Source organism: Ranitomeya variabilis, chromosome 4 (genome assembly GCF_051348905.1).
Source record: "Ranitomeya variabilis isolate aRanVar5 chromosome 4, aRanVar5.hap1, whole genome shotgun sequence".
Classification (NCBI taxonomy): Eukaryota; Metazoa; Chordata; class Amphibia; order Anura; family Dendrobatidae; genus Ranitomeya; species Ranitomeya variabilis.
This window is the reverse complement of record NC_135235.1, coordinates 403,126,613-403,234,125: the sequence shown is the minus strand read 5'-3', so window position 1 is coordinate 403,234,125 and position 107,513 is coordinate 403,126,613. Positions and strand designations below refer to the sequence as shown.

General features: G+C 46.5%; 1 protein-coding gene across 1 annotated transcript; it reads right to left on the bottom strand.

The window, feature by feature from the left end:
* Positions 1–22,105: 22,105 nt before the first annotated feature.
* Positions 22,106–105,639, bottom strand: LOC143764937 (uncharacterized). Its single transcript, XM_077251068.1, has 6 exons — positions 105,601–105,639; positions 76,926–77,285; positions 68,333–68,497; positions 58,773–58,904; positions 33,843–33,966; positions 22,106–23,883 (listed from the first exon to the last, which is right to left on the bottom strand). The coding sequence occupies exons 2-6, from the start codon at positions 77,271–77,273 to the stop codon at positions 22,559–22,561; spliced, it is 2,094 nt and encodes a 697-aa protein (XP_077107183.1). The 5' UTR covers positions 77,274–77,285; positions 105,601–105,639; the 3' UTR covers positions 22,106–22,558.
* Positions 105,640–107,513: the final 1,874 nt, after the last annotated feature.

Sequence of the window (107,513 nt, the reverse complement as noted above, 5' to 3'; positions counted from 1 at the left end):
GTGATCACCAGTGACATACACAGGAGCTCTGTATATAGTGTATAGTTTACAGGTAATACAGTGATCACTGGTGACAATATACACAGGACCTCTCTATATAGTGTCCGTGTACAGGTAATAGTCATCACCGGTGACATGCACAGGAGCTCTGTATATAGTTCACAGGTAATACAGGGATCACCAGTGACATTATACACAGGAGCTCTGTATATAGTGTATAGTTTACAGATAATACAGTGATCACCAGTAACATTACACACAGGAGCTCTGTATATAGTGTCACTGTACAGGTAATACAGTGATCACCGGTGACATTATACACAGGAGCTCTGTATATAGTGTCAGTGTAAGATAATACAGAAATCATCAGTGACATTATACACAGGAGCTCTGTATACAGTGTCAGTGTACAGGCAATACAGTGATCAACGGTGACATTATACACATGTTATGACCCCAATGGCGAGGGTCTCAGAGAAATCATCAAGTCTGCGAAGTACAAAAATCCAGCTCATAGGGCAGTGGTAACTGGGTTGACCATATACCCCCGAACCGTCTAACGGCCCGGGGGGAGAACACCAGCCACCCTAGAGCTTCCAGCAAGGTCAGTATACAGATTATAAACAAGCTGGACAAAAATGCAAACAAAAACAAATAGCAAAAAGCAAGAAAGCAAACTTAGCTTAATCAGACAGGAACCAGGATCAGAAGACAAGAGCACTACAGATTAGCTCTGATATCAACGTTGCCAGGCATTGAACTGAAGGTCCAGAGAGCTTATATAGCAACACCCCTGACCTAACGACCCAGGTGAGCATACAAGGGATGACAGACATACCCAGAGTCAAATCACTAGTAGCCACTAGAGGGAGCCAAAAGGTAAATTCACAACAGTACCCCCCCCTTAGTGAGGGGTCACCGAACCCTCACCAAGACCACCAGGGCGATCAGGATGAGCGGCGTGAAAGGCACGAACTAAATCGGCCGCATGCACATCAGAGGCGACCACCCAGGAATTATCCTCCTGACCATAGCCCTTCCACTTGACCAGGTACTGAAGCCTCCGCCTGGAGAGACGAGAATCTAAGATCTTCTCCACCACGTACTCCAACTCGCCCTCAACCAACACCGGAGCAGGAGGCTCAGCAGAAGGAACCACAGGCACAACGTACCACCGCAACAAGGACCTATGAAATACGTTGTGAATGGCAAACGACACCGGAAGATCCAGGCGAAAGGATACAGGATTAAGGATCTCCAATATCTTGTAAGGACCAATGAATCGAGGCTTAAATTTGGGAGAGGAGACCTTCATAGGAACAAATCGAGAAGACAGCCATACCAAATACCCAACGCGAAGTCGGGGACCCACACCGCGGCGGCGGTTGGCAAAACGCTGAGCCTTCTCCTGTGACAACTTCAAGTTGTCCACCACATGATTCCAGATCCGCTGCAACCTATCCACCACAGAATCCACCCCAGGACAGTCAGAAGGCTCCACATGCCCCGAGGAAAAACGAGGATGGAAACCAGAGTTGCAGAAAAATGGCGAAACCAAGGTGGCAGAACTAGCCCGATTATTAAGGGCAAATTCAGCCAACGGCAAGAAGGTCACCCAATCATCCTGATCAGAAGAGACAAAACAGCTCAAATACGCCTCCAGAGTCTGATTAGTTCGTTCCGTTTGTCCGTTAGTCTGTGGATGAAAAGCGGACGAAAACGACAAATCAATGCCCATCCTACCACAAAAGGATCGCCAGAACCTGGAAACAAACTGGGATCCTCTGTCCGACACAATATTCTCAGGAATGCTGTGCAAACGAACCACGTTCTGGAAGAACACAGGAACCAGATCAGAAGAGGAAGGCAGCTTAGGCAAAGGAACCAGATGGACCATCTTGGAGAAACGATCACATATCACCCAGCTGACAGACATGCCCTGAGACACCGGAAGATCCGAAATGAAATCCATAGAGATGTGTGTCCAAGGTCTCTTCGGGACAGGCAAGGGCAAGAGCAACCCACTGGCACGAGAACAGCAAGGCTTAGCTCGAGCACAAGTACCACAGGACTGCACAAATGACCGCACATCCCTTGACAAGGAAGGCCACCAAAAGGACCTGGCCACCAGATCTCTGGTGCCAAAAATTCCCAGGTGCCCTGCCAACACTGAGGAATGAACCTCGGAAATGACTCTGCTGGTCCATTTAGCAGGCACAAACAATCTGTCAGGTGGACAAGAGTCAGGCCTACCAGCCTGAAATCTCTGCAACACACGTCGCAGATCTGGAGAAATAGCTGACAAGATAACTCCTTCCTTAAGAATACCCACAGGTTCAGCGACTCCAGGAGCATCAGGCACAAAGCTCCTAGACAGAGCATCGGCCTTCACATTCTTAGAACCTGGTAAATACGAGACCACAAAGTCAAAACGGGAGAAAAACAATGACCAGCGGGCCTGTCTAGGATTCAGGCGTTTAGCAAACTCGAGGTACATCAGATTTTTGTGATCAGTCAAGACCACCACACGATGCTTAGCACCCTCGAGCCAATGACGCCACTCCTCAAATGCCCACTTCATGGCCAACAACTCCCGATTGCCCACATCATAATTTCGCTCTGCCGGCGAAAACTTCCTAGAGAAAAAGGCACAAGGTCTCATAGTAGAGCAACCAGGGCCTCTCTGCGACAAAACGGCCCCTGCCCCAATCTCCGAAGCATCCACCTCAACTTGAAAGGGAAGTGAGATGTCAGGCTGGCACAAAACAGGTGCCGAAGTAAACCGGCGTTTCAACTCCTGGAAAGCCTCCACGGCAGCAGGAGCCCAGTTAGCCACATCAGAGCCTTTCTTGGTCATATCCGTCAATGGTTTAACAACGCTAGAAAAATTAGCGATAAAACGACGGTAGAAGTTAGCAAAACCCAAGAACTTCTGAAGACTCTTAACTGACGAGGGTTGAGTCCAATCATGAATAGCTCGGACCTTGACTGGGTCCATCTCCACAGCAGAAGGGGAAAAAATGAACCCTAAAAAGGGAACCTTCTGTACACCAAAGAGACACTTTGAGCCTTTAACAAACAAAGAATTTTCACGCAAAATTTTGAAAACCATCCTGACCTGCTCCACATGCGAGTCCCAATCATCAGAAAAAACCAGAATATCATCCAGATAAACGATCAAAAATTTATCCAGATACTTCCGGAAAATGTCATGCATAAAGGACTGAAAAACTGAAGGTGCATTAGAGAGCCCAAATGGCATCACCAAGTACTCAAAATGACCTTCGGGCGTATTGAATGCGGTTTTCCATTCATCTCCTTGCTTAATGCGCACAAGGTTGTACGCACCACGAAGGTCTATCTTGGTGAACCACTTGGCACCTTTAATCCGGGCAAACAAGTCTGACAACAGCGGCAAAGGATACTGAAATTTGACAGTGATCTTATTTAAAAGCCGATAGTCAATACAAGGCCTCAAAGATCCGTCCTTTTTGGCCACAAAAAAGAATCCCGCACCAAGAGGGGAAGAAGAAGGACGGATATGCCCCTTCTCCAGAGACTCCTTGATATATGAACGCATCGCGGTATGTTCAGGTACCGACAGATTAAACAGTCTTCCCTTAGGAAACTTACTGCCTGGAATCAAATCTATTGCACAGTCACATTCCCGATGAGGAGGCAATGCACTTGACCTAGACTCGCTGAAGACATCCTGATAATCAGACAAATACGCCGGAACTTCCGAAGGCGTAGAAGTAGCAATAGACACGGGCAGGGAATCTCCATGAATTCCATGACAGCCCCAACTTGACACTGACATTGCCTTCCAGTCCAAGACTGGATTATGGGTCTGTAACCATGGCAAACCCAAAACAACCAAATCATGCATCTTATGCAGAACAAGAAAACGTATCACCTCCCGATGTTCAGGAGTCATGCACATGGTAACCTGTGTCCAAAACTGCGGTTTATTTTCTGCCAATGGCGTAGCATCAATACCCCTAATAGGGATAGGATTTTCTAATGGCTCAAGAACAAAACCGCAGCGCTTGGCAAATGACAGATCCATAAGACTCAGGGCAGCACCTGAATCTACAAACGCCATGACAGGATACGATGACAGTGAGCAAATCAAAGTTACAGATAGAATAAACTTAGGATGCAAATTACCAATGGCGACAGGACTAACAACCTTAGCAAGACGCTTAGAGCATGCTGAGATAACATGTGTAGAATCACCACAGTAGTAACACAAGCCATTCTGGCGTCTATGAATTTTCCGCTCATTTCTAGTCAGGATTCTATCACATTGCATTAAATCAGGTGCCTGTTCAGATAACACCATGAGGGAATTTGCGGTTTTGCGCTCCCGCAACCGCCGGTCAATTTGAATTGCCAGGGCCATGGAATCATTCAGACCTGTGGGAATGGGAAAACCCACCATCACATTCTTAATGGCTTCAGAAAGGCCATTTCTAAAATTTGCAGCCAATGCACACTCGTTCCACTGGGTCAGCACGGACCATTTCCGAAATTTTTGGCAATACACTTCAGCCTCGTCCTGGCCCTGAGACATAGCCAGCAAGGCTTTTTCTGCCTGAATCTCAAGATTGGGTTCCTCATAAAGCAAACCGAGCGCCAGAAAAAACGCATCAATATCAGCCAATGCCGGATCTCCTGGCGCCAGCGAGAAAGCCCAATCCTGAGGGTCGCCCCGTAAAAAAGAAATAACAATTTTCACTTGCTGAGCGGAGTCTCCAGAGGAACAGGGTCTCAGGGACAAAAACAATTTACAATTATTCCTGAAATTTCTAAACTTAAATCGGTCTCCGGAAAACAGTTCAGGAATCGGTATCTTAGGTTCTGACATAGGATTTCTGGTAACATAATCTTGTATGCCCTGCACACGAGCAGCAAGCTGGTCCACACTTGTAATCAAGGTCTGGACATTCATGTCTGCAGCAATCACAAGCCACTCTGAGGTAAAGGGGAAAAGAAAAAAAAAAAAAAAAAAAATGAGGAGAGAGAAAAAAAAAACTCAGAACTTTCTTTCTTATAATCCCGCTTCTGCAATGCATTTAACATTTAATAATGGCCTGGCAAACTGTTATGACCCCAATGGCGAGGGTCTCAGAGAAATCATCAAGTCTGCGAAGTACAAAAATCCAGCTCATAGGGCAGTGGTAACTGGGTTGACCATATACCCCCGAACCGTCTAACGGCCCGGGGGGAGAACACCAGCCACCCTAGAGCTTCCAGCAAGGTCAGTATACAGATTATAAACAAGCTGGACAAAAATGCAAACAAAAACAAATAGCAAAAAGCAAGAAAGCAAACTTAGCTTAATCAGACAGGAACCAGGATCAGAAGACAAGAGCACTACAGATTAGCTCTGATATCAACGTTGCCAGGCATTGAACTGAAGGTCCAGAGAGCTTATATAGCAACACCCCTGACCTAACGACCCAGGTGAGCATACAAGGGATGACAGACATACCCAGAGTCAAATCACTAGTAGCCACTAGAGGGAGCCAAAAGGTAAATTCACAACACAGGAGCTCTGTAAATAGTGGCAGTGTACAGGTAATACAAGGATCACTAGTGACATTATACACAGGACCTCTGTATATAGTATACAGTGTATAGTGTCAGTGTACAGGTAACACACTGACTCACCAGTGACGTCTCTAGCTGAAGTCTTTGCTTTTCTTTTTCATGCAGCGCAGACTGCCATCACTTCTTCCAGCCAGGACTCGCCTCTGCATAAAATAACACATAGTTACCTAGAGCACCGCTTCAAGAAACATTCCCCACTTTTTCTCTTTCTTCTACACTACACATCTGAATACAGATATGCACCCACCATTGAAGGGAACCGGTCACCAGGTTTTGCCGATATAAGATGCGGCCACCACCTTTCAGGGCTTATCTACAGCATTCTGTAATGCTGTAGATAAGCCCCCGATCCAACCTGAAAAATAAGAAAAATAAGTTTTAGTATACTCACCCGGGGGGCGGTCCCATCTGATGGGTGTCGCAGGTATGGGTCTGGCGCCTCCCATCTTGTGATACCACTCTCCTGCTTGCTTCACAGGCTCCCCGGGATCGTGCTCCTGCGCAGGCGTACTTATCTGCCCTGTTGAGGGCAGAGCAAAGTACTGCAGTTGCAGGCGCTGGTCCTCTCTGACCTTTCCCGGAGCCTGCGCACTTGTGTCATCAGTGTGACACGTACCGGCACCTGGGAAGAAGCGGTACAGTAAGCGCTGTTCCCCCGGCGCCAGGTGCTGAAGACGGCTCTCATCATTCTCGCGATCAACATGAGTAGGAAAGAATGTTGAGTTATATTTAACTGATAACAGCGAGAGCTGGCGGCTTCTGGTGGGACTACTACGCCCATTATCCTACACCTGCTGTCACTATTAACAGTGAGAGCAGGCCGCTGATGGGAGTATTCATCAGCCGCCATCTGCGCTATAAATAAATACATTTAAAAAAGGCATGGTTTCCCCTGTACTTTAAGATAACCAGCCAAAAAAAAAACTGACAGCTACGGGCTGTAACCTTAATTTGGCAGCTTCAGCAAGATTGGTTATCAAGAATAGAGGGGTCCCCAAGTCGTATATTTTAATGATTTATATAATTTCATCATCAACCCCATTCTCCACACAGCCACGCATCATCCCCCACAGCCCCTCATCATCCCTTCTCCCCACAGCGCCTCATCCCCACTTCTCCCCACAGTCCCTCATCACCCGCCATTCTCCACACAGCCCCTCATTATCCCCCCATTCTCCACACAGCCCCTCATCATCCACCCCTTCTCCCCATAGCCCCTCATTCTCCACACAGCCCCTCATCCCCCCACTCTCCACACAGCCCCTCATGATCCCCCACTCTCCACACAGCCCCTCATCATCCCCCACAGCTCCTCATCATCATCCCTTTTCCCCACAGCCCCTCATCATCCCCATTTCTCCCCACAGCCCCTCATCACCCCCCATTCTCCACACAGCCCCCCCATTATCCCCCCATTCTCCACAGCCCCTCATCATCCACCCCTTCTCCCCATAGCCCCTCATTCTCCACACAGCCCCTCATCCCCCCACTCTCCACACAGCCCCTCATCATCCCCCACTCTCCACACAGCCCTTCATCATCCCCCACAGCCCCTCATCAACCTCCCTTCTCCCCACAGCCCATCACCATCCCCCCTTCTCCCCACAGCCCCTCATCATCCCTCCTTCCCACAGCCCCTCATCACCTCCCATTCTCCACACAGCCCCTCATCACCCCATTCTCCACACAGCCCCTCATCATCACCCCCCATTCTCCACAGCCCCTCATCATCCCCCATTCTCCACACAGCCCCTCATCAACCCCTTCTCCCCACAGCCCCTCATTATCACCCCATTCTCCACACAGCCCCTCATCACCCCAGTTCTCCACACAGCCCCTCATCATCACCGCATTCTCTACACAGCCCCTCATCATCCCCCATTCTCCACACAGCCCCTTATCAACCCTTTCTCCCCACAGCCCCTCATCATCCCCCAGTTCTCCACACAGCCCCTCATCATCCCTCCACTCTCCACACAGCCCCTCATCATCCCCCCACTCTCCGCACAGCCCCTCATCATCCCCCATTCTCCACATAGCCCCTCATCATCCCCCTGTGCTCCACACAGCCCCTCATCATCCCCCCACTCTCCGCACAGCCCCTCATCAACCCCCCACTCTTTGCACAGCTCATCATCCCCCATACAACCCTTCATCATCCCCCAGTTCTCCACACAGCCCCTCATCATCCCCCCACTCTACATACAGCCCCTCACTCTCCGCACAGCCCCTCATCCCCCAGTTCTCAACACAGCCCCTCATCATCCCTCCACTCTCCACACAGCCCCTCATCATCCTCCCACTCTCCGCATAGCCCCTCATTCCCCCATGCACCATACAGCCCCTTATCATCCCCCAGTTCTCCAAACAGCCCCTCATCATCCCTCCACTCTCCACACAGCCCCTCATCATCCCCCACTCTCCATACAGCCCCTCATCATCCCCCAAATCTCCACACAGCCCCTCATCATCCCTCCACTCAGCCCATCATCTCCCCACTCTCCGCACAGCCCCTCATCATCCCCCCATTCTCCACACAGCCCCTCATCATCCCTCCACTCTCCGCACAGCCCCTCATCATCCCCCCTTCTCCCCAAAGCCCCTCAACATCCCCCCATTCTCCTCACAGCACCTCATCATACCTTCTCCACACAGCCCCTCGTCATCATCTTCTCTATGCAGCCCCACTCAAGTAACATCTACCCTTTTCAAAATACATCCTCAGACCATTTACATTGAGTCCTGTGTCCTCATTCCCATTTGTACAAGGGTCCGTGGTGCAGACCCTCAGTTCTCTTCTCACACTGCTCCATGGTGTGTCCCCTCTGTTCTCTCCTCACATGGCTCCATGGTGAAGCCCCTCGGTCCTCTTCTCACATGGCTCCAGGGTGCAGCCCCTTGGTCCTCTCCTCACACAGCTCCATGGTGCAGCCCCTCGGTCCTCTCCTCACATGGCTCCATGATGCAGCCCCTCATTTTCCTCCTCTCCAGCAGCAACAGCAAAACGCTGCTTCCCACTATCAGGTCTTCACTGGACTGAAAGAGGCCCCTTCCCTTCCGGTGACATCATTACCTCAAAAAATCAACTCAGTTCTAGTTGCTACCTTCCCTGTAGTGCCTGGGATACTCGCACAGCCCTCTACTGCCTCCGGTACCCACACAGCCCTGTACTGCCGCGATACCCACACAGCATACTGCAGAGTAAAGTAATGCAGTGTGCAGGTGCTGGGAAAGGCTAGAGAGGCCCAACGCCTGAGCAGTGCAGTACCTTACTCTGCCCTCAACAGGGCAGATAATTACGCCTGTGCAGGAGCGTGATGCCGGGGAGCGATGAAGCAACAGGAGGGCGGCATCGCAAGAAGATGGGAGTTGCCGGACCCGGACCTGCGACACACATCGGACCGCACCGCAACAGAATGGTCCATGATTAAGGCTACTTTCACACTAGCGTCGGGAACAACCCGTCGCTGCGCGTCGGGCCGACGTTCCCGACGCTAGTGTGGTCTCCGCCGCACAACGGGGGCAGCGGATGCATTTTTCCCACGCATCCGCTGCCCCATTGTGAGGTGCGGGGAAGTGCGGGGAGGTGGGGGCGGAGTTCCTGCTGCGCATGCGCGGTCGGAAAAAGCGGACCGTCGGGAGCAAAAAACGTTACATGTAACGTTTTTTTCTCTCGACGGTCCGCTACCATACGCCCAAGCGTCGCAAAACGGATTCACCGTTTGGCAATGCGTCGCAAATGCGTCGCAAATGCGTCGCTAATGTTACTCTATGGCGAAAAACCGTATCCAGCAAAAACTTTTGCTGGATGCGGCGTTTCGCAAAAACGACGCATTTGCGACGTATTGCAGTTAACGCTAGTGTGAAAGTAGCCTAAGACATTTTGTCGTGACGCATAGGTCAGTGACCTCCTTTTTGCACTACACCACTGTCTACTAGTTCTGTATGATGCACTTTTATATGGCTTAATAAAAACTAAGTTTTAAATATATACATTTTCCGCACTGAATTCCTTTCCTTTTATTGATGCTGCCTGTTATGCACACACTTCTCTGTACTGATTGCTGTACATAACCACAGCTCTGTATTGCCTGCTTTACACCAGATTTCCATCCTTTCATGAAAACGTTTTAGAAAGATTCCTAAAGAATAGATAATTAGCATAGTCACCACTGTGAACAAGAAAACCCACAGACTTAGGTGTAGACGATCTGGAGATCTGCACCTGCCGTGACATTTCGGGGGTCCCCTTCTTTCTCAAGTACAGTGGTGCAGGATGAAGTTATAAAGTTATACGCTGAGGGGAGGGATACAGGTCCTTCTCAAAAAATTAGCATATAGTGTAAAATTTCATTATTTACCATAATGTAATGATTACAATTAAACTTTCATATATTATAGATTCATTATCCACCAACTGAAATTTGTCAGGTCTTTTATTGTTTTAATACTGATGATTTTGGCATACAACTCCTGATAACCCAAAAAACCTGTCTCAATAAATTAGCATATTTCACCCGTCCAATCAAATAAAAGTGTATTTTAATAACAAACAAAAAAACCATCAAATAATAATGTTCAGTTATGCACTCAATACTTGGTCGGGAATCCTTTGGCAGAAATGACTGCTTCAATGCGGCGTGGCATGGAGGCAATCAGCCTGTGACACTGCTGAGATGTTATGGAGGCCCAGGATGCTTCAGTAGCGGCCTTAAGCTCATCCAGAGTGTTGGGTCTTGCGTCTCTCAACTTTCTCTTCACAATATCCCACAGATTCTCTATGGGGTTCAGGTCAGGAGAGTTGGCAGGCCAATTGAGCACAGTAATACCATGGTCAGTAAACCATTTACCAGTGGTTTTGGCACTGTGAGCAGGTGCCAGGTCGTGCTGAAAAATGAAATCTTCATCTCCATAACGCATTTCAGCCGAGGGAAGCATGAAGTGCTCCAAAATCTCCTGATAGCTAGCTGCATTGACCCTGCCCTTGATGAAACACAGTGGACCAACACCAGCAGCTGACATGGCACCCCACACCATCACTGACTGTGGGTACTTGACACTGGACTTCAGGCATTTTGGCATTTCCTTCTCCCCAGTCTTCCTCCAGACTCTGGCACCTTGATTTCCGAATGACATGCAAAATTTGCTTTCATCAGAAAAAAGTACTTGGGACCACTTAGCAACAGTCCAGTGCTGCTTCTCTGTAGCCCAGGTCAGGCGCTTCTGCCGCTGTTTATGGTTCAAAAGTGGCTTGACCTGGGGAAATGCTGAAATGCTTTATGGAGATGAAGATTTCATTTTTCAGCACAACCTGGCACCTGCTCACAGTGCCAAAACCACTGGTAAATGGTTTACTGACCATGGTATTACTGTGCTCAATTGGCCTGCCAACTCTCCTGACCTGAACCCCATAGAGAATCTGTGGGATATTGTGAAGAGAAAGTTGAGAGACGCAAGACCCAACACTCTGGATGAGCTTAAGGCCGCTATTGAAGCATCCTGGGCCTCCATAACATCTCAGCAGTGTCACAGGCTGATTGCCTCCATGCCACGCCGCATTGAAGCAGTCATTTCTGCCAAAGGATTCACGACCAAGTATTGAGTGCATAACTGAACATTATTATTTGATGGTTTTTTTGTTTGTTATTAAAAAACACTTTTATTTGATTGGACAGGTGAAATATGCTAATTTATTGAGACAGGTTTTTTTTGGGTTATCAGGAGTTGTATGCCAAAATCATCAGTATTAAAACAATAAAAGACCTGACAAATTTCAGTTGGTGGATAATGAATCTATAATATATGAAAGTTTAATTGTAATCATTACATTATGGTAAATAATGAAATTTTACACTATATGCTAATTTTTTGAGAAGGACCTGTATACTTCAGTAGGGAGCTGTATACAGTGACCGAGAGGAGTAATGTACTACAGGAGGGGGCTGTGTAGAGATGAGTGATGGTCTGCAAGATGGAGCTATATACAGGGGCTGAAAAGAGTAATACACTGCAAAAGGGGACTGTGCATAGGTGGGAGAAGTGATTTTCTGCAGAATAAAGCTGCACACAGGGACTGAAAGGAGTGATATACTGTATTGTGTGGTTGACTATAGAGGAGTGATGTACTGCAGGATAAAGCTGTATGCAGGGTCTGAGAAGATTGATATACTGCAGGATGAGGCCATTTATAGTGGAGTGGTATTCTGCAGGATAAAGCTGTGCATAAATTAAAGGAATGATAATACTGTAGGATGGGTCTGTTTATAGATGTGAGGGGCAATAGTCTCCAGGGTGGCGCTGCATATAGATGAGTGATGTACTTCAGAATGGGCTGAGGGGAGTGTTGTAATGCAGGATGGGGTTTTGTATACAGTGGCTGAGACAAGTGATGCTGCAGAATTATGCTGTACAGAGAGATGAGGAGTGATGTATTGCAGATGAGGCTCTGTATAGGTGTTAGGAATGATATACTGCAGGATGGTGCTGTATATAGATGAGAGGGATGATGTTCTGCAGGGTGGGGCTGTATGTAGATCAAGAGTTATATACTGCAGGGTGGAGCGTTATATAGAGGTGATGAGTAATGTGCTGTTCTGCCATATGGGGCTGTATACAGAGGGTCTGAGTGGAGTGATGTTCTGCTGGATGGGGCTGCATAAACAGGGACTGAGAAAAGTGATGAACTGCAGGACAGGGCTGTATGTAGAGGGGAGTGCTGTTTTTAAAACATGGAAAAGCAGAAGTGCAGGCCTGAGGATGGCGACCACTGCTCGTCAAATTCGCTATGCCACAAAGCTTACTCCAGCAGGGACTGGAGTAGGACTTGTGACGAAGCCCGTGCCACTTGACCGACGCTGCTGACTTATCAGAATTTACCGACTCAACAAAGCCAAATGAACAAGAGCAACGCTGGTCTTGATGTATCAGCCCCAATACAGTGGATACGGAAATTATTCATATCCCTATATTAAATTTTTCACTCTTTGCTTCACTGCAGCCATTTGGTAAATTCAAAAAAGTTAATTTTTTTCACATTAATGTACACTCTGCACTCCATCTTGACTGAAAAAAACCCAGAAATATAGAAATCTTTGCAAATTTAATAAAAAAGAAAAACTGAAATATCACATGGTCATAAGTATTCAGACCCTTTGCTCCAACACTAATTTTTAAGTCACATGCTGTCCATTTCCTTGTGATCCTCCTTAAGATGGTTCTACTCCTTCATTGAAGTCCAGCTGTGTTTAATTAAACTGATAGGACTTGATTTGGAAAGACGCACACCTGTCTATACAGGTGAATGGTTACAGTGAATGTCAGACCAAATGAGAATCATGAGTTCAAAGAAACTGGCTAAGGAGCTCAGAGACAGAATTGTGGCAAGGCACAAATCTGGCCAAGGTTAGAAAATAATTTCTGCAGTACTCAAGGTTCCTAAAAGCACAGTGGCCTCCATAATCCTTAAATGCAAGAAGTTTGTGACCACCAGAAGTCTTCCTAGACCTGGCCGTCCAGCCAAACTTGGCAATCGTGACAGAAGAGCCTTGGTGAGAGAGGTAAAGAACCCCAAGATCACTGTGGCTGAGCTCCAGAGATGCAGCATAGAGATGAGAGAAAGTTCCACAAAGTCAACTATCACTGCAGCACTCCACCAGTCGGGCGTTTATGGCAGAGTGGCCCGACGGAAGCCTCTCCTCAGTGTAAGGCCGGCATCTCACTAGGCGTATGAAAATACGGTCCGTTTTTTACGGCCGAAATACGCTGTAATTGTCCCAAAATACTGTTCCGTATTCAATGCGAGGATGCGATTTTTACGCACAAATTTATCCTTGTGTTATCTGTATGGCTTCCGTACAGCGTTTTTTTCTTGCAGGCTTGCAAAATGGACATATCATGGATCCAATATTCTAAAAAACATATGTACAGTGTATATATATATATATATATATATATATATATATATATATATATATGTCAGTGAGACACATATATATTTATATTTAATTTAGCGCTAGATAGCAGAAAAGCCGGTAATTCAATTGCCGGCTTTTCCTATCTCCTTCACAAACCCGACAGGATATGAGACATGGTTTACATACAGTAAACCATCTCATATCCCTTCTTTTATTACATATTCCTCTTTACTAATGTAAGAAGTGTCTCTGTGTAAAATTTGGGGTCCCGCGCACTTTTCTCCGCCAGAGTGGGAAAGCCAGTGACTGAGGGCAGATATTAAAAGCCTAGATGGACCATGGTTGTAAGACCCCCCTGGAAAAAAACATCTGCCCTGTTGTGACCCCAATGGCGAGGGTCTCAGAGATATCAGCAAGTCTGCGAAGTACAAAAATCCAGCTCATAGGGCAGTGGTAACTGGGTTGACCATATAGCTACTCCTAACGCCAAAACTAGAAGTAGCCGGGGAACATGCCTACGTTGGTCGCTAGATGTCTCGCGCCAGCCGGAGAGCTACCTACCCCTAGAAGAGGAAAACAAAGACCTCTCTTGCCTCCAGAGAAAAGACCCCAAAAGTAGGATAGAAGCCCCCCACAAATAATAACGGTGAGGTAAGAGGAAATGACAAACACAGAGATGAACTAGGTTTAGCAAAGAGAGGCCCACTTACTAATAGCAGAATGTAGTAAGATAACTTATATGGTCAACAAAAACCCTATCAAAAAACCACACTGGAGATTCAAGAACCCCCGAACCGTCTAACGGCCCGGGGGGAGAACACCAGCCACCCTAGAGCTTCCAGCAAGGTCAGGATACAGATTATATACAAGCTGGACAAAAATGCAAACAAAAAACAAATAGCAAAAAGCAAGAAAGCAAACTTAGCTTAATCAAGCAGGAACCAGGATCAGAAGACCAGAGCACTACAGATTAGCTCTGATATCAACGTTGCCAGGCATTGAACTGAAGGTCCAGGGAGCTTATATAGCAACACCCCTAACCTAACGACCCAGGTGAGAATACAAGGGATGAATGACATACCCAGAGTCAAATCACTAGTAGCCACTAGAGGGAGCCAAAAGGTAAATTCACAACAGTACCACCCCCCTTAGTGAGGGGTCACCGAACCCTCACCAAGACCACCAGGGCGATCAGGATGAGCGGCGTGAAAGGCACGAACTAAATCGGCCGCATGCACATCAGAGGCGACCACCCAGGAATTATCCTCCTGACCATAGCCCTTCCACTTGACCAGGTACTGAAGCCTCCGCCTGGAGAGACGAGAATCTAAGATCTTCTCCACCACGTACTCCAACTCGCCCTCAACCAACACCGGAGCAGGAGGCTCAGCAGAAGGAACCACAGGCACAACGTATCGCCGCAACAAGGACCTATGAAATACGTTGTGAATGGCAAACGACACCGGAAGATCCAGGCGAAAGGATACAGGATTAATGATTTCCAATATCTTGTAAGGACCAATGAAGCGAGGCTTAAACTTGGGAGAGGAGACCTTCATAGGAACAAATCGAGAAGACAGCCATACCAAATCCCCAACGCGAAGTCGGGGACCCACACCGCGGCGGCGGTTGGCAAAACACTGAGCCTTCTCCTGTGACAACTTCAAGTTGTCCACCACATGATTCCAGATCCGCTGCAACCTATCCACCACAGAATCCACCCCAGGACAGTCAGAAGGCTCCACATGCCCCGAGGAAAAACGAGGATGGAAACCAGAGTTGCAGAAAAATGGCGAAACCAAGGTGGCAGAACTAGCCCGATTATTAAGGGCAAATTCAGCCAACGGCAAGAAGGTCACCCAATCATCCTGATCAGAAGAGACAAAACACCTCAAATACGCCTCCAGAGTCTGATTAGTTAGTTCCGTCTGTCCGTTAGTCTGTGGATGAAAAGCGGACGAAAACGACAAATCAATGCCTATCCTACCACAAAAGGATCGCCAGAACCTGGAAACAAACTGGGATCCTCTGTCCGACACAATATTTTCAGGAATGCCGTGCAAACGAACCACGTTCTGGAAGAACACAGGAACCAGATCAGAAGAGGAAGGCAGCTTAGGCAAAGGAACCAGATGGACCATCTTGGAGAAACGATCACATATCACCCAGATGACAGACATGCCCTGAGACACCGGAAGATCCGAAATGAAATCCATAGAGATGTGTGTCCAAGGTCTCTTCGGGACAGGCAAGGGCAAGAGCAACCCGCTGGCACGAGAACAGCAAGGCTTAGCTCGAGCACAAGTACCACAGGACTGCACAAATGACCGCACATCCCTTGACAAGGAAGGCCACCAAAAGGACCTGGCCACCAGATCCCTGGTGCCAAAAATTCCCGGGTGCCCTGCCAACACCGAGGAATGAACCTCGGAAATGACTCTGCTGGTCCATTTAGCAGGCACAAACAATCTGTCAGGTGGACAAGAATCAGGCCTACCAGCCTGAAATCTCTGCAACACACGTCGCAGATCTGGAGAAATAGCTGACAAGATAACTCCTTCCTTAAGAATACCCACAGGTTCAGCGACTCCAGGAGCATCAGGCACAAAGCTCCTAGACAGAGCATCTGCCTTCACATTCTTAGAACCTGGTAAATACGAGACCACAAAGTCAAAACGGGAGAAAAACAATGACCAGCGGGCCTGTCTAGGATTCAGGCGTTTAGCAGACTCGAGGTACATCAGATTTTTGTGATCAGTCAAGACCACCACACGATGCTTAGCACCCTCGAGCCAATGACGCCACTCCTCAAATGCCCACTTCATGGCCAACAACTCCCGATTGCCCACATCATAATTTCGCTCTGCCGGCGAAAACTTCCTAGAGAAAAAGGCACAAGGTCTCATAGTAGAGCAACCAGGGCCTCTCTGCGACAAAACGGCCCCTGCCCCAATCTCTGAAGCATCCACCTCAACTTGAAAGGGAAGTGAGATGTCAGGCTGGCACAAAACAGGCGCCGAAGTAAACCGGCGTTTCAACTCCTGGAAAGCCTCCACGGCAGCAGGAGCCCAGTTAGCCACATCAGAGCCTTTCTTGGTCATATCCGTCAACGGTTTAACAACGCTAGAAAAATTAGCGATAAAACGACGGTAGAAGTTAGCAAAACCCAAGAACTTCTGAAGACTCTTAACTGACGAGGGTTGAGTCCAATCATGAATAGCTCGGACCTTGACTGGGTCCATCTCCACAGCAGAAGGGGAAAAAATGAACCCTAAAAAGGGAACCTTCTGTACGCCAAAGAGACACTTTGAGCCTTTAACAAACAAAGAATTTTCACGCAAAATCTTGAAAACCATCCTGACCTGCTCCACATGCGAGTCCCAATCATCAGAAAAAACCAGAATATCATCCAGATAAACGATCAAAAATTTATCCAGATACTTCCGGAAAATGTCATGCATAAAGGACTGAAAAGCTGAAGGTGCATTAGAGAGCCCAAATGGCATCACCAAGTACTCAAAATGACCTTCGGGCGTATTGAATGCGGTTTTCCATTCATCTCCTTGCTTAATGCGCACAAGGTTGTACGCACCACGAAGGTCTATCTTGGTGAACCACTTGGCACCTTTAATCCGGGCAAACAAGTCTGACAACAACGGCAAAGGATACTGAAATTTGACAGTGATCTTATTTAAAAGCCGATAGTCAATACAAGGCCTCAAAGATCCGTCCTTTTTGGCCACAAAAAAGAATCCCGCACCAAGAGGGGAAGAAGAAGGACGGATATGCCCCTTCTCCAGAGACTCCTTGATATATGAACGCATTGCGGTATGTTCAGGTACCGACAGATTAAACAGTCTTCCCTTAGGAAACTTACTGCCTGGAATCAAATCTATTGCACAGTCACATTCCCGATGAGGAGGCAATGCACTTGACCTAGACTCGCTGAAGACATCCTGATAATCAGACAAATACGCCGGAACTTCCGAAGGCGTAGAAGTAGCAATAGACACGGGCAGGGAATCTCCATGAATTCCATGACAGCCCCAACTTGACACTGACATTGCCTTCCAGTCCAAGACTGGATTATGGGTCTGTAACCATGGCAAACCCAAAACAACCGAATCATGCATCTTATGCAGAACAAGAAAACGTATCACCTCCCGATGTTCAGGAGTCATGCACATGGTAACCTGTGTCCAAAACTGCGGTTTATTTTCTGCCAATGGCGTAGCATCAATACCTCTAAGAGGGATAGGATTTTCTAATGGCTCAAGAACAAAACCGCAGCGCTTGGCAAATGACAGATCCATAAGACTCAGGGCAGCACCTGAATCTACAAACGCCATGACAGGATACGATGACAGTGAGCAAATCAAAGTTACAGATAGAATAAACTTAGGTTGCAAATTACCAATGGCGACAGGACTAACAACCTTAGTAAGACGCTTAGAGCATGCTGAGATAACATGTGTAGAATCACCACAGTAGTAACACAAGCCATTCTGGCGTCTATGAATTTTCCGCTCATTTCTAGTCAGGATTCTATCACATTGCATTAAATCAGGTGCCTGTTCAGATAACACCATGAGGGAATTTGCGGTTTTGCGCTCCCGCAACCGCCGGTCAATTTGAATTGCCAGAGCCATGGAATCATTCAGACCTGTGGGAATGGGAAAACCCACCATCACATTCTTAATGGCTTCAGAAAGGCCATTTCTAAAATTTGCAGCCAATGCACACTCGTTCCACTGGGTCAGCACGGACCATTTCCGAAATTTTTGGCAATACACTTCAGCCTCGTCCTGACCCTGAGACATAGCCAGCAAGGCTTTTTCTGCCTGAATCTCAAGATTGGGTTCCTCATAAAGCAAACCGAGCGCCAGAAAAAACGCATCAATATCAGCCAATGCCGGATCTCCTGGCGCCAGCGAGAAAGCCCAATCCTGAGGGTCGCCCCGTAAAAAAGAAATGACAATTTTCACTTGCTGAGCGGAGTCTCCAGAGGAACAGGGTCTCAGGGACAAAAACAATTTACAATTATTCCTGAAATTTCTAAACTTAAATCGATCTCCGGAAAACAGTTCAGGAATCGGTATCTTAGGTTCTGACATAGGATTTCTGGTAACATAATCTTGTATGCCCTGCACACGAGCAGCAAGCTGGTCCACACTTGTAATCAAGGTCTGGACATTCATGTCTGCAGCAATCACAAGCCACTCAAAGGTAAAGGGGAAAAGAAAAAAAAAAAAATGAGAGAGAGAAAAAAAAAAACTCAGAACTTTCTTTCTTATAATCCCGCTTCTGCAATGCATTTAACATTTAATACTGGCCTGGCAAACTGTTGTGACCCCAATGGCGAGGGTCTCAGAGATATCAGCAAGTCTGCTAAGTACAAAAATCCAGCTCATAGGGCAGTGGTAACTGGGTTGACCATATAGCTACTCCTAACGCCAAAACTAGAAGTAGCCGGGGAACATGCCTACGTTGGTCGCTAGATGTCTCGCGCCAGCCGGAGAGCTACCTACCCCTAGAAGAGGAAAACAAAGACCTCTCTTGCCTCCAGAGAAAAGACCCCAAAAGTAGGATAGAAGCCCCCCACAAATAATAACGGTGAGGTAAGAGGAAATGACAAACACAGAGATGAACTAGGTTTAGCAAAGAGAGGCCCACTTACTAATAGCAGAATGTAGTAAGATAACTTATATGGTCAACAAAAACCCTATCAAAAAACCACACTGGAGATTCAAGAACCCCCGAACCGTCTAACGGCCCGGGGGGAGAACACCAGCCACCCTAGAGCTTCCAGCAAGGTCAGGATACAGATTATATACAAGCTGGACAAAAATGCAAACAAAAAACAAATAGCAAAAAGCAAGAAAGCAAACTTAGCTTAATCAAGCAGGAACCAGGATCAGAAGACCAGAGCACTACAGATTAGCTCTGATATCAACGTTGCCAGGCATTGAACTGAAGGTCCAGGGAGCTTATATAGCAACACCCCTAACCTAACGACCCAGGTGAGAATACAAGGGATGAATGATATACCCATAGTCAAATCACTAGTAGCCACTAGAGGGAGCCAAAAGGTAAATTCACAACACTGCCCCCAGCCACCCCAGAAAAGGCACATCTGGAAGATGCGCCTATTCTGGCACTTAGCCTCTCTCTTCCCACTCCCGTGTAGCGGTGGGATATGGGGTAATGAAGGGTTAATGTCACCTTGCTATTGTAAGGTGACATTAAGCCAGGTTAATAATGGAGAGGCGTCAATTATGACACCTATCCATTATTAATCCAATAGTACGAAATGGTTAATAAAACACACATTATTAAAAAGTATTTTAATGAAATAAAGACACAGGGTGTTTAAATATTTTATTATACTCTTAATCCACCTGAAGACCCTTGTCACCTGAAATAAAGTAAAAAAAAAAAAACAACAATATTCCATACCTTCCGTCGTTCAGTCTTATCCCACGCTGTAAATCCATCTGAAGGAGTTAGATCATTTTACACCCAGGAGCTCTGCTAATACAGCTGTGCTCCTGACTGTAAAACTTGGTGAATGAATGGAATGCAGGGGAATGTACTGTAGTTACCTCGAGTCGCGGTGATGCGCCCTTTGCTGGATGAACTCATATGAACTCGAGCGTGAGTAAATATTCTGAAAAGTTCCCACGCTCGAGTGGGAAAACAGAGCTTTGAAGAATTCAGTTCATCAATTGATTCAGTCCATGTAAAGGTAAGTCCACATGTATTAGAATTGCTATGGATTTTACCTGTAGATTTTCACAGGTAAAATCCACAGGTGATTAAAGTACTAAGCATGTGGATGAGATATTATAAATTGTATTCAGTTGCTGCATTATTTTTCTTTATCAAGATTGACATGCAATGCAGATTTTGAAATTCACATCATGGAAATTTCTCTTTCACTGCTGATTTCAAACCTTTCAGTTTAACAGGGGTAAAGCAAAAGATACATGTTACACAAGCAAATTTTGCCACCCTTAAGCCATATTCACACTTTCAGTCTTTGATCAGTACTTTACCTCAGTATTTGTAAGCCAAAACTAGGAAAGTATGAAAAATGCAGAAGTGGTGTTTCTATTATATTTTTCCTTGAAGATGCTCTGTTAATACCCAAGCATACTTGGATAACACCTTATCCAAGCACATTCACTCATCACTATTATTTAACACTAAATTTTTCAGAATAGCTATGTTACCCATAAACCAATAGTAATTGGTATGCAATTTTGCAGGCGAAACAGTTGTTCTGCAAAATCGATTGCTCAAAAGTCAATTTAAAAAAAATCAGGTCATGGCCGCACTACGAATACTACATGGCCACAGTATATGGTGTAAACCTTAAGATTTAATGGCTCGTTCGCACGGCTAAATATATTGGATGGGTGCTATCAGTGGTTTTCATAGCACTCGTGCCCATGATATTCTGTGGGGTTGTGCACATGTCCGATTTTCAGGGACATATCTGATTTTGATCCGAGTGTCATATGAATACTGGCAATGCAGTCTTTGGGTCCATGAAAAACATCAGATGTTTCGAGTGCGGTTCGATTTTCACAGACTGACAGAACAGAGGGTGGAGAAACTTTTTTTTCTCTCCATCTCCTTAAAAAAAAACCTGATGCCACGCTGATCAAACTCTGATCAGAATAATCTGACCGTTTTTCTCGGATGGAGAGAAAATGATTGTGTGACCGTGAATTGAGAGTACTGAGACAGATCAGTCTGGGAGAAGAAAGAAGAATATTTCTCGGATATGTTACAACATTTCTTATTTTCATGTGTACTATTGAGTTACACACATATAAAACATTAATTGACAGCTATTTTTTAAGCTTAAAGCAAACCTGTCAGCAGTTTTTGCCACTATAAGATGCGGCCACTGCCTTTTAGTGCTTATCTACAGCATTCTATAATACTGTAGCTAAGCCCCCAATCCGACCTGCAAAATAAGAAAAGTAAGTTTTATTTTACTCACCCGGGGGGACGGCCCAGTCTGATGGATGTCGCAGGTCCGGCGCCTCCCATCTTCTTGCGACGCTGCTCTCCTGCTTGCTTCATAGCTCCCCAGCATCTCGCTTATGCGCAGGCGAACTTATCTGCCCTGTTGAAGGCAGAGGAAATTCCTGCAGTGCACAGGCGCTGGGCTTCTCTTGACTTTTCCCTGGCCTGTACACTGCAGTACTTTGCTCTGCCCTCAACAGGGCAGATAAATATGCCTGCGCAGGAGCACGATGCCGGGGAGCCATGAAGAAAGCAGGAGGGCAGCATCACAAGAAGATGGGAGGAGCCGGACCTGCGACACCCATCAGACCGGACCGCACCGCAGGTGAGTATAATAAAACTTATTTTTCTTATCTTTCAGGTCAGATCGGAGCTTATCTACAGCGCTATAGAATGCTGTAGATAAGCCCTGAAAGGCAGTGGTCGCATCTTATAGCGGCCAACACAGCTGACAGTTTCCCTTTAAGAGGAGTACCAAACTGAATGTTTGCCCTGGGTGTAGGAAAACCTAGTTCCGTCTCTAAATGGAACTTACCGAAACAACTAAATATTTTTATTTTCCATTTTGTGACAAGTTCTTCCAGGCATAATGATCTTAAAACAAAAACACAGATAGACGAGGCTCCAACATTAAACCCCATTTGCTTTTAAGGTTTAAGTAGTACCATTTCTCCTTGTGGAGAGTGACCTACCAGGCCTAGCATGCCAATGTAAGGAGGCTTACTGAAATCCTAAATTAGCTCACAAGAATCAGGGCACTGACTCTTATATGTTCATGACCCAAGTCAGACTTTTTTTTTTCTCTTAGGGAAAATACACAAGTCTTGTTGATAACGCAAAGCTCACCAGATATAATTTGTGTTCATGGTTGACCCACACTAGAGCCCATCGCTATGAAATCCCACATAGCTGTTCTTTCCTGACAATATTTTCTGCAACCATATTTCTGGTAGGGTCTTCCATGAAGCATCACATGAATGAGAGTTGGACCATTATTGAAGCATCTGAAACGAGGCCACATTTGAGTCTAGTATAAGGGTCACTGGCATAGGGAGAGAGTTTTTCATAGTCATTGGCTTTTTTGATTTATGCACCTTTTGATGTTTCATGAGATTCCCCTTACCAGGAAAGCATCGTCCACATTCTAAGCAGACAAAGGGCTTCTCTCCCGTGTGAATCCGCTGATGTATGATCAGCGTGCTTTTCCTAGTGAAACGTTTCCCACAAGCGGGACATGAATATGGTTTTTCTCCTGTATGACTCCTGATATGATTAGCAAGATTTGACTTATTTGAGAAGTATTTCCCACATTCCGGACACTTCAGTCTTTCGATTCTGTGGATAGTTTGATGATATGCAAGATCTGACTTGGAGGTAAAACCTTCAGAGCACTCTGTGCATTTAAAGGCCAGAGTGTTGTCGGGGACCCTTATTTCTTCCAGGGTGAGCAATTCTTCTTCAATGTGAGTAAATGGGTATCGTGTATGACCCAACGGCATACACATATTTGTCGTTGTGGAAGTTCCTGCATCATATATCTCTGGTTCCTCCTTAATATGAACATAGGGATGATGTCGCAGATGGTTTCTGGGTGTATAAACATTGGTGTCTGCAAGATCTCCATCCTCATAGTAGACTGGCTCCTCTTTGATATTCATAGATGGGCATGGTATGTGACCTGCTGGTGTATAAAATGTGTTTGGTGTGGTACGTTCTGCCTCACGTAGGATATATTCCACCTCTATATGAGGTGCTGGAAAGCATTGTGTATGAAGTGTGTTAGTGGTACTCGTTCGTTTTTCTTCACAAGGAATATATTCCACTTTTATATGTGGAGGTAGTTTATGTGGTATAGGATTTACAGGTATAGAAGGGCCAGGGTATATAGGATTTTCCCTATTACGGGTACTAAATTCCTTAACACAAGTAGACGGACAGTTTTTCACACCTTCTGCTGGTGGAAATCTAGTGGCATCTGGTAGAACATTTCCTTTAAACTCCACCATATCCAGAGTACATGGATACTCTTCTGTATGATTTGTGGGTGTATACCCACAGGTATTTGTGTTTTTCCCTCCATTACTTGTGACTGGTTCCGTCTTAATAAATGTAGACAGATCCGTAGAAGTGGCATTTGCATCTGAGCCATCTTTTTCTTTGCATGAATTGCCTGCTCTTGAGATATTTCCTACCCGTTCTCTCATTTTGTTGGCCATTTTATGACACGTAGATTTTTGGTTGACACGATTTCTATTTGGGATGCCACGGTTTGAACAAGAAGTGTGCTGAAAAGATTGAATTTGTTCACATGAAAGTCCTGTAAAAAATAATAAGTTACCGTAAATCTATGTTATTCTACTATAACAATCAATATCAGCTCTTCAGGTATTCTGTGGAACTGTCTGGACACCCCTTCTGGGCTCATTCACACGTCAATTTATTACATATGAATGCTATCCATGTTCACATGTCAGTGATTTTTTGTGGACTGAGTGATCTGAGCAGAACTGATAGTAATCAAAGTGTCAGATCAAACTCAGCAAAACAAGTCTATGGGACCATGAAAATAATCGGACAGCACTTGGATAACATCCATCTTTCACAGACTGCTATATAGAAAAAGATAGAGAAACTGTTTTTGTTAGATTCCAGCTTGGTAAAAAATAATGAAACTTGGACCAAATTCTGATGATAAAAACTGACATTTACCAAACTCTGATGACAATCTGATAAAAAAAACTATAATGAAACTTGGACGACAAAATCACTGACGTCTGAATGAGCCTTCAGTCTTCTTTTACACTTTTTTTTTTACAGCACTGATTTTAGTTTGTAAAAAAACAAAACACACCATAAATTTACTGTTTTTTTTAATTTGTCTACCCATGTGATGACTTGGCAACATTAGGTTACATTCCCACAATGAGCTTTCGGTGAGTTTTTGACACTGCAGAATTTCTACTTATTATTTAAATTAGGTTACTTGTATTATTTCATTTTTGTATTTGTGTGCATTTTTTTAACATTTTTTTTTACACTGCGTTTTTTGTCTCTTTTTTGTTTTGTTAGGGTATGTTTCCACGTTCAGGAAACGCTGCGTGTTTGACGCTGCGTAGAGCCGCAGCATCAAACACGCAGCGTCCAGATGTTTTACAGCATAGTGGAGGGGATTTCATGAAATCCCGTCTCCACTATGCAGTAAAACATGCAGGCGGCACACCCGCGTAAACGGACATGCGGCGCGTCTTTTAAGAACGCAGTATGTCCTTACATTGCAGAAACAACGCAAGGACATTGCAGGTGACCTGCCAGTGACCTCAGGTGCAGATTTGGTCAGGATTTTACCTGAGTAAAATCCTGACCAAATCCTGATGCAATCCTGAACGTGGACACATACCCAGAGTGTATGTTTCCACGGTACGTAAACGCTGCTTGTTTGACGCTGCAGCGTCAAACAAGCAGCGTCCAGATGTTCCAGCATAGTGGAGGGGATTTTATGAAATCCCGTCTCCACTATGCGTGGAAACCCGCACGCGGCGGCCCTGCGACTCCGGACATGCTGCGCGTCTTTTCAGAACGCAGCATGACCGTACACCTTGCGGGGACGCAGCGTCCCCGCAAGGCATATCACAGGGCGCTATGGAAGAGAGCGATCATCCCGGATGTGTACTGTACACATCCGGCACCATCGCGTCCCAGAAAGGGGGCGGGGCTTAGCGCCGAGCGGCTGCGCCGCTGCGGCGATCCCGCCGGCAAACCGTACCGTGGAAACATACCCTTAGGCTATGTGTCCACGTTCAGGTTTGCTTCAGGCTTTGGTCAGGATTTTATGCAGGTAAAATCCTGACCAAAAATGCACCTGAGGTCACTGGCAGGTCACCTGCGGTGTTCCTGCGTGTTTTGCTCATTGTAGCAACATGCTGCGTTCTGAAAAAACGCAACGCATGTGCGTTTTTGCGGGAAAAACGCATGCGTTTTTTAATGCACAGTGGAGACGGGATTTCATTAAATCCCCTCCACTATGCTGTAACATCTGGACGCTGCGTTTTTGAACGTGGACACATACCCTAAGCGACCGCTGAAATGCATAAAAATGACGACTGCTAAGCGTTTAAGGCGTTTTAAAACTGTGGCATTTTCAACATTTTCGCCAAATATCCCTTTTTTTTTTCACAAATAAACGCAAGTCCAAATCAACTTTTTAATCAAAGTACGCTGTTCTTCTGAACAATGTCTTGTATGACATCTATTATTTTGAACACACCCTCTTTCAATTAATTATTCTATGGGCTCATTTCCACTTGAGAGAAAAAAAACGGTCCGATTTACGGACCGAAAAAACGGAGGTAAATCTTGCGAGTGTCATGCGATTTTTTTATCGCAACATCTGTATGACATCCGTATTACATCCGTATGCAATCCGTGTGCAATGCGATTTTAACATGAGCTTTTACATACAGCAGTTCTCTGACATTTACACATTGTTTTACAACGAAATATTCTTCAAAACACACACACATATATATTTAATACAGAGATAGATAGCAGAAAAGCCGGTAATTCAATTGCCGGCTTTTGCTATCTTCTTCCCAAACCCAGCAGGATATGAGACATGGTTTACATACAGTAGACCATCTCATATCCCTTCTTTTTTTTACATATTCATCACTACTAATGTAAGAAGTGTCTATGTGTAAAATTTTGTGGCTCTAGCTGTTAAAATAAAGGGTTAAATCACGGAAAAAATTGGCGTGGGCTCCAGCGCAATTTTTTCCGCCAGAGTTTGAAAGCCAGTGACTGAGGGCAGATATTAATAGCCTAGAGAGGGACCATGGATATTGCCCCCCCCCCCCCAAGCTAAAAACATCTGCCCCCAGCCACCCCAGAAAAGGCACATCTGCAAGATGCGCCTATTCCGGCACTTGGTCACTCTCTTCCCACTCCCAAGTAACCCTGGGATAAGGGGTAATAAAGGGTTAATGTCACCTTGCTATTGTAAGGTGACATTAAGCCAGGTCAATAATGGAGAGGCGTCAATAAGACACCTATCCATTATTAATCCAATTCTAATAAAGGGTTAAAAAAACACACACATTAGGAAAAAAGTATTTTAATGAAATAAAGACACATGGTGTTGAAATAGTTTATTATACGCTCAATCCAATTGAAGACCCTTGTCACCTGAAGCAAAGTTAAAATAAAAAACAACAATATCCCATACCTCTCCGGCGTTACAGTCAAGTCCCACAATGTAAATCCATCTGATGGGATTAAATTATTTTACAAGCAGGAGCCTGCTAATGCAGCTATTGCTCCTGCCTGTAAAAATTGGGGAATGAATGGGAAGCAGGGGAACGTAGCTACCTAGACTTGCGGTGCTGCGCCACCTGCTGGCATAACCTCATATGAACTGTAGCGTGGGAATTTTTCTGAATATTTTCTCACGCTACAGTTCATAAGAGGTTATGCCAGCAGGGGGCGCAGCACCACAAGTCTACGATGCTACGTTCCCCTGCAGTCCATTCATTCCCCAGTTTTTACAGCCAGAGGCGGCTGCATTAGCAGGCTTCTGGCTGTAAAATTATTTAACCCCTTCAGATGGATTTACAGCGTGGGACATGACTGAGCATCGGAGAGGTATGGGACATTGTTAATTTTTTAATTTAACTTTTTTTCAGGTGACAAGGGTCATCATTTGGATTGAGCGTATAATAAACTATTACAACACCATGTGTCTTTATTTCATTAAAATACTTTTTTCCTAATGTGTGTGCATTATTAACCCTATATTACTATTGGATTAATAATGGATAGGTGTCTTATTGACACCTCTCCATTATTAACCTGGCTTAACCCCTTCACCCCGGAGCTTTTTTCGTTCTTTCGCTCCCCTTATTTCCAGAGCCATAACTTTTTTATTTTTCTGTCAATATGGCCATGTGAGGGCTTATTTTTTGCGGGACGAGTTGTACTTTTGAATGACACCATTGGTTTTACCATGTCGTGTAACAGAAAACGGGAAAAAAATTCCAAGTGCGATGAAATTGCAATAAAAGTGCAATCCCACACTTGTTTTTTGTTTGGCTTTTTTGCTAGGTTCACTAAATGCTAAAACTGACCTGCCTTTATGATTCTCCAGGTCATTACGAGTTCATAGACACCAAACATGTCTAGGTTCTTTTTTAACTAAGTGGTAAAAAAAAATTCCAAAATTTGCTAAAAGAAATTGCGCAATTTTCTGATAATGGTAGCATCTCCAATTTTCGTGATCTGGGGTCAGGTGAGGGCTTATTTTTTGCATGCCGAGCTAACGTTTTTAATGATCCATTTTGGTGCAGATCCGTTCTTTTGATCGCCCGTTATTGCATTTTAATGCAATGTTGCGGCGATCAAAAAAAACGTAATTTTGGCGTTTTGATTTTTTTTCTCACTACACCATTTAGCGATCAGGTTAATCCTTTGTTTTTATTGATAGATCGGGCGATTCTGAATACCAAATATGTGTAGGTTTGATTTTTTTTTTTTATTGTTTTATTTTGATTGGGGCGAAAGGGGGGTGATTTAAACTTTTATATATTTTTTATTTTTTTTAAACACTTTTTTTTTTTAAACACTTTTTTTTTTTTTTTGGCATGCTTCAATAGCCTCTATAGGAGCCTAGAAGCATGCACAACTCGATCGCCTCTGCTACATAGAGGTGAGGCACAGATCACCTCTATGTAGCAGAAATGCAGGGTTGCTTTGAACGCCGACCACAGGGTGGCCCTCAAAGCAATCAGCCATCAACAACCATAGAGGTCTCAAGGAGACCTCTGGTTGTTATGGCAATGCACCGATGACCCCCGATCATGTGACGGGGGTCAGCGGTCCGAGCACCTCCGGCCGCACGTCCGGGAGCGCTAGCTAAATGCCGCTGTTGGCGTTTGACGTCGGCATTTAAGGCTACTTTCACACTAGCGTTGGTACAGGGCCGTCGCCATGCGTCGGCCCGACGTACCGATGCATGCTGTGAAATAAAAGCACAACGGGGGCAGTGGATGCAGTTTTTCAACGCATCCGCTGCCCCATTGTAATGTCCGGGGAGGAGGGGGCGGAGTTCCGGCTGCGCATGCGCGGTCGGAAATGGCGGACACGACGCACAATAAAACGTTACATGTAACTTTTTTTGTGCCGACGGTCCGCCAAAACACGACGCATCCGTAGCACGACGAATGCAACGTGTGGCCATACGTCGCAATGCGTCGCTAATGTAAGTCTATGGGGAAAAAACGCATCCAGCAGACAACTTTGCAGGATGCGTTTTTTCTCCTAAACGACGCATTGCGACGTAGGCAAAACGATGCTAGTGTGAAAGTAGCCTAACTAGTTAATAGGCGCAGGCGGATTGCGATTCCGCACACGCTCATTGCGCGCACATGTCAGCTGTACAAAACAGCTGACATATCGCGGCTTTGAGGTAGGCTCACCGCCGGAGCCCACCTCAAAGCAGGGGATCTGCCAGCTGATGTACTATTCCGTCAGCTTGCAGAAAGGGGTTAATGTCACCTTACAATAGCAAGGTGACATTAACCCTTTATTACCCCATATCCCACCGCTACTCAGGAGTGGGAAGAGAGAGGCCAAGTGCCAGAATAGGCGCATCTTCCAGATGTGCCTTTTCTGGGGTGGCTGGGGGCAGATGTTTTTAGCCGGGGGGGCCAATAACCATGGACCCTCTCTAGGCTATTAATATCTGCCCTCAGTCACTGGCTTTCCCACTCTGGCAGAGAAAATTGCGCGGGAGCCCACGCCAATTTTTTCCGTGAATTAACCCTTTATTTTAACACCTAGAGCCCCCAAATTTTACACACAGACACGTCTTACATTAGTAATGAGGAATATGTAAAAAAAGAAGGGATATGAAATGGTTTACTGTATGTAATCCATGTCTCATATCCTCTCGAGTTTGATAAGGAGATAGCAAAAGCCGGCAATTGAATTACCGGCTTTTCTGCTATCTAGCGCTGTATTATACAGTATATATACATATGTTGAATAACATTGGTCCGAGTGCAATCCGATTTTTTATCGGATTGCACTCTTCCATTTTTCTCGCAAGTGGAAATGAGCCCTAACACACAGACTCGAAAACATGCAGATCAAGAATGAGTCTGTTGGTTTTCTTAGAATCTACTGCACCAACTGGTAAATTGCTGACATGTGGTAATATAATTTATACCAAAAACAGTGATTAATCTGGTTAGTCATATTGGACTGCTATTATTTTGAACACTACTGTACACACGTAGACCCACTCAATTAAATGGGCACTTGCACATGTCAGTGTGTTTTCACGGCCGGTGTGCCCATGGGCAAAACAAGCTGACATGTCGGTTTTTCACTGGCAGCACGAGCCGCAAAACATCCCGCATACAGTCGACACATTGGGTTGTCATCCATGTGACACGTACCAGAAGCTGAGAAGCAGTGGTACAGTAAGCGCTGTTCCCCAGCGCCGGGTGCTGAAGACCGCTCCCATCATTCTCCCCTGCACTGCTGGCGATCAGCGCGAGCAGGGGAGAATGATGAGAGTTATATTCAAATGATAACAATGAGAGCAGGCGGCGACTGATTGGCCTATTACTTCCATCAGCCTACACTTGCTGCCGCTAGTAACAGTGAGAGCAGAAGCGGCTAATGGGAGTATTCATCACCCGCTGACTGTGTTGAATTAATAAATAAATAAATAAAAAATCTGGCGTGGGTATTTCTATAACCAGCCAGGCAAAACTGAGAGCTGAGGGCTGCAACCCTCACCTGCCAGCTTCAGCAAGGCTGGTTATCAAAAATAGAGGGATTCCCACGCTGTTTTTTAAATGATTTAAATAAATCTAAAAAATGGCATGGGGCCCCACGTTTTTGACAACCAGCCAAGCTAAAGCAAACAGCTGGGGGCTGGTATTCTCAAGCTGGTAAGGGGCCAGGGATATAGACCACCCCCAGCCTAAACATAGCAGCCCGCAGCAGCCCAGAAAAAGCACATCTATTAGATGCGCCAATTCTGGCACTTTGCCTGACACTTCCCATTTGCCCTGTAGCAGTGGAAAATGGGTTTCATATTTGTGGGGCTAATGTCACCTTTGTAATGTCAGGTGACATCAAGCCCACGGCATAGTAATGGAGAGGCGACTATAAGACACCTATCCATTACTAATCCTATAGTTGCATTGTAAAAAAAGACACAGCAAGTATAAAGTCCTTTATTAGAATTAAAGTAAAACAGTTTTCCATTTTTATTTAAAAATAACAAACGCCTAATTACAGTGAATCCCTCGTCTCTTATAATAAAACAAAAATAACAATATCCCTCACCTGTCTGTCGTTCTGTCCCACACCGTAATCCATGTAAAGAGTCTTCCACCTGGACAGTGCCAAGATGCGATCTTCCCGGCTGAGAACCACTGGAGAATGAGCTGCTGCGAGCGTAGCATTAGTGACCAGCGGTGACATCATTGAGGTTACTGCCGGTCATTGAGGCTGAGTTCCCAGCCGGGCTGAATTGTGGTGACCATAGGAAAAAGTCAGTGACAAAGTCACCGCAGTTTAAGCTCGGTAACTTCACCGCAGATCACGGTGATCTGCTGTGAACTCACTGAGCTTGAACTAAAAACTATTTATACCCCAGACATGGATTATTATTTATAGCGCAGGCGGCAGGTTGTAAATACTCGCATCAGCCACTGTCATTGTTATCACATGAATACAACTCTCATCATTCTCCCCTGCTTGCGCTGATCGCCGACAGAGCAGGGTAGAATGATGAGAGCCATCTTCAAAATCTCATTGTGGGGAATGTAGCCTTACGGGTAGATGAGGAAGTCATCGCTGCAGCAAAAACTGAAAACAACTGCTGGAGTGGCATTGATGTAACAGAGGAGTATAGGTTCATTTGTTGTTTTATACCATTCCCTCCTTTAGGTCAATTCTTTGGGGATCTCAGAAAATCCTTATAACCAAAACTACAAAGACTGATTTCACATGAAGCTAAGTGGTTAGATTATCAATAACTTCAACTGTTAAAGAGGTTGTCAGGTCCAAATCGATAAGTTACTATGTGACTGCAGACTTCTGAATGACCCCCAGCGCACGCACTGTGCGCTACGAGGATTCATCGGTTTCTGGCCAGGACCCATCTAGTGAGCGTGGCCTCACTCCATACACTTGTACTGAGCGAGGCCGCGCCCCATCTAGTGGTGCAGTGGGCATGGCCGACTAGAGGGCACACCCTCGCTCAATACAACTGTATGGAAGCAAGGCCGAACTCACTGGCTGGGAGTATGTATAGCACATACAGTGGGGAAAATAAGTATTTGATACACTACCGTTTTGAAGTTTTCCCACCTACAAAGAATGGAGAGGTCTGTAATTTTTATCATAGGTACACTTTAACTGTGAGAGACAGAATCTAAAAATAAAAACCAGAAAATCACATTGCATCATTATTACATAATTAATTTGCATTTTATTGTATGAAATAAGTAATTGATACAATAGAAAAACAGAACGTAATATTTGGTACAGAAATCTTTGTTTGTAATTACAGAGATCAGATGTTTCCTGTAGTTCTTGACCAAGCTTGCACACACTACAGCAGGAATTGTGGCCCACTCCTCCATACAGATTTTCTCCAGATCTTTCAGGTTTCGAGGCTGTCACTGGGCAATATTGAGTGTCAGCTCCCTCCAAAGATTTTCTATTGGGTTCAGATCTGCAGACTGGCTAGGCCACTCCAGAACCTTGAAATTCTTCTTACGGAGCCACTCCTTAGTTGCCCTGGCTGTGTGTTTCGGGTCATTGTCGTGCTGGAAGAACAAGTCACGACCCATCTTCAATGCTCTTACTGAGGAAAGAAGGTTGTTGGCCAAAGTCTCTCAATACATGACCCCATCCATCCTCCCTTCAATATGCTGCAGTCATCCTGTCCCCTTTGCAGAAAAGCACCCCCAAAGTATGGGGCTTCCCCCCCACCATGCTTCACGGTTGGGACCGTGCTCTTTGGGTTGTACTCATCCTTCTTCTTCATCCAAACACGGCGAGTGGAGTTGATCCCAAAAAGTTCTATTTTGGTTTCATCTGACCACATAACCTTGTCCCATACCTCATCTAGATCATCCAGATGGTCATTGGCTAACTTCAAATGGGCCTGGACATGTGCTGGCATGAGCAGAGGGACCTTGCGTGCCCTGCAGGATTTTAATTTATGATTGCGTAATGTGTTACTAATGGTAATGTTTGAGACTGTGTTCCCAGCTCTCTTCGGATCATAGATCTGGTCCTCCCATGTAGTTCTGGGCTGATTCCTGGCCTTTCTCAGAATCCTCCTTACCCCACGAGGTGAGATCTTGCATGACTAAGGAAGATTGACAGTTATCATGTGTTTGTTCCATTTTCTAATAATTGTGCCAACAGCTGTAGCCTTCTCACCAAGCAGCTTGCCTATTGTCCTGTAGCCCATCCCAGCCTTTTAAAGGTCTACAATTTTGTTGATGGTGTCCTTAGACAGCTCTTTGGTCTTGGCCATGATAGAGATGTTGGGAGTGTGATTGATTGTGTGGACAGGTGTCTTTTATACAGGTAACAAGTTCAAACAGCTGCAATTAATACAGGTAATGAATGCAGAATAGGAGGGCTTCTTACAGAAAAACTAACAGGTCTGTGAGAGCCAGAATTCTTGCTGGTTGGTAGGTGATCAAATACTTATTTCCTGAAATAAAATGCAATTTAATTATTTACTTAAAAATCCTACAATATGATTTTCTGTTTGTTTTTTGTTTTATTTTGTCTCTCGCAGTTGACGTGTACCTACGATAACAAACACAGACCTCTCCATTCTTTGTAGGTGGGAAAACTTGCAAAATCGGCAGTGTATCAAATATCTATTTTCCCCACTGTACATACTCTGCAGTCCTGTTTCAGAAACCGGCAAATCCCGGCAGCGATTTGGACCGGACAGCCCCTTTAAGGTGGTTGTACTATCTTGTACATTTACGGCATATCCAGAGGATATATCACTGCCCCATCTCCAGAATGGGGCATCATTGCGTTACACTGTGAGAGCTGCACATACGTGGTTGCCTCTCCTGTAATAGGAGCTCCACTCTCAATATAAATATGTTCTCACCGATGAAACCCTGCATTTATCATAAATTTATCACATATAGATGGGAATAACTGTTACCTTTATGAACTGGGGTGGTAAAATATTTTTTTTCACTCTTTATGAATATATTTTATTACCTGATGATGGAAGGTTCTGGTGATTCTCCATCATGATGTCCTTGTACAGATCCTTATGTCCTTCTATATACTCCCACTCCTCCATGGAGAAATTGACAGTGACATCATCGCATCTTATAGGAACCTGACACACACAATGATACAGTCATCATTCAGACACATTAACCCTTAGTGTTAACTTTATAGATACCGCTCCAATTGTTAGTATTTTTTTTCCCCTCTGTTTTTGGTTTCTGATTTAAAGTGTTCAAAGCTTTTTTTTTTTTTTTTTCTTTCTTCCTCTTTCCCACTGTTTTATGGCCTTGTTCAGCATTGGTTGGTTACCCCGCATAGTAACACCTGCTAGGGCCTTATGCTAATTGGTTAATTGCTGATTGTGGCCATTTGGTTTCTGAAACTAGCAGTCATTTCATTTCATATATATTTAGTCTGGCTGGGATAGGACGCGTGCGGGTTTGCGTGTGCAACAGATATTAAGTGCAACGGTATAAAGTGCATGGCAGTTATACAATGGCAGTTGGGCAGGAGACAGGTAAGGTGCATAAGTTTTTCAAACAATCATGCTTCTTGGTCAGTCATACTACATTATGCATTGATCATATCAATCTGCTTCTTATTTGTTTTTACTTCTGCTTTCTCACAACTCGCCCGCCCTTTAACACATTCTGGGCACTCTCTCTATATCCACCCCTCCCTTCTCCCCTCCCCCATGTATAACTCTGAGGCTCTACTGACATTTCTTACCCACTCCAAACCAGCCACTACCGCCATGCAGCACTCAAAACGTTCATACAAATCATCCCACCACCTGCTCTTTCTGTTTTTTCTCCTTCTACTAGTTGCAGGTGACATTTCCCCGAACCCTGGCCCCCCCTCCACCAGCATACATTACTCTCCTCCAGCTACATATAGAAACCCTGCTAATCTCATTAACATTCAGTGCATGCCTTCTCCTATTGCTTTCCACTGTGCTCTCTGGAATGCACGGTCTGTGTGTAACAAACTAACTTACATTCACGATCTTTTCCTCTCCAATTCACTTAACCTCCTGGCTATTACAGAAACCTGGATCCAGCATTCAGACACCACCGCCGCTGCTGCTCTCTCGTTTGGTGGGCTGAAATTTTCACATACCACCAGACCTGAGAACAGACAGGGTGGGGGTGTTGGTTTGCTCCTTTCATCACAATGTGCTTTCCAGGTCATCCCCCCCCCCCGGTTCCCTCACTTACTTTTCCTTCCTTTGAAGTCCACGTCGTCAGACTCTTTAAGCCCTTCTCCTTGCGGGTGGCAGTTGTTTATCGCCCTCCCGGCTCCTCCCGCCTGTTTCTAGACCACTTTGCCACCTGGCTTACTCACTTTCTATCCTGTGACATCCCCACCCTCATCATGGGAGACTTTAACATCCCCATCAATGATCCCCTCTCCCAATCTGCCTCTCATCTTCTCTAACTTCTTCATTCAACCTCTCACAGTTTACTAATTCTCCTACACATGAGGACGGGAATATTCTGGACCTGGTTTTCTCCCGTCCCGGATCGCTGCACGACTTTACTAACTCCACTCTCCCGCTCTCGGATCACAACCTTCTTTCCTTCTCTGTCAAGAATTCTGTCCTCACCCAGGACACCCCCATTTACCACACTTATCAGAATACACGTACCATTAATACCCAGCAGCTTATTGACAACCTCCACACATCCTTAGCCCCCATCTCCTCCCTCTCCTGTCCAGACTTAGCATTGTCACACTTCAATATTACACTGAAGAATGCCCTGGATGAAGCAGCACCTTCTACACGCAGAAAGACCCGACACAAACAAAGGCAGCCCTGGCACACTGTGCAAACACGCTTTCTTCAGCGTTGCTCAAGGTGTGCAGAGCGGCAGTGGAGAAAATCTCTCTTAGCAGAAGACTTCATCCACTTTAAGTTCATGCTCAAAGCCTATAACTCTGCCCTTTCTCTGGCCAAACAATCCTACTTCACCACCCTCATCACCTCACTATCCAACAACCCAAAACGACTTTTTGAAACCTTAAACTCCCTCCTGAAACCTAAAGTACAGGCCCCCATCACGAACCTCAGTGGTGACGATCTGGCCACTTACTTCCTAGAAAAAAATCAACCACATCCATCAGGATATCTCAGCCCAATCTCCTCAGTGCCTGGATCCCCTTCCCTGCCGCACCTCAAGCTCATTAGACATCTTTGAGCCTGTTTCAGAAGAAGAAGTTTCCAAGCTCCTCGCTTCTGCTCGGCCTACAACCTGCAATAGTGACCCCATTCCTTCACCTCTCCTGCAGTCTCTCTCACCAGTGGTCACCACTCACCTGACTAAAATATTTAACCTCTCTCTTTCTTCAGGTATCTTTCCCTCCTCATTTAAACATGCCATCATTACCCCTTTACTTAAAAAGCCATCCCTGGACCAGAACTGCACGGCAAACTACAAACCTGTCTCTAACCTTTCCTTCATCTCTAAACTCCTGGAACGTTTGGTCCACTCCGGTCTAATCCGCTATCTCTCAGATAACTATCTTCTTGACACCTTACAATCTGGTTTCCGCTCGTTACACTCCACTGAAACTGCCCTCACTAAAGTCTCTAATGATCTAATAACAGCTAAATCCAAAGGTCATTGCTCTCTGCTGATTCTCCTGGATCTATCTGCCGCATTTGATACTGTGGATCACCAGCTCCTTCTCACTATGTTCCGCTCCATAGGCCTCAAGGACACAGCCCTCTCCTGGTTCTCCTCCTACCTCTCTGACCGCTCCTTCACTGTATCTTTTGCTGGCTCCTCTCCTCGTCCCCTTACTATCGGGGTTCCGCAGGGCTCAGTCCTGGGCCCCCTCCTTTTCTCTCTATACACTGCCCCTATTGGACAAACAATCAGCAGATTTGGGTTCCAGTACGATCTCTATGCTCACGACACCCAATTATACACTTCTTCCCCTGACATCACCCCCACTCTAATTCAAAATACCAAGGATTGTCTGTCTGCTGTCTCTAACATCATGTCCTCCCTCTATCTGAAACTAAATCGCTCAGCAAGCCCGCTGTCTTGGGGTCATATTCGACACCGAACTTTCCTTTAGGGCCCCTTCACACTGTGCAATCAAAGTCTGAACGAGCGTTCGATTTGTGACGTTTATCCGTCCTCGTTCCGAGGTTGCAAAGTGTGACATGGCGTTACGATTTGCGACGCAGCCCAGCATCGTACGATGTGAAAGAAAGAGCAGAACTTTCTTTCGTCGTAAATGTCTCGCTGTGGCGGTCGAAATCGTAGTATGTGACGGCGGTCATACGAGCTCGTAATGCGACTACGTGGGTTGGGCTTCCGCATACCTGTCTCCTGATTGGGCGTGACGTTTTAGCACGCCCATGCTGGTAATACGTCACGCTCGGAGTCGTAGGACTATGGCGGTGTGAAGGGTAGCGTACGATTGCGACGCGTGACGTTCACATCGCAACTACGTCAGAAAAAGCGTTAACATCGTAGAGTGTGACCGCTGGCTACGAGCTCGTACTGCGATGTCGAATATGACGCAAATGCGTCGTAATCGTAGCAGAATCGACCAGTGTGAAGGGGCCCTTACTCCCTATATCCGATCACTCACTCGCTCCTGTCACCTGCATCTTAAAAACATCTCCAGAATCCAACCTTTTCTCACATTTGAAACTGCTAAGACTCTTACTGTCGCTCTTATTCATTCTCGTCTGGACTACTGCAACTCTCTTCTGATTGGTCTCCCTCTTTCCAAACTTTCTCCTCTCCAATCCATCTTGAATGCTGCAGCCAGTCATATTTCTGTCCAGCCGCTTCACCGATGCCTCCATCTTGTGCCAGTCATTACACTGGCTACCCATTCACTACAGGGTCCAGTATAAACTCATCTCTCTCACCAAAAAAGGTCTCCACAGTTCTGCACCGCCTTATATCTCCTCTCTCATCTCTGTCTATCGCCCTACACGTGCCCTCCGTTATACAAACGACCTAAGACTAACATCCCCCATAATCCAAACCTCGCACCTCCGTCTCCAAGACTTCTCTCGTGCTGCGCCAGCTCTCTGGAATGCACTTCCCCAGACGATCAGACTGATACCTAGCCCCGACCTATTCAAGCGCGCTTTGAAAACCCATCTCTTCAAACAAGCCTACCACATCAACTACTCAGTAAACTAACTTTGCCCTGTTCCCTCCTTCCAAATATTACTCTGAATCTGCACCCTACTATTCATCTGTCTCCACACCCTCCATGCACATGATAACTGCACTTGATACTTGACTATTGCACTTAAACACACGGGCTGATGACCGAATCATGCAGCTTTTATATGAAAATCCCTATTTATTATAATTTCCAGACCAGAAATAACAAGCACTTTTCACCTATTGTGTCCCCCCCACTTCCTTGTAGATTGTAAGCTTGCGAGCAGGGACCTCACTCCTAATGTCACTGTTTAAATTTTTAAATTGTCTTAACTTGTATTGAATTTATTGTCTGTACATGTCCCCGCTTAATTGTAAAGTGCTGCGGAATATGTTGGCGCTATATAAATAAAAATTATTATTATTATTATTATTATTATCCTTACATTTTATTAAATAATACTTCATCCACCCTGCTAAGTATATATCTTCCATACATGAAAAGACATCCCTCACATTTTTGTAAATATTTATTATAACTTTTCATAAGACAACACTGAAGATATGGCACTTTCATACAATGTAAAGTAGTCAGTGTACAGCTTGTATAACAGTGCAAACTTGGTGTGTCCTCTAAATAACTCAACACACAGCCATTAAGGTCTAAACCGCTGGCAACAAAAGTGAGTACACCCCTAAGTAAAAATGGCCGAATTGTACATAGCACTCATCCGTATTCGTCTCTAGTGTGACTCCGGCCTTAGGGTATGTGCACACGATGCAGATTTATTGCAGAAACGCTGCAGAACTGCACTGTGATTTACAGCACAATGTAAATCAATGTGAAAAAAAAAAGCTGTGCAGAAAAATCTGTGCAGAAACGCTGCAGATTTCAAAGAGGTGCATGTCACTTCTTTTGTGCAGTTCTGCAGCTTTTCTGCACCCCTCCATTCTAGAAATAAAATCTGCACAAAAAACGCACAAAAAACGCACTAAAAATGCATAAAAAAACGCATAAAAAACGCAGCTGCGTATTCTGCCAGGAGATGCAGATTTTGTGCAGAAAATTCTGCACCTCTTTTCTTACGTGTGCACATAGCCTTAATGTGATTCTATTTTTCAATACTTACGTTTATTTTCTTAATGCCTTTATTCACATTGGTAAATTGTGATACCTATTATTGTGTCTGATGGTGTAACCTTATCCATGTTTTGGGGAGGACCCTATTCGGTCATGTTTTTCCAGCCATTTGTGGCATTTTAAGTGTTTTTATTGTTTATGGTTGTATATTTATGTCTCTGTGTATTGAAATAGAAATAAAAATTATTTTTAAGGTGATCCCTAGTTGTACGCATACCTCTTTTTCTCTTTGGTCTCTACAATCTCCCAGGGGCCCCCAGCCAGTGGTGTGCACCAATAGTCAATATAGACGCTGATACAATTGAAAACAGTGATGGAGAAGACAGTGTCAGATGACGCTCCCTCCCACATCACTCCCCCTCAGCTTCTGACTCAGCGTGTGCACGATGGCGTCACTTCATCGCGCGCCACGCTGTGCCAGCATTGGAGCCGATGAGACACGCTGCAGAAGCCAGAACAGAGGGGGAACGGGGAGAGGTAAGTATTGTGTGCGTCTGCATTATAGTATGGGTAATAATGCTGGACTGTGGGGCTGCATAAGTGTGTGTGTGTGTGTGTATAGAGGGGCTGCATTATATTGTGTGTGTGTGTGAGGGACTGCATTATACTGTGTGTGAGGGCTGCATTATACTGTGTGTGGGAGGGGCTGCATTATACTGTGTGTGGGAGGGGCTGCATTATACTGTGTGTAGGAGGGGCTGCATTATACTGTTTGTGTGAGGGTTATAATATACTCTGTGAGGGGGTGCTGCATTATACTCTGAGGGGTGCTGCATTATACTCTATGTGGGGGAGTTGCATTGTACTCTATGAGGGAGCCATGCATACCAGGATAGGGATGAGGGAGCCATGCATACCAGGATAGGGATGAGGAGGCCATGCATACCAGGATGGGATGAGGAGGCCACGCATACCAGGATAGAGATGAGGAGGCCATGCATACCAGGATGGGGATGAGGAGGCCATGCATACCAGGATAGAGATGAGGAGGCCATGCATACTAGGATGGGGATGAGGGGGCCATGCATACCAGGATAGGGATGAGGGGGCCATGCGTACCAGGATGGGGATGAGGGTTTTGCTAGCTGCTCTGGAGGTGGGTAAATTTCGTATGAATACTAAAAGGTTTCCAACTTTGGCGTTGCTTGAAAAACTGTGGAAACAAATAAAGCTATGGAGGGGTATAGGGGAATACACGAGATACACATCCATTTGGTATGACCCTCGGCTGACTGAACTGCTAAGTCTATGGAATTTTGGACACTGGAGAAGAATAGGTATATGGTATGTGTTGCAGCTGCTAGATGGTGAGACATTTAAAACATTTGAAACGCTCAGGAATGAGTTCCCTTTGGAGCATACTATGTTTTACCAGTATCTACAGTTGCGACACGCATTCTCTAGACAGTGGAGAAGGTCACCGATAGTGATACAGAGTGACAGTATGTTGAATATACTTGGTCCACAGTGGGGTACTAGGGGTCTTATATCGCTAATTTACAGGGGACTGCTGGATACGTTTTTGGATAGACACCTGTTATGATCCTTAGTGGTTGAGGATCACAAATTACTCCAGCTAAGTAACAAACATAGGACAAGCTCTAGGGAGGTGGCAAGCTGGACTGACCGCAAATCTGAACCTAACCAAACACACTAGAAGTAGCCGGTGAACGTGCCTGAATTCCTAGACGTCTCGAGCTAGCCTAAGGAACTAACTACCCCTAGAGAGAAAGAAAGACCTCTCTTGCCTCGAGAGAAATAATCCCCAAAGATATAGAAGCCCCCAACAAATAATAACGGTGAGGTAAGAGGAAGGCACATACACAGGGGTGAAAGCAGATTCAGCAAATGAGGCCCACTAATACTAGATAGCAGAAAATAGAAAAGGGAATCTATGCGGTCAGTAAAAAACCCTTACAAAATATCCACTCTGAGATTTCAAGAACCCCCACACCAACTAACGGTGTGGGGAGAGAAACTCAGTCCCCTAGAGCAACCAGCAAGCGAAGAAATCACATTTTAGCGAGCTGGACTAAAAACATAATGAACACTGATAATCAAAAAATGATCAAACAAAAACTTAGCTTGTCTTGGAGAGACTGGGAGCAAGGTAGACACACGGAATCTGAAGAGCACTGAATACATTGATAGCAGGCAAGGAACTGAGTACCCAGGTGGGCTAAATAGAAAACCAACCAAGGATAACGAACCAGCTGATGAAGCCAACCTGCAGAAAGACAACACTACACAGTACCGCTTGTGACCACTAGAGGGAGCCCAGAAATAGAGTTCACAACAGTACCCCCCCCTTGAGGAGGGGTCACCGAACCCTCATCAAGACCCCCAGGGCGATCAGGACGAGCTGCGTGAAAGGCGCGAACCAAATCGGCCGCATGAACATCAGAGGCGACAACCCAGGAATTATCCTCCTGACCATAGCCCTTCCACTTAACCAGATACTGAAGTCTCTGTCTAGAGATACGAGAATCCAAAATCTTCTCCACCACGTACTCCAATTCGCCCTCAACCAGCACCGGAGCAGGAGGCTCAACAGAAGGAACCAAAGGTACCACATACCTCCGCAACAAAGACTTATGGAACACATTATGGATGGCAAACGATGCCGGGAGATCCAAACGAAAAGACACCGGGTTAAGGATTTCCAAGATCTTATAAGGACCGATGAAGCGAGGCTTAAACTTAGGAGACGAGACCTTCATAGGAACATACCGAGAAGACAGCCACACCAAATCCCCAACACGAAGTCGGGGACCCACATCGCGGCGGCGGTTGGCAAAGCGCTGAGCCCTCTCCTGTGACAATTTCAGATTGTCCACCACATGGCTCCAAATCTGCTGCAACCTATCCACCACAGAATCCACCCCAGGACAGTCAGAAGACTCAACCTGACCCGAGGAAAAACGAGGATGGAAACCAGAATTGCAGAAAAAAGGCGAAACCAAGGTAGCAGAACTAGCCCGATTATTAAGGGCAAACTCGGCCAATGGCAAAAAAGTCACCCAATCATCCTGATCAGCAGAAACAAAACATCTCAAATACGTCTCCAACGTCTGATTAGTTCGCTCGGTTTGGCCATTAGTCTGAGGATGGAAGGCCGACGAAAAAGACAAATCAATGCCCATCTTAGCACAAAAAGTTCGCCAAAACCTGGACACAAACTGGGATCCTCTATCAGACACAATATTTTCAGGAATGCCGTGCAAGCGAACCACATTCTGAAAAAATAGAGGAACCAAATCGGAGGAGGAAGGCAGCTTAGGCAAGGGCACCAAATGGACCATCTTGGAAAAACGATCACACACCACCCAGATGACAGACATTCTCTGAGATACTGGCAGATCCGAAATAAAATCCATGGAGATGTGCGTCCAAGGCCTTTTCGGGACAGGCAAAGGCAAAAGCAACCCGCTGGCACGAGAACAGCAAGGCTTAGCAGTAGCACAAATCCCACAAGACTGCACAAAGGAACGCACATCCCGCGACAAGGAAGGCCACCAGAAGGACCTAGCCACCAAATCTCTGGTACCAAAAATCCCAGGATGACCCGCCAACACCGAAGAATGAACCTCGGAAATAACTCTGCTGGTCCATCTATCCGGGACAAACAGTCTCTCTGGTGGACAACGGTCAGGTCTATCCGCCTGAAATTTCTGCAGCACTCGTCGCAAATCTGGAGAAATGGCAGACAAAATCACTCCCTCTCTAAGAATACCAGCCGGCTCAAAAACTCCCGGAGAGTCAGGCACAAAGCTCCTAGAAAGTGCATCAGCTTTCACGTTCTTCGAACCAGGCAGGTATGAGACCATGAAATTGAAACGGGAGAAAAACAACGACCAACGAGCCTGTCTAGGATTAAGGCGCTTGGCCGACTCGAGGTAAATCAGATTTTTGTGATCAGTCAGGACCACCACACGATGTCTAGCTCCCTCGAGCCAATGACGCCACTCCTCAAATGCCCACTTCATAGCCAACAACTCCCGATTACCAACATCATAATTTCGCTCGGCAGGCGAAAACTTTCTTGAAAAGAAAGCACACGGCTTCATCACAGAGCCCTCAGAACTTCTCTGTGACAAAACAGCCCCTGCTCCAATCTCGAAAGCATCAACCTCGACCTGAAAGGGGAGAGAGACATCTGGCTGACATAAGACTGGAGCTGAAGAAAACCGGTGCTTAAGCTCCCGAAAGGCCTCCACGGCCGCAGGAGACCAATTAGTCACATCAGAGCCCTTCCTGGTCAAATCCGTCAAAGGTTTAACCACGCTAGAAAAATTAGCGATGAAACGACGGTAAAAATTAGCAAAACCCAAGAACTTCTGAAGACTCTTAACAGACGTGGGCTGAGTCCAGTCATGAATAGCCTGGACCTTGACTGGGTCCATCTCCACAGCAGAAGGAGAAAAAATAAAACCCAAAAAGGAGACCTTCTGTACTCCGAAGAGGCATTTTGAGCCCTTCACAAATAAAGCATTGGCACGCAGGACCTGAAACACCATCCTGACCTGCTTCACATGGGACTCCCAATCATCAGAAAAGACCAAAATGTCATCCAGATAAACAATCATAAATTTATCCAGATATTCACGGAAAATGTCATGCATGAAGGACTGAAACACAGAAGGAGCATTAGAGAGTCCAAAAGGCATCACCAAGTACTCAAAATGGCCTTCGGGCGTATTAAATGCTGTTTTCTATTCATCTCCCTGCTTAATGCGCACAAGATTATACGCACCATGGAGATCTATCTTGGTGAACCAACTGGCACCCTTAATCCGAGCAAACAAATCAGACAATAGTGGCAAAGGATACTGAAATTTGACTGTAATTTTATTCAGAAGGCGATAATCTATACACGGTCTCAAAGAACCGTCCTTCTTGGCCACAAAAAAGAATCCTGCACCAAGAGGGGAAGAGGATGGGCGAATATGTCCCTTCTCCAAAGACTCCTTTATATAACTCCGCATCGCGGCATGCTCTGGTATAGACAAATTAAAATGTCGTCCCTTAGGGAATTTACTACCAGGAATTAAATTTATAGCACAGTCACAATCCCTATGAGGGAGCAGGGCACCGGACCTGGGCTCATCAAATACATCCTGGTAGTCAGACAAAAACTCAGGGACCTCAGAAGGAGTGGAAAAAGCAATAGACACCAATGGAGTATCGCCATGAATTCCCTGACAACCCCAACTAGACACAGACATAGCTTTCCAATCTAAAACTGGATTATGAGCCTGCAACCATGGCAGACCCAAAACGACAACATCATGTAAATTATGCAGAACAAGAAAGCGAATCACCTCCTGATGAACGGGAGTCATGTACATGGTCATTTGCGTCCAATACTGAGGTTTATTCTCAGCCAATGGCGTAGCATCAATTCCCCTCAGAGGAATAGGAAATTCCAAAGGCTCCAGGACAAAACCACAGCGCCTGGCAAATGACAAATCCATCAGATTCAGGGCAGCACCCGAATCCACAAAGGCCATAACCGAGTAGGACGACAAAGAACAAATCAAAGAAACAGACAAAATAAACTTAGGCTGTATAGTACCAATGGTGACAGGTTTAGCGACCTTTTTTAAGCGTTTAGAGCATGCTGAGATAACATGAGCAGAATCACCACAGTAAAAGCACAACCCATTTTGACATCTATGACTTTGTCGCTCAATTCTGGTCAGAGTTCGATCACATTGCAAAGACTCAGGTCTCTGTTCAGAAAATACCGCCAAAGGATGAGCAGATCTGCGCTCCCGCAAACGCCGATCAACCTGAATGGCTAAAGCCATAGAATCACTCAGACTTGTAGGGGTGGGAAACCCCACCAAAACATTCTTAACGGCCTCAGAAAGACCTTCTCTGAAATTTACAGCCAGGGCACACTCATTCCATTGAGTAAGCACTGACCATTTCCGAAATTTTTGACAATACACCTCTGCTTCATCCTGCCCTTGAGAAAGGGCCAGCAACGCTTTTTCTGCCTGATTCTCAAGATTAGGCTCCTCATAAAGCAGCCCAAGAGCCAGAAAAAACGCATCCACATTAAGCAATGCAGGATCTCCTGGCGCCAGAGAGAAGGCCCAATCCTGAGGGTCGCCACGTAACAAGGAGATAACAATCTTTACTTGCCGAGCGGAATCACCAGAGGAACGAGGTCTCAGAGATAGAAATAACTTACAATTATTCTTAAAATTCTGAAACCTAGATCTATCTCCAGAAAACAACTCAGGAATGGGTATCTTTGGTTCTGACATAGGGCTATGAATAACAAAATCCTGAATACTTTGCACCCGTGCAGCAAGATGATCCACACTAGAAGTCAGAGTCTGAACATCCATGTCTGCAGCTGAGCTCAAAACCACCCAGAGTTCAAGGGGATGAAAGAAGCTAAACAGACTGCAGCAAAGGAAAAGCGGGAGGAAGGAAAAAAAAAAAAAAAAAATGTACTCAGGTCTTCTTTTTATCCCACTTCTGCGATGCATTAAACACTTTTTGGCCTGCTATACTGTTATGATCCTTAGTGGTTGAGGATCACAAATTACTCCAGCTAAGTAACAAACATAGGACAAGCTCTAGGGAGGTGGCAAGCTGGACTGACCGCAAATCTGAACCTAACCAAACACACTAGAAGTAGCCGGTGAACGTGCCTGAATTCCTAGACGTCTCGAGCCAGCCTAAGGAACTAACTACCCCTAGAGAGAAAGAAAGACCTCTCTTGCCTCGAGAGAAATAATCCCCAAAGATATAGAAGCCCCCAACAAATAATAACGGTGAGGTAAGAGGAAGGCACATACACAGGGGTGAAAGCAGATTCAGCAAATGAGGCCCACTAATACTAGATAGCAGAAAATAGAAAAGGGAATCTATGCGGTCAGTAAAAAACCCTTACAAAATATCCACTCTGAGATTTCAAGAACCCCCACACCAACTAACGGTGTGGGGGGAGAAACTCAGTCCCCTAGAGCAACCAGCAAGCGAAGAAATCACATTTTAGCGAGCTGGACTAAAAACATAATGAACACTGATAATCAAAAAATGATCAAACAAAAACTTAGCTTGTCTTGGAGAGACTGGGAGCAAGGTAGACACACGGAATCTGAAGAGCACTGAATACATTGATAGCAGGCAAGGAACTGAGTATCCAGGTGGGCTAAATAGAAAACCAACCAAGGATAACGAACCAGCTGATGAAGCCAACCTGCAGAAAGACAACACTACACAGTACCGCTTGTGACCACTAGAGGGAGCCCAGAAATAGAGTTCACAACAGACACCCATTGATGGATAGATCCAAATGGACAAGGGATTTTGGAGACATATCGGATGATCAGTAGGAGTCGATTTTACAATATGTCCCTAGAATATCTATAAGTGAATCTGGGAGGGTGTCGCAGTTATTCACTATACATAGGCTATACAGGACACCTGTGTGGATGAAAAAAGCTGGACTAAGGGCGGACTCTGGATGCCCGAGATGTATGATGGATGAAGCTGATATTCTTCATTTGCTATGGTCTTGTCTAAGATTACAGGCATTTTGGATTGTGGTCCTAAATTTAGTGGAAAGAGTGACAGAAGCAACTATTACTCGAGAACCATTGACGTGTATTTTAGGACATGCAGAGGAAGTGGCGTCGGAAGAATGGGGTAGGCTAGCAATAGCCAGACTGCTTTATGTTGCAAGGAAGACTATCACATTGCACTCGTTAGATGAAAATCCTCCTTACTAGGAAGGAATTTGTACATAGAGATAATTTTGTAATCCTTATGGAGTGAAGCGTATACATAAAAAGAGGCAAGATGAACCACTACGAGAATATCTGGGGGGGCTGGTTGGACTTTCCTGGATTGGCTTCCGCAGAACTCGTCAAAAATAGGATATTAGGGTTATAAAAGAGTGTACAACATTGTAATACATGGATAAGGATTGTAGAAGCGTGATGGGGGGGAGGTTGGGGAAGGTTTTCTTGTTATTGGAGCGGGGAGGGATGTGTTTGGTGTATTTACATTTATTAAAAAATGGGGGAAGTATTATCATTTGTACTCTAATGCATTAATGCATGTTTATGTATGTAATGTTATCCTTTCTGCTTTCTTCAATAAAAAGTATTTAATTTAAAAAAAGGATGGGGATGAGGGGGACATGCATACCAAAATAGGGATGAGGAGGCCATGCATACTAGGATAGAGATGAGGGGGCCAGGCATACAGGATGGGGATGAGGGGGACATGTATACCAGGAGGGGAATGAGGGGACCATGCATACCAGGATAGGGATGAGGGGGCCATGCATACCAGGATAGGGATGAGGTGGCCATGCGTACCAGGATGGGGATAAGGGGGACATGTATACCAGGATGAGAATGAGGGGACCATGCATACCAGGATAGGGATGAGGAGGCCCTGCATACCAGAATAGGGATGAGGGGGCCATGCGTACCAGGATGGGGATGAGGGGACCATGCATACCAGGATGGGGATGAGGGGACCATGCATACCAGGATGGGGATGAGGGGACCATGCATACCAGGATGGGGATGAGGGGACCATGCATACCAGGAAGGGGATGAGGGGGCCATGCATACCAGGATAGGGATGAAGGGGCCATGCATACCAGAATAAGGATGATGAACCATGCATACCAGGATGGGGATGAGGAGGCCATGCATACCAGGATGGGGATAAGGAGCCATGCATACCAGGATAGGGATGAGGGAGCCATGCATACCAGGATAGGGATGAGGGGGCCATGCATACCAGGATAGGGATGAGGGGGCCATGCATACCAGGATAGGGATGAAGGGGCCATGCATACCAGGATAGGGATGAGGGGGCCATTCATACCAAGATAGGGGTGTACTCTGTTTTGTTGCCAGCGGTTTAGACATTAATGTTTTTGTTCTGAGTTATTTAGAGGGCACACCAAATTTACACTGTTACACAGATTGTACATTGACTACTTTACATTGTATCAAAGTGTCATATCTTCAGTCTTGTCCCATGAAAAGATTTAAGAAAATATTTACAAAAATGTGAGGGGTGTACTTATTTTTGTGACATACTGTATGTCCTGTATGAAGAGACGAAAATGCTTTAGTGGCACAGCACCAAGCAGAGAATTTGGACCTTTCCCTTCAGTTTAAATATAGGGCCCCATGCCCCAAGCAATTACAAATCTGGCAAATGACAGATAGGGGCAACTTTACCCCCGCTGATCAGCTGTTCCCAGTACAGGCGGCAGCCAGATGTGCACAGTTGCAGAGTGGAACAACATATCTACGTCAACACAATAGTGGCCGCGGCTGGGTCCTGCACATCCACCCTCTAATGGAATCAACTGGGGCAGATGTGTAATACCTGGCCGCGGCCACTATGCATTTGATGGAGCGGTGCACTTCCGCAACTTAGCAGATGCGGCTGCCACCATCTGGAACGGCTGATCAGCGGGAGTGCAGGGTGTCGCACAACCAATGATTAGATATTGATGACCTATCCCAAGGATAGGCCATCAAAATTAAAGTACCGGACAACCCCTGCTAGTAGAATACTATCACTCCAATATTCTCAAAGATTGGAGTCATCTAATATATAATTGCCTAGAATACTACTTCCTGCAATTTGTGCCAACTTCCGTGGCTTTGTCCGGAGCTATTGTCCGGAGCTATTGTCCGGAGCTATTGTCCGGAGCTAATGTCCGGAGCTAATGTCCGGAGATAAGTGACGTCACCAGTGTCCTACACCCAGGCAGAGCACAGTGGCCCCAGGCAGAGCACAGGGGCCCCAGGCAGAACATGGGGCCCCAGGCAGAGCACAGGGGCCCCAAGCAGAGCACAGGGGCCCCAGGCAGCATATGGGGCCCCAGGCAGAGCACAGGGGCCCCAGGCAGCATATGGGGCCCCAGGCAGAGCACAGTGGCCCCAGGCAGAGCACACACCAAATCGGAGGCCGAGGGGCCCCGCCAACCAAATCGGAGGCCGAGGAGCCCCGCCCACCAAATCGAAGGCCGAGCGGCCCCGCCCACCAAAGCGGAGGCCGAGGGGCCCGGCCCCGCCCACCAAAGCGGAGGCCGAGGGGCCCCGACCACCACATCGGAGGCCGAGGGGCCCCGCCCACCAAATCGGAGGCCGAGGGTCCCCGCCCACCAAATCGGAGGCCGAGGGTCCCCGCCCACCAAATCGGAGGCCGAGGGTCCCCGCCCACCAAATCGGAGGCCGAGGGTCCCCGCCCACCAAATTGGAGGCCGAGGGTCCCCGCCCACCAAATCGGAGGCCGAGGGGCCCCGCCCACCAAATCGGAGGCCGGGGGTCCCCGCCCACCAAATCGGAGGCCGGAGGTCCCCGCCCTCCAAATCGGAGGCCGAGGGGCCCCGCCCACCACATCGGAGGCCGAGACGTCCCGCCCACCACATCGGAGGCCGAGGGTCCCCGCCCACCAAATCGGAGGCCGAGGGTCCCCGCCCACCAAATCGGAGGCCGAGTGTCCCCGCCCACCAAATCGGAGGCCGAGGGTCCACACCATCCAAATCGGAGGCCGAGGGGCCCCGCCCACCAAATCGGAGGCCGACGGGCCCCACCCACCAAAGCGGAGGCCGAGGGTCCCCGCCCACCAAATCGGAGGCCGAGGGTCCCCGCCCACCAAATCGGAGGCCGAGAGTCCCCGCCCACCAAATCGGAGGCCGAGGGGCCCCACCAACCAAATCGGAGGCCGAGGAGCCCCGCCCACCAAATTGAAGGTCGAGGGGCCCCGCCCACGAAAGCGGAGGCCGAGGGTCCCCGCACACCAAATCGGAGGCAGAGGGACCCCGCCCACCAAATCGGAGGCCGAGGGGCCCCGCCCACCAAAGCGGAGGCCGAGGGTCCCTGACCACCAAATCGGAGGCCGAGGGTCCCTGCCCACCAAATAGGAGGCCGAGGGTCCCCGCCCACCAAATCGGAGGACGAGGGTCCCCGCCCACCAAATCGGAAGCCGAGGGGCCCCGCCTACCAAATCGGAGGCCGAGGGTCCCCGCCCACCAAATCGGAGGCCAAGGGTCCCCGCCCACCAAATCGGAGGCCGAGGGTCTTCACCCACCAAATCGGAGGCCAGGGGTCCCCGCCCACCAAATCGGAGGCCGAGGGGCCCCGCCCACCACATCGGAGGCCGATGGGCCCCGCCCACCAAATCGGAGGCCGAGGGTCACCGCCCACCAAATCGGAGGCCGAGGGTCCCCGCCCACCAAATCGGAGGCCGAGGGTCCCCGCCCACCAAATCGGAGGCCGAGGGTCCACACCGACCAAATCGGAGGCCGAGGGGCCCCGCCCACCAAATCGAAGGCCGAGGGGCCCCGCCCACCAAAGCGGAGGCCGAGGGTCCCCGCACACCAAATCGGAGGCAGAGGGACCCCGCCCACCAAATCGGAGGCCGAGGGGCCCCGCCCACCAAAGCGGAGGCCGAGGGTCCCCGCCCACCAAATCGGAGGCCGAGGGTCCCCGCCCACCAAATCGGAGGCCGAGAGTCCCCGCCCACCAAATCGGAGGCCGAGGGGCCCCGCCAACCAAATCGGAGGCCGAGGGGCCCCGCCAACCAAATCGGAGGCCGAGGAGCCCCGCCCACCAAATCGAAGGCCGAGCGGCCCCGCCCACCAAAGTGGAGGCCGAGGGGCCCGGCCCCGCCCACCAAAGCGGAGGCCGAGGGGCCCCGCCCACCACATCGGAGGCCGAGGGGCCCCGTCCACCAAATTGGAGGCCGAGGGTCCCCGCCCACCAAATTGGAGGCCGAGGGTCCCCGCCCACCAAATCGGAGGCCGAGGGTCCCCGCCCACCAAATCGGAGGCCGAGGGTCCCCGTCCACCAAATTGGAGGCCGAGGGTCCCCGCCCACCAAATCGGAGGATAAGGGGCCCCGCCAACCAAATCGGAGGCCGAGGGGCCCCACCAACCAAATCGGAGGCCGAGGAGCCCCGCCCACCAAATCGAAGGCCGAGCGGCCCCGCCCACCAAAGCGGAGGCAGAGGGACCCCGCCCACCAAATCGGAGGCCGAGGGGCCCCACCCACCAAAGCGGAGGCCGAGGGTCCCCGCCCACCAAATCGGAGGTCGAGGGTCCCCGCCCACCAAATCGGAGGCCGAGGGTCCCCGCCCACCAAATCGGAGGCCGGTCCCCGCCCACCAAATCGGAGGCCGAGGGTCCCCACCCACCAAATCGGAGGACGAGGGGCCCCACCAACCAAATCGGAGGCTGAGGAGCCCCACCCACCAAAAGTAAGTGCGGCCCCAAAAGTAAGTGCGCCCCCGGGTGCAAAAGTAAGTGCGCCCCCGGGTGCAAAAGTAAGTGCGCCCCCGGGTGCAAAAGTAAGTGCGCCCCCGGGTGCAAAAGTAAGTGCGCCCCCGGGTGCAAAAGTAAGTTCGCCTCCGGGTGCAAAAGTAAGTGCGCCCCCGGGTGCAAAAGTAAGCGCGCCCCCGGCCCCGGGTGCAAAAGTAAGCGCGCCCCCCAGTCCCGTGTGTGAAAAGTGCTGCTGTAAAGCTGGTAGCGCTGTTCAAGCACCATGTATTTCCTTCAGGAAATGCCCATCTAATATATAATTGCCTAGAATGCTACTTCCTGCAATTTGTGCCAACTTCCGTGGCTTTGTCCGGAGCTAATGTCCGGAGCTAATGTCCGGAGATAATGTCCAGAGCTAATGTCCGGAGATAAGTGACGTCACCAGTGTCCTACACCCAGGCAGAGCACAGGGGCCCCAGGCAGCATATGGGGCCCCAGGCAGAGCACAGTGGCCCCAGGCAGAGCACAGGGCCCCCAGGCAGCATATGGGGCCCCAGGCAGAGCACAGTGGTCCCAGGCAGAGCACAGGGGCCCCAGGCAGCTTATGGGGCCCCAGGCAGAGCACAGTGGCCCCAGGCAGAGCACAGGGGCCCCAGGCAGAACATGGGGCCCCAGGCAGAGCACAGGGGCCCCAGGCAGAGCACAGGGGCCCCAGGCAGCATATGGGGCCCCAGGCAGAGCACAGGGGCCCCAGGCAGCATATGGGGCCCCAGGCAGAGCACAGTGGCCCCAGGCAGAACATGGGGCCCCAGGCAGAGCACAGGGGCCCCAGGCAGAGCACAGGGGCCCCAGGCAGCATATGGGGCCCCAGGCAGAGCACAGGGGCCCCAGGCAGAGCACAGGGGCCCCAGGCAGCATATGGGGCCCCAGGCAGAGCACAGGGGCCCCAGGCAGCATATGGGGCCCCAGGCAGAGCACAGTGGCCCCAGGCAGAGCACAGGGGCCCCAGGCAGAACATGGGGTCCCAGGCAGAGCACAGGGGCCCCAGGCAGAGCACAGGGGCCCCAGGCAGCATATGGGGCCCCAGGCAGAGCACAGGGGCCCCAGGCAGCATATGGGGCCCCAGGCAGAGCACAGTGGCCCCAGGCAGCATATGGGGCCCCAGGCAGAGCACAGTGGCCCCAGGCAGAGCACAGGGGCCCCAGGCAGCATATGGGGCCCCAGGCAGAGCACAGTGGTCCCAGGCAGAGCACAGGGGCCCCAGGCAGCTTATGGGGCCCCAGGCAGAGCACAGTGGCCCCAGGCAGAACATGGGGCCCCAGGCAGAGCACAGGGGCCCCAGGCAGAACATGGGGCCCCAGGCAGAGCACAGGGGCCCCAGGCAGAGCACAGAGGCCCCAGGCAGCATATGGGGCCCCAGGCAGAGCACAGGGGCCCCAGGCAGCATATGGGGCCCCAGGCAGAGCACAGTGGCCCCAGGCAGAGCACAGGGGCCCCAGGCAGCATATGGGGCCCCAGGCAGAGCACAGTGGTCCCAGGCAGAGCACAGGGGCCCCAGGCAGCCTATGGGGCCCCAGGCAGAGCACAGTGGCCCCAGGCAGAACATGGGGCCCCAGGCAGAGCACAGGGGCCCCAGGCAGAGCACAGGGGCCCCAGGCAGCATATGGGGCCCCAGGCAGAGCACAGTGGTCCCAGGTAGAGCACAGGGGCTCCAGGCAGCCTATGGGGCCCCAGGCAGAGCACAGGGGCCCCAGGCAGCATATGGGGCCCCAGGCAGAGCACAGGGGCCCCAGGCAGCATATGGGGCCCCAGGCAGAGCACAGTGGCCCCAGGCAGAGCACAGGGGCCCCAGGCAGCATATGGGGCCCCAGGCAGAGCACAGTGGCCCCAGGCAGAACATGGGGCCCCAGGCAGAGCACAGGGGCCCCAGGCAGAGCACAGGGGCCCCAGGCAGCATATGGGGCCCCAGGCAGAGCACAGGGGCCCCAGGCAGCATATGGGGCCCCAGGCAGAGCACAGCGATATTTTGGACCACTGTGCGGTGTTTCAGACCCCCTGTGTGATGTCTGGGGCCCTGTTCTTAAGTATATTAAAGATTAAAGTAATGTATATTAAAGTATATTATAGATCAAATTTGACACGTTTATGAGCACCATTGAGTGATATACTCAAGAATGACATAATTTTTCAACATTTTATGGTTTCAAACTGTAAACACTCAGAGTTTTTTTTACTTCAACCAGAAAACCTTAACGGTTCATAAAAAACTTGACTGTTCAGGATATGATAAAAGTCATAGTATTCTGAATCTTTAACTTATAAAGATACCTTTACATGGGGTGATTATTGGTTCCTGAGAGGCTTTCGGCCGATAATCGTACACATGGCTGGTGACAGGACAATACAATATAAACGTTCAAAGGTAAACACTGATAACATTAAAATCTAATATATAATTGCCTAGAATACTACTTCCGGCAATTTGTGCCAACTTCCGTGGCTTTGTCCGGAGATAATGTCCGGAGATAAGTGACGTCACCAGCGTCCTACACCCGCTCAGGGTGGACAAAGATATATGCCTTCGTGGTGCGCGGCACTTTTCTGATTGGTTGCCGCCTGCCGCGAGCGACCAATCAGAAATGTGCCGTACTGTCAAGAATTGTCAAGAGCTGGTGAGTGCAGCCATTTTTTGTTCTTTCTTACTATTATTTATTAATTGTATTATTCTTACATTTGAATAAATAAAGTATATATGGATTCTAGACTCCCGATTCTTTAGAATCGGGCTGCCATCTAGTACTCTTATAAATCCTCAACATTCTCATAAATGGTTGCACATCCAATTGATAGTGTTTCAAGTAGGGTACCACAAGGCTCTGTCCTGGCCCTAGTGTTGTTCAACAGTTTTATAAATGATCAAGATAAGGGAACTGAAGGTAAACTAATTAAATTTGCAGATGATGCAAAGCTAGAAGGGATAGCTAACACTAGAGAAGACAGAGAAAGGATTCAGAAGGATCTAGATAAGCTTGAACTATGGGCGACTAATAGAATGGTATTTAACAGGAAGAAATGCAAGATTCTACATCTTTGCAAGAAAAACAAAAATTACATCTCCAGAATGGGAGGAATAGAACTAAGCAACAGCACGTGTGAAAAAGACTTGGGTATACTAATAGATCACAGACAGCACATGAGTTTACAGTGTGATGCAGCAGCAAAAAAGGCAAATACAGTTCTGGGATGTATTAAGAGAAGCACAGAATCTAGATCACATGAAGTAATCATCCCCCTCTATTCTTCCTTGGTTATACCTCATCTGGAATACTGTGTTCAGCTCTGGGCCCCACATTTTAAAAAAGACATTGAAAAACTAGAGCAAGTTCAGAGAAGAGCTACCAGGATGGTGAGCGGACTGCAAAGTATGTCCTACGAGGAACGGTTAAAGGATCTGCGAATGTTCAGATTTAAAACAGAAGGCTAAGAGGGGACTTAATAGCTGTCTACAAATATCTGAAGGGATGTGATAAGAGCAGGGGTGGGAAATTAATTTTCCCGAGGGGCCACATGAGAGAACGTGACTGTTGTGGAGGGCTGAACCAATAGGCTGAAATTAATTAGGCTCAATGATAATATCAATATATTAATTATAATTATATTAATAATTATATTAATATTAATTATATCACTTAATATTGAGCAGAATTAAGTATGCTGATATCCATCTATATACCGTATGAACCCAAATACAGCCCCTTTAATACATAATATGAGGCCCACACAGCCTCACCAGGGCCAGCATCTGAGGCCCACACAGCCTCCCTAGGGCCAGCATGAGACCCACACAGCCTCCCCAGGGCCAGCATCTAAGGTCCACACAGCCTCCCCATGTCCAGCATATGAGGCCCATACAGCCTTCCCCTGCCCAGCATGAGGCCCACATAGCCTCTCCATGGCCACCATGTGAGCCCCACACAGCCTCCCCATGGCCACCATGTGAGCCCCACACATCCTCCACATGTACAGCATACGAGCCCCATACAGCCTCCCCATGTCCAGCATATGAGCCCCACAAAGCCTCCTCATGTCCAGCATATGAGCCCCATACATCCTCCACATGTCCAGCATACGAGCCCCATACAGCTTCCCCATGTCTAGTAATATGAGCCCCACAAAGCCTCCTCATGTCCAGCATATGAGACCCTCAAGGCCTCCCCATGGCCACCATATAAGCCCCACACAGCCTCCCCATGGCCACTATATGAGCCCTAAACAGCCTCCCCATGTCCAACATATGAGGCCCACACGGCCTCCCCATGTCCACTATATGAGCCCCACACAGCCTTCCCATGGCCACCATATGAGCCCCACACAGCCTCTTCATGGCCACCATGAGACTCACACAGCCTCCCCATGTCCAGCATACGAAGCCCATACAGCTTCCCCATGGCTACCATATAAGCTACACACAGCCTCTCCATGACCACCATATAAGCCCACACAGCCTCCCCTTGGTCACCATATGAGCCCCACACAACCTCCACATGTCCAGCACATGAGCCCCACACAGCCTCCCTATCTCCAGCATATGAGCCCCAAACATCCTCCACATGTCCAGCATACGAGCCCCATACAGCCTCCCCATGTCCAGCATATGAGCCCCACAAAGCCTTCCCATGGCCAGCATCTGAGGCCCACACAAACTTCCCATGGCCACCATGTGAGCCCCACACTGCCTCCCCAGGGCCACCAGGTGAGCCCCACACTGCCTCCCCATGGCCACCAGGTGAGCCCCACACTGCCTCCCCATGGCCACCATGTGAGCCCCACACTGCCTCCCCATGACCACCAGGTGAGCCCCACACAGCCTCCCCATGGCCACCATATGAGGCTAACACAGCCTCCCCATATCCAGCATATGAGGCCCACACAGCCTCCCCATGTCCAGCATATGAGGACCATACAGCCTCCCCATGGCCACCATATAAGCCCACACAGCCTCCCCATGGCCACCATATGAGCCCCACACAGCCTCCACACGTCCAGCATATGAGCCCCACACATCCTGCCCATGTCCAACATACGAGCCCCATACAGCCTCCCCATGTCCAGCATATGAGCCCCACAAAGCCTTCCCATGGCCAGCATCTGAGGCCCACACAAACTTCCCATGGCCACCAGGTGAGCCCCACACTGCCTCCCCATGGCCACCAGGTGAACCCCACACTGCCTCCCCATGACCAACAGGTGAGCCCCACACAGCCTCCCCATGGTCTTTATATGAGCCCCACACAGTCTCCCCATGGCCACCATATCAGCCCCACACAGCCTCCCTATGGCCACCATAGGAGTCCCACACAGCCTCACCATGGCCACCATATGAGCACCACACAGCCTCCCCATAGTCACCATATGAGCTCCACACAGCCTCCCCATGTCCAGCATATGAGCCCCACACATCCTCCACATGTCCAGCATATGAGCTCCATACAGCCTCCCCGTGTCCAGCACATGAGCCCCACAAAGCTTCCCCATGGCCAGCATCTGAAGCCCACACAGCCATCCCATGGCCACCACATGAGCCCCGCACAGCTTCCCCATGGCCACCATATGAGCCCCACAAAGCCTCCCCATGACCAGCATGTTCATGTTAAGATCCACATAGCCTACCCATGTCCATGTTAAGACCCTATATCCTCCCCATGTCTACGATAAGACCCATATAGCCTCCCCATGTCCATGATAAGACTCCATAGCCTCTCTATGTCCATTATAAGACCCCATAGCCTCCACATGACCATTATAACACCCATATAGCTTTCCCATGTCCATGATAAGACCCCCATAGCCTCCCCATGTCTACAATAGGACTCATATAGCTTCCCCATTTCCATGATAAGACCCCATAGCCTCCCCATGTCTATAAGACCCCATAACCTCCCCATGTGCAGTCAAACATCCCATACACACAAATAAATTAAAAAAACCACATCCATGTCTATAAGACCCCATAACCTCCCCATGTGCAGTCAAACATCCCATACACACAAATAAATTAAAAAAACCACATACTCCCCTTTCTCCCGTTCCCACAGTGCTCTGCTATGCTTCTGTCTCCAGTGCGCTGATCGCCGCAGTACACATCTGATGACATAACGTCATCGCGCCAGCTGTTTCACACGCTGATTGGTGGAGGAAGAATCTGGAAGACCCTCCTCCACCAATGCAGTGAGCGTGGATGGAGAGTGACTGCAGGCGTGCACGGTGCCACCCATGGGCCACTGTTTTCAGCCCCTTGGTTGCCTTGGTCTGCTCTATGGAACTTTCACTTATTTCACTTTAATTGCAGGTATAATACATTGCAATGCACTAGTAAGACACCAAGTCACCATGGCAACGATTAGGCCCTGCAATAATGTCACGGGGTGCTGATCTGAAGGCAGAGGGAGCTCCCATCTCCGTCTCACTCCTACTGTTGCGATCGCTCTCGATTTTAGCATTTAGGGGGGGGTTAAACAGCCAAGGGTGGTGTTGGCACCGTCTATGGTTGTTAGTGCAGGAGCTCAGCCACTAGCCGCCCCAAGCTCCTGGTGTGATCAGTTGGGAGGTGCTGAAATATCAGCACCTCCTGCACGATCATGCTGTGATCGGTCACTCAGATTGACTGACCAAGACCAATCACAGCACCCTGTATGAAGGGACTGACGGCATGGGTCCCCGCACCTCTTCCCATGCCGCTCAGCTGTGAGTGATGTAAAAACGAATGTTTAGCAATGACAGCAGAATGACCCCATTATAGTAAACAATGCACTTCTGCTTATATTTGCATCTGTTATGTAACACATCCATATTACACAAATTCTCTTTCTGCAGATAAGTAGAACTCATAATGCAGGTGTGAACCTAGCCTAAATTCCTTGGCCTGATTCTGGCCGAGAAAAAAATTGAACATATGCACTGCTTCATTGAATAACATGGCGATGAGTGCTATCTGTCAAAACAACAGATTCCAGTCATCTGACCTTTGGCATCGTGTGCCTTTGGCTTAAAAATACTGAGGTAAAAAAACAAATGCTCAACGTGTGCATGTGGCTTAATAGTGATAAGTCAGGAGGCCTCCTTTTAAATTAGACTGTTAGCAAAACTCACCTAAATTATTCTCAGTTGCACATGATGCTAAAGAAAGTGGCACCTGATTAAGGTTATCAAAATTCATGTTGGAAAGCAACAATCATATTCACAGTAAACAAAATCAGCTTTTCATAACAGAATGCCATCCCTACCGTTAAACATGATGGAGGATCACAGATGTTTTGGGGTTGCTTTGAAGACCAACAATTTTGACCAGGTCTTTAGAATGTCCCAGCAGCGCTCACCTCTCCTGTCAGTAGCTCTATGATCTTGTTGGTGAGTTTTATGATCTTCTCCATGTTGCTTTTCTCATGAATCGGTGAGTGAGGTGGGGATTCTGTAACGAGGTTCTGGGACTTCTTCACAAGGGCAAAATCCTACATAAAAAAGACTATAGTTATATATTATATGTATAGTCTCTCTCTATATACTGTATATATATATACTAGCTGAAGAGCCCGGCGTTGCCTGGGCATAGTAAATATCTGTGGTTAGTTATAGCACCTCACTTCTCTTATTTTCCCATCACGCCTCTCATTTAGCACCTCACTTCTCTCATTTTCCCATCACGCCTCTCATTTTCCCCCTCACATCTTTCATTTTCCCCCTCACATCTCTCATTTTCTCCCTCACACCTCTCATTTTCCCCCTCACTCCTCTCATTTTCCCCCTCACTCCTCTCATTCCCCCCTCACTCCTCCCCTAACACTTGTCATTTCGACCTCACATCTGTCATTTTCTGATCACTCCACTATTTTCCCTAATTCCTCTCATTTTGCACTCACACCATTTCATTTTCACCTCACACCTCTCATTTTCACCTCACACCTCTCATTTTCCCCTCGGTATATACATGTTTGTCATCTCCCTTATATATAGTATACACCTGTATGTCATCTCCTGTATAAAGTATATACCTGTATGTCATCTCCCCTGTATATAGTATATACCTGTATGTCATCTCCCCTGTAAATAGTATATACCTGCTGTATGTCATCTCATCCTGTATATTGTATATACCTATGTGTCAACTCCTCCTGTATATATATACCTGTATGTCATCTCTTCTGTATATAGTATATACCTGTATGTCATCTCCTCCTATATACAGTATACCTGTATGTCATCTCCTGTATATAGTATATACCTGTATGTAATCTCCCCTGTGTATAGTATGTACCTGCTGTATGTCATCTCCTCCTGTATATACCTGTGTGTCATCTCTTTTATATAGTATATACCTGTATGTCATCTCCTCCTGTATATAGTATATACCTGTGTACCTGTGTGTCATCTCCTCTTATATATAGTATATACCTGTGTGTCATCTCCTCCTGTATATAGTATATACCTGTATGTCATCTCCTCTTATATATAGTATATACCTGTATGTCATCTCCACCTGTATATAGTATATACCTGTAAGTCATCTCCTCCTGTATATAGTATATACCTGTGTGTAATGTCCTCCTGTATATAGTATATACCTGTATGTCATCTCCCCTGTATATAGTATGTACCTGTATGTCATCTCCTCCTGCATATAGTATATACCTGTGTGTCATCTGTTCCTGTATATAGTATATATGTGTGTGTCATCTCCTCTTGTATTAGACCTCGTTCACACATTATTTGCTCAGTATTTTTACCTCAGTATTTGTAAGCTAAATTGGCAGCCTGATAAATCCCCAGCCAACAGGAAGCCCTCCACCCAGGCAGTATATATTAGTTCACACATACACATAATAGACAGGTCATGTGACTGACAGCTGCTGTATTTCCTATATGGTACATTTGTTGCTCTTGTAGTTTGTCTGCTTATTAATCAGATTTTTAATTTTGAAGGATTTGGGTATGTGTCCACGTTCAGGAAACGCTGCGTGTTTGACGCTGCATAGAGCCGCAGCGTCAAACACGCAGCGTCCAGATGTTACAGCATAGTGGAGGGAATTTCATGAAATCAAGTCTCCACTATGCATTAAAAGACGCATGTGCCAGACCCGCGGAAACAGACATGCGGCGCGTCTTTTAAGAACGCAGCATGTCCTTACAATGCAGAAACAACGCAAGGACAACGCAGGTGACCGGCTAGTGACCTCAGGGGCAGATTTGGTCAGGATTTTACCTGCATAAAATCCTGACCAAATCCTGATGCAATCCTGAATGTGGACACATACCCTAATAGCAAACTTGTGTGTGTTTTAGGGCGAGTTTGATGTGTCAAGTTGTGTGTGTTGAGTTGCTTGTGGCGACATGCACGTAGCAACTTTTGTGAGATGAGTTTTGTGTGGCGACATGCGTGTAGCAACTTTTTGTGTGTCGAGTTGCATGTGACAGGTTAGTGTAGCAAGTTGTGTGCAGCAAGTTTTGCGCATGGCGAGTTTTGCGCTTGGCGAGTTTTATGTGTGGTGCATTTTGAGTATGTGCAAGTTTTGTGTGAGGCAACTTTTGCATGTGGTGCAACTTTTGTGCATGTGGCAATTTTTATACATGTGCAAGTTTTGCGTGTGGCGAGTTTTCCATGAGGTGAGTTTTGCACGTGTGGCTAGTTTTGCGTGAGCCTAGTTTTGCGCGTGGCGAGTTTTGAGTGGCGACTTTTGTGTTTCGACTTTTATGTGGCGAGGTTGGTGTATGTGTGGTGAAATGTGTGCTGAGGGTGATATATGTGTTCAAGCACGTGGTAGTGTAAGGCGCATTTTGTGTGTGTGTCATATCCCCGTGTGCGGTGAGTATCCCATGTCGGGGCCCCACCCTAGCAACTGTATGGTATATACTCTTTGGCGCCATCGCTCTCACTCTTTAAGTCCCCCTTGTTCACATCTGGCAGCTGTCAATTTGCCTCCAACACTTTTCCTTTCACTTTTTCCCCATTATGTAGATAGGGGCAAAATTGTTTGGTGAATTGGAAAGAGCGGGGTTAAAATTTCGCCTCACAACATAGCCTATGACGCTCTCGGGGTCCAGACATGTGACTGTGCAAAAGTTTGTGGCTGTAGCTGCGACGGTGCAGATGCCAATCCCGGACATACATACATACATACAAACACATTCAGCTTTTTATATTAGATATATACAGCTCTGGCAAAAACTAAGAGACCACTGCAAAATGTTCGGTTTGTCTGATTTTTATTTTTATATTTTTGAGCAAAATGTAAATTGTTTATTTAGTCTATAAACTTCTGACAACATGTCTCCGAATTTCCAAGCAATAAATTTTGTATTTTTTTTCTGAAAAGGAGAAATGGTCAAAAATAAAAAAAAAAACACAGTGCTTTCAGACCTCAAATAATGCAAAGAAAACAAGTTCAGAATCATTTAGAAACAATAATACTAATGTGTTAACTCAGAAAGAGTTCAGAAATCAATATTTTGTGGAATAACTATGATTTTTAATCACATCTTTCATGCGTCTGTGGGTGTTGGGAATTACTTTAAAGGGAACCTGTCACCCCCCCAGTCGTTTCAAACTAAAAGAGCCACCTTGTGCAGCAGTAATGCTGCATTCTGACAAGGTGGCTCTTTTAGTTCTGGGTGCTGTAAATAGAGAAATAATCAGTTTTATAATTTGTCAGAAATACCTGGTCTTCAGTCAAGGAGGCCGGCGTTTCCCCCCTGCAGCAGACGCCACACAGCCGTCACTCACATCTTCTTGGCGCCGCCTCCTCCTCACCGCTGTTTTGAAAATAGCCGGCCCCGCAGTGACTTATGATTTATTCACATTGCGGGGCTGGGATTCACAGGCAGGGCGGCCGCGCAGGCGCAGTCAGCTGGACTGCATATGAGGAAAGACGGGCAGCGCTCACTGCACCTGCACCACTCAGGGGAAAAGAGCGCAGGCGCTGGCTATTTTCAAAACAGCGGGCAGGAGGAGGCGGCGCCCGGTGCCAAGAAGATGTGAGTGACAGCTGTGTGGCGTCTAAAGCAGGGGGGAAACGCCGGCCCACTTGACTGAGGAGCAGGTATTTCTGACAAATTATAAAACTGATTATTTCTCTAGTTACAGCACCCAGAACTAAAAGAGCCACCTCGTCAGAATGCAGCATTACTGCTGCACAAGGTGGCTCTTTTAGTTTGAAACGACTGGGGGGGGGGGGGTGACAGGTTCCCTTTTATCGTCCAGGGTAGTGCATTCCAGACAATTTAACTGGCTCAGCACATGAGAAGTCTTGGAGACAGGAGTGGGAGGTTCAGATAATTGACGATTTTAGTGTTAGGTCATTAGCGGGATGGAGGGCACGGGTAGGGTGATAGACTGAGACGAGGAAGAAGATGTAGGGTGGTGCAGAACTATGGAGAGCTTTGTTGGTGAGAGTGATAAGTTTGTATTGAACTTTGTAGCTGATGGGCAACCAGTGCAGAGACTGACTCAGGTTAGAGATATCAGTGTGGAGATTGGACAGGAATATGATCCTGGCTGCTGCATTCAGGAAGGATTGGAGAGGGAGAGTTTGGTAAGAGCAAGACCGATTAGTTGAGAGTTGCAGTAGTCCAGATTAGAATGAATAAGAACAGTGAGAGTTTTTGCAGAGTCAAAGGTAAGAAAAGGTCAAATTTAGTGATGCTTTTGAGGTGCAGGTGACATAAGAGAGAGTGATCCGATGTAGGGAGTGAAGGAAATATCCAAGTCAAGTATAACCTCAAGACAGCTGGTGTGGTGCTTGGGAGCTAGTAGAACCACATACGGAAATGACAATATTGGGTTTAGGAAGGTCAGCACAGGGAAGAAACCAGTGGCGTAACTACAAAGTTATGGGCCCCGGTGCGAACTTCCAAATGGGGCCCCCCCCGCCATAAAATTCAATGTAACCCCCATAGAATACAATGCAGCCCCCCTCATAGTATAATGCAGCCCCTCCATACAGGGGCAGTGAGAAAGACACGAGCAAATGGTGACTAGGGGGCAGGGGAGAGGGCACAAGTGGGCAAGGAAGACAGGCACAAGGGGACACATGGGGGCTAGGAGGCAGGGGAGAAGGTTACAAGGGGACTAGTGGGCAAGGGAGACTGACACAAGGGGCACATGGGGACAAGTGGGCAAGGGAGACTGACACAAAGGGCACATGGGGACTAGTGGACAAGGGAGACTGGCACACGGGGACACACGGGGACAAGGGACAAGCACAAGGGGACAAGGGAGACAGGCACAAGGGGACACACAGGGACTAGTGGGAAAGGGAGACTGACACACAGGGACTAGTGGGCGAAGGAGACTGACACAAGCACAAGGGGACAAAGGAGACTGACACAAGCACAAGGGGACATAGGAGACAGGCACATGGGGACACACAGGGACTAATGGGCAAGGGAGACTGGCACATGGGGACACAAGCATAAGGGAGACAGGCTCAAGGGGACACACGGCCCCCTGACCTGCCAGAGCCGCTTGCAGCTGTGACCGTGGTAGTTACGCCGCTGCCTCACACACACACACTACAGATATCACACACACACTACAGATATCACACACACACACACACACACACACATCATACTACAGATATCACACACACACTACAGATATCACACATACACACATACTACAGATATCACACACACACTACAGATATCACACACACACTACAGATATCACACACACACACATCATATTACAGATATCACACACATACTACAGTTATCACACACACACTACAGATATCAAACACACACTACAGATATCACACACACACTACAGATATCACACACACACAGACATACTACAGATATCACACACATACTACAGTTATCACACACACACTACAGATATCACACACACACATACTACAGATATCACACACACACACACACACACACACACACACACACACACACACACACACACCAGAGATACCAGCTCATATACACAACTCACAATCTCCTCTCTGGTACAGGGGTGGCTGATGTAAACCGGCTGCAGCTCCTCAGCTTCTCCTGACTAAAGCGGCTCTGTCCCGCACCTCCCCCCTGCTCTCGCCTTCTGTCCCGGGGTTATTTTGGCTTTCTCTTAAATACGATCTCATTCAGAGGTACATGAGATGTATGAGGGGGAAAAAACAGATTGAGAAGCTGTCTCATCGTGATGACTGGAGCTGCTTCCTGTCTCTCACGTGCCCCGGCTGCCCCCTTCCCCTAGATACGCCTCGGACTGTTGCTGTGCAGGAGGAATCCCCTGCACTGCAATATGGTGTTGGGTGCCAGCACAGCCCGCACAGTGGTCTATCCAGCACAGCCCGCACAGTGGTCTATCCAGCACAGCCCGCACAGTGGTCTATCCAGCACAGCCCGCACAGTGGTCTATCCAGCACAGCCCGCACAGTGGTCTATCCAGCACAGCCCGCACAGTGGTCTATCCAGCACAGCCCGCACAGTGGTCTATCCAGCACAGCCTGCACAGTGGTCTATCCAGCACAGCCCGCACAGTGGTCTATCCAGCACAGCCCGCACAGTGGTCTATCCAGCACAGCCCGCACAGTGGTCTATACAGCACAGCCCGCATCTCTCGCCCCCCCGAGAATGCCCCCACAGTCCAGTAAAAAAACAAAAAAACACTCTCCTTACCTTTCCTCTTGCCAGCGTTGCTTCCTGCTCCGATCTCAGGCTCGGCTGCAGTCTGCCCGGGACACAGCAGGTGCGCGATGATATGACGTCATCGCGCACCTGCAGTGTCAGAGGCAGAGCGGGGAATGATGGGAGAGGGAGCGTCTGTAGACGCTCTCTCCTCCGTCATTGCATTTAACTGTACCGGCGTCATAGACGCCGGTATAGTTGAATGCGACGGCGGGGGGGGTGAGTCGGTGGCGGGGGGAGGCGGATCGAGCAGCCCATGACTGGCACCGGCTCTTCTGGCATTTGCCAGAAGTGCCCGATGGCCAGTCCGGCCCTGCTCTGACCTGCCGGCCCCGGGCCCCTGACCTGCCGGGCCCGGTCGCAGTGGCAACCGCGGTAGTTACGCCCCTGTCCATACTGTACAATGGCCACACATAGTGCTCTATACTGTACAATGGCCACACATGATGCTCCATACTGTACAATTGGCCACACATGATATTGCCTACAGTATAATGGCCACACATAGTTACTCCTACACACGCGGCTGAGCTCCGTACACATTGCACATGCGGCTCCCCTCCGTACACCTCGTACACACCCGGCTCCGCTCCGTACACCTTGCACACACTGCTCCGCTCCGTATACCTCGTACACACATGGCTCCGATCCGTACACCTCGTACACACACGGCTCCGATCCGTACACCTCGTACACACACGGCTCCGCTCCGTATACCTCATACACACGGCTCCGCTCCGTACACCTCGTACACACACGGCTCCGCTCCGTACACCTCGTACACACACGGCTCCGCTCCGTACACCTCGTACACACACGGCTCCGCTCCGTACACCTTGCACACACGGCTCCGCTCCGTATACCTCGTACACACATGGCTCCGCTCCGTACACCTCGTACACACGGCTCCGCTCCGCACACCTTGCACACACGGCTCCGCTCCGTACACCTCGTACACACCCGGCTCCGCCTTGTACACCTCATACACACACGGCTCCGCTCCGTACACCTCATACACACCCAGCTCCGCCTTGTACACCTCATACACACACGGCTCCGCTCCGTACACCTCATACACACCCAGCTCTGCCTTGTACACCTCATACACACCCAGCTCTGCCTTGTACACCTCATACACACACTGCTCCGCTCCGCACACCTCATACACACCCAGCTCTGCCTTGTACACCTCATACACACCCAGCTCTGCCTTGTACACCTCATACACACCCGGCTCCGCCTTGTACACCTCATACACACACTGCTCCGCTCCGTACACCTCATACACACACTGCTCCGCTCTGTACACCTCATACACCCACGGCTCCGCTCCGTACACCTCATACACACACTGCTCCGCTCTGTACACCTCATACACACCCGGCTCCGCTCCGTACACCTCATACACACACGGCTCCGCTCCGTACACCTCATACACACACTGCTCCGCTCTGTACACCTCATACACACACTGCTCCGCTCTGTACACCTCATACACACACGGCTCCGCTCTGTACACCTCATACACACACTGCTCCGCTCTGTACACCTCATACACACACGGCTCCGCTCTGTACACCTCATACACACACGGCTCCGCTCTGTACACCTCATACACACACGGCTCCGCTCCGTACACCTCATACACACACGGCTCCGCTCTGTACACCTCATACACACACGGCTCCGCTCCGTACACCTCATACACACACGGCTCCGCTCCGTACACCTCATACACACCCGGCTCCGCCTTGTACACCTCATACACACACGGCTCCGCTCTGTACACCTCATACACACACTGCTCCGCTCTGTACACCTCATACACACCCGGCTCCGCTCTGTACACCTCATACACACACTGCTGCGCTCTGTACACCTCATACACACGGCTCCGCTCCGTACACCTCATACACACACGGCTCCGCTCCGTACACCTCATACACACACGGCTCCGCTCCGTACACCTCATACACACACGGCTCCGCTCTGTACACCTCATACACACACTGCTCTGCTACATCCACACAAACCCCTCCTGACCTCACACAAAAGCTTACCCTCCTCCAGCATGATGACAACCAGCACTGCACTACTGTCCTGCACTACACGGAAGCCCTTGATCATGTGACTCCGACTCCTCCCCTCCTGTGACCTCATCCTAGGTCCTGTGCGCACAGAGCAGCTGCAGCCATAGTTGTGGTGTGCGGCTCTCTGCGGTGGAGGGGCTCTGCTGCCGTGACAAGTGCAGTCCCACCCGTGATCGCGCATGCACTGAGAGAGTGCACGCGCACCAGGGCCTGTAAAGAAGGTTTATAAAGGGCCGGCGGCCCATTTTGTAGCTCAGAGTTCTTAGGGGCCCCTAAGCACTGCGGGCCCCGTCGCAATTGCGACCCCTGCGACCGCGGTAGTTACGCCCCTGGAAGAAACACAAGGAGTTCAGTTTTTGACAGATTCAATTTTAGATAGAGAACTTGAATTTAGTGACAATAGACAAAGAATTAATAGTATGTTGTAGTAATGTAGGTGTAATGTCAGGAGACAAAGTGTTTAATTTGGCGTCATCAGCATAGAGATGATGCCGAAAACAAAATCTACTGATGGTTTATCCAATAGGGGCAGTGAATAAAGAGAAGAGGAGGGGATCTAGGACTGAAACCTGAGGAACCTCGATAATGTGAGAGAGAGGAGAGGAAGAGGAGCCAGCAAAAGATACTGTGAAGGAGCGATCAGAAAGGTTGTTAGGAGAGCCAATAGAGAGCAGTATCCTTGAGAACGATAGAGCAGAGCATAGTGAGGAGCAGCTGGTCATCCAGTGTTGAATACTGCGGAGACATCTAGGAGAATCAACAGGGAGTAGTGGCCATTAGATTTAACTGTTAGTAGAGTGCTTTTTCACATAGCTCGTTAAGGACAGTTACGATGTGATCACAGTTAACCCACAGTGCTTACATGGAGTCTGAGGTAGTCTGAGACACACCTCCTGTCTCATTATTGGTTCAGTCTGCTATTCTCTCCCTCCCCCTACAGCTCTGTCTTTTCAGATTGGCTAATGTGTAACCTATCACAGGCTCACAAATAAGCAAGTACCTAGAGAGTTACTTGTTTATTGCATAAGGACAGAATAATTACAAAGCCATAAATAACTCTTGCAGCCATTGTGAGCAGTACATTCTGGCCTTTGGGCCAGAAAAGATTGTGCACCCCTAGGTAGTTAGGATCAATTCCCAGAATCCCTCACCTCTCCAGTCAGCAGGTAGATGATCTCTAGCGTGAGATTTATAACTATTCCAGTTAACTCTCGTCCACTTTTCACTGATTTGGGGTTGTCCTTACAGAATAGTTTTGCTTCCTGTGAGTACCGTGAGGAGTCTTCAGTTGCTCTTCTTTTCAAAAATTCTTTAGGCTGAATGTGAGAAATGGAAAACATAAATTACACCCCTTAAATTGTTAAACCCTACATAGAAACATTGCACAGAAAGGGATATAATCAGAAAATAACTTTATTGGAAAACCACAGTATTAAAAATCACAACATTAAAACAGAGGGAATGCTATGAAAGGTGACAGCTACACCACAGCCGCAGGTGAGAGGATAATGACAAGCTATAATCAAAAAATACCGTCCTTATAGAAAATGCAAGTGTGCTAGTAGTACGTGAGGTTAATAACACTCAGCTGGTGAATAGCATCCAGCAAGCACATCATAGCAAAATACAAGACAATAAATAACGTTATTGGAGCATAATTACCTCAGACCTGCGGCGCCACCCCTACGCGCGTTTCGGCTTGCGTGCCTTCTTCCGGAAGAAGGCACGCAAGCATTTGCGACGCATTGCCACACGTCGCAACCGTCGTGCGACGGTTGCGCCGTGTTGTGGCGGACCGTCGGCTGCAAAAAACGTTCCATGCAACATTTTTTGCCGCCGACGGACCGCCATTTCCGACCGCGCATGCGCAGCCGGAACTCCGCCCCCACCTCCCCGCACCTCCCCGCACCTCACAATGGGGCAGCGGATGCGTGGAAAAACACCATCCGCTGCTCCCGTTGTGCGGCGCATTCACTGCTAGCGTCGGTATGTCGGCCCGACGCTCTGCAACGGGCTGAGTACGACGCTAGTGTGAAAGAAGCCTTAGTAGTGAAAAAAATTCCAAATTGTGCATGAAAAAAAGTTTTTGCATTTGTCACCTTTTTCCGAGACCCGTAGCTCTGTCAATTTTTGGGATCTGGGGTTGCTTGCTGGCTTTATTTTTGCATCCTGATCTGCAAGTCTGCAGTGGCACAGTGTGACTGCAGACTTAAGGTACCTTCACACTAAACGATATCGCTAGCGATCCGTGACGTTGCAGCGTCCTGGATAGCGATATCGTGTTTGACACGCAGCAGCGATCAGGATCCTGCTGTGATATCGCTGGTCGTTGGTTAAAGTTCAGAACTTTATTTGGTCGTCAGATCGCCGTGTATCGTTGTGTTTGACAGCAAAAGCAACGATACCAGCGATGTTTTACAAAGGTAACCAGGGTAAATATCGGGTTACTAAGCGCAGGGCCGCGCTTAGTAACCCGATGTTTACCCTGGTTACCAGTGTAAGTGTAAAAAAACCAAACAGTACATACTCACCTTCGCGTCCCCCGGCGTCCGCTTCCTGCACTGACTGAGCGCCGGCCATAAAGTGAAAACACAGCACAGCGGTGACGTCACCACTCTGCTGTTAGGGCCGGCACTCATAGTCAGTGCAGGAAACGGACGCCGGGGGACGCGAAGGTGAGTATGCACTGTTTGTTTTTTTACATTTTACACTGGTAACCAGGGTAAACATCGGGTTACTAAGCGCGGCCCTGCGCTTAGCAACCCGATGTTTACCCTGGTTACCCGGGGACCTCGGCATCGTTGGTCGCTGGAGAGCGGTCTGTGTGACAGCTCTCCAGCGACCAAACAGCGACGCTGCAGCGATCGGCATCGTTGTCTGTATCGCTGCAGCGTCGCTTAGTGTGAAGGTACCTTTACCGATTTGGACTGGACAATCTCTTTAAGACCTTGCTACTACTTGCGTATAAATCAGACGAGTGCAATCCGATAAAATATGTTATTCAGTGAGACAGTGCAGATCTGCGGATTTTTTCTCAGCATGCTGCAATTTCACTCTGAAATCGGATGGGTGTGAGAAAAAAAATTGCATGCCATATGGCCCATCAGGGTGGTATGCAATTTTTATGCATACATTGCAATTTTGTAACACAGGACACTGTAAATGATCCTGTAAAAGATTAATAAATGCTGAGTAAAAAAACGGATTGCATACATACAGATGACAAGTGAGAAAAAAATCATCCCACTCTCCTGGATGAGACTCTGACTGATATTTTATACGCCAGCGTGAATGAACCCTAAAGCTGGAAAAGGTATGATTGTTTTACATGACAAAAACCGGCCATTTTACGATAATATAGGAGCAATATATATATATGTGTGTATATATATATATATATATATATATATATATATATATATATATATATATATATATATATATATATATATATATATATATATATACATATACAACCCCTGGCAAAAATTATGTAATCACCGGCCTTGGAGGATGTTCATTCAGTTGTTTACTTTTGTATTAAAAAAGCAGATCACAGACATGGCACAAAACCAATGTGATTTCAAATGGCAACTTTTTGGCTTTAAGAAACACTAACAGAAATCAAGAATAAAAAATGTGGTAGTCAGTAATGGTTACTTTTTTTAACCAAGCATAGGGTAAAAATTATGGAGTCACTCAATTATGAGGGAAAAAATTATGGAATCACCCTGTAAATTTTCATTCCCAAAACTAACACCTGCATCAAATTAGATCTGCCATCTAAAAAGGAGTGATCACACCTTGGAGAGCTGTTGCACCAAGTGGACTGACATGAATCATGGCTCCAACACAAGATATGTCAATTGAAGCAAAGTAGAGGATTATCAAACTCTTAAAAGAGGGTAAATCATCACGCAATGTTGCAAAAGATGTTGGTTGTTCACAGTCAGCTGTGCCTAAAATCTGGATCAAATAGAAACAACATGGGAGGGTTGTTAAAGGCAAACATACTGGTAAACCAAGGAAGACATCAATCAAAGCATCAAGACCGGAAACTTAAAGCAATATGTCTCCAAAACAGGAAATGCACAACAAATCAAATGAGGAACGAATGGGTGGAAACTGGAGTCAATATCTGTGACCGAACTGTAAGAAACCGCCTAAAGGAAATGGGATTTACATACAGAAAAGCTAAATGAAAACCATCATTAACACCTAATCAGCAAAAAACAAGGTTACAATGGGCTAAGGAAAAGTAATTGTGGACTGTGGATGATTGGATGAAAGTCATATTCAGTGATGAATCGGCGAATCTGCATTGGGCAAGGTGATTATGCTGGAACTTTTGGTTGGTACCGTTTCAATTAGATTTATAAAGATGACTGCCTGAAGAGAACATGCAAATTTCCACAGCCATTGATGATATGGGGCTGCATGTCAGGTAAAGGCACTGGGGAAATGACTGTCATTACATCTTCAATAAATGCACAAGTTTATGTTGATATTTTGGACACTTTTCTTTTCCCATCAATTGAAAGGATGTTTAGGGATGATGAAGTAATTTTTCAAGATGATAATGCATCCTGCCATAGAGCAAAAACTGTGAAAACATTCATTGAAAAAAGACACATAAGGTCAATGTCATGGCGGCAAATAGTCCGGATCTCAATCCAATTGAAAATCATTGGTGGAAGTTGAAGAAAATGGTCCATGACAAGGCTCCAACCTGCAAAGCTGATCTGGCAACAGCAATCAGAGAAAGTTGGAGCCAGATTGATGAAGAATACTGTTTGACACTCATTAAGTCCATGCCTCAGAGACTGCAAGCTGTTATAAAAGCCAGAGGTGGTGCAACAAAATACTAGTGATGTTTTGGAGTGTTTTTTTTTGTTTTTCATGATTCCATAATTTTTTTCCCCTCATAATTGAGTGACTCTATAATTATTCCCCTATGCTTGGTTACAAAAAGTAACCATTACTGACTACCACATTTTATTCGGACTCCCATGACAGCACTACGAGAGAGGATCCGCCCTTAAGGAACAGGAAACCTACGGATACAAAAATGGCGGCACTTCTCCCATGCATCAGTTGGTTTCCTGTTCCTAAAGGGACTGGATCCTACAAAAGAAGTTTTGGATTTCCAGGCCGGCTGGACCGATTCAGGTAGCAAGGGGGTCTCCTACCTCGGCCGGTGCGGGGTACCTGAAGCGGTCACGGTGGTCCCGGCGGGGCTGCACGGCTGTGACTGAATCAGCATGGAGCAAGTCACCAGGGGTGTCCTGTCTCCGGAGCCGGCGCATGGTAAGTATGATGGATCCCCTACCTCGAGTGCTGTGGGGGCTCTGTCGGGGCGGCGGCATCATGGCGGCGCCACCCGGAGTCCTGCTGGCGATGTCTCGGCGTCCCACGCTGTTTGCAGCTCTGACAGGAAGCGCTGTGGACCGGGGGTGACGTCGGGGGCAGAGCCGGCGATGACTTCCGGGTCGCGGAGCTTCTGCGCATGCGCAGGAGCTCCAAGATGGCGGCGCCCACCGAACAAATCTTAGAGTTTCTACAGAAGGGGTTTGAGTTAAAACTCTCTACTAGTACCCTTAGAGTACAAGTCTCAGCTCTGGGTGCCCTGTTTTCCTGTAATATAGCTAACAACTATTGGGTAGCGAGATTTATGAAGGCAGTTTGTAGAACTAGACCGGTATGTAAAGACAGAACGGTTCCGTGGGATCTAAATTTAGTTCTGTCCTCTCTAATGAAACACCCCTTTGAACCTCTGCAAGATGCTTCGATCAAGATGTTGACACTTAAGACAGCCTTCTTGATTGCCATAACCTCAGCCCGCAGGATAGGGGATATCCAGGCACATTCCAGACTTCCCCCATACACAGAAATCTTATCAGACAGGGTAGTCCTTAGGCCAGACCCAGCATATCTGCCAAAGGTAGCGACACGTTTTCATAGATCGCAGGAGATAGTTTTACCATCTTTTATTCCTAATCCCTCTAATCCTAAAGAGCAGGAGCTTCATACGTAAGGGTACCGTCACACATTGAAATTTCCATCGCTACGACGTTACGATTCGTGACGTTCTAGCGATATCGTTACGATATCGCAGTGTCTGACACGCAGCAGCGATCAGGGATCCTGCTGAGAATCGTACGTCGTAGCAGATCGTATGGAACTTTCTTTCGTCGCTTGATCACCCGCTGACATCGCTGGATCGTTGTGTGTGACAGCGATCCAGCGATGTCTTCGCTTGTAACCAGGGTAAACATCGGGTAACTAAGCGCAGGGCCGCGCTTAGTAACCCGATGTTTACCCTGGTTACAAGCGTAAACGTAAAAAAACAAACCGTACATGCTCACCCGTCGGTGTCCTTCAGGTCCCTTGCCGTCTGCTTCCTGCTCTGAGTGCCGGCCGGAAAGTGAGAGCAGATCACAGCGGTGCTGCGATCTGCGCCTCTCACTGTACGGCTGCACTCAGAGCAGGAAGCAGACGGCAAGGGACCTGAAGGACACCGACGGGTGAGTATGTACTGTTTGTTTTTTTACGTTTACGCTGGTAACCAGGGTAAACATCGGGTTACTAAGCGCGGCCCTGCGCTTAGTTACCCGATGTTTACCCTGGTTACCCGGGGACTTCGGCATCGCTCCAGCGCCGTGATTGCACCGTGTGACCGCAGTCTACGACGCTGGAGCGATATTCATACGATCGCTGCGACGTCACGGATCGTGCCGTCGCAGCGATGAAAATTTCAATGTGTGACGGTACCCTTAGACATTAGGAGATCTCTTCTACAGTATATTTCAGTCACCAATAATTGGAAGAAAGATAAGGCACTGCTTCTTTCCTTCCAAGGTCCAAAGAAAGGATGTAGAGTATCAAAATATTTACTGGCTAAATGGATTAGGGAAACTATCTCTCTGGCTTATACAGCGGGTGGGGGGCCAGCTCCGCAGAATCTAAAGGCACATTCCACCCGGGCCATGGCATCATCCTGGGCAGAAAGATCTGGAGTATCAGTGGAACAAATATGTAAGGCGGCCACATGGTCATCCCCTTCCACGTTCTTTAAGCACTATCGGTTGGATTTGGGGTCCTCCCCTGATCTCACCTTCGGGTTAAGGGTGCTGCAGACTATAGTCCCTCCCTAAGGTAGCTTACATCTCTGTAAATCTCTCGTAGTGCTGTCATGGGAGTCCGAATAAAGCATTAAGCTACTTACGGGTAGCGGCATTTTTCGGAGGCCCATGACAGCACCCTTAGTTCCCTCCCTATTCATGTGGGGGTTGCACTTCCTAAATATGTATATAGTGTGATATGTAGATCTCACGTATGGTGTCTAGTTACAATTAAATAGTATATTTTCATTTTCAAAATGTATATAATGTATATTTGTATGCCACTAACCGCGGTAGTCCTCTCAGGCTCTGAAATACAACTGATGCATAGGAGAGGTGCCGCCCTTTTTGTATCCGTAGGTTTCCTGTTCCTTAAGGGCGGATCCTCTCTCTCGTAGTGCTGTCATGGGCCTCTGAAAAATGCCGCTACCCGTAAGTAGCTTAATGCTTTTTGTTCTTGATTTCTTTTAGTGTTTCTTAAAGCCAGAAAGTTGCCATTTGAAATGACTTTAGTTTTGTGCCATGTCTGTGATCTGCTTTTTTTAATACATAATTAAACAACTGAATGAACATCCTCCAAGGTTGGTGATTCCATAATTTTTGCCAGGGGTTGTAATATACACAGGTGGCTGGTAGAACACTTACTATTCATGCCATAGTATAGAAGCATATACAAAATTCTGTAATGGCTGTAAAGTATAGGACACAGGCAAAAAGGATGCCTATATGCCACACAGTTCCCTTTCATGTGTATTGTCATTATAGGACCTTGAGGAAGACGCTGGCAGCGTCGATACGCGTGGGTCTTTGTATCCACACAGCCCTCTGATCGGATAGACTGCACAGCACAGGCTTGCAGGGTATTTCACCCCGGAAAGCTGGGTAAGAGCCTTTATTGAAGGGTTGGAGTAGGCACAGGGCATTTTTTGGCATTCTCATATATCTCTACTATTTGGGACTTTGTTCCGTTTGCCCTCCTTCCCCCCCCCCCCCCCTCTATCTCCCTACAAGGGTTTATAGGTAGGAAATTAGGTTTTTGGTGGCTCTCCTATATCAGCCAATCACACTGGTATACAGGGTGATTGTTAATGCAACCTTTGTGTATGGATTGGTATATATGATCTGTCTATGTGCATTGATATTATATCAAATATTGGGCTGTGGTGTGTTTTACAATTATCTTGTGACATTTGTCAATTATTGTTATGGACCCAGTACCCAACTATGATGGTGTGGGTTTTTAAATGTTTTTAAATTGTTTTGTGTGGACTGTTTCTAAATAAAGATTGTTTATATTTTTTCTAATTATTGTGTGGTGATCCCTAGTTTGTGCATACACATTTGCTTATGTGATATACTGTATAGAGTATGCATATGGTGATCCCCTTTACCTAATTTCAAATGGACGGTGCCCGCTCATCCACTTTTTGTTGTCATTATAGGAGAGGTATACACTGGTAGGCTGTGGTGTGATACACAGAGCAAGCCAGTATGTCGCGCATATCATACCGGATCGGTGATTTGGTCCGGTCTCCGCATGCCTCAGACCGAGGTGCACGCCTACTAAACTGTAACCTGTGGCAGGTCTAATAACACTAGTAGGCCGCATTTTCAAGAAGAGAAGTCAAGGTGGGTGGATTACGCATAATGTGACTCACCCACAGTGACCAGAAAATTATCATTCCAGTTACATTATGGCACAGCGGAGCATGAATTTTGTAACATTTTGCCATCATGTTTCCTTTTCAGCTGACGTCTTTTTGGTCTGGTTAGGAGGAAAATTTAAGTGTGATGTGAAATGCAGCAATATGGTAAGACGTTGGGGCTGATTCATCAAGACTGGTGCAGTGCATACTCACGCTACGCCAGTCTTGCTGGAGTACAAAGTGCCAAAATCATTACGCACATGCCACTTACTGAATTTGGCGCAATTTCTGTTCTGAGTCGCATGCACCATACCAGAAATGTTACTCCGATAAGTGACTAGAGTGGCATTTATGCTCTATAAAACACAGATACTTTTAATTAATGGATGGGCGGGAATGGCCACTCCCCATCCAAGGTCCTCTTCAGCTCCACCCATTTCAACAAAGCAGATTCATACGACAAAAGTTGCTACATTTTTAGAGCAACTCCACATTGCACAAAAATGTAATAACTTTTAAAGCTTTTACGCACATTTTCTGGTGTTAGGCTACGTTCACATTAGCGTTAAGCTAATGTGCGTCGGGTTTGCGTCGGCGACGCAGCGGCGACGCATGCGTCATGCGCCCCTATACTTAACATGGGGGACGCATGCGTTTTTTTTGTTGCGTTGTGCGACACATGCGTCTTTTTTGCCGCAAGCGTCGGACCAAGAAAACGCAACAAGTTGCATTTTTCTTGCGTCCGATTTTCGGCAAAAAACGACGCATGCGTCGCAAAACGCAGCGTTTTTGCGTGCGTTTTTGCGTGCGTTGTGCGTTGCGTCGCCGACGCAGCGGCGCACAACGCTAGTGTGAACGTAGCCTTAAAGATTTGATGAATCGGCCCCAATGTGTTTTTCCATTATAATGGTATTACCAATGTACAGAGATGTACAACCTCATCAGTTGTGTCGATATACTGTAAGTCCACAACTCACCTGTCTGCTCAGGGGCTCTGGCCTATGGATACAGCTTGGTTCCGTCACACAGGGAGTCAAGATTGTTGGAACTGCATTTTTATTCAATACTTTTTTGTCTCCGTTCACCATATAACATTGCTGGGAGAAATGTTCAGAGCAAATGCGATACGAGTCATGCTTTTTGCCCTCGTGTATTTTTGCAGCCATCTCACCAAGGTTCTTGAAAACTTGACCACCTTGTTCTAAAGATTTCAGCCAGGTTTTTATTCCATCAAGAGTGGTGGGAAAACCATGGAGAATTACATTGGCATAATTTTTCCGCATTCCAGCATAATTATGGCAATAATCAACAATGCATTTTGGCATTTTTGACTTTTCCTAGAAGAGGAGACATAAAGCAGTGTTACAGAACAGTATGGAGATAAATCTGTTGGCTAACGATGGTCTGATAAATGCTTAATAGATTTAGAGGAAAAGTCTTCATTATTTAAAGGGATTCTCCAAGACTGTAATAATAATTCAAAGAGCAACCAGTCCTAGTCACATGTCAGGATGGGCTGCAGTCTGAGTAAATAGCTCCCAAGACCTCATCTCTCAATTCAGCCAAGAAGAAGGGTGTGACATCAGAAGAAAAGAGACAGAAGATCGGAAGAGACAATTTGCATATTTCCCAGTGGAACATTGCGGCTTAAAAGTCTCATATCGGCATGCCTGACATGTCACTCTCCGTAAGGAGAAATGTTACCCCTTGGGTTCCGATCAGACGCCTCTCACCCAGCCAAATCAGATGTCACACTTTGCACTGATGAGGGGAAGCACCCCGAAACACAGTGTCTGCAAATTAAAATTCTGGTTTTGGTTTTTATCCTAAGTCATGTGACAAGGCTCGTTAAAGGGTCAACACTGACTTTTAGGATTGCTACTTCCTATAGGTAGCACTAGAGTTCTAGTTCTCTTCCTCTCTGAAGAGACAATTTACATCAGAAGCCATAACTTTTTTATTTTTCCGTCAATATGGCCATGTGAGGGCTTATCTTTTGTGGGACGAGTTGTACTTTTGAACGACATCATTGGTTTTAGCATGTTGTGTACTAGAAAACGGGAAAAAAAATCCAAGTGCGGTGAAATTGCAAAAGTGCAATCCTATACTTGTTTTTTTGTTTGGCTTTTTATTAGGTTCACTAAGTGCTAACACTGACCTGCCATTATGATTCTCCAAGTCATTCCGAGATCATAGACACCAAACATGTCTAGGTTCTTTTTTATCCAAGTGGAGAAAAAAAATCCAAATTTTGCTAAAAAAAAAAAAAAAAAATTGCGCCATTTTCCTATACCTGTAGCGTCTCTATTTTTCATGATCTCGGGTTGGGTGAGGGCTTATTTTTTGCGTGACGAGCTGAAGTTTTTAATGATACCATTTTAATGCAGATACGATCTTTTGATCGCCAGTTATTGCATTTTAATTCAATGATGTGACGACCAAAAAAGATCAGGTTAATCCTATTTTTAATTGATAGATCGGTCAATTCTGAATGCGGCGATGCAAAATATATGTAGGTTTCATTTTTTTATCGTTTTATTTTGAATGGGGCGAAAGGGGGGTGATTTTAACTTTTCTTTTTTTTTTTTTACATATTTTTAAAAACATTTTCTTGTTATGTAAAGTGACTCAGATACTCCTTTTTAAATAAAAAAATAAAAAGTTACACCTCTCAGAATATGAAGATGCAAAAAACAAATTAATTTTTATAAAATATTGTTTTTAGTGTGAAAAAAGAGCAAAGCATAAAAAAACTACTGTATATTATTATTATTATTTATTTATAGAGCACCATTAATTCCATGGTGCTGTACATCAGAAGGGGTTACATCAAAATACAAATATAACTTACAGTAAACAAATGAGACTGATACAGAGGCAAGAGGACCCTGCCCTTGCGAGCTTACATTCTACAGGATTATGGGGAAGGAGAGAGTAGGTCGGGGGTTGCAGTAGCTCCGATGGTGTTGAGGTGGCCGTGTGGTCATTACAGGTTGTAAGCTTCTTTGAAGAGATGAGTTTTCAGGTTTCTTTTGAAGGATCCAAATGTGGTGGATAACTGGATGTGTTGGGGCACTGAATTCCAGAGGATGGGGGATACTCGGGAGAAGTCTTGGAGGCGATTGGGTGAGGAGCTAATAAGCGTGGAGGAGAGGAGGTCTTGGGAGGACCGATTACGTGAGGGAAGATATTGAGAAACTAGTTCGGAAACATATCTATTATATAATTGTCTAAGGGTCACTTCCGTCTTTCTGTCTGTCCTTCTGTCTGTCTTTCTGTCACGGATATTCATTGGCCGCGGCCTCTGTCTGTCATGGAATCCAAGTCGCTGATTGGTCGTGGCAAAACGCCCACGACCATGGCCACGACCAATCAGCGACGCGCACAGTCCGGAAGAAAATGGCCGCTCCTTACTCCCCGCACTCAGTGCCCGGCGCCCGCATACACCCCTCCGGTCACCGCTCACACAGGGTTAATGCCGGCGGTAACGGACCGCGTTATGCCGCGGGTAACGCACTCCGTTACCGTCGCTATTAACCCTGTGTGACCAAGTTTTTACTATTGACGCAGCCTATGCAGCATCAATAGTAAAAACATCTAATGTTAAAAATAATAAAAAAAATAAAAAATCATTATATACTCACCTTCCGCCGCCTTTCCCGCTCCTCGCGATGTTCCGGCCGGTCCATGCAAGCGGCACGTTCCGGTGGCAAGGATGGTCTGGGAGAAGGACCTGCCATGACGTCACGGTCATGTGATCGCGACACGATCATGTGACCGCGACGTCATCACAGGTCCTGCGCGCCTGCCGTGACGTCACGGTCATGTGACCGTGACACGGTCATGTGACCGCAACGTCATCACAGGTCCTGCGCGCCTGCGCGAGAAGGACCTGCCATGACGTCACGGTCACGTGACTGCGACGTCATCACACCCTGGGACCGGAAGCTGCCGCCTGCACCCCACACAGGCGACAGAACTACAACGTGCCTGCGGATGGTGAGTATATGTTTATTTTTAATTTTTTTAACCTGTGACATACGTGGCTGGGCAATATACTACGTAGCTGGGCAATATACTACATGGCTGGGCAATATACTACATGGCTCTGTGCTGTATACTACGTCGCTGTGCAATATACTACGTGGCTCTGTGCTGTATACTACGTCACTGGGCAATATACTACGTCACTGGGCAATATACTACGTCGCTGGGCAATATACTACGTTGCTGGGCAATATACTACGTCACTGGGCAATATACTACGTGGACATACATATTCTGGAATACCCGATGCATTAGAATCGGGCCACCATCTAGTGGAGTATATAAATCTGATATCTCTGTAATCATACATGAACAAATTGGTCTTATCACTTTTATCACACCGTAAACCGGGTTAAAAAAAAACCCAATAACTGAATTGATAGTTTTTGTTCATACTACAGGTCCTTCTCAAAAAATTAGCATATAGTGTTAAATTTCATTATTTACCATAATGTAATGATTACAATTAAACTTTCATATATTATAGATTCATTATCCACCAACTGAAATTTGTCAGGTCTTTTATTGTTTTAATACTGATGATTTTGGCATACAACTCCTGATAACCCAAAAAACCTGTCTCAATAAATTAGCATATCAAGAAAAGGTTCTCTAAACGACCTATTACCCTAATCTTCTGAATCAACTAATTAACTCTAAACACATGCAAAAGATACCTGAGGCTTTTAAAAACTCCCTGCCTGGTTCATTACTCAAAACCCCCATCATGGGTAAGACTAGCGACCTGACAGATGTCAAGAAGGCCATCATTGACACCCTCAAGCAAGAGGGTAAGACCCAGAAAGAAATTTCTCAACAAATAGGCTGTTCCCAGAGTGCTGTATCAAGGCACCTCAATGGTAAGTCTGTTGGAAGGAAACAATGTGGCAGAAAACGCTGTACAACGAGAAGAGGTGACCGGACCCTGAGGAAGCAGTGGACTGAGTCTGGTGTGGAAACATCCAGAGCCACCGTGCACAGGCGTGTGCAGGAAATGGGCTACAGGTGCCGCATTCCCCAGGTAAAGCCACTTTTGAACCATAAACAGCGGCAGAAGCGCCTGACCTGGGCTACAGAGAAGCAGCACTGGACTGTTGCTAAGTGGTCCCAAGTACTTTTTTCTGATGAAAGCAAATTTTGCATGTCATTCGGAAATCAAGGTGCCAGAGTCTGGAGGAAGACTGGGGAGAAGGAAATGCCAAAATGCCTGAAGTCCAGTGTCAAGTACCCACAGTCAGTGATGGTGTGGGGTGCCATGTCAGCTGCTGGTGTTGGTCCACTGTGTTTCATCAAGGGCAGGGTCAATTCAGCTAGCTATCAGGAGATTTTGGAGCACTTCATGCTTCCATCGGCTGAAATGCTTTATGGAGATGAAGATTTCATTTTCCAGCACGACCTGGCACCTGCTCACAGTGCAAAAACCACTGGTAAATGGTTTACTGACCATGGTATTACTGTGCTCAATTGGCCTGCCAACTCTCCTGACCTGAACCCCATAGAGAATCTGTGGGATATTGTGAAGAGAAAGTTGAGAGACGCAAGACCCAACACTCTGGATGAGCTTAAGGCCGCTATTGAAGCATCCTGGGCCTCCTTAACATCTCAGCAGTGTCACAGGCTGATTGCCTCCATGCCACGCCGCATTGAAGCAGTCATTTCTGCCAAAGGATTCCCGACCAAGTATTGAGTGTATAACTGAACATTATTATTTGATGTTTTTTTTGTTTGTTATTAAAAAACACTTTTATTTGATTGGACGGGTGAAATATGCTAATTTATTGAGACAGTTTTTTTGGGTTATCAGGAGTTGTATGCCAAAATCATCAGTATTAAAACAATAAAAGACCTGACAAATTTCAGTTGGTGGATAATGAATCTATAATATATGAAAGTTTAATTGTAATCATTACATTATGGTAAATAATGAAATTTAACACTATATGCTAATTTTTTGAGAAGGACCTGTACATCTTAAAAATCGGATTAAAAAGCGATAAAAAAAAAAAATTATGTGCCCAAAATCTGAATGCACAAGAAGCACCACAATATAGTGAAGAAAAAACTTCTTATAAAAAATTATTTTTACTTTGTGGTAGCAGCAAAACATAAAATAATATATAAATCTTGTATCGCTGTAATCACACTGACCAGAAGAATACAACCGTCTTATCCCCTATACAGCACAGTGAAATTTGCTCTCCTAAATCCAATTGCCCCCCTCTTTCTGAGCCCCATTGTGCCTAAACTGCATTAAGCAGCCGCATGTTTGGCATTATTGTAGCAGGGAGAGCGCAATTAAAAACTTACGGGGTGTGTGTCACCAGAAGCACAAGCTGGGCACAATGTATGGGGACCACTACAATATATGGGGGATCAAAACTGAATGGGGACACAATGTATGAGAACTAGTGTTGAGCGATACCGTCCGATACTTGAAAGTATCGGTATCGGAAAGTATCGGCCGATACCGGCAAAGTATCGGATCCAATCCGATACCGATACCCGATACCAATACAAGTCAATGGGACTCATGTATCGGACGGTATTCCTGATGGTTCCCAGGGTCTGAAGGAGAGGAAACTCTCCTTCAGGCCCTGGGAACCATATTAATGTGTAAAAGAAAGAATTAAAATAAAAAATATTGCTATACTCACCTCTCCGAGGGAACCGGCAGCGTTGTTTGCTTAAAATTCGCGCTTTTCTTTCCTTACGTGAAGTCCCGGCTTTGTGATTGGTTGCGTCGCAGTCACATGGGCGACGCAACCAATCACAGCAAGCCGTGACGTAATTTCAGGTCCTTAAGGATTTTAAAATTACGTCCCGGCTTTGTGATTGGTTGCGTCACAGTCACATGGGCGACGCAACCAATCACAGCAAGCCGTGACGTAATTTCAGGCCCTTAAGGATTTTAAAATTACGTCCCGGCTTTGTGATTGGTTGCGTCGCAGTCACATGGGCGACGCAACCAATCACAAGCCGTGACGTCACGGGAGGCTGGACACGCGCGCATTTTGAAATGCGCGCTTGTCCAGCCTCCCGTGACGTCCCGGCTTGTGATTGGTTGCATCGCGGTCAACCAATCACAAGCCGGGAGGCTGGACACGCGCGCATTTTAAAATTTTTAAAATGCGCGCGTGTCCAGCCTCCCGGCTTGTGATTGGTTGACCGCGATGCAACCAATCACAAGCCGGGACGTCACGGGAGGCTGGACAAGCGCGCATTTTAAAATGCGCGCGTGTCCAGCCTCCCGTGACGTCACGGCTTGTGATTGGTTGCGTCGCCCATGTGACTGCGACGCAACCAATCACAAAGCCGGGACGTAATTTTAAAATCCTTAAGGGCCTGAAATTACGTCACGGCTTGCTGTGATTGGTTGCGTCGCCCATGTGACTGCGACGCAACCAATCACAAAGCCGGGACGTAATTTTAAAATCCTTAAGGACCTGAAATTACGTCACGGCTTGCTGTGATTGGTTGCGTCGCCCATGTGACTGCGACGCAACCAATCACAAGCCGGGACTTCACGTAAAGGAAAGAAAAGCGCGAATTTTAAACAAAGAACGCTGCCGCTTCTCTCGGTAAGGTGCAGGCTGCGTCGGAGAGGTGAGTATAGCAATATTTTTTATTTTAATTCTCTCTTTTACACATTTTTACATTAATGTTGTTTCGATACCGATACCCGATACCACAAAAGTATCGGATCTCGGTATCGGAATTCCGATACCCGCAAGTATCGGCCGATACCCGATACTTGCGGTATCAGAATGCTCAACACTAATGAGAACTAAACTGGCAGATTTGCAATTTTCCAGGAAAAAAGCATGGCGTCAATGTTAGAAAATAGTCACTGCAGCTGTAGATGAATATGTTAAGAGGTGCAATTTCTGCAAAGGGGGTCACTTTTTGGGGTTTTCTGCTGCTCTGGCACCTTCGGGGCTCTGCAAATGTCGCCCGCAAACTATTTTACCAAAATCTGTGCTCCAAAAGCCAAATGTCATGGTTCCACCCGTCAGCGTGTCTGGGATGCAGTTACTGACAGCTCGGCCGTCCAATCTGGTTTAGGGGTGTGCTGAAGCTGTCAATACTTTGATTGACAGCTTGGCCATTCACCAAAAATAAAAAATTGGAAGTCAGGCCGCACCCTAAATTAATAACGTCTCTATGGACAACAGGGTGCCCGTCCACACCAGGGGATCCATCCCAGTATAAAGTCCAAATGCAAAAGAAGAAACGGACAGCACCACAGCAATTGTGACAGAACAGCTTACGTGTTTATTCTGCCATCTGCAACGTTTCGGTCCTGAGATGCTTGATAAAGGTCTCAGGACCGAAACGTTGCAGATGGCAGAATAAACACGTAAGCTGTTCTGTCACAATTGCTGTGGTGCTGTCCGTTTCTTCTTTTGCAGCTTGGCCATTCAATCTGGTACAGGGGCATGCTGTGCTGTCAGTGTGTTGATTGACAGCTCGACTATCCAATCTGAGACTGTTAGGCGTCAGCTGTCTCCATGTGTTCATTATTCCAGTTAATGACCATGCTTCTTAACTGAGCTGTTTCTCCCAGAGCACTGCTAGATGTACATTCACCTTGTGAGGTTTGTGCTTTCCTGTACCTTGAGTTCTGTATGCTTGATATGTTGCCTGACCTTGGACTTCGTTTTGACCATCCGCCTGTTTTACCCCTTCAGTTCTGAACTGTTATCCTCTCGGTACTCTGACCTTGGAACATTACCTGACTACGCTTTTGTCTCTTCCTTCTGTTTATGACGTACCCTCCAGGCATCTGACCTTGGACTCCTTGACTACTGTGACTCACGGCTTGACAGTGAGAAGTGACTAGTGTCACATTATGTCTGGCCCATACGTTTTTCTTTTTCGTCAGTATGGATTCTGTTCACACACTTTGTGACCAGGTGGTGAATTTGATGTAGATGACTCAGGATCTGGCAAAGGATTGCCAGAGTCTGGAGTCATCGCAATATCAGTTGCAGGGTCAGATAAATATCTTAATGAAGACCTCCCATAGTCCCCCACTGCCGGCAGTGGCTATGACATCAGTACCCTCTGATGTACAGTTGGTCTCTCCCGAACCTGTCATATCCCTCCCTGATAAATTTTTGGGAGAGAAAGACCAGTTTAGGGTATTCAGGGAGAGCTGTAAGTTATTTTTTACCCTGCGCCCCCAGTCATCAGGGGAGGAGTTCCAGCGGGTGGGAATAATCATGTCCCTACTGCAAGGGGGTATTCACACCTGGGCATTTTGTTTGTCCCCACAAGCACCAGAATGGTTTTCTGCTGATGCTTTTTTGACAGTTTAGGTCTGATATATGATGAACCTGACAGAATCCAGGCCGCGGAGGCCAAGATCATGAACCTGGCACAGGGGGGTCGCACAGCTGAGGACTACTGTACTGAGCTCTGGCAGTGGTCCACCGCATTTCTATGGAATGATGCTGCTCTCAGGTGCCAGTTCCAAAGAGGCCCTTCCGAGACACTCAAGGATGCTCTGATCCTCCATGACGCCCCTTGTTCTCTGATGGAGGCCATGACCCAGGCCATACGAATGGACCGCAGAATCCGTGAGAGACATGGTAAACAGCAGGCTGCATGTTATACTTCCCTGAAGCAGGTCCAGTTACCTTTCTTTGTTAAAAAGAAAGATGGCGGGTCTCTGTCCTTGTCTTGATTTCCGAGAACTAAACAAGATCACGGTTAAAAGTACTTACCCACTTCCACTCATCCCTGACCTATATAATCAGCTTCTGGGGCTAGGGTGTTTTCTAAACTTGATCTTAGAGGGGCATACAATTTGATACGCATCTGGAAGGGTGATGAGTGGAAAACGGCATTTTTAACGTCTGTTTCAAAACCTTGTCATGCCTTTAAGATTATCTAATGCACCTGCTGTGTTTCAAAATTTTATGAATATTTTCTCCGATTGCATTGGAAGATTTGTTGTGATTTAACTCAATGACATTCTAATTTTCTTGCCAGACTTGGACACTCACCAGGAACATGTCAATGTTGTGTTAGAGACTGGGGGAGAACTCTCTATTTGCTAAATTAGAGAATTGTGTTTTTTTTCTATTCAGGAAATCTTTCTTGGGGTTTATCTTGTCATCAGAAGGGTTTAAGATGGACCCTGGGAAGGTGCAGGCCATAATTGATTGGGTTCAACCTCGTGATCTTAAGGCGTTGCAGCGTTTTCTGGGATTCGCCAACTATTATAGAAAATTTATCAAGGGGTTTCACAAATTGCTAAACCACTTACTGAACATACATGTAAGGGGGCGAATCTCAAATTTGGTCGCCGGGTGCTATCAGGGCTTTTGAAAGATTAAGAGTGTTTTATGTCTGCACCCATTCTGATCCAACCTGATCTCCAAGAACCGTTCATTGTGGAGGTGGATGCTTCGGAGATCGGAGTGGAGGCAGTCTTATCGCAGGAGCCCAAAACTCTGACTAACCTAAGTCCTTATGCTTTTCTTTCTAAAAAAACTTTTCACTGGCGGAGAGAAAATATGATGTTGGGAATCGGGAGTTACTTGCTGTCAAATTGGCCTTTGAGGAATGGAGACATTTTTTTGGAGGGGCAGTTCATCCAGTTACGGTTATCACACATCACAAGTATTTAGCTTACATTGAATCGGTTAAAAGGTTAACTCCTAGACATGCCAGATGATCCTTGTTTTTCTCTCCCTTTAATTTTTCTATTACTTTCAGGCCAGGGTCTAAGAATGTGAAAGCTGACGCTTTATCTCATAGTCTAGATTCCATTTCTCCTCCAGAACCTTCATCTTCCATTATTTCTCAAGGTATTATAGTGTCTATGGTAACCTCAGAGCTGGAGGAGATTTGTAAAGTGCAGTCATTGGCTCCTTTCCCTTCCCCAGGGTCTAAATTATTTGTGCCTGTGTACCTAAGATTACGGGTGTTACAGAAATGTCATGATTCTGTTTTAAGTGGTCATCCTGGGGTTACTGCCACAAGGAAAGTCGTTGCTAGACTTTTTTGGTGGCCATGCATAATGAAATTAAAGATTTTGTATCTGCTTGTGAAGTCTGCGCACGCGCCAAAGTCTGTCATAGCTGGCCGGCTGGGGAACTGGCTCCATTGCTTATTCCTGAAAGACCATGGACTCATTTGTTCATGAATTTCATTACAGATTTACCTCTGTCTGAAGGTAAGACTACTATCTGGGTAGTGGTTGATCGATTCAGCAAACAAGCTCATTTTGTTCCTTTGTCAGGATTACCTAATGCGGAGACACTCTCTGGGTTGTTCATTTCTCATATTGTAAGGTTACATGGAATCCCTCTGAACATTGTATCTGATAGGGGAGTACAATTTGTCTCCAATTTTTGGAGAGCTTTTTGCAGTAAAGTAGGGATTGACTTGTATTTTTTAATCTGCTTATCACCCCTAAACCAATGATCAGACTGAGAGGACAAATCAGTCTTTGGAACAAATTTTAAGGTGCTTTGTGGCAGCTCTGCAGGACTGGTCTTCATTTTTACCTCTCATTGAGAGATTTTAACAGTCAAGTAAATCAATCTACCGGGACCTCACCGTTCTTCTGTAATTATGCTTTTCATCCCCATTTTGGTGAATTTTCCAGGATCAGTTCTGAATGCCCTGGGGTGCAGGTCGCCGTGCAGAGGCTTGGGGATGTCTGGTAGAAGGTTAAAAAAAATTAAGACTGCCCAGATTCGCCAAAAACGAAAGGCAGATAGAAGACGTTCAGTGGGTCCTGTTTTTAAAATTGGGGAAAAGATCTGGTTGTCTTCTAGAAACATTAAACTTAAAGTGTCGTCAGCGAAGTTGGGTTCAAAGTTCATTGATCCATATGAGATCCTGGAGGTACTCAATCCTGTGGCATTTAGATTAAAGCTTCCTGCATCCCTTTGAATCCCTAACGTATTCCATAAATCCCTATTGAAGGAGCATGTTCCTTCTACCTCGTCTCCCTTATCCCCTCCTCCTCCATTCCCATGGACGGTGGCCTGGAGTATGAGGTTCAGAAGGCTCTGGATTCTCAGAGTGTCTGTAATTCCCTCCAGTACCTCATCCACTGGAGGAGATACAGACCAGAGGAGAGATCCTGGGTCCCTTCTTGAGATGTGGAGGCCGATCGGTTAGGTAGGGTCTTCCATCTAAAATGTCCTGGGAAGCTTGGGGGTCCGGAGCCCCCCCCCAGAAGAGAGGGTACTGTCACGGTTCCACCCCTCAGCATGTCTGGGATGCAGTTACTGACAGCTCAGCCGTCCAATCTGGTATAGGGGTGTGCTGAAGCTGTCAGTGTGATTGACAGCTCGACTATCCAATCTGAGACTGTAAGGCGTCGGCTGTCTCCATGTGTTCATTATTCCAGTTAACCCCTTTCTGCCAGCTGACGGAATAGTACGTCAGCTGGCAGAGCCCCTTCTTTGAGGTGGGCTCCGGCGGTGAGCCCAACTCAAAGCCGCGACATGTGAGCTGTTTTGTACAGCTGACATGTGCGCGCAATGAGCGCGAGCGGAATCGCGATCCGCCCGCGCCCATTAACTAGTTAAATGCCGCCATCAAGCGCTGACAGCGCCATTTAACTAGCGCTCCCGGCCGCGTGGCCGGAACTGCTCGCACCGCTGACCCCCGTCACATGATCGGGGGTCAGCGGTGCATTGCCATAACAACCAGAGGTCTCCTTGAGACCTCTATGGTTGTTGATGGCCGATTGCTTTGAGCGCCACCCTGTGGTCGGCGTTCAAAGTACACCTGGATTTCTGCTACATAGAGGTGATCTGTACTTCACCTCTATGTAGCAGAGCCGATCGAGTTGTGCATGCTTCTAGCCTCCTATGGAGGCTATTGAAGCATGCCAACATTTTTAAAAAAAGTTTAAAAATATAAAAAAAATAAAAAATATATAAAAGTTCAAATCACCCCCCTTTCGCCCCAATCAAAATAAAACAATTAAAAAAAAATTAAACATACACATATTTGGTATCGCCGCGTTCAGAATCGCCCAATCTATCAATAAAAACAAAGGTTTAACCTGACCGCTAAATGGCGTAGCGAGAAAAAAAATCAAAACGCCAAAATTACGTTTTTTTGGTCGCCGCGACATTGCATTAAAATGTAATAACAGGCGATCAAAAGAATGTATCTACACCAAAATGGTATCATTAAAAACGCCAGCTTGGCTTGCAAAAAATAAGCCATCACCTGACCCCAGATTACGAAAATTGGAGACGCTACGGGTATCGGAAAATCGCGCAATGTTTTTTGGTTTTTTTTAGCAAACTTTGGAATTTTTTTTCACCACTTAGATAAAAAATAACCTAGACATGTTAGGTGTCTATGAACTCGTAATGACCTGGAGAATCATAATGGCAGGTTAGTTTTAGCATTTGGTGAACCTAGCAAAAAAGCCAAACAAAAAACAAGTGTGAGATTGCACTTTTTTGCAATTTCATCACACTTGGAATTTGTTTCCCGTTTTCTGTTACACGGCATGGTAAAACCAATGGTATCGTTCAAAAGTACATCTTGTCCCGCAAAAAATAAGCCCTCACATGGCCATATTGACAGAAAAATAAAAAAGTTATGGCTCTGGGAAGGAGGGGAGCGAAAAACGAAAATGAAAAAAAACGGAAAAAGCTCCGGGGGTGAAGGGGTTAATGACCATGCATCTTAACTGAGCTGCTACTCCCACAACAATGCCAGACGTACATTCACCTTGTGAGGTTTGTGCTTTCCAGTGCCTTGAGTTCTGTATGCTTGATCTGTTGCCTGACCTTGAACTTCATTTTGACCATCTGCCTGTTTAACCCCTTCAGCTCTGATCCGTTATCCTCGGTACTCTGACCTCGGAACGTTACCTGAATACGCTTTTGTCTCTTCCTTCTATTTATGACGTACCCTCCAGGCTTCTGACCTTGGACTCCTTTACCACTCTGACTCAAGGATTGGCCGTGATAAGTGACTGACTAGCATCACACCAAATAGCACTCCTTCCTTTTCAGCCCTGACATGTGGCCAAACAATAGTTTCCAACGATATATAGGGCATCAGCATGTGTGAGGAACAATTGAGCAGTAAATAGTGGGGTCCACTATCACCTATTAATAGTGATGAGTGAGGGTACTCGTTGCTCGAGCTTTCCCGAGCACGCTCGGGTGACCTCCGAATATTTATGACTGCTCTCCAGAGATTTAGTTTTCATCGTGGCAGCTAAATAATTTACAGCTACTAGCCAGGCTGAGTGCATGTGGGGGTTGCCTGGTTGCTAGGGAATCCCCACATGTATTTAAGCTGGCTAATGGCTGTAAATCATTCAGCTGCAGCTATGAAAACTAAATCTCCGAACAGTCATAAATACTCAGAGACCACCCGAGCAACGAGTACACTCGCTCATCACTACCTATTAACCCTTGGGTAACTGACAAATTTGCAGCAAATAAAAAAGATACATTCTTTTACCACTAAAATGTTATATTCCCCTGTCCCAATACTCACTACACCCCTAGATGAATTCTTTAAACAGTGATGTTTCCAATATGGGGTCACTTTGTGGGGGGGTTTCTGCTGTTCTGGCACCTCAGGAGCTCAGCTAATGGAGCCCACAATCTATGCAAGTAGCGCTCCTTCCCATCCGCTCCCTGTCGTGTACTCAAATAGTAGTATACAACTACATATTGGGTACGGCTACATTTATTAAAAATTGCATAATAAATTATGGGGTCCATTTTTCTTATTACCCCTCGTGGAAATTTATAAATTTGGTACTAAAACAGTACCAAAAAATGTGGAACAAAACAGTGGAAAAAATGTAAACTTTTTGTTTTTACATCTAAATGTTATAACGTTTTGTGAATCACCTGTAGGTAAAAACGTTCAATATGCTACTAGTTGAATGCCTTAAGGGGGTATAGTTTCCAAAATGGGATCACCTGTGGGGGTTTATGCTGTTTTCTTATGTCAGAGGCTCTACAAATGCAACATGGCATTCACAATCTAATTCAGTCAAATTTATGCTCCAAATAGCACTCTCTCCTTTACAAACCCTGCCATGTGCCCAAACAGCAATTTTTGACCACATATGGGGTAGCATCACATTCAGGAGAAATTGCGTAAAAAAAAATATATATATGGGGTCGGCTTTCTCCTATTATCACTGTGAAAATTACAAATTTGAGGCTAAAGGGGATTAGTCCTACCAGTAATTGTTTCCAGGAGTCCATCATGACAGCACCACCAGGACGTAGGCCTTCACATCCTTGATAGGGACAGGAACACACAGAAGGCTAAATAACCCCTCCCTAAGGCCGGTTTCACATTTGCGGTTGTGTCCGCAGCGTTTCTTCCGCAAATATCCGCATGCGTTGTGTATTGCTATATTTAACATTAGGGACGCATGCGTCTGCGATCGGTTGCTTTTTGACGACGCATGCGTCGTTTAGTCATCTGCGGTTTGGCGCGGAAATGCTACATGTAGCAGTTTTTAGAGGCGTCAATTTGCCGCCTAGAAACGTATGCGGTCGATTGCGTAAAGATTGCACCAAAAAAAGAATTGCTGTCTATGTGAACGCATGCGTTCACAAGCACATACGTTTGCTTGCGTTCGTGAATGCATGCGTTGCACCAGAGAAAAACATGTCTAGACACTGATAAGCCACCCCCACATACAAGGAGATAAAGGGAGGGAGTGGACATATGCAAGTCACTAATCAGCAGACAGCCAAGCAGAGCAGACAGACCACAGCACCTTGGAGCAAACAAGCCTCTGAACAATGTGAGTATATCCTAGCCAATGCCTTTATTTTCTATTTTCTGTCTCTACATGTCCTAATTTCTGCAAATTCTTTCTGCATGCATCAGAATGTCTTCTTCTTCTGATGGGGAGCAACGTCCTGGGCCTTCTGAAGCCGAACATGTCAGTGAAGTGAGCACTCACCTCCTCAGATTGGTAAGTATTCACTGTCACATCTACACATAAGACAATTTTTGTTTTTCATTTTTTTAGAGCACTTCTTCTGCTGCGGCAGAAACTGGGCAGGAGCATGGTCGGGTGGCAAGGCGGCAGCGTGTACATATACAAGGCTGACTGTTTACTGTATCCTCACTTTAGTATTCTTGAATCTTCCTTTCTTTACATTCCTATTTCTTTTTGTTATGGAATCCTTTTGTATCTTGACTTTCCTTATTCATGCCATTTCTCAGCTTCTATTTTCTTTCTTTTCCTTATGTTAATGTATCCAACATTAATGTCTTTATTTAAGTTTTAGGTTCCAGAACGGGATGAAGACCTCATAGAAAATGACCTCCTCATCTCCCTGGTCCAGGAGCGAGTCCTGTTATGGGACACCCGGGTTCCACAGCACTCGGACAACGTGACGATCCGGCGCCTATGGAATGAGGTGGCCAAAGCGATGTGGGATGGCTGGGACAACGCCCCGACTCGGGTCCGAAATGCATTTGGTAAGTATTGCAATGCAGTGTGAAGCAGCAGAGACCTTGGCCGTGTTCACACAACTGTGTGTGATGAGATAAACTCTCAGGAGTTTCTCTCATCACACACAGTTGTGTGAGCATGGCCAAAAGTCCATTGTCTGACCATTATGTTTTGTTTTTTCAACAGTGTCCAGAGTCAAAACACGTTGGCGTTCGATGAAGGACCGCTTCAACAAGGACCTGCGTCAAGAGAGCTGTGTTCCCAGTGGTTCAGGAGTAAGGATCAGAAAGTACAAATACCATTGCGTTCTGGCATTTTTAAGACCGGTCCTTGTCCAGAGAATGTAAGTATTTCTCCCGTGCATTAGGTTGTGTTGTATTGCCATAATCTGTAAATTTCTATTCCACAGGAGTTGGCGTCTGGTTAATTTTTGGTATTCATTTTTTTTTTTCCTTTTTTCACAGCACATGGAGCAGCACTGTTGGCCCAGGTTCTGGAGTAGTCCTTCATCAGACAGCCACGGACCCGTCCCAGCCATCCAGCAGCGCTGCAGCAAGTGGGCCTGCCACACAAACTGGAGACCAGGAAGCTTGTACATCAGGTCTTCCCCTTTCCCAGTCCTCTGCCACTTCCCCTTTTTTTTTTGGGGGGGGCTTCTCACGGCAGCGGCAGAGAGCATCAGACAGGTCCCTCATGCCCGAGTTTTTGCACTTGAGCTCGGTTTTTCACGAAGGACTCAAGGCTTTGGGTGACCGAATGGATATTTCCCTTAGCCACATGAATACACGTATCCAGGAGGTCACCAAAAGCCTTGACCAAGTAAAAGCCGACCTCCAGAGGCCAGCACATATTTTTTTTAACCAAATTGAGCAGGGCATGTCGGAACACCTTACTCCTGATCTCCAGCTTCGTGTCATGCAGGCCTGCAATGCTGCTTACGTGCAGGCTATGCAGCAGAGTCGGTATTTTCAGCAGAGAGTGGCGGCAAATCCACCTGTGCCTTCACTGTCACGATTAACCTCAATGCCGACCTCTGCTGCATACCACTGCACGGCCACCTCTATTCCTAGCACTGCCGGACACCAGTACAGCACCACCACCATGCCGAGTGCTGTTGGACAGCCCACCGCCACCACCATGACAACCGCTGCTCCTGCTTGGACCTCCTCCACTGACACCACGATGCAGGAGGACCCAGGCATGGCCTTCTGTACCGCCACTACCACGATGCAGCAGGACCCAGGCATGGCCTTCCGTACCGCCACCACCACGATGAGGACCCAGGCATGGCCTTCCGTACCGCCTCCTCCACTATGCAGCAGGACTCTGGCATGGCTGCACGCTCTACGAGCACTATGGACTCTGGCATGGCTGCACGCTCTACGAGCACTATGGACTCTGGCATGGCTGCACGCTCTACGAGCACTATGGACTCTGGCATGGCTGCACGCTCTACGAGCACTATGGACTCTGGCACAGTGCAGCCGGACCCTGACAGGTCACCCACCATGACCATGCCACAACATATGAGCCCACCGAGGCTTCCCAGAACCCGGCAATCCCAGAAAGGAAAAAAAAAACAGCGGACTCTTAGTATTCCTCCCCCTTCACCTCCCAGTGTGTCTGTAATGTCAGGTTTGTCTCACCCTTCCAGTGCGTCTCAAGCCTCTCATGTGTCAAGCCCTATCCCCGAACTACCAGACCCCACAAGTTTCATTGCCCCTTCTCCTGCCACCTCTGCGTCGTCGACGGTTAGCCAGGCCTCACAGCTTCACACACCCCCGTTTAAATCACTCTACCCCAAGCAGGCACAGTTAATAAAAATTTTGTATATAGCAAAATAAATAAAATTGTTTTTTGCCCCCAATTATGTGTGGTTTACTTGTGTATTTTGCCGCCGTCAACACACACCGTGCGCCAAACACTTAATTTTTTGGTCACATCATAGCTACAGTAGTTAGCAAATAAAAGACTGAAGCTTTGTGTGTCTTTAGTATAGAGATATGAGGTGTGCCAAAAAATTAATACTTGTATTATCTCCATAATCTCTTCCTTCTGCTTAGTCTGTGACTAGTGTTGCAGAGTGAAGAGAAAATGGCGGAAATAAAATGCAGAACTATACTCAACAGGTCAGGTGTCCACAAACTCATTAGTTAGGACATCTGACCTGGTGAGTAGAGAACTGCCTTGTATAACCTCCATTTTCTCTTCTGTGTACGTAATCTATTTCACACAAAGTGAAGGGACGATGGCGGTCATACACGGCATATCTATGCTCACCTGTACATGTGTCAGAAATAGTGAATTCATGAGGCTGTTATATGTGCATCATGAATTCATTATTTCTGACACCTGACTTGATGAGTATAGATCTGTTTTGTATGGCAGTCATTGTCTCTTCAGTCTGTGTCCAATGGATACTGCAGAACAGAATCCGGACGCAATGAAGTCAACAACCTTTAAAACAACATGGCTGCCATCACATTAACATTATGTGGTCAGTATTTTATATCAGTATGTGTAAGTCAAAACAAGTATTGGAACAATTAGAGGAAAATTATAATAACATATCTAGCACCTCAGCTATTATCACCCACTCCTGGTTTTAGATAACAAATACTGATATGAAATACAGACCAAATACAGCTAGTGTGAGGACAGCCTTGGTTTGTAGAGGACATAGGACACACGGTCAAGACACCAAAAAATAAAGTTTATTAACGAGAAATATTAGTAACATTTTAGAAAATAACTGGTACAGATAAAATAACAACAGGACATTTACACAACATTGTCCTGCCATGACACACGCCCAACATCCGAATAAAAAAAGGCAGCAAATTGGTTCCGCATGTGGCCAACTTCAGCTGTTGACCGCAGCGGGTGATGTTGGTAATCGGGCAGTGGGTGTGCAACTGGTTCATCCAGTTCAATGTTGGGCCGCTCCTCAGCCATTATGTAATTGTGCAGAACCACACAGGCTTTGACCACCTCGTCGACTGTCTCCATTTTTAGATTAATGGCTGATGCAAGAATGTGCCATTTTGAGACTAGAATCCCAAAGGTACACTCTACTGTTCTTTGTGCCCTGGTCAGCCTGTAGTTAAAAATCCTTTTAGTGTGGTTCAAGTCCCGACTGGAATATGGCTTCAGTAGGTTTTTACACATCTGAAAAGCCTCATTACCAACCATAACAAATGGCATTGGTGGACCTTGAGTGTTGGGGAGCGGTCGTGGCCGTGGAAAATTACAATTTTTGCCATACACATGGCGGCCCATATCAGAGTTCTTAAAAGTCTGTGAATCGTAGCCACGGCCAAAAGCTCCAATGTCCACGGCGATGAAGTGACAGTCCGCATCGGCTATTGCCATGAGCACAACAGTAAAATATTTTTTATAATTGAAATACTCCGATACTGTTCTGGCTGGTTTGATAATGCGGATGTGCTTTTCATCCACCGCTCCCAAACAGTTGGGGAAATCACACACTCCAGAATTTTTCTGCAATTTCAATCCACATGTCCAAGGTGGGTAGGGGTATAAACTCATCCCGGAGTACATTCCACAAAGCCCGGCAGGTGTCCGCAACTATTCCGGACAGGGTGGATATTCCAAGCTGGTATTGGAAGTGGAGGGATGATAAACTCTCTCCGGTTGCCAGAAATCTGGAAGAAAATTAAAAAAAATAAAAATTACAATCTATTCTATTTATGGTGTTCTTATGCTAAAGACAGAAAGGAAAATGACAAAAAAATACATGTCAGAACACCCAAAATTTGCACTGCCATTGGTTTAGATTTGCTACGTACCTTAATGTAACCAGCAGACGTTCCTCTGGTGGAATCGCTCTACGGAGCTGGGTATCCTTTCTCCGTATGGCTCCTTGCACACGAGCAAGCAAATCCCAGAAAGAGTCTTGCGACATCCTTGTGTATTCCGGGAATTTGTCCGGGTTGGCATTAAGCTCGCCATACAGCGTGTGATAGGCTCCAAGGCTCTCATGTAGTTCAATAATGGGGTGTCTCCAAAAACGCCCACGCCGTCACCTTCTCCATCTTTCGCGATTTCTGTCTTGCTCCCAAGCAAATGCACAGGCAAGAAACAGCTTGATGCTTAAATCCAGGTTGAAATAAAAGCTCTCCATGTGAAGATCCATTATGACACAGGATACAGGAGCAAAATCTGAAGATTTCATCTGTTCAAGGGTCTATATAAAGATATCCCATAATACACGCCCTCTGTATGACACCATTGGCGGTGTCTGGTTATCTACATTTTTCTCCTGTAAAATTTGTCACCATGCGCACCAAAAACGCAAAAACAGAAAAAAACGCAGTGAGAAGCATGCAAGCGCGGCGTTTTTTTAACTGCATGCGTTCTCGCATGCGTCTAAAAAAACGCCGCGTTTGGACGTGTTTCTATGCGTTTTTTCCTGCACTTGCGGATGCGGATTAAACGCTGCGGATTCTAACGCAAATGTGAAACTAGCCTAAACCACCCAATAGTGATTTTCCAAGTAACACACCAGGATGGATGCAACTCTGTTATTCAAATTTATACGTTTACCTTACATAGCAGAAAGTAAATTCAAGGGCAGGAATGTAACGGGTGTTGTCATGATGGACTTCCGGCTACACAATTACCGATAGGACTAATTCCCTCTTTCCAGGATGGCCCTCCTGACAGTACCACCAAGATAATACCAGAGAAACTATTCATTGTGGGATAACTGCCTGGAGGACCTTTTTTCCAAAGGTTGTCTTGTGGCCTAACATAACATCCGGATTATGATATCTGCAGAAGGTGTTGAGGCTTGACAATGTCGCTGCCCTGCAGATCTGGTCCCCTGAGGCCCTGGCACGCTCACCCCATAATGTAGAGATTGCTCTTGTTGAATGGGCCGTGATGTTATCTGGAGGAGTACATCTTGGTAGTAGCATTACTGTGATGATCTGGCCGCATTACCTCGCCAGAAGTTACAAAAGGACAGGCGCCGCCATACTCAGCACACTGAAGCCATTGCACAGCTCTGAGACAGTTCTAATTGGAGGGAGAGAGCAGTTATCCAGGCCTGTGTATGCTTAACCAATCAGAGTCCTCTAGTGTTGATACTGGTGCTGATGCTGAACCATCATACTAACAATCCTTCTAATGGTAATGTTGTGCTTTGCTGTTTGTATCGCATTCTGCATTTAGCATAGGGACAGTTGCAGGAGCAGGGAAAGTGGCAGAATACAGCCTCTAGGCAGGGCTTAGGGCTTTGCAGTCCATTGCTAAATATACAGCTGCTGCACGTGACCACTTTCCTTTTTTGGGGGTGAAAAAAATGACTATATTGTCATCCATAGAGTATTACGTGCTTTGTGTTACATTTCGGTGCTTTATAAGACTTAAAAAAAATATATATATTTTTTTTTTATGGATTCAATTAGTCGTCCATAGAGCTTAATGTGGTTAGTGTCACATTACGTTGATATATAAACCTCAAAAATAATTAAAACCTTTTTTCAAGATTTAATTAGAAATTCTTAGAGTAAGGTGCTTAGTGGGCGACAAAGATGGCAGAATCCCGAGGAAACGACCGGGGGAATATCTGAGCCAGATTAATCTGGCACGACAGCAGGGATGGTAGAAGCCTGTAGTCCACAACTACCATGGCCCGAACCCAGGCCACAGCCTTCACCGTAGGGATTCTTGCAGACTGCGGATGGGAGAGCCAGGATCCAGCAACTGGTGAGTGGACCTTCAGAGCCAAGGCTGCTCGGAAGAGAGAAGGAGGCAAACTAGGACCAGGGCTGGAGAAATGCTAGCGGGCCCGCTAGCCGCAAGGCACTAAGACTGGCATCTCAGGAGGAGGATGTTGCATACCACCGGCTGCGATGATGGGGGACCATAGAGTTTGAGACATCACATAGAGTTGAAACAGTGGGCATTAGATACTGAACACTTGCCTCGAAGGCTGCAAGAGTTGACGGCTGGAACCAAAATCACGTTCCTCAAAATGGAGGGGCAACATCGCTAGTATGCGGTGGGTGTAATCTGAGAAGGAAGGGAGCAGGACGAACCCTTTTTGAGAAATGAATGGGCCTGGGAGAGGCTCGTCGACACAGGGCTACCACCCCAGAGAGATCAGACTGTCCTTGGGGTTCCCCACCTCTTATGTGGGAGCAAGCGATGGTGCAGGTGACACAGGGGGCTGTTGCCCATTTCTACATGTTGGGGGCTCCATCACTACCCGATGCAGGGTCACTTACAGTCCAGGCACCTGGGAATTGGGATCCAGGAAGCAGGTGGAGGCAGTCCCCCAGCCTCCTGAGAAAGGATAATAAGTAGTGGACACCTGAAGAGGATTACTGTATTGCCCTCCTTATCATTTTCTCCTGACTTTGCGTTTCTGTAAAGCTTTTACGAGGGTAGAAGTAAATCAACTACACTTTCGAAATATTTGAATGAGGCCTGCAAGTTGTTGCCTTCAAGGGTCTATGGAAGACTCTCCTTATAACTTTTTTTTGTGTGGCTTTGCACTGTGTGCAAAGCCTCTATGAGTGTAGGAGTACCACAACTACACTTTGTTCACAATATCTGAATGAGGTACTACAGTTGGTGCCTTCAAGGGTGTATGGCTAACTCTGCTTGTCATTTTTGGCAGGCTTTGCACTGCGCGCATTTGAACATAATGTGTATAAGGCCCTGCTTTATTGTTAATACAGGGTGTATCTAAGTCCCTCTTCCATCTAATTTTTGGCAACTGTTGATTCCTTCATAAATTCCACTGAAATTTCCCCCAAAAAATTATAAAAAATGCATTAAAAAAAAATCAATTTTGGTTTACTTATCATTTTGCGGTTTATAAGACTCATCAGATTATAAGACGTACCACAAATTTTGAGGCGAAAAATAAGAAAAAAAAAAATTTTAGGCTATGTGCACACGTCCGGAATTGCAGCGGAAGTTTCCGCGGCAATTCCGCAACTGTGCTGCGGGTAAAACGCATGCGGAATTGGCATGCGTTTTCCCACTAAACACTAGCGTTTTACAAGCGTAATTAGCTTGCAGAATGCTAGCGTTTTCCAAGCGATCTGTAGCACCGCTTGGAAAACTGATTGAAAGGTTGGTCAAACTTGTCAAACATAGTGTTTGACAAGCGTGACCAACTTTTTACTATTGATGCTGCATGACGTACGGTCTCGCGAGACCCACGTCATCACAGGTCATTGCCGCAAAGCATCACTGGGAACGGAAGCATCGTGAGGAGCGGGAACGCTGCGAGGGACGCCGGAAGGTGAGAATATCACGATTTATTATTCTAATTCTTTTTTTTTTTTTTAGCTATATGGTTCCCAGGGCCTGGAGGAGAGTTTTCTCTCCTCCACCCTGGGTACCAACCGCACATGATCCGCTTACTTCCCGCATGGTGGGCATAGCCACATGCGGAAAGTAAGCGGATCAATGCATTCCTATGTGTGCGGAATCCCCGCGATTCCGCACAAAGAATGAACATGCTGTGTTTTTTTCCGGAATGCGATTCCGCCGCGGAAAAAAACGCAACATGCACACAAATTGTGGATTGCATTCTAATAATAGGATGCTTAACCCCTTCATGACCGTGGGATTTTTCGTTTTTCCGGTTTCGTTTTTCACTCCCCTCCTTCCCAGAGCCATAACTTTTTTATTTTTCCGTCAATTTGGCCATGTGAGGGCTTATTTTTTGCGGGACGAGTTGTACTTTTGAATGACACCATTGGTTTTACCATGGCATGTACTAGAAAACGGGAAAAAAATTCCAAGTGCGATGAAATTGCAAAAAAAGTGCAATCCCACACTTGTTTTTTGTTTGTTTTGTTTTGCTAGGTTCACTAAATGATAAAACTGACCTGCCATTATGATTCTCCAGGTCAGTACGAGTTCATAGACACCTAACATGACTAGGTTATTTTTCACCTAAGTGGTGAAAAAAAATTCCAAACTTTGCAAAAAAAATAAATAAATAAAATTGCGCCATTTTCCGATACTCGTAGCGTCTCCATTTTTCGTGGTCTGGGGTCGGGTGAGGGCTTATTTTTTTGCGTGCCGAGACGGCGTTTTTAATGATACCAATTCGGTGCAGATGCGTTCTTTTGATCGCCCGTTATTGCATTTTAATGCAAATAGCGGCGACCAAAAAAACGTAATTCTGGCGTTTCGATTTTTTTTCTCGTTACGCCGTTTTGCGATCAGGTTAATGCTTTTTTTTTATTGATAGATCGGGCGATTCTGAACGCGGCGATACCAAATATGTGTAGGTTTGATTATTTTTTTATTGATTTATTTTGATTGGGGCAAAAGGGGGGTGATTTAAACTTTTATATTTTTTTTATTTTTTTCACATTTTTTTTTACTTTTTTTTTTTAACTTTTACCATGCTTCTATAGCCTCCATGGGAGGCTAGAAGCAGGCACAGCCCGATCGGCTCTGCTACATAACAGCGATCATCAGATCGCTGTTATGTAGCTAAAATGCAGGTGTGCTGTGAGCGCCGACCACAGGGTGGCGCTCACAGCCACCGGCGATCAGTAACCATAGAGGTCTCAAGGACCTCTATGGTTACAATATACAAGCATCGCCGACCCCCGATCATGTGACGGGGGTCGGCGATGCGCTCATTTCCGGCCGCCCGGCCGGATGCGGTAGTTAAATGCCGCTGTCTGCGTTTGACAGCGGCATTTAACTAGTTAATAGCGGCGGGTGATCGCGATTTCACCCGCCGCTATTGCGCGCACATGTCAGCTGTAAAAAACATCTGACATGTTTCGACTTTGATGTGCGCTCACCGCCGGAGCGCACATCAAAGCAGGGGACCCGACATCGGACGGTATAGTACGTCCGATGTCGGGAAGGGGTTAATGTATGTGGTTTTTTTTCTCCTGGTTTTATAGCGAAAAAAAAGCAAAAAATCTTGAACGTGTGCACATAGCCTTACTAAAATGGTGGTACTTCTTACAATTCATGTATCTTATCGTTTACCAGGGGTGGTGGATGCGGTGAAGCAGGGTCGCTGGTGGCGGAGGCAGGAGAGGGGTGATGCTGCGGACCCCAGACTGGGAGAAAGGGGTGTTCGGATGTGCGACGTTGCGGGTGTTCGGTGGTACAGGGGCTCCGCTGACATTTTGAGAAAGCCCAGAACCCCCGTACTTCCATGGTTTACTTTGCGGTGGACTCCTGGGAAAATGGCTGCCGGCGGCGGCACATGAGCAGATGGAGATCTGGCGCTGAGATCTCATCTCCCAAAATCTTGATGTCGAGATCTCCATCTGTGCATGCTCTGCCCCAGCAGCCAATTACCCAGAGTCCACTGCAATGTAAACCATGGAAGTGTGGGGGTCCTAGGCTTTCACAAAATGTCGGCGGGGCCCCCTGCACCACCAAACACCCGCAGTGTCGCACCTGTCACACCCGCTCATCCCAGCTTGCTGCCTGCAGCTACGCGCCACTCTTGCCCCCTCCAGCAGTGACCCTGGGACCCAGCTCCACTGCAGCTGGTAAGGTATATTCGAATTATAAGATGCACCCTCATTTTTCCCCCCAAATTTGGGGGGGAAAAAGTGTCTTATAATCCAAAAAATACGTTTTGTTTTTTTTTCTTTTGCCTTATAAAGTCATTATACAGGAAAGAATGTTTCTTGACATTTTTTTTTCCTGTAAACTATAATTTCTCATCGATTTTTGAATGTTTTATTGTCGGTGACAGTTCATTTTCCCACGCTGCTGAGTTCACCTCTGGTCAGGCTGGGAGACTGCGCTTACGTCATTGATGCTGACGCCGGCAGCTTCTAATTCATTCCTCAGTGGTTTACAGATGGGACGGAAGCATTAGCACCGCTCTCGGTTGTAAACTATATATCCCCCAGATATGGATTACGCCGTGGGACCGACTGTATGCTGGACAGGTATGAGTATATTGTTAGGTTTTTTTTATTTATTACAGGAGATCGAGGGCATCATTTGGATTGGCAGAAGAATAATGATGGCAAAACTGTGTGTTCTTTTATTTCATTAAAATACTTTATTCTGCGTGTGTGTTTATTTAACCCTTTACAAACTTTAGGATTAGTAATGGATAGGTGTGTTATTGACACCTCTCCATTACTAAGCCAGGCTTAATGCCACCTTACAATACAAAGGTGACATTAACCCCCTATTACCCCATATGTCACCATGGCTACAGGGCAGTGGGAATAGAGAGGCTAAGTGGGAGAATTGGGGTGGCTGGGGGCAGATTTTTAGCCAGGGGGGGCAATAACCATGGTCCCTCTCTAGGCTATTAATATCTGTCCTCACTCACTGGCTTTCCCTCTCTGGCGCAGAAAATTGCGCGGGAGCCCACACCAGTTTTTCTGTGAAAACATTCTTTTATTAAATACATACAGGTCCCAAATTTTACAAACACATACTACTAACAGTATTAGTCACTGACATATAAATCTAACTGTTCTGCAATGTTTTACTGTATGTAAACCATGTCTCCTATCCTGTCTGCTTCTGCAATGATTTTACAGAAGCCGACGACAAATGAATTATCGGCTATTCTGCTATCTGTCTATGAAAATGCGTGTGTAAATACATATATATATATATATACACACACACAGTACAGACCGAAAGTTTGGACACACCTTCTCGTTTAAAGATTTTTCTGCATTTTCATGACTTGTACATTCACACTGAAGGCATCAAAACTATGAATTAACACGTGGAATTATATACTTAACAAAAAAGTGTGAAACAACTGAAATTATGTCTTATATTCTAGGTTCTTCAAAGTAGCCACCTTTTGCTTTGATGACTGCTTTGCACACTCTTGGCATTCTCTTGATGAGCTTGTTGGTCTTCCAACAATCTTGAAGGAGTTCCCAGAGATGCTTAGCACTTGTTGGCCCTTTTGCCTTCACTCTGTGGTCCAGCTCACCCAAAACCATCTTGGTTCAGGTCTGGTGACTGTGGAGGCCAGGTCATCTGGTGTAGCACCCCATCACACTCCTTCTTGGTCAAATAGCTTTTACACAGCCTGGAGATGTGTTTGGGGTCATTGTCCTGTTGAAAAATAAATGATGGTCCAACTAAACGCAAACCGGATGGAATAGCATGAAGCTGCAAGATGCTGTTGTAGCCATGCTGGTTCAGTATGCCTTTAATTTTGAATAAATCCCCAACAGTGTTACCAGCAAAGCACCCCAACACCATCACACCTCCTCCTCCATGCTTCACGGTGGGAACCAGGCATGTAGAGTTCATCCGTTCACCTTTTCTGGGTCGCACAAAGACACGGTGGTTGGAACCAAAGATCTCAAATTTGGACTCATCAGACCAAAGCACAGATTTCCACTGGTCTAATGTCCATTCCTTGTGTTCTTTAGCCCAAACAAGTCTTTTCTGCTTGTTGCCTGTCCTTAGCAGTGGTTTCCTAGCAGCTATTTTACCAAGAAGGCCTGCTGCACAAAGTCTCCTCTTAACAGTTGTTGTAGAGATGTGTCTGCTGCTAGAACTCTGTGTGGCATTGACCTGGTCTCTAATCTGAGCTGCTGTTAACCTGAGATTTCTGAGGCTGGTGACTCGGATAAACTTATCCTCAGAAGCAGAGGTGACTCATGTTCTCGGTTCTCATGTGAACCAGTTTCTTTGTAGCGCTTGATGGCTTTTGCTACTGCACTTGGGGACACTTTCAAAGTTTTTCCAATTTATTAGACTGACTGACCTTCATTTCTTAAAGCAATGATGTCCACTCGTTTTTCTTTACTTAGCTGCTTTTTTCTTGCCATAATACAAATTCTAACAGTCTATTCAGTAGGACTATCAGCTGTGTATCCACCAGACTTCTGCACAACACAACTGATGGTCCCAACCCCATTTATAAGGCAAGAAATACCACTTATTAAACCTGACAGGGCACACCTGTGAAGTGAAAACCATTTCCGGTGACTACCTCTTGAAGCTCATCAAGAGAATGCCAAGAGTGTGCAAAGCAGTCATCAAAGCAAAAGGTGGCTACTTTGAAGAACCTAGAATATAAGACATAATTTCAGTTGTTTCACACTTTTTTGTTAAGTATATAATTCCACATGTGTTAATTCATAGTTTTGATGCCTTCAGTGTGAACTTACAATTTTCATAGTCATGAAAATACAGAAAAATATTTAAATGAGAAGGTGTGTCCAAACTTTTGATCTGTACTGTATATATATAGTGTATATATATATATTTATATATGTATGTGTGTATATATCTATTCTATCTTTTCTATTCTTCACGTCAGTGTGATTTTACTGTACGCCGGACATGAAATGCCAGCTTTTCAAAGGACACCGTTGCGTAAAAATCGGACATGCACTTGCATGGTGGAGTGCTGTGTGGGTTGTTTTTTTTCCAGATTGCACTCATCCATATTTCTTGCAAGCGAGTATGAGCCCTAAGGATGATCTTCCTTGCCATGTAATAATTAGTTTTCCTCCAATTATCTGACTAGGCTTCCAATATATTTTTTTAGAATGTTGAGCCTGAAATTGGATCCCACATTCTAGACGTGGCCTCATAAGTGATTTATACAGGGGGTAACAATACATTTGGATCACAGGATTTTCTCTCTTTTTATACACACTAAAATCTTGTTTGCTTTTGCAGCTGCTGCATGACATTGAGTACTGCTGCTCAGCTTACATGTAACCAGAATACCCACGTCTTTCTCCTGTTCTGTAGCCCCGTGTACACTATATGCAGCAATAGGATTACTCCATCCTAGGTGCATTACAAGGAGTTCAGTCTCCTGTGTTACTACAATACACTGTTAGGATGCTCCTCCTCCATGGTGTCTGTACCATTATAATGAGACCAGCTCATATTACTATTCTAAGACCAGTGTCACCTCCTACATGTTACTATTATAAGATGAGCGCCTCCTCCTTGCCCATGTTACTACCATTACAGTAGGATCCGAGTCATCTCTTCCATGTCACTATCATTCCATTACAACCTGTAGTTCACATATTATGACATGGGTGATAACAGTGTTTATGAGTCACGTTCTCCAGGTGATTTCCCATCATGCTCTGCTGTCCCCTCCCTGTAGATCCCTGCTCCCTCATGCATGAGTTACAATGATCATTACGCCATGTATAACAACAGTGATTAGATTTAGATACCTGACCTGGAAATGCTTCCAGACCCAGCAGCAGCTCTGCAGCCCCCACTTCCTGCCCATGTGATCTTTCCCTCTGTCATTTGGAGCCAAACCATGCCCCTCCTTCTCTACACCAGGCAGGGGTCCTGCTCAGTGACTGCATTAACTCCTCCACTGCTGAGCTGCAGGCCACTGATTCAGGGGGCGGACATATCATTGGTGCAACCTGTGCAGCTGCACATGGGTCCGATGGGGTAAGGGCCCTTATCCTGTCCTTGCACAGGGGCCTCCTCTGTTTCTGCCAAGCAGAGCACAGATTCCTAGACCTCATAGAAATGTAATGCTGATTTCTGAGCAGCATGAAGGGTGACTATGTACAGGCTGCACTGCCAGCATGGTGCACAGTCAGAGAGCACATGCCAAAAGCAAACGCATTTTACCTCAGATTACAGCATTTTTCACCATGTTTTGGCAGCATATTTATTTTACACTTCTGTTATTAAAGGGATTGTCCACTACTAGGACCACCTTTTCTTAATACAAATGTTTGGCCCCCATACAATAATAAAGACTATAGTGAGCTATGCAGTTTCCATAGCTTGGGAATTACTGAAACACGGCACCTCCCTGTTCTCTGCCGTTTCCCGCCTTTCACAGCCCAGTTTCCATTATTGCATCCATCTAAAATGAACCATTTTGTTCTCCCATAGTTCATCTTTTTTTTCCTGAAGGAGGTAAACTGTCTGACCCTTCCCCCCCCCCACATTTAATAACAAAAACAGCTGAAAATAAATGTCTTCCACTTTTAATCCATTGTTGTCAGATCCCTATATACTTGAATAATCAGTCTGATCCCTAAACAAGGATATAAATATGAGATGCGCTGAGTTTAACCCGCTAGTGATGGACCCAATTTTAACCTTAATGATTAGGCCAAATTTTACAATTCTGACCAGTGTCACTTTATGTGGTAACAACTCTGGAACGCTTCAACAGATCCCAGTGATTCTGAGATTTTTTATATATATATATATATATATATATATATATATATATATATATATATATATTTATATTTTTATTTTTTTTTCTTGACATATTGTACTTCATAACAGTGGTAAATTTATTTTTGTGAAAATTTTTAAACATTCTGTTTTTAAATTGTCAATCTTTACATTTTCTATACATGCTTCTAATTGCGGAATTTAGGAATCTGGTGCACATGGGAAGGTTTACATACCTCTCGTGGAGGTTTTTGTTTTGTTTTTTCACAATGTCACTACTTGAATCGCATCTCTCATGTACCTCCCTACCACAGACAGCCTGCACCTTACATACAGGTCCTTCTCAAAAAATTAGCATATAGTGTTAAATTTCATTATTTACCATAATGTAATGATTACAATTAAACTTTCATATACTATAGATTCATTATCCACCAACTGAAATTTGTCAGGTCTTTTATTGTTTTAATACTGATGATTTTGGCATACAACTCCTGATAACCCAAAAAACCTGTCTCAATAAATTAGCATATCAAGAAAAGGTTCTCTAAACGACCTATTACCCTAATCTTCTGAATCAACTAATTAACTCTAAACACATGCAAAAGATACCTGAGGCTTTTAAAAACTCCCTGCCTGGTTCATTACTCAAAACCCCCATCATGGGTAAGACTAGCGACCTGACAGATGTCAAGAAGGCCATCATTGACACCCTCAAGCAAGAGGGTAAGACCCAGAAAGAAATTTCTCAACAAATAGGCTGTTCCCAGAGTGCTGTATCAAGGCACCTCAATGGTAAGTCTGTTGGAAGGAAACAATGTGGCAGAAAACGCTGTACAACAAGAAGAGGTGACCGGAACCTGAGGAAGCAGTGGACTGAGTCTGGTGTGGAAACATCCAGAGCCACCGTGCACAGGCGTGTGCAGGAAAT

Bases quoted from the DNA above. Each gene is read 5' to 3' on its own strand.
- LOC143764937 (XM_077251068.1), bottom strand. From the start codon at position 77,273: ATGCCAAAATGCATTGTTGATTATTGCCATAATTATGCTGGAATGCGG. The intron at 58,905-68,332 runs GTGAGGGATTCT...TTTTTTATGTAG, and splicing joins TCTACCTGCTGACTGGAGAG to GATTTTGCCCTTGTGAAGAA. The intron at 33,967-58,772 runs GTGAGCGCTGCT...TGTGTGTGTCAG, and splicing joins TAGAGCTACTGACAGGAGAG to GTTCCTATAAGATGCGATGA.